This window comes from Carya illinoinensis, chromosome 3, assembly GCF_018687715.1.
Source record: "Carya illinoinensis cultivar Pawnee chromosome 3, C.illinoinensisPawnee_v1, whole genome shotgun sequence".
NCBI lineage: Eukaryota > Viridiplantae > Streptophyta > Magnoliopsida > Fagales > Juglandaceae > Carya > Carya illinoinensis.
In genome coordinates this window covers 2,480,930-2,616,874 of record NC_056754.1, presented here as the reverse complement: position 1 = coordinate 2,616,874, position 135,945 = coordinate 2,480,930, and the positions used below count along the sequence as shown (strand labels likewise).

The following is a 135,945-nucleotide window of genomic DNA, read 5'->3' as shown; positions in this document are numbered from 1 at the left end:
CTAAACGTTCAAAGTAGGAATAACGTTTATGTGCAATACGGATAATATAATCTCAAACTGTCCACACTGGACAATTCAGGAATTAATGTACACCTAAATGTACACTAATTCCCAAACGGGTCTAAGGTTATTTATGCAATGTTATACAATATCTAACAAAAAAGTCTACAAATAAATTAGCGCACATTGTTTGAATTATCCCGATGTACTAATAATATTTATATTATTAATGATTGATAACACTTAGAAATTATTTATAAACTTATGTAATTCCTAAGTTATTATATTATATGTCATTTATCAGCTATATAATATATAACACTACTATAAAATATCTTATAATTACTATTATAAGTTACTGATAACACTTATATTTTATTTGTTATTATATAGCATAAAATAACAAATTTTACTTATTTATTTCATATTTAATATAATATATAGCAAATTAGATTATAATTACTAGTTATACTATATATTGATAACACTTAATTGTTATAAGTTATTATATAATATGTACCAATTATTGCCAAAATTATTATAATTTTTATAATAATTTTTATAATTAAATAAGTAATTATTATTATAATTACTTATCTATTTCTTAGTAATCATTTTTTAATACTATACATTACATGATAATTATTATTATGGATTAATACTAATATACCCTATACTATATATTATTAGATAAAATATTTAGGATCATCAAGCTATTAGATTTTTAGGAATTATTATTTTATAATACTTATTTATATTATAATTTTAGTAATTCGATTTTTCTGCTATATACTATATAGTTATGCCTTATAATTGACACTTAGTAATATATGATAATTTATTATATTAGTTATTTAACTAATTATATATATAATAGTTTTAATTGTAATATTATAATTTATAATTATGGTTATTAATAATTCATCTCCATAATTTTTATTCTTACACAAATAATCACACTATTTATCTAACAAATAAATTGTTATATATATTCTTTTATCACAACAAATTACTAAAATAGACACATAAACTAACAAATAATTATTATTCAAAAACATACACTATACTAAAACATTATCACATTAAGAATAAACATATTCAATAACAATAATTTTTCTTTTTAATTCATCCAAACAACACAATCTATATCACAAATTAAATCCACAATAAAATGTAACAATATAGTTTAGTATATATACCTTGTGCTTTAAATAAATTCTTCTTCAAAAATCACAACTTCTCAACAATTCACAACAAATGATCCTTCAAAAAATACACAATACTAGTTAGTTAAATATATATGAAATAAAACATTGAAATTATCATGTATATTACAAATAAAAAATGAGAAATATTATTTACCTTAATGCTTAAAACAATATTTCTAGAAAACTCTCTCTCACTATAACCCTCCACTTCTTCTTCACTTCTTCTCTTCTCTTCCCAGCTCCCTCTCTCTAAAACTCTCTCAGTCTCTCACTCTAACACGCACGGAGGAAAGCAGAAATGAATCTGCTTTCCCGTGCGTGAAAGTTTTATTTTCTGCTTGTTATGCAATTAACGTTCGGACGTTCATTAAAGTACGTTCGAACGTTTCATTTTACGTGCGAACGTTTAAGCATAAACGTCCGAACGTACAATAGTCCCGCCCACAAAATATATAATACGTTCGCACGTATTATTGTCATTCCTACGTATTCGTCAGTAACATTCGAACGTTTATATAGTACGTTCGAACGTACTGTGGAAATTTGGTTTAAGCGGGAAATTTCCCTCCGAATTTATTATAACGTCCGAACGTTTCACATGAACGTTCGAACGTAAAAATTATTATTTACATATTAAAATTTAGTATATTCCTCATAATATATTTATATATTAAATTATAAATTATAAAATATTAATTAATAAATAATTTGTACCAATTATAATATATATAACATAAGTATAATATAAGAACGTACTACATATATATTATAACCTTATATTAACTAATAATATAAAATATATATTATATTATAACTATAATATAATAAGTATATTATATATTATAGTTATAACAAGTATATTATAATATATTATATAGTACAAAAATTGTATAGTATCCTAGTAATTAGTATAGTATACTTTAATATAGTATATCTAATAACTATATTAAAGTAATATAGTTATTAGATAATATAGTATAAATATTATATAATATATTATCTATATTATAGTCTATAATATAGTATTATTATTTATATAATATATTATCTATATTGTAGTCTATAATATAGTATAAGTAGTATATAGTATGTTAAACATACGTAATAACTATATAATATCGTATAATATTATATATAGTAAATATATAATAGATATAATATAGTACTAGTACTATGTTATATATACTACTTGTATATAATATAGTATATATACTACAAATATCGTAATATATAGTATACTATACATTACTATACATATATATATACTATATATATTATATACTATATATTACTATAGTTAATATATTACTATATATTATATAGTAGTATATAATGTTAATATATATAGTACATACTATAGTTATTATATAGATACTATAGTATATTAACTATAGTATTGGATAAATAAATAACTATATAATACTACTATATAATATATACTATATAATATTAACATTATATACTACTATATAATATATACTATATATATAAACATATTAAATAGTATTAAATATATATATATTAATATTATTACAATAATATATACAATAATATTATATAAGTATACACTAGATATAATATAATATATTAGTATATATAATATAATATATTAGTATATATAATATAATATATCATAACATACGTATATATACTATATCTATATACGTATATAATATAGTATACTATATTACTATATACTATATAATATAGGTTTCAATAATACGTATATAACACTATATACGTATTAAAACTACATACTATATAACAGTATATAGTATACACTATATAGTATATAGTGTAATATACTATATACTATATAGTATACACTATATACACGTACAACAGTATATAGTATACGCTATATACACTATTAACACTATATACTATATAATATACGTATATTATACGTATATAATATTATACATTATATGATATATAATATTACCTATCATATTATATAGTAATATATAGGTAATATAATATATATTATAATAATATATTATATAATATATATAATATAATATATAGTATAAAAACGTTCGAATGTTATAACTAAAACGTTCGGACGTTTTGATTGACGTCCGAACATATACGTTATACGTTCGCATGTTAACACAACGTCCGAACGTAAAAGTTATACGTTCGCACGTTTGATTCAACGTCCGAACGTAATCTACATAACGTTCGCATGTACATTTAACGTTCGAACGTTAATTAATTAACGTTCGAACGTTAACTGTATATAAGGCCAGGCACGACGGTTTCCAGGCCGTAACTTGTACGAAACCGGCCACCGAACTCAAACTCTCTCTTCCTCTCCGCCACGCAAGCCGCCGCAACCGTCGCCATCCTCCACCGCAACCGTCACTAAAAGGTAATGTGCCCTCTCCCTCTTCTATTTCCTTGCTTTTAATCGGTGGGTTTCAAAAATTCGAAACCCACCGTACCCGGTTATAAAACTTGCATTTTCGGCCACCATTCGCAGTAAATTGATAAAATAGGACCGTAGAAACATTCCCCACTGTATATAAATGCTTATTTTGGTTGTTTGTGGCTTCGAAACATGCGTTTCGAAGCTTTCGGTAATGGCTGAGTCGACTCAGCGATTACGTGTCGTAACGTTCGGACGTCACGACACAACGTCCGAACGTGCGACCTTTGGTATTCTTTACGTTCGCACGTTATATTGTAACGTGCGAACGTATTAGTTTCACGTGCGAACGTTTTTATCCAACGCTTTAACAGAACGTTGGATAAAAACGTTCGAACGTAAACCGTTGGTATTCTTCGGCTAGTAAGAATGTCCGAACGTATGACGGTTCAAATTCATTACGTCCGAACGTTTAGATAATACGTCCGGACGTAATGAACTCATTCGCACGTTTTTATCGAACGTTTGAATGAAACGTTCGATAAAAACGTCCTGTACGTATCATCTTTTTGTCGAACGTATCCTGACTAACGTGCGAACGTTCCTTCAATAACGTTCGAACGTTTCCTGTTAAAATATTTTTATATTGTTCCTTTTAAGTATTATTATTTTATATATTGAAAAAGTGAAATTATTTCAAAGTTTTACTGGCGAAATTATGTAAATTTATAATAGATGATATTTTAATTTTCTGTATAATCCATATATGTCATAATACGTATGTATCTGTGATTATAATCATTTTTTTTAAATGTTACAATTTATATATTTTTTTTAATTTTCAGGATATGGCTCAGTATATGACGACAAGGAAGCGAGGGAGGGATGGAGGCAATCCGGACATTGCTCGACTGGGGGCACGAACTGTTATGGGGGAACGAGAAATTCTCATTAATGAGTTTGATGAGCTCAGCTGGGAGCAGAAGACGCTGAGAGACGTCTTCGTCACCAGAGGCTGGGGCCCCATATGCACATTGAGGGGAAAGATTTACCCCACAATGGTTCGAGAGTTTTACATTGGGATGGCCACCATGCCTAACGATGCATCATCCCATACTCTCAGTGTACGCGGTGTACAGTTTCAGTTCTCGGCAGATGTTCTCGCTGACTTACTCCAGATTCCGCGTATACTACCTGAGTCGACAGCTGCTCAGGCTGATGACATAGCAGCTGCATTTTCCCCGGGCATATTCGAGGCAGATCCAGCCGCTTCTGCTTCATCTTCGGGCCCTGTTGAGTTTATGCCCAGTCATGAAGAAGATCGACCCGAGGGCGATCCTATTGCTGCTGAGGTTGGTGACGATGAGCGGGACCAGGATTTCTACATCCTCACTGGCACGGACCGCACAAAGCTCGATAGGCCGAACTCCTTCAGCCAGAATCAGCTGCTGCCTTTCTTTCGCATGTTGCACATTTTTGTTGCAACAAATGTAGACCCGGTGGCACATAAGAGCACATTCAGTCGGGCTCGTGCACAGTTCCTGATTGGCTTGGCACGTGGTGAGCCCATTGACTTGCCCCTTGTTATATTTGAGCGGATCCGTTACGAGGCCAGCATCGTTACCACGGATAATCTCCCGTACGGAGTCATCATCAGCCGCTTATTACTAGCCCGGGGAGTGCCACTCCAGGCGGAGGAGATGGTGATAAACCAGATGAGCCCTATCGACATAACCACACACCGCCGGAGCATTGCACAGGGGAGAGGCTCAGCTCGGCGTCAGTCTGGTCCTACGCCAGATCTTGTTCCCCCGACTGAGTCTGGGGCCGATGTTGCTCGCCCGTCGGCGAGTACTAGTCAGCAGCCGGGAGTTACATCTGCTGGGGATGTGCGACCTGCTTGGGTTGATACAATGATGACAGATATGAAGGCGCATATAGACCGACAGATCGATAGACAGATTGCACATATAGATCAGGCTGTCGCACATCTTGCACATCATGTAGATGTGCTAAACAATAAGGTTGAGACATTGACTGAGGAGTTTCGATCTTTTGTAAACCAGCAGTTCTGAAAGTGATTTGTAAAAATTTATCATTCGAACGTTTTTTATTTTCGACATATGTAATGGACACAAATATTTAATGTATGTATTGTGTAGCTTAATTTCTACTCTTAATTTTTTTTAATATAACGTTACTCAACCTTACTATTAAAAAAATATATATTATGGTTAATTTATGTAATTTAACATATAACGTTCGAACTTTATCACATTAACGTTCGAACATTAGCGCTAATATATTCACGTTCGCACGTAATAAGTTAAAACGTTCGAACGTTCGCGCTAAATTTTTTTACGTTCGCACGTAAATATACATAACATTCGAACGTTACTGTGACGTGCGAACGTATTATGTAAAACGTCCGAACGTTTTGAAATTCTTGCCCAACATTTAGTGACAGTTCTCACAAACCGTCACAATAAATACCTTTTAGTCACAGTTTAGAAACCGTCACTATTTATAATCTGTCACTAAAAGCCATATTTGTTGTAGTGTGTGGGTTTTGCGGATAGTTGTGAGAGCAGGCACAATGAAGGGGTAAATTAGAACTGAGAAGCCATTCGTGGAACACGTTGATGATTCTGAATAATGGAATTCCAATAAAATTCTGAATGAATAAAAGTATTTACATTTGTTTGAACACAAAGTGACAAACTGACAAAGTGAAAGTGGTCACGATGTATCCCCATATCTAAAGTAGGACAAGATAAGCTTACAAATAATATTTTTCCATACAACTAAAAAACTTCCTAAAATCTCTTTCAAATTATATCAAATTTCTAAATTTGAGTATTATTCAGATTTCTAAATTTGAGTATTAGTCATGTCTTAACAGGTCAATCCGTTTTGATACGAACTCATTTATATCAAATTCAAACCTGTTAATTTCATGTATTATTCATGTTGGGTTCACAAGTCATTGGACTCGTATCACATATTTCCATTCCTATATATAGTGTAATTGATACATTGTGTTTGTATACAAGTATCAAGTTGAATATGACATCTATTTATTATTGAAAAACTAAACTTAAAACTCATTTTAATTATCATCTTTTCATCATTTATTAAAGTCATAAAATACATTAAATAAATAAATAAAAAATAAAAATAAAATAATGATGAATAACATCAATCATTAAATGATGAATATAGTTTATCTTTATTATTAAAATATAGTCTAATTTGAAATTTAGGATTATAAAAAGTTGACGTGAAACGTTATCGTCAGATATAATCTATCCATAAAATATATATTTGTATGAATGGCCCATTCCCTTCCCAATAGCAATAACAAGTAGCAATGAAAGTTGTTAGCCCATTAAACATGCATTTTGATAGCCCACCGCTAGGACCCAAGTAAAAACATCCCGAAAGTTGACATAAACTTTACAAAAAATAAGGCTTTTGCTTTTAATAAAGCCATATGATCGATTTTTCAAAAGTTGCATTTTTTTTTTATATATATTTTTTTATGTTTAGGAGGGGCCGAATCCTTTACCTCCTCTTTTTGAGACGTGCGTGGAATTTGTGCCATCAGGGCATATGCGATTGTGGCAAATTGCCGTTTTGATAGAATGCCCAATTGGTGGGCCAAGAGTTGCTGGTTTATTATATATGTGAGACGTATCTTAATGCTGTTTTGATAGAATGCCCTGTAGGTGGGCCGAGAGTTGTTATATATGTGAGACTTATCTTAAACTGCACCGATATAAACACAATTAAACTTAAGCACATTTTCAAACTATTATATCATAATTAAATTTGTATATCTACGAATTAGTATATCATATACTATTAAATGATTAGTAAATATTATAAGGTTTATTTTATACATCCATCTTACTTTCATTTTAAATTCTAAAGTTGTTGATAGTTCGATCAATAACTCTAGTTTGATGTTTAGCGATATTGATCTTATTGACACATTATTTTCTAATATTATTTTCTGAAGATCACTTTTCTTTCATTTGAAACTAGGGGTGAGTTCGGTCCAATCCGGGGAGGTTTTGTGGACCGGACCGGACCTATTCGGTTCAGGGTTTTCCCACCTTGGACCGGACCGAACTCCATCAGGACCGGTCCGGTCCGGTCGGTCCATTCGGTCCAAGGTTGACTTTTTTTTTTTTTTTTATATCTATTGACATTTTTTTTAATATTTATGTAATTATATTGTAATATATTTAATATATATACATATATTATTATATATATATATTAGTAATATGCTAATACTATTAGTCTATTAGTAATAATACTATAACTAATAAATATATGTAATAATAACTATACTATAACTAATAACTATATGTAATAATAGTAATAGTGATAACTATATATTTATGTAATATGCTAATATTTAATGACATTTTTTTTAATATTTATGTAATTATATTGTAATATATTTAATATATATACATATAGTATACTATTATATATATATTAGTAATATGCTAATACTATTGGTCTATTAGTAATAATACTATAACTAATAAATATATGTAATAATAACTATACTATAACTAATAACTATATGTAATAATAGTAATAGTGATAACTATATATTTATGTAATATGCTAATATTTAATGATATTTTTTTTAATATTTATGTAATTATATTGTAATATATTTAACAGTTTGGTTATTCTCCATTATTAGCTCATTCTACAAGACACAAAAAAGAAAAAAGAATTTATAAAACTTATCCAACTAAGAAAAGAAATTATAAAAAATTTTATAAAAAACCCAATGAAAAACCCGTATATAAGAAACCAGTAAAGAATACAAAAAAGTTTAATAAAAAGAAAAAACAAATTGTATGTTATAAATGTGGAAAGGTTGGACATTATGCATCAAATTATAAGGTTAAAAAAGAAATTAATGAATTAGATATACCTGAAGAAGTAAAAGAAAAATTACTAAATATCTTTATACAATCAAGTGAAGAAGATGAAATTTCTTCAGAAGATGGTTCCTATTATGGTGGTATCAATTTGGACCAGAATCTCTCATTCTTCCTCCACCTCGTATTATCGTCACATGAAAATATTATATTAGAATTAATAGATAAAATTAATAATCCACAAGAAAGAAAAGAATATTTAGAAAAATTAAAAGATACTTTTAGTAATCCCAAGACTTTTGAACCCAATTCAACCCCCTCGTCATATGATTTTCTAGAAATAGTAAATAGATTTCAATCAGAAAAACAAAATATTACTTTAAAGGATTTACATCAAGAAATTAATGAAATAAAGAAAGAAATTTGAAATTTGAAAGCTTCTAACACCAAACTTGAAGTTTCTAATGAACAATTATTACAAGAAATTATACTATTAAAAATAGATAAAAATAATGACACTCATAAAAAAGAACAAGGAGAAAACTCAGTAAAAATTACAAAAGAAGAATCAGATAATTTTATAAACATACTTAATAAGATGAATTTTCAAAAATGGTATACTGAAGTAACTATTTCCATTAATGAAGAATTCTCTTTTTCTGCAATAGCCTTATTAGATATAGGTGCAGATCTAAACTGCATACAAGAAGGAATAATACCCTCTAAATATTTTGAAAAAACAAAAGAGACATTATCTCAACCTAATGGAGTAAAATTAAATATAAATTATAAATTATCAAATGCACATATATGTAATAGTGGAATTTTCTTTAAAAAAACATTCATTCTAGTAAAAAACATCAACACCAAAGTAATATTATGAAACCCATTTCTTGCTTTACTTTACCCTTTCTCTGTAATAGAAGAAAGAATTTCTACTAAAATATTAGGAAAAGAAATTCAATTTAAATTTTTATTCCCTCCAGTCTCAAGAGAGATTAATTCCTTAAAAGAAGTATCATTAACTAAAGAAATTAATTTTTTAACAAAAGTCAAAATCAAAAGAAAAGAAAAACAAATAAATTTCTTAAAACAAGAATTAAAATACAAATTATATTCAAGATATGTGCAGCACATCTAACATGCAAATATTCACCACCCAAGAGTGCCTTATTTGCCTCTCTAATATAAGTTTTCAGATATCCCAATGCAACATCATTATATGAGGCATTATCAACCAAAACTGTTAAAATCCGTGCCAATCCACACTCCTTTATTACGGTCTTTAAGGTCTTCTCAATCGTCTCACCCTTGTGATCAGTTATTTGACAAAACTTAATAATCTTTTTGTAAAAAATCCAATCAGAATCAACAAAATGCACAGTCAAAGACATGTAATTCATATTTTGGATGGAAGTCCAAATATCAGTAGTGAGGCAAACTAGCAAACTCGCTAATTGGCCTCTCAAAACATTTTTATCTTTTCTGTACATATTTTTAATATCCTTTGCCACAATGTGGCGAGAAGGAAGCGCAAATCTAGGTTCTAATTCTTGGAAAAGTTTTTGGAACCCTCTCCTCTCCACAAATTGAAAAGGTAGCTCGTCTATGATAACCATACGAGCTACATTCCTTCTACACTCATCGGGATTATATTTCGTATACCCCTTCAACGTTAGACCCCCACTACTCTCATCTGCCATTGTTTTAGTTCAATATCTAGTCTAAATTGACTCTTCTCTAATAAGGATCTTAATATTGGACTATTCTTACATTGTTCCTCTAAATGGACCTTCATCTGGGATGTACCATATTTCCTATAGTGACATCCATATATTTTTTCACAATAATTACATTTAGCTTAAGGATTATTGGAGTCACCACATTCTAGTTTGGTAAAGTGAGAACAAACAACCAAAACAAGTTTCTTGGCCTGTGTAGGCTGTGTGGGCTTGGGGGCAGGGCAATTTGTACTTCCCATAGGGGTTGGGCAAAGGTTAGGTTCTGGGGTAGGGGTACTGGCTGGGGCAGGAGAGCTATCACTGAAATCCGAATCTCTTTGAGAAGACATTCCTGATTCCCTAACATAATAAAAAAAATTTAAATCAAGCAATACAAGACATAAAAAAATCATAATAATAGTATAATACACCAAACAATAAAAAAAATGTCTTCTAGTTCTAAGAGTTTCAAACCCCTAATTAAATTTTGAGGTTTCGGATTGAACCCCTAAATCAATTTAGGGGTTTCAATTCAAACGCCTAAATCAAGTTGACTTTTCTTAACAATTTTCATGAAACAATCAAGGTGTGGATAGGAAAAAAATTGAAACTCACAAATCAGGGTTCCAAATCTGAAATTGAAACCCCTAAAATCAGCAAAATAGCAAAACAGTCCTTTAACTTAAAAAAATTGTATTTTCATCCCTAAATTTTCACATTGTAAATCCAAGAAAACACCAAATCCAAAATTTTTGAACATAAACATATCACTAAGTGCATTTAAGACTAATTTCACACTTGTAATCAATTGACTTGAAAATAAATACTTGGTTTATTTCTAGAACATAACTAAAAAATTTGTTCATCCTTTTTTTTTTTTTTTTCGTGATATCTAGGTCCATACGTAAGATAAAACATCATCTAGTATCATACATAAAAAACCGAGACTTATAACAAGTGTGTGTTGCTTCTTTTATGCTTTTATTGCCTAGATCATCAAAGAAGCTAAAATTTCTAAATTTAAACACAATCAAAATCACATTTTGAAAATATTAAGCTCAGAAAAACACATAAACTGAAACACATTTTAAGGGGAAAACCATATACACAAACTAATTAAGGCGAAACCAGGACATGTATAAATTTTAGGTTGTATTCTAGGCTCTAATATCATTATGGATGTTAAGTAAAAATAATAAAACATGTAAGGTGATCCCTTTCCTCACTTAATCCGGTTACAAACACTTCAAACAACCCAATAAAAAAAAAATCAAATCTATAAAGTCCTAAATCAATTTGATTTAGGGGTTTCAATGATTGAAACCCCTTCAATAATTTAGGGTTTCGAATTGGAACCCTAAACTAATTTAGGGTTCCAAATCCGAAACCCTACAAACTGAAAAAAAAAAAAAAAAAAAATTCAAACAATCGGTTGAAACACAACAAGACACATGCACAATCACAATCCACGAATCCACAGCACACACATTCACAAATTCCCATCCTCCATCTTCGATTCAACCCATCATTCCTACAATCTCCAATCCAAAAAAAAAAAAAAAAGAGAAACAGGGACATAACAATGGAGTGACAAAGTTTTACCTTTGGTAGTATCACGCGACGGTGAGAGAGGAGGCTAGAAGTCTAGATTATTGTGCGTCTTGCAAGTGAGAGAGAGAGAGGAGAGAGAGAATGAGAGCAAGAGAGACTGAGAGAGGAGACCGAGAGACAGTTGGGACTCGAGAGACAGAGAGAGTTTCGAGAAGAATGGGGGGGGGGGAATTGAAGACTCTTAATGAAGCGACGCCGTTTTGTCATGGAGCGGTGCAAACGAGGTGGTACAGCGGGGTGCGGGGCCCCGCTGCCACCCCTAGGCCCTATCTTCATTTTCATTTTCGTTGCTTCCGAGTTCTCTCTCACTCTCAATCCCCCCATTGCTCATGCCTAGCGGCCAGCTCTCTATTCCCTCTCCCTGACTCTCCGTCTCCCACCCCGTCTCTCCCTTTTTTGTTGATCGTCGCTCTCTGCTCTCTCTGTTTCAGTTGCCTCCCTCGTTCTCTTAGTTGCCTCTAAGCTCCCTCAAATCTCTCACAGTCCTATGCTTGTGTGGTATGTATCTCTCGCTTGCTCTCTCAGTATCTCCTTTGAATTGTTAGGGTTATTGTGTTTGGAAATTTCTGGATCGATCTTGGTTATGGGTACATGCTGCTGCTAGGTCCACCTTTTTCAATGAGTCTGACTCGATTCTAACTCAACGAGTGCCCATTTCAAGTATATAGTTAGAGATGGACCTCCATATTGCTATTTTATTTGATGGTGCTGGCATAACTCAATATTCCAGCCATGTATATGCTTGATTGCAAATTTCTTGCCAAGCAAGATTGTTTGTGAACATAAAATAAATGAATAGGCACTATAATGTTCATTGTTATTTTAAGGGACCCAAAACAGTGTGGATCCACAATCTTATGCAAGTTCCTCAAGTCTTGATGTTTCTTATTTTTGGTACAGTTACGAGGGTTATCTTTGTCTACCAGTTGTGTTGCCTCTTGCAAATCATTCTTGGAGCTCCGGATACCCCTTTTCATTTATATTCTTTCCTATTAATGTTGGCCGCTGGGCTTATCCAGCAGTATCTCGGCCTCGACTTGAATATCGGAGCCTAAAACTGGGCCCACATTGGCTTTGAAAACACACAATAGTTTCAATTTCCCGCCAAACACCCTCCCCCATGTTTTTCCAGTTTATATCTAACTTTTTTTTTTGCAAGAAATGTTAATTTGTTGCGTCCGAATTCCATTTCTCGTGGAACCGGAAACAAAAGCTTAAGGAGGCAGAGCCAGCAGTTAGTTGACTCGGAAAAATGGGGATGGAAGCGCACGACGAGTTGATGGCCGATGGGTCGGACCCTGTCGAGAGAAGATCCCAAGCCCCGAGGCTGTTCATCAAAGAGATGGTCATGAGGAACTTCAAATCATACGCGGGCGAACAGCGCGTCGGCCCTTTCCACAAGGTTAGTGTCCGTATTACCTCTTCTTCTCTTCTCTTCTCTTCTCTTCTGAGGAAGTCTGATTTTAGTATTTTAGAAACTTAGGGTTCAGTTTGGATGCTGAAAAAACGGTTGGGAAATTAAGGAAAGTTTGATATTGATATGATGCAATTTTTTAATTAGCTCCTATAAGTGGAGAGGAGTTCTAGTAAATTCAACTGAGAAAATACTCGCGCTTGAATCTGTTTTAATATATGTATGCGTGGTGACCCAGAAAAAAAATGCAGACTCTCTCGCTCTCTCTAGCCTCTGCAGTATTTATAATTTTCGTTTCTTTTTTTTGGGGAACCAGAGCTTTTCAGCAGTGGTTGGACCTAATGGAAGTGGTAAAAGCAACGTGATAGATGCAATGCTGTTTGTATTCGGGAAGCGAGCTAAGCAGGTTCAATGGACTTAGTTTCTCCACCTTCTTAATTTATGTATAAATAGTTTATAATTACTCAGGAGAATCCTTTACTATTTCTTTAATGAGAAATTATGGGTCCTTTACTTCTTGAGCTATTATAGATACTTCATTCCAGTATTATTCTGTGGTTGGGTTTGCTCTTTGTGTCAATATTTCTTGGATTATTTGCACAGATGCGACTTAACAAAGTTTCAGAGCTCATTCACAATTCAACTAATCACCAAAATTTGGAGAGTGCTGGTGTTTCTGTACATTTCCAGGAAATCGTTGATCTGGTACCTGAATTCAACTTTTTTTAGATGGGTTATGTTGCATATAAGTAATCTCTTTTATTTTATTTTTTCTATTTTCCTTTTGTTTCGTTGCTGGAAAAAAAAGGTAAGAATAAAGGAAGTAAATTTAACTTAAACCATTCCATTTTCTGAGTCTTGCGTGTGATCTTTGTTTCCTGTAGTTATCATAATAAATCTATTTTTTTTATATGTTCGTACACGATAATCAAGTGGAGAATTTTAGGGATTTTAGTTTCATAAACCTGTTTTAAATTATTACAGGATGATGGATCATATGAAGCTGTTTCAGGGAGTGATTTTGTGATTAGCCGGGTTGCCTTTCGTGATAACTCCTCTAAGTATTATATCAATGACCGTCCAAGTAATTTTACTGAAGTTACCAAGAAACTGAAAGGGAAAGGAGTTGACCTTGACAACAACCGTTTTTTGATTCTTCAGGTTCGGGGTAGTTCTTGTGCAGTGTTTGTAGTTTGAATAAGAAGCTTGTTTCTATGTGTTCTGGAATTTTCTTGTTGGGTGTTGCCAGGGTGAAGTCGAGCAGATTTCACTTATGAAGCCAAAATCTCAAGGACCTCATGATGAAGGTTTTCTTGAATATCTCGAGGACATAATTGGGACTAACAAGTATGTTGACAAAATCGATGAATCATACAAGCAGTGAGTACATTGTCTACTTCTTAACTCAGTTGAATATTTGCTTTCCTATTCCTGCTCAATACATTGGCTTCCTATTTTCCTATATGTAATAACTGATTACCTGTATTAGTGTTAACTACAAGTACAAATTCTTAGTTATCTAAAAATTGTAATTTACTTGAAAAAAAAGCATTGAAAATTGAAACCCAAGTAATGGAAGTATCATTTGCAACTGTATGGCTTATAGGGTACCCTTTCTGTTGGTCTCTAAAACATATTAATTCAAAGTGCCAACTCTTTGATTTCACGATACCCAGTGTTCTTCATGAGTTTGAGGTGTATCCTCTTGGATGGTGCTGTACTGCTGTCCTTATCAAACTGGATTTATTTTTTATTTATTTATTTATTATGTTAAGATATATTTTCCTTTCCCATCACTTACCAAATATTTCCAATCCTATACAGCTTTTATACATTCTGTGCAGTTTCAAATATGTCCTCACCTTGTCTGCTCCTTTTTGGTTCAAATGAGTTTAACATTCCTGGTTGCACTTTGTCTATTTCTGATACTTCTTAATGCTCCATTGGTCTCATAGGCTAGAATCGCTAGATGAGAGCAGGTCTGGGGTGGTGCAAATGGTTAAGTTGGCAGAGAAAGAAAGAGATGGCTTAGAGGTAAGTAGACAGTATTGAACATAAACCCTCTTATGTTTGACTCATCAATTATACTTATAAAAAAAAAGTATTGACTCATCAATTAAATTTTTGTTTACCAATAAAAAAAGTTTGATTAATCTGTTCTCATATTTTATGTGACAGGACGTGAAGAATGAAGCGGAAGCATACATGCTGAAAGAGTTGTCCCTTTTGAAATGGCAAGAGAAAGCCACTAAATTGGCCCATGAAGATACTGATACAAATATGGTTGAATTACAAGCAAATGTTTCTAGTTTAGAAGAAAATCTGAAGACTGAAAGGTATATGCTTCTACATCTAGGGATTTTACCATATTTAGTCGAAACAAAAAGTTGGACCTGATGAAACTTTGACATCTCAAATTAGGGAGAAGATCCGAGAAAGTAATAAAATGTTGAAGGAGCTAGAAACTGTGCACAACAAGTACATGAAGAGACAAGAGGTCAGCAGAGTATTTTTTTTTTTCCATAAACTAATGCCTTGCCTATTGAAATTGCCATTATATGATTGTCTCAATGTGAGGAAAGTATAGTAGTATATATTTTCAGGTAATGTGCTTGACGCTCTTTGAAATGACATGTCTACATTGAGTGTAATTGCACGAATTCAATTTGTTTTTACTTGAATAACTTCTAATGTAGCTTATGTTGTGAATTATTAGGAACTTGATAATCAACTCAGAAGTTGTAAGGAGGAGTTTAAGGAGTTTGAACGCCAGGATGTCAAGTATCGGGAAGACTTGAAGCACATGAAGCAAAAGATCAAGAAACTTGAGGATAAACTGGAAAAGGTGAGGAAAAAATTGTTTAGGTGAACTGAGCACACATGTTTTTACCTTTTGACTTCCCATTTCAGGATTCATCAAAGGCTGTTGACTTAGAAAAGGAGTGTGAAGACTCGACAAATCTGATCCCTAAATTTGAGGAAAATATTCCAAAACTGCAAAAGCTCTTGCTGGATGAGGAGAAAGTCTTAGAGGAAATTAAAGAGAATTCTAAAGGTAATTTTCTCTTTTCAATCATGTAAGATTCATTACATTTTTTGCAATTTATCGGAATTTTCAAACAGAGTTTCTCAAGTCACAGTTTTTTCTCTCTCTCTCTCTCTCTCTCTCTCTCTCTCTCTCTAAATGCCATTCCTTATAGGGCAAATAAACTTTGGCTATTTGATTATTGATAATGAGTTCATCTGTCAAATTGTCTAAATTCAAAAGCAAGACAAAATTACATAACATTGAGTTGTGATATTTCGAGTTTGCATGGTGACATATATGATTCATATGGCTTAAATTACTATGCGGGGTACACCTGTTTTTCAAAAACTCTTTATTGATACTCTACTTGCATTTGGAAGTTATATTTGCTTTTTAATTTTATAGGGAATCTCAGTATCATTTTTAGGTGGTAGTAGGACTTGGATTTTTGGATTTTATCTTTTTCGCATGCCTCACTGTCCGAAATGGTTTTTCCCTCGAAATCATCAACACATTTCAAGTTAGTGTTGGTTTGTATTGGCTTTTTTCTCCTAAAGTTAGTTGATCATCTGTGTTCAATTCGTCCTGGGTGTACACAAATATTAGGCCTTTGGTTTTGTTTAATGCATAGCTTCTTTAAGAAATGAAGAACCTGTAAGCAAAATATTTCTTCCTTAATGTTTTCCGTTTTTGGTTGAGGAGAGAGAGAGGGGGGGTTAAGTAAGTTTTGAGCCCCAATTGCACACTGTTCCGATTCTGCTATTACATTTATTGTACAGAATAATGCCTCCGTCCCATTCCCTGTCCATTCTTCTTAAGATTTATGTAGGAATTGGTCATACTTTGATAGCTGTCTATTCTAACACCATAATTGGACAATCAAAAGGAAAAAAAAGAAGAAGAGAAAAACCATTTGCTCAAACAGCATATACAGGAAATATTTCCATTTTTTTTCCCCATGAGATAGGAGCAGAGAACCAGGTAAAGAACCAAGAAATTTCTCGTGTAACTCGTTTTTTTTTTTTTTTTGGTATCCTATGTATTTGGGGAATGGGGTGCTATTTGTTGAAGAGTTAATCCCCGTTTGGTGTTATATGAAATGTTACTTACCTGTGATTGGTTGGTAAGCAGTTGAAACTGAGAGATATCGTGCTAAGCTTGCAAAAGTTCGTGCTGAATTAGATCCTTGGGAAAAGCAACTGATTGAACATAAAGGAAAACTTGAAGTTGCATGTACAGAAAGCAAGCTGTTGAGTGATAAGGTGAGGTTGGTGCTTTGATATTGTCTTGCCAATTAGCTTTCACATATGCACTAGCTATTTCCAAGTGTCCCTTATTTTCCTTTTCTCAAATACAAGTGGAAAAAATTGCACCAAGCATCTTCATTTTTGTGATATTTGAAAGATGAGTTCCTTTGAATTACTGAAGTTTAACGTGATGGTTATTATGGTTTGACTCCTAGAAGACTTGCATCCTCTTCAATTGACTATTGGAGTCCATCCAGTCTATTAACGTAGATATATCAAACAAAAATTCAGAGTTCTGATGAGGGCCTACTACTGATATTCGATATTCATACTGTTGAGATTGTCATTTAGTTGGCTGAAAGCGATGGTTGAATGTTTCAGCATGAAGCTGGTTGTGCAGCATTTGAAGATGCTCAAAAGCAGATGGACAATATAGTGGGGAAAATAAAAGCAAAAACTGCACGCATTGCAAATATTCAATCAGATGTAGGAAAGAACCAGCTTGAGGCATTGGAAGCTCGTAAACTGGAACAAGTATGTGTTTTCGTGATGACCATTTAAATTCAAGTTCTCTTGTTTTACATATAGGGGAAATTATGATAGCACTTGAACCTCTTGCAGGAATGCATCAAAGAACAAGATGCACTGATTCCTATTGAACAAACTGCAAGACAGAAGGTTGCAGAACTAAAGTCTATCCTTGACTCTGAGAAGAGTCAGGGATCAGTTCTGAAAGCTATCTTGCAGGCTAAGGAGTCCAATCAAATCAGGGGAATATATGGTCGAATGGGTGATCTTGGTGCTATTGATGGTATGTCTTCTGCTTATGATTAAATATATTATCTGTATTTCTTCTTTCCATCTTTTCCAGCTTCAGTCAATAACCTTCTTAAGTCTTTGAACTTGAGTGAAAATTACAATCAATCAATACCTAGTGAAATTATTTTTGGGTTGGCGTTTCCTAACATTTCTTTTCCTACATGTACAAACAAGTGTGATTTGCGATTGTTGTTTTGTGAACGTTTTATTTGGTGTAGTATGTTTAATGCATCTCAAGTACAAACAACAACACTGATTTGCGTTTGCCTTTTTCTTTCCAATTCTTGGTGCAGTATGTTTAATGCCTCACAAGCTCAATATTTTCTTTGGCCTATATTGCAGTGATGTCATACTCCATACATTTTTATCAGTTTATTTCCCGGTGCTCACTTCCTTGTGATTGTTTAATTGCAGCAAAATATGATGTTGCTATATCAACAGCATGTCCAGGACTTGACTATATTGTAGTGGAAACAACCAGTGCTGCACAAGCATGTGTTGAGCTACTTCGGAGGGAGAATCTTGGCATTGCAACTTTCATGATATTGGTATCACTTAAATATTATATGATTTGCAGGAACTTATACTGCCCAAACACCTACTTTAATGTTTCAAGTACTTGATATGCCTTGTTTACTGTGAGTTTGAGTTCTAGACTGGTTCAGTTGGGTCCTTTAAAACTTTGAAAATTGTCAGAATGTGATGACAGAAATCTTTGAATCTTTTGGACTGAAATGCAGATGATTCTGTATGCATTAGTTTGATATATCCAGTTTTTATACCACTTTAGTTTGAAATTATTGTAACAAAAGAAAATATGGGGACGACAAAGCTAATACTTACCTATTGTTACAAAAGTTTATTCTTAACATTCTGGAGATGTGCAGCTAAAAGTTCACATGGTCAAAGTGGTTTTGAAATTTTAACAACAAAACCTTCTAGGAATTTAAAGCCGATCAATTTATTAAAGGATGGTTCAGGTTTGGTGGCCACTTAGTTGTTAATTGTAGGCAGTATACTCTTTTATCTTTTCCTTCATATACAATATACCCATATATTTGAATAATACCACTTGAAGACTCATAAAACTACAACTATTTTTTTTGTTTTTTTAAACTTCACATCCCAGGAGAAGCAAGTTGCTCTTTCACCCAAGTTGAAGGAGAAAATAAGCACTCCGGAGGGAGTTCCACGCCTTTTCGATTTAATTAAAGTTCAGGATGAAAGAATGAAGCTTGCCTTCTTTGCGGCATTGGGAAACACTGTCGTAGCTAAGGATCTTGACCAGGTAGTTCTCATTTTCATTTAAATCTGAGGATTATTCTCCTGATTTTTAACTGTAAAAGAAAACATTGTTATTCTCCTGATTTGGGGGTTGTTCCTATATCAGAGAGTATAATAGCCAATTTTAGACACTAAGTGGACCCTAGGATTTTGTATGGTAGATTGGAGAATGCCCATTATGGTTCAATTCGTTTCAGCATTTAATTAGACAACTTTACCAATAAAAAGGCATTTATTTAGATAGCTTATGTTTTCCAATTTTCAGGCAACACGTATTGCATACAATGGAAACAAAGAGTTTCGACGAGTGGTAACACTTGATGGTGCACTTTTTGAAAAATCTGGTACAATGAGTGGTGGGGGAAGTAAGCCTCGTGGTGGTAAAATGGGGACATCTATTCGAGCTGCAAGTGTGTCCGGAGAAACTGTTGAAAATGCCGAGAAGGAACTGTCTACAATGGTTGAAAAGTTAAATAGCATTCGGAAAAGAATTGCCGAGGCAGTGCAACGTTACCAGACATCAGAAAAAGAAGTTGCATTCTTGGAGATGGAATTAGCTAAAACCCAGAAAGAGGTATTGCTCATTCAGGGACTTTGCAAGGGACCTTTTAATAGATATATTTGAGGGAATATGATGCATTTTGAAGTTTTGTTTGTCAACAGATTGACAGTTTGAATTCACAACATCATTATCTTGAAAAACAACTTCGTTCCCTGGAGGCTGCATCACAACCTGGGAAGGATGAGCTTGATAGGTTGAAGGAGCTTAAGGAATTAATTTCTAATGAAGAAAAGGAGATTGATAAACTCATCAAAGGGTCTAAAGAGCTGAAGGAGAAGGCCCGTAATGAACTTTATTTTGTTCTGTTGTTCTTGCATGTTGCAGCATAATTATTACTCAATAAAATTTAGGCTGGTTGCATTCCCTGTTTGTGGTTGATGTTCTGGCTTCCCTACTATGTTGCCTTTTTGCTTATTATTTATTTGTGAAGGACATTGCATTATGATATCTCAGTTGGTTGACTTGTGCTTAATTTTCTCGGCTATAGGCTTTGGAGCTTCAGAATTCTATAGAAAATGCTGGTGGTGAAAGGTTGAAAGCACAGAAGTTAAAGGTCAATAGGATTCAAGCTGTAAGTATGTGAAACACTATGAAACATCCATTACTACAATTGAGTGAGTGCTAATTGATGCTACCGAACTGTTAGGATATTGACAAAAATAGCACAGAGATCAACCGCCACAGAGTTCAGATAGAAACTGGTCAAAAATTGATGAAAAAATTAACGAAAGGTATTGAGGACTCAAAGAAGGAGAAAGAAAGACTTGTTGAGGAGAAGGAGAAATTGAGAAGTGTCTTCAAAGAAATAGAGCAGAAAGCTTTCATTGTTCAAGAGAATTATAAAAAAACACAGGAGGTTTTTTATTTTCATCTTTTATTTTTATTAGAAATTATTGTAAAACAAAATTTTCTCTTACTGTTAAATGACTTTTTGTTTTCCTCTGGTACAGCTGATTGATCAACATAAAGATGCGTTAGATGAAGCAAAATGTGATTACGACAAAGTGAAAAAGACTGTCGATGAATTACGTGCATCTGAGGTATTGTGCTAATTCATGCATCTTTATGTTTCCTCTTGTTTGTGTCATGTTTTCTGTAACATTTGTAAGATTACTCCATGATGGCACAGGTTGATGCCGACTACAAGTTACAAGACTTGAAGAAAGCATACAAGGAGTTGGAATTGAAGGGGAAGGGTTACATGAAAAGGCTTGATGATTTGCAAACTGCTCTTGCAAAGCATCTGGAACAGTAGGTCTTTTCTGGATAACTTTTTGGAAATGGGTTTCTTTGATTTTGAAGGATGCTTAACATCAGACACTGGTTGCAGAATTCAGAAAGATTTAGTGGATCCTGAAAAGCTTCAGGTGACCTTGACAGATCTAAGTCTCAATGAGGCTTGTGACCTAAAGAGTGCCCTTGAAATGGTAGCATTGCTGGAAGCCCAACTGAAGGAGATGAATCCAAATCTTGATTCAATCTCAGAGTATGACTTTTTCTGTTATTCTTTATATCCATTTAAAGTTGAGTTTACCTCTTCAGCACTACACTGCTAACATCATATAACTGTTAGATTTCGGAGAAAGGTTTCATTATATAATGACCGAGTTGAGGAACTAAACAAGGTCACTCAACAGCGTGATAACATAAAGAAGCAGTATGATGAATGGAGGAAGAAGAGGCATGCTCATTCTTCTTTACTTTGATTTCTGATTTGTGGTCTTAAATATCCACTTCAGTTTTTTGGTTTTTTACTGAACAGAATTCAGTATCCTACAGATTGGATGAGTTCATGGCAGGATTCAATGCAATATCGTTGAAGCTAAAGGAGATGTATCAGGTTTGTGAATGGATCCCTCTTGCACAAATGTTAACTGAATTATAAGCTCTGCTGTCTTATTTTTTGAACACGACTTGAATGTGCGTTAAACAGTTTGAAGTGGAAGTGTTATGGCTGGAGCCATTTTTATTATGGTGCTGACTTGTCTGCCATTGGATATTTTCATTTTTGATAAAGATTTAACAAAGCGGAATTTTTGTTGGTTGGATGGACTCTTTAGGAGTTGATTAGGATGTGTGAGATATTTTCTACAGTTATCTCTAGGTTTGGGTTCAGCATAATTTGTCCGAGCCATATCAACACAATTCCTATTTAAAAAACCTTACATCTTTGATGCAGCTCCTCCATTTGCAATCAGTTGGGGCCTTTCATTTTGATGCTACTTGTGTCATCCTTTTTTATTTTATTTTATTTTATTTTTTATCTTGTGCTGTATGCATCTGGTAATTAGTGATTGTACCATGGTTTTCATAAACTTGCAGATGATCACACTTGGAGGCGATGCAGAACTTGAGCTAGTGGACTCTTTGGATCCTTTCTCTGAAGGTGTTGTTTTCAGTGTCAGACCACCAAAGAAGAGCTGGAAGAATATTGCAAATTTATCGGGTGGTGAAAAGGTTATATTGCAATATCATTGACTTTTCCCCTTTTTCCGGCCTCAGATTTCCTAGGACAAGAATTCCTGAAAGTAATATAATTTTGTTATTTTTACGTCTTTCAGACACTCAGCTCACTGGCCCTTGTTTTCGCACTTCATCACTACAAGCCAACTCCGCTTTATGTGATGGATGAAATTGACGCTGCTCTGGGTAATTTTCCTGTATCCTCTTTCATATGTGTGTATATATATATTTTTTATCAGCATCTTTCCTTTTACCCGTTTTTTCTCCAGTCGCTCAAGTTCCTTCCATGTGCAGACTTCAAAAATGTTTCTATTGTTGGGCATTATGTGAAGGACAGGACAAAGGATGCTCAGTTTATAATCATAAGGTAGGTTCGATGACCTCTGGCGTTTCTTGCGAGTTACTTAGTTTCTAACGGTGTAAATTGTGTTATCTTTTATGCTATGTGCAGCCTGAGAAACAACATGTTTGAATTGGCCGATCGACTCGTAGGTATCTACAAGACTGATAATTGCACCAAGAGCATTACAATTAACCCAGGGAGTTTTGTAGTATGTGAAAAAGCTGCCTGAAGATGAGTTTGGTTTTACTTTTACTGTCATTCCTTGATTAACGGTCCCCATGTCAGGATCCAAAATTATTTATTCGATTCTATTCTAACCAGCTTACAGATATCAACTGCATATTTAATTTTTGAACACATCGATATATATTATGTATGGCAGCTTTTCCTTTTAGGCACAATTAGTGTATGAAGCTGACATGAATCGACGCTAAATAACAAAGTCCTGAACATTGTCCAAACAAAAATAGATTTGCTGCCAGTAGTGCGCCTATAATATCTTTGGTGGTGCCTTCTAAAGCTTGAAATGGAGAGACATGGTGTGTTTGATTGAACTATATGTAAGTTAGTTGCTGGAATTCCATAATATCTCATGGCCGTTTTACTTCACAGTTCTTTATTTGATTCAATGCGCGCATCGATTCAATCTCACGGATGCAAAATAATAATAATAATAATTATTAATTGCACAATGGAATTGTACTAGAACTCTGAAACTGTTTTTTCGGACTAGCCAAAACTCAACCCAATTATCTAGTAGGATTCTCAAAACTGGCCATCCTTTTTTCCTGGAGTTATGATCATTCATTAGTTCACTGTCAACGTTGTCGAATGCTATATCCTGACAAAAATACCTCACTCTTTGGCATCTTTTTCTAAAGTGACTCTAACAATGTATTATCCTGTTCTCTGCATTACTGCTAACTATTACTTATTATCTGTATTTCTTTTCTTTTGAGATTGTGAGTTGTTTTGTTTGGTCTAATGACTTTGAAAAACTACTGTATCGAACAGTCACTCCTTGGGGTTTTCGCCTAAATGAGAGCGGCTAATCTATCTAATGATATTCTTATTATTATTATTCTGTGAAATCTTTGGTTTCACTACTTTCATTAATATATAATATATTTTTGCAATACTTTTTCGTTTGTGGAGGCAAATTTCCATACTTTCTGTTTAATTCATTCGGCGTCTCTTATTTTATAAATGTGAACTATTTAAAGTTTCTTGGCGTATAATTATTATTATTAAGAAAGAGCATTTATTTATTTTTTATTAAAAGTATATTCAGAGACCATATTCAGGTGAAGACAACCTGCTCTGATCCAAAATGAAAATGGGCTTAGGTTTTGTCTTTGGTGTGACTCCGCATTGTATAAAAGTTAGTCGAGAATACATCGGTCTAACCAGGGCCGATCCATATATCCACCCTTTGGGTAAGCTTATGGGATACCGTTAGCCGAATCATAAATCAATTCAAAACCAACTTTAGTTCTGTGCTTATATGTTATATTTGGGTTGGGAAAGAGTCACATGAGCATCTGAATTATCGAAGGCGCAAAGAATTTCAATATTTGTTTCATTCACAACGAGAGAAACAAATTAGAAATAGGGATGGCAAACCGAGATTTAAACTGAAATAACGTCAATCATAGATGGTTATACATGTTGTTAAATGGTATTGGATTATATATTCCAATGAATTGCATTGAATTATTTATATAGATAGCTGTTAATTATCTTGCATCCTTAAATTCATTACAAATTGAAGTCACTCTTCATAAATGATGCAGTTACGGGTAGTAATTTGTATTCGCGAGTTGAATTCATTTTGTGCCAAGCCATTGATTTTTAACTATATACGTCAATTCGAATCTGACCTGTTGAGTTAAACGAGTTAGACCTTAAGACCCTAACACGATCTGTTTAAATAATTGATCGTATCGTGTCACCTGTCTTAACCCATTTAAAAATTAATTATAAATTGGTCAACATGATACAACTCATTTCAATTTATTTTTTTTAAATGGATTGAACTAATCCGCATAAACTATTTGACCTGATCAACATAATTTTATGTAAAAGTTAAAATCTATATTAATTATTAGCCACTTTATCTACTAATAAAAAATAAAAAAATAAAACTGCTTAGTAATAAAAAAAAATCAATATTTTTCATATGTTAACCTATAATAAAATCAATATAACAAATTTAACTATAATAAATATGAGTATATGTCCAATATTACAAACCTGACAATAACAATATATGAGAATAGGCCAATAATTACAATCCCAACATAAACATATAAGCAAATTAAAAAAATAATAATATTACAATCTAATAATAATATAATTATAATTTTGAAATAAAATTTAAATGAAATATTGTGAGTTAAACGGATTAACTCGTTTATTAATTATGTCTTAATAGATCAATCCGTTTTGATACGAATCCATTTATATCAAATTCAAACTTATTTACTTTATATATTATTCGTGTTGAGTTCACATATTGTAACTCGTATCACATATTATCAACTCTATGTACAGTGTAATTGATACACTGTTATTGTATACAAGTGTCTAGTTAGGGCTGTAAATGAACCAGTCTGTTCGATAGCTCGCTCGGTACTCGTTCGGTTAAACTCGAATCGAACTCGACTCGTGAAAAAAAAAGCTCGTTCGTTAAAGCAGATGCTCGCTCGATTTGTAAATGACACATACTCGACAAAACTCGACTCGACTCGACTAAGGCTCGTTTAGGCTCGCTCGTTTATGCTCGAGTCGACTCGTTAGCTCGACTCGATTAAAACTCATTCATATATTAATAAATATATACATACACCTATGCATGTATATATGTATTAGCTAATAATATAAGCATATCACTTTTATAATTAAATATATAATATATATTCTAATTACTTATGTCTATATAGTAAATATACTTCAAAGGTATATTTTATAATTTGTATAATAATTAGTTAATAAAATTTAAAAATTTCATATACTAATATGTGAGAATCATATATGAAATAGATATATTCTATTATATTAAGTGTATGTATTAATAATATATGTAAGTATATAATATATTGTTATTTTGGATAAATATTAACTAGTTAGATATTAATTATTTATAAATTTTTTAAAATTTTATAATTTAATAGAGGTTCTACTTGTTAGTTGTATAAATTCAATATTAGTTCTTTTTTTATTTATTTAATTTATTAATTATTAAATCTTATTAAAAAAAAAAAATTCAAACTCGAGCTCGAGCTCGGCTCGACTTGAACTCGTTTGTGGGATGAGCTCGAGCTCGAGCTCGAGTTGAGATTTTAGGTTATCGAGTCGAGCTCGAACAAAGAATTAAAAAAAATCTCGAGCTCGGGTTCGAGCTCGAGTTGAGATTTTAGGTTATCGAGTCGAGATCGAACAAAGAATTAAAAAAAATCTCGAGCTCGGGCTCGAGCTCGAGCTCGAGTATTTTGAGTCGAGCCGAGCTCGACAACCCAAAACTCAGCTCAGCTCGGCTCGTTTACAACCCTAGTTGAATAAGTAGTCTTTTTATTATTGAAAAACTAAACTTATAGTCATTTTATTATTGACGTGAAACGTTATCCTCAGATATGATCTCTCATAACACTTGTATTTGCCTGAATGGTAATAACAGCTAGCAATAATGAAAAGCATTTTGATAAGGGAACAGCTAGGACCCAAGTGACTAAAAACATCCAGAAAGTTGACATAAAGTCATATGATCGATTTTCTAAAAGTTGCTTTTTCTTTTTTTTTGTTTTTTTATGATCGATTTTCTAATAGACAACCGAATCTATTATCTCTATTTTAAAAGATAAGAATCTTGTGCCATCAGATCATATGCGGTTGGTAAATTGCTGTTTTGATAGAATGCCCTGTACGTGAGACTTGTGTTAACGCTGTTTTTTGACAGAATGCACGTCAGACTTATCTTTAATCTGCCCCAACATAAACACAAGAGAGCTGCTATCCGTACGAATTAAAAACGTGTTTCTCAGCGCGAACTGGCATGTCACTGCCACATCATTTTTATTATTAAAAAACAAAAAAGAAAGAGAGAGAGAGTGTGCCTTGTCTACCATATAGCCGGTTCTTTATTTCTTTTATAATAATTAAGATCACTCACAAATTTTGTAAAATTTATTATTATGTAAAATTAAAAAAAAAATGTTTTAGCATCTAACGGATGTTTCATTTTTTTTTATATTTTTGTACAGTATTGCTATTAGATGTAGAAGCAACTGTACACAAATATAAATATATTTTAATTATTTTCTATCTTTTCTTATACATTTTCTCTAAATTTAATTTCTTTTATTGTACTTTTCCTCTCATAAAATATTAAAAGGTATAATATTAAAATGATATGAAAAAAAATAGATAATCTGATTTATGATGTATTGTAAAAATCAATATATACCATAAAAAAAATGAAATTTGATAATGTATTTTAAAAGATAAGATGAAAAATTCATTAAGAGTGCTCTAAAACGTCCAAAACCATAACGTGGAGAAATAATACTTTTTTCATAAAAAATAAAATTTGAATGCTTTTTTTTTTTATGAAAGACTTGATTCTTACATGTCCTGCGGGGTGAAAACATCAAGGTTGGATAACACTCATTCGGTGCTCTCTATTCTTTTTGTTACTCTGTATTTTAGGTGATCCCTTTGTTTTAATGCTCTTTATATTTCCTTCTTAATGTATTTCTTTTTTGTGCTTTCAATGAAAAGTAATCTAATTTTTTTCAACTATTGTAAAACAGATGTTGAGTTCATAAAAATTGTCAATAAAAAGTCAAAAAGAAATAATAAGCATAAGGACTATCATTCCAAACCAATTGTATATTAGAAGATTCTATGTTAATAGTGCCTTTTATAAATACCACAACACTCAAGCTACTAACATTCTATCACAATTATTGAAACCCATCACCTTATTTATTTTAGGAATCATGAGGCCAACTTACATCTTCCAAGGCGAAGGTCATTCCGACCTTTGGTTCTTTGATCACTTTTTATGTCCCAACATTAATACCACAATTCTCATCATCAGTATAATGATCATTTGAATTAACCAAATATTGTAAATACCATATATCTTACTGTACATAATCATGAAATATGCATAAATAAAAAATGAGATAGCAAATTTCAGCTTCTACTACTCAAAGCCTCCATGCCAACATATTTAAAAATTGAACTAGCAATTGACCCAACCGTTAGTAACTTAGCACACTTAGACCAACAATGACAAGAAAAATGCTTAGAATAATGTTATAGATGATTTCAACTTTTACTATTTTAAACATATATCGATAAGATTCTCAAGAAATCCAAAATTTTGAAAATAAATAAATAAAATCCAGATCGATCTAGGGTTTTACAATAAACCAAAATTTTGAAACTACATAGATACATCTAAAGCATCCACATTGGCTTCGTCAAAATTATTTTCAAAATTTGATAAAAATTACATATTTTTTATAAACTTAAAATCTTTTTATCCATAATCCTACATTGAATTAGTCATAAATTAAATTCATCAAAATAATAATATAATATTATGTTTTCACTTAAAATATATATATTTTTTCATATTTTGTAATTATACTGGCCATAGATATTAACTTGTTAATTTTCAGATTAAATAGTCAAAATGAGGATTTATTTCATGCTGTCAGATTAGTATCAGAACTTCAATACCATGCAACTACAACAGGAGAGAGGAAGGTTTCCCTGCACTGCAAAAATCAGAGAGAGATAAAGTGGGGAGAGAGAACACATGGGGGAGGAAAATGAGAGAGGGGAGGAAAAAGAAAAAGAAAGTCAGTTTTCTGGTGTTCATATCTCTCCCTTAAATCATTCCACAAAATAAGTGGATTTTTCACCGTTAGATACTCAGTTTTTAATTCTTCATGAAGATGGTGCCGAAGGAAAATCATTGCCTTAGCACGGTCCTGCAGGGACCCTTGATTTCCTTCTTTAATTGTATCTCCCAGGTTCATTGCATCCAGATGGATCTCAGCATCAAGGATCCAAGATAAATAATTTTTCCCAGAAATGTCAAGAGCAACGAATTCCAATTTTGTAAGATTTGACATTTTCTACATATATAAATCAAGAACATAAGTATGTTTAATATTTCATATTCATTTTGAAAACTATAAAAAAATATATTGAAAGACTTACTTGAAGTAGAGGACTATTAGCTTCAAGATCGTCAGAACTCTCGTGCTGATAACGTGTTATAAAACTATCGAAATGAGAGAGAGAGAGAGAGAGAGAGAGAGAGATAAAACTCAGAGAAGTTATGAAACTTATGAATTTCTTAAAGAATTCAACGATATATATAGGCGTACAAAGGGAACTATGCAAGTTACTATGCAGTACTATGCTGGTACTGTGCATATTTACTATGCAGTACTATGCTGGTACTATGCACTGTGCGATGTCGGCCATTTACTATGCCAGTTACTATGCAGTACTATGCTGGCACTATGCGCACTGTGCGATGTCGGCCATTTACTATGCCAGTTACTATGCAGTACTATGCTGGCACTATGCACACTGTGCGATGTCGGCCATTTACTATGCCAGTTACTATGCAGTACTATGCTGGCACTATGCACTGTGCATTTGACAGCTAGCTCAAGGTGGTCATACAATTTTACAATGTTATTTTACAACACCATCATCCTTTAGTTAATCTATTACAGCTATATATTTTGAATAAATTTATCATATTTATATTTGATTAGCCTTTTAATAAAGCCAATACAAATGTTCTAAAGTTTTATAGAAATAAAAAATTATTTGTAAGACTAGAGAAAGAAAAAGTATTATGTCTAACTTTTTTATTGAAAAAAAGAAAAAAAAATCAATGGGAGAAGACACACCAGATGAGACTGTTGAGGAATAAATCTCACATTGTTTGTAGACAAGATCTTGTATATGTTTATAAGGTTGGAGTAAATCTCTTTCTTGAACTGGTTTTAAGAGATGAGTTAGACTCATGAATTTCTTAATGATATCATAGCCTGCCACAGAATGATTGGGGTCTATATTACTTATCCCGTGATAAGGATCAGAAAAAATACTGACCTGTACGTGAGGGAGGGTGTTGATGAATGAATTTCACATTGTCAATGGACAAGATCTTGGACATATTTATAAGGTTGAAACAAATTTATCTCTTTAAACTGTTTTTAAAAGATGAGTTAGGTCCATAAATTTATTTAGAGATAAGTTGAAAAGAAAAGCTACAAGCTGGAAAGGAGAACGTTAAAGGCCTTCTCGGAGAGATAAGATGCTTTTTTTAAAGTATGCTTTTTTCAATTATAAATACACTTTTACTCCCGGAGAAGAATCCAAAAATAAAACCGATAAGGCACTTGTGATGTCAATACGTAAGCTTCCCTACTTTTTTTTCATTCGTATATTTAGCATTTCTCTAAATATAATTAAACTTTCACATCTTCAAACTATTATGTTACAATTAAATTTGTATATCTTTATATTATTATATCATATAATATGAAATTATCAAAAAATATTATAAGATTTATTTTATACGTCAATCTCAATTTCATTTTAAACTCTAAAGTTATTGATAGTTCGATCAATAACTCTAGATTGATATTTAGCAGTATTGATCTAATTGACACATTATTTTCTAATATTATTGTCTAAGATGACGAATTATTGTTTTCTAACTATTTTTTTATATCAATCTAATTACCCAACATAATATAACATTGTTTACAAAAAATATTTATTGAAAAACCTGGACATAATATTGCCTTCTTTATTAATGAAAGTCTTAAAAAGAATCTAATAAAGCTAATTTGTTGATTATTTGTGAATAAAATATGAGTTTGATGAGTGAAAAGTGACTCTCTAACTTTGAAAATTCCTTTAGATTTATTGTAACTCAAAGTCTAAGCTAAATTTTTTTAGCTAATCTAATGCAAGGTCATCTATACAAGGCTTAATTATATTTTGGATTTCACTGATATTTGATTAGTCCAATATCGGTACTCTAACAATAAATACCATACTGTCTTCGAAATAAGTGCGACTATTTGTCTATTATTAATTTCAATACTTCTTTAGAGTCATTTTAGATTTTTATAATATAACAGTGGCCATATGTAAATAATTGACATGTCTAGGAATTTTTTTTTTTTTTTTTTTTAAGAATTGTCAATACGTTTATAGTTTTACGACTTATAGTGGAAGAGATATGGATATATAAAATATGTCTCATAATATTTATTAAGCGTTTAAATACGGACTATTTTATTTATCTCTAAGACTTTAGGCATTAGAATTTAGACAAATATTCTAAAGAATTTATATCAAAACAATTAAAATGCTTCACATTTTTTCCTAGGAAATTTTTGAGGATGACATTTTAGCCCAATCTAGGAAGATCCTAACCCCCAGCTGAAGGTTCCATGAGATCAAGATAGACTATGTACGATCTAAAGATAGTTGCCAGTTGACCCGTCGGTGGAGTTGTAAGTAAATATGACTACTCGACAAGCTGCTTGGAATCAGTTTTGTTAAATAAGTTGTTTGTGAATACAAAATAGTGATCGGTTATTAATAAAGGATACTATTTATATAAAACTCGACTATATTCCTATAATCTTGAAAAATTCCATATTTTTTTATATTAGTATCTATATATTTATAAAGAAATTATTTTAATATTTACAAAATTAGAAAAAATCATGTTCCTAATACTAAACATGTGATTTGAATCTTTATAAATATAATCACTTATCTACTTATACAAAAACTTTAGAAAGATAATGGCAAAATAAAGTAGTTTGTGATCAAACTTGAACTTGCTAGAATATTAAATGAGTTATTCCTAAACAGAAAATCAAACTTAATAAAAAGTTTTAACTTAACTAATGTTTGAATAAAAATTATGTGTGACCGATTAATATTTTTTTTGGATTTGACTCATTTGTCGCCCTACAGTCATAAGACATCAGAAATTAGAAAGACTACGTTTGAATGTTGAGGTAATTTCAAATAATTTATAAATAGTAATAACAAAATAATAATGAACAGTAATTAATTGTTTTGAAGTAATAATAAAATTGTTTGAGACTAGTACTTCACTTATCATCAACAATAGCCTTAGCTACAATCGTGACAATCCAATGGGCAAACTGCCCTTAAGGTTTAAACATTAACTATTTTTTATGTGCAAACTATTTTTTATTCATGACCTAATTAAATTACATAAACTCGCACTCACATAATAGCAGACTAGCAATCCGTAAACTCAGCGAGTGGTACTATCTTCGATCTCTATGGGGCCATCCCTTGTGCCTTCTTCGATGGTTCGAATAGTGCTAGAGTCAAGAGTCAGGCGAGTCGATTCACTAATTGTAGTCATGGTTAACCCACTCTCACTTCTCATTTTTGACTCGTGCTCACTATCTACAGCATAGTGATACGATAACAAGTTCGGATAGGTTAGCCCATCGGCTGAATTGATTCTGTCTATAGCGGCATCTTCATTTTCTTGTAGCTCTAATGCAAATCGGAGCTTTTCCATGATATCATCCATGGTGGGTCGTTGGATCCCCTGCTCACGCACACAACCCTCCGCGACCTCCACGTAGACCTTGAAGCTCTTTGGAGCTATCTTCCCCTTCAGATATGGATCAATGATCTGACCAATGCTCCCTTTCTCTATGCATTTTGTCACCCAATTGGCCAAATTCCACTGCTCCTCCTCCAGTTTTTGATCCAATGCTTTTCGAGCACATAATACTTCCCAAAGCACAACCCCAAATGAGTACACGTCAGATTTTTCTGACAGTTTATGACGCCTTGCATATTCTGGATCCAAATACCCCCACGTACCTTTTACCATGGTACTAACTTCAGTGTTATCAACACTCATTTTAGACAAGCCAAAATCTGAAACCTTGGCCACCCAATCCTGGTCCAACAGGATGTTGGTCGTCTTCACATCACGGTGGATAATTGGATGCTTTGCGCCCGTATGTAGGTAGTGCAAACCACGAGCCGCTCCTATGCAAATCTTCAACCTCTCTTTCCAAGGTAAGTGATTGCTTTCGTTGTCATAGAGGTGGTGGCGGAGGGTCCCGTTGGCCATGTAGTCGTAGACGAGGATCATCTCACCCTCCTCTTCGCAATATCCGATGAGGGAGACAAGGTGTACATGGCGAAGTCTGGAGAGCATCTCGATCTCTGCCCTGAACTCACATACACCTTGTCGTGACTCCCGATTCAAGCGCTTGATTGCAACAGTCACGGTACCTTTGTCAATTAGACCCTTATATACATTGCCAAAGCCTCCGACTCCGACAATTAATTCTTCATGGAAGTTGCGGGTTGCTGTTTTTATTTCGCCCAGTGAGAAGTGGTGGCAAAATTCATCGGGGGCCGACGAGGCTTGTCTCCCTCTTGACTTGCTTTTGCTAGGGTCAGGCCAGCACCAGCAGTACTTTGATAGTGGAGGGCTGCGTGAACCATTGCTGTTGGTCTTCCTCCTTTTTGAGAGAACCATAAACCACATCAGAGTGAGAAGTATCAAGAAGCACCCACCACTTCCGGTCACAATGATAATTGTGTTCTTTAACTTGGACTCATGGCGCGTACCATTCAAAACTGGCAATAGAGAGCTCGCAAGGTCATCACTGGGAGAGACAAGGGTTCTTGTATTGCTCAATTTGAACACTTCCACACCATTTAAGATGATATCATTGATTGAACTGGTAGCTTCACTAGGGTGTAGAGCAATGGACAGGGTACTGTTGGCCTCAACATCCTTTTTTTGCATCATTACTACATAGTCCCGAAACACTGGCATATCCCTACCTCCGCTCCACTTAATTACATCAGCTGTTTGCTCAACTAGCTGATTATCTATATAGATAATGAATGGCCTTTCTCCGGCTTTCGTTATTTTAGGTTCTATTTCACAGAAATGGAGCCTCACCAGATAATTGAATCCACAGTCAACGACTAATCTCCAGGTCAAGTTACTGGTTTTGTTTGGACCCATTGACACCGCAGATCGATAGACGTCCTCAGGTGCAGTGTAATTTGGTACTAGTGTTGAGTAATTGAGTATCAAGGATGGCATACGAGTGATTGTGACTACTTCAGTACTCGACCAATAATAACTGTCATTGGACCATTCTCGAAACATGCCAGTGTCAGATATCGGTGATATGGAGGAGCCACCTACATTTAATCTATAAACTGTCTCGAGTGCCAAGTCGTGTGAAACGTTTACTCGTCCATTAGCATTTTGACCGATGTAAGGAATGCCAATTCTATATTCTTCTTGTCGTCTAAAGTAGTAGACGTCGTATGGCATGGAGACAAGCTCAATCCCATTAATGAAAGCATATGACACCCTTGAAAATGGGATGAACGTTAAATTCAATTTTTGTTCATTTTCAGGTACCATGACACAAAACTCTTTGCGAAAAGTTGGAAAGTATTATTTGCAGTAGCAGAATTAGGGTAGGCAAATAAGGTGTATGAACCTGCGTTGACGGTGAAAATTAAGCGCGTAATCCCACCCACATCCAAATAGTCACCTGAGTAGAAGTGCAACCGAACGAATTTTGGGCCTGGCGTGACTGGAAACACATACGTGAATTGGGATTGCGATATACGGGCAGTCCTGTAGGGGACAGAGACGTGGGGCGCTGATTTTGGTGCAGGATATGAATATCTATCATTTTGGAATATTTTGGAATCCTTGTCACCAATCCATTTTCGCCCATCCCGACCCGTTGAGTTGCTTGAATCGCCACAGTTTAGGGCAATATTCTCAACGGCAACGTAACGAGGTGTAGAAACAGTAGTACTGATTGAGATATGGCAAAGATTGAAGAATAAGAAGAAGAAGCAGTAGGTAGGTGGAAGCACAAAGAGGACTTTCGTCATGGGTGCAAGAGATCACCGACGGAGAGAGAGAGAGGTGTGGAAGCGGAGTACCTTTTTGTACTAGGTTTAACGCAATGAATGACAAACCGGCAGCGATTTGAGCTGTGTGGGTTATGCGGATTGTTGTGAGCGCAGGAACGATAAATGGGTAAAGAACTCAGAGGTCGGTTGTGGAATACGTTGATAAATAATTTCTTTTCAAGAAAAATCCTGAGATGAAAGAATGAATACAGTGTTACATTTGTTTGAGCACAAAGCGAAAGTGGTAATGATGTCAGTGCACGTCCATCTCTAAAGTAGGACAAAGTGAAAAGTGCATGGTAGACCGTCTAATAAAAAGAAAGTAGTAGACAAGGTGAAAAGTTGAAAACCCCAAGCTTTGTGGCAGACAATCTCTACGAACTCGTTTTTCCTATATTTATCATTTTCCTTTTAAAAAATAATATAATCTTCCAAGTTTTGCTATCTTTTTCTCTTGAAGAATCACTTTTAAATATCCTATAATTTTGATTTCACCTTGGTCAATTATTAGTTCGGGCCAGTCCAGTAAGGGGATCACAATTTCCCTAACATCCAATCTAGGGATGGCAACATGGACTGCGTGATTCATGCGGCTGTACAGGTTTACATATAATATTTTATTTTGGACAATTTTGTGATGACTATCAAATGTGTCCTGGATACCAGTTAAAATGAGTTTTTATTTTATTTTTTATTTTTCTTTAAGCATGTTAAAACATTTTTAACCATTAAAAAATAAAAAAATATTTAAATTCACTAATAGTCACTTCCTTAATTACTAAGAAAAAATAAAAAATAATAAAATAAAATATGAGTGAACACATTTGATAGATTGATATATTTAATAGTTATACTATCATTTTTTTAATATTTTTCCATACAACTAAAAAACTCCCTAAAATCTCTTTCATTATGTTTAAATTTGAATATTGTTCAACTTCTCAAAAATTAGGCTTCATTTAGAATTTGGATTGAATCTAATTTTAAACTGAGTCTAACATTTAAATACCAAATTATCAAATTTTACACGTGAGACCTATAATCTTTTTCAACTCAACACATCTTTATATGTGCGACCTATAACTTTTTTTAATTTTTCACATCTAAACTCATCTTAATATCTAAATATATTTAAACTCATCTTAGACGAGCCCTACAAAATTCACTCTACCATCTCAATTTATTATTATTTTTACAAAATTCAATTCATCTCAACATCTCAAGTAAACTTGTCTTTTTAAAAATAAATACTTGTTTGTAAAAATTCTTAAAAAAGAAGAAGAAAATAAGGCATTTCGATAGGCATGCCTGTTAATCAATTTCTGCTTATTGCTCTTTCTTTAAAGAGTTTTGCTATATACAAATACAGTCGCGTACTAATCTGTGTACCAACACTGATTTATTCATACTTAAAGTTTAAATTATCACTGTTTTCAATAAAATCTACTTTTTGACCAATCACATCACATTAATACATAGATTAGTACACAATTATACTTGTAACTATACTTTTCCTTCTTTAAATATATCGGACCTGTCGGTTTGTTGGTTGAAATTTTCAAACCACTGAATGGGCTTGGGCTTATCAGTAAGGCAGACTTGAATATCGGCCCCTAAAACTGGGCCTACTATTGCTTTGAAAATCCACAATACTTTCAACTTCCATCCCCATATTTTGGACCAATGGGAGTGTCTCCGTACATACCGGATGTGGTGTATAATAGGAATTTACACCTCCAATGAGGCTTGGCCATGTCAGTCCTCTAATTTTATTACTGTAAACCCAACTACATCAGATGAAATGAAATGAAGGGCAAATGAGTTCATTCCATTTCCACCATCGGTCTATCCTCAAGCTCTCTCTCTCAAACTATAAGTTTCACCAGAAATTTCCCTCTGCGTAATATTTTTCAGACTACTTTAGAGTTCTAGAAGCAAGGAGGCAAATAAACATAGCCACCCAAGCACCATGAGAGCCAAGTGGAAGAAGAATGCATAGAAGGTTGAAGAGGAAGCACCAAAAGATGAGGCATCGATCCAAGTAGTTCTGCTATCAATAAATTGTCATTTCTTGTCTAATGGTTGGTGATTAGAGATTTATAGTGTTCTCTATTTTTTTACTTATTGATTTTTCTGTCGATTTTCATTTATTACTTTTCTCATTTTTGGTATTTTGGGATGCATCTCCCTCTGCTATTTTGATGCATTTGCCTTTACTTTTGTTTTCCTTATGCTATTTTGTTTTTTTAGTGATTAGATGTTTGTATGTCTTTCTTTATATTTTTACTTTTTCATTTTTTGTAATTTAATCTCTTCGATTTTTATTGTAGGTATGGAGTCTGGATTGTTGCAAATTTGAGCCTTCCAAGATATATCCCATACTGGATTTGTAAATAAAACGCCTCATTTTTTTCTGTTGGTGATGTCTTTGGTATTTTTGTTGAGGAAATTATTGATCGATTCGATTTGTTCTTCGTAATTTGTCCAACAATTTTCTACAAATCCAAAGTTCAAGAAAAATGCATAGATCGGCATGATAGAGCTTGCTGAGAGTGAGGAGAGAGAGAGCTTGAGGAGAGACTCGTTTGCTGAGATTGATGAGAGAGAACTGAAATTATAATATAATTTTACAGTAAGTTATATATATAAAATTTCTGATGTATCTCTTTATGATCGGAGGGTGTAAATGTTACATTTTCACCGCATCCGATTTTAAGATTTTATCTTTACGAATACACATCTATTTTTTTTTTCGGGATTAGTTTGTAGCGTCTGATTTCCATTTCTCGTGGAACGGGAAACCAAAACTTGAGGTGGCAGAGCCAGCCGTAAGTTGACTCGGAAAAATGGGGATGGAAGAGCACGACGACTTGATGGCCGATGGATCGGACTCTGCCGAGAGAAGATCCCGAGGCCCGAGGCTGTTCATCAAAGAGATGGTCATGAGGAACTTTAAATCATACGCCGGCGAACAACGCGTGGGCCCTTTCCAGGAGGTGAGTGTCCGTCTTACCTCTTCTTCTTCTGTTCTGAGGAAGTCTGATTTGAGTAGCACATTTTACAAACTTAGGGTTCAGTTTGGATGCCGAGAAAACAGTTGGGAATTTGAGGAAAGTTCGATATTGGTGTAATGCATTTTTTGATTTAGCTCGTATAAGTGGAGAGGAGTTATAGTAAATTCAACTGAGAAAATAACCGCGCATAAATCTGTTTTTTAAAATATGTATGCGTGGTGGCCTAGAGAAAAATGCACACTCTCTCGCGCTCTCCTTAGTCTTTAGGATTTCTAGTTTGACTAATCAATTAGATTTTTGTTTACCGATAAAAAAGTTTGATTAATCTGTTCTCATATTTTATGTGACAGGACGTGAAGAATGAAGCAGAAGCATACATGCCGAAAGAGTTGTCACTTTTGAAATGGCAAGAGAAAGCCACTAAATTGGCCCATGAAGATACTGATACAAATATGGTTGAATTACAAGCAAATGTTTCCAGTTTAGAAGAAAATCTGAAGACTGAAAGGTATCTGCTTCTAGATCTAGGGATTTTACCATATTTAGTTGAAACAAAAAATTGGACCTGATGAAAACTTTGACATCTCAAATTAGGGAGAAGGTACGAGAAAGTAATAAAATGTTGAAGGAGCTTGAAACTGTGCACAACAAGTACATGAAGAGACTAAGAGGTCAGCAGAGTATTTTTATATATATTTTTTATTTTCATAAACTAATGCCTTGCCGAACCTATTCAAATTATTGTTATATGATTGCCTCAACGTGAGGAAAATATAGTTGTATATATTTTTAGGTAATGTGCTTGCCGGTCTTTGAAATGATATGTCTTCATTGAGTGTAATTGCACGAATTCAATTTGTTTTTACTTGAATAACTTCAAATGTAGCTTATGTTTTGAATTATTAGGAACTTGATAATCAACTCAGAAGTTGTAAGGAAGAGTTTAAGGAGTTTGAACGCCAGGATGTCAAATATCGGGAAGATTTGAAGCACATGAAGCAGAAGATCAAGAAACTTGAGGATATACTGGAAAAGGTGAGGAAAAAATTGTTTAGGTGAACTGAGCATACACATGTTTTTACCTTTTGACTTCCCATTTCAGGATTCATCAAAGGCTGTTGACTTAGAAAAGGAGTGTGAAGACTCGGCAAATCTGATCCCTAAATTTGAGGAAAATATTCCAAAACTGCAAAAGCTCTTGCTGGATGAGGAGAAAGTTTGAGTAGGAAATTAAAGAGAATTCTAAAGGTAATTTTCTCTTTTCAATCATGTAAGATCATTATTTTTTTCGCAATTTATTGGAATCTTCACACAGGTTTCTCAAGTCACAGTTTTTTTTTTTTTTCTCTCTCTCTCTAAATGCCATCCCTTATAGGACAAATAAAACTTTGTCTATTTGATTATTAACTATGAGTTCATCTGTCAAATTGTCTACATTCAAAAGCAAGACAAAATTACATAACATTGAGTTATGATATTTCGAGTTTGCATGGTGACATATAGGATTCATATGGCTTAAATTACTATGCAAGGTATACATGTTTTTAAAAACTCTTTATTGATTCTCTACTTGCACTTGGAAGTTAGATTTGCTTTACAATTTTATAGGGAATCTCAGTATCATTTTTTTGGTGGTAGTAGGACTTGGATTTTTGGATTTATCTTTTTCTTATTCCTCACTGTATGAAATAGTTTTTCCCTCGAAATCATCGACACATTTCAAGTTAGTGTTAGTTTGTATTGGCCTTTTTCTGCTAAAATTAGTTGATCATCTGTGCTAAATTTGTCCTGGGTGTACACTATTTTTAGGCCTTTGGTTTGGTTTAAAATGTATAGCTTCTTTAAGAAATGAAGAACCTCAAAGCAAAATATTCCTCCTCCCTTGATGTTTTCTTTTGTTTTTTTTTTGTTGTCCCGGGGCGGGGGGGGGGGGGGGGGTGGGTTTGGGTGTGTTTCTTAAGTAGCTTTTGAGCCCCAATTGCTCACTGTTCTGACTCTGCCAATACATTTCTTGTACAGAATAATTCCTCCCTTCTGTTCCCCATCCATTCTTCGGAAGATTTCAGTAGGAAGTGATCATACGTTGAAAGCTATCTATTCTAACAACACAATTTGACAATCAAAAAGAAAAAAGAAAAACCATTTTCTCAAACAGCATATACAGGAACTATTTCCATTTTTTTCCCATGAGATAGGAGCATAGAACCAGGTAAAGAACCAAGAAATTTTTTGTGTAATTTTTTTTTTTCCCCCTTTTATTTCAGTATACTAGGTATTTGGGGAATGGGGTGCTATTTGTTGAAGAGTCAATCCCCTTTTTTGTGTTATATGAAATGTTACTTACCTGTGATTTGTTGGTAAGCAGTTGAAACCGAGAGGTATTGTGCTGAGCTCGCAAAATGGTAGCATTGCTGGAAGCCCAACTGAAGGAGATGAATCCCAATCTTGATTCAATCTCAGAGTGTGACTTTTTCTGTTATTCTTTATATCCATTTTAAAGTTGAGTTTACCTCTTCAGCACTACACTGCTAACATCATATAACTGTTAGATTTTGGAGAAAGGTTTTGTTATATAATGACCGAGTTGAGGAACTAAACCAGGTCACTCAACAGCGTGATAACATAAAGAAGCAGTATGATGAATGGAGGAAGAAGAGGCATGCTCATTCTTCTTTTCTTTGATTTCTGATTTGTGGTCTTAAAAATCCACTTCAGTTTTTTGATTTTTTACTGAACATAATTCAGTATCCTACAGATTGGATGAGTTCATGGCAGGATTCAATGCAATATCTTTGAAGCTAAAGGAGATGTATCAGGTTTGTGAATGGATCCCTCTTGCACAAATGTTAACTGAATTGTAAGCTCTGCTGTCTTATTTTTGGAACACGGCTTGAATGTGCGTTAAACAGTTTGAAGTGGAAGTGTTATGGCTGGAGCCATTTGTATTCTGGTGCTGACTTTTCTGCCATTGGATATTTTCACTTTTGATAAAGATCTAACAAAGTAGAGTTTTTGTCGGTGGGATGGACTCTTTAGGAGTTGATAAGGATGGGTGAGATACTATCTCTACAGTTATCTCTTGGTTTAGGTTCAGCCTAATTTGTCCAAGCCATATCAACACAATTCCTATTTAAAAAATCTTACATCTTTGATGCAGCTCCTCCATTTGCAATCAGTAAGGCCCTTTCATTTTGATGCTACTTGTGTCATCCTTTTTTATTTTATTTTATTTTATTTTTTATCTTGTGCTGTATGCATCTGGTAATTAGTGATTGTATCATGGTTTTCATAAACTTGCAGATGATCACACTCGGAGGCGATGCAGAACTTGAGCTAGTGGACTCTTTGGATCCTTTCTCTGAAGGTGTTGTTTTCAGTGTCAGACCACCAAAGAAGAGCTGGAAGAATATTGCAAATTTATCAGGTGCTGAAAAGGTTATATTGCAATATCATTGACTTTTCCCCCTTTTTCGGTCTCTGATTTCCTAGGGCAAGAATTCCTGAAAGTAATATAATTTTGTTATTTTTACGTCTTTCAGACACTCAGCTCACTGGCCCTTGTTTTCGCACTTTATCACTACAAGCCAACTCCGCTTTATGTGATGGATGAAATTGATGCTGCTCTGGGTAATTTTCCTGTATCCTCTTTCATAATTTTTTTTTTAATTTATTTATTTTTTATCAACATCTTTGCTCTTACCCGTTTGTTCTCCATTCGCTCAAGTTCCTTCCATGTGCAGACTTCAAAAATGTTTCTATTGTTGGGCATTATGTGAAGGACAGGACAAAGGATGCTCAGTTTATAATCTAAGGTAGGTTCGATGACCTCTGGCTTTTATTGCTAGTTACTTACATAGTTTCTAACGGTGTACATTGTCCGTTAAAGGTATCTTTTATGCAATCTGCAGCCTGAGAAATAACATGTTTGAATTGGCCGATCGACTCGTAGGTATCTACAAGACTGATAATTGCACCAAGAGCATTACAATTAACCCAGGGAGTTTTGTAGTATGCGAAAAGCTGCCTGAAGATGAGTTTGGTTTTACTTTTACCGTCATTCCTTGATTAACGGTCCCCATGTCAGGATCCAAAATTATTTATTCAATTCTATTCTAACCAGCTTACAGATATCAACTGCATATTTAATTTTTGAACAAATCGATATATATTATGTATGGCAGCTTTTCCTTTTAGGCACAATTAGTGTATGAAGCTGACTTGAATCGACGCTAAATAACAAAGTCCTGAACATTGTCCAAACAAAAATAGGTTTGCTGCCAGTAGTGCGCCTATAATATCTTTGGTGGTGCCTTCTAAAGCTTGAAATGGAGAGACATGGTGTATTTGAACTATATGTAAGTTTGTTGCTGGAGTTCCATAATATCTCATGGCCGTTTTACTTTACAGTTCTTTATTTGATTCAATGCGCGCATCGATTCAATACCACAGATTTTTTTCTTCTGCAAAATAAATAAATAAAAACCTTCTATCCAAGCCCATATCTAATTGGACTTTGCTAGATGCAGTCGGCATGTAAACGGCTTTATGGAATAAATAAAAAAAAATTATAAAAATATATTTTTTTTCATAGTTGTATGGGATGAATAAAAAAAAGTTATAAAAATAATTTTTTTTCATATAAATTTTATATTAATTCATTTTTTTTAAAATAACTGTACGCTAACTGTATTTATCGACTGCAAAAATTATTTCTCTATCTAATTAATTGCACAATAGAATTGTGCTAGAACTCTGAAACTGTTTTTTCGCAATAGCCAAAACTTCACACCCAATTATCTAAAAACAAGAACTGTTTTAGATATAAAAAAATTATATAAAAAAAATTTGTAAATTGATTTAATTTTATAATAAAAATAATTTTATAACCTAACGTATTTAAGTCACATTTTACTTTCTATAATCTTAAATTATTTTCCTTCGCAAAACTAGCCGTCCATATTTCCTGCACTTGTTATCGATAGTTCACTGTCAAGTGTCAACGTTTGTCGAATACTATATCCTGACAAAATACCTAACTCTTTGGCATTTTCTAAAGTGACTGGAACAATGTATATACACTTTGTCCCCTTGTACTTGACTCAGATTCCCATCCATCGCTATCAACTTATCTCACGAACGTATCGAAATTGTACTAAAACTCTGTATTTTGGACATCCATCAATTTGCTTTACCAATACTAAGATGAAGATCCTTTCAAAAAAAAAAAAAAAAATACTAAGATGATGAATTTGGGGGCATATTAGTTATTAGAAATTATATTTACATGTAGGTATTTATAATTTTGTACCTTATTAACATGTCACTACAAGAAAAATTTAAAAATAAAATCTCTCTTAAATTTAATCTTACTTGGATGATGGCTGGAGGATATACATTAATTGTAAGAAATGCATAGCGGAAAGTACCTCAAGCTCAGCTTACAAAGTTGCTCCACAAGTTTTTCTAGATTGACAAAAATTTTCACTTAGTGGTAAAGCGTACTACTAGAATAACGCTGTAACAATCCACAGCCTAAAAACTATTTCAAGAGAGAACAAGTGAGAGAGAGATTTTTACTATTGTGATTCATTCACCAGAAACAAAAGGAGAGGGGCTATATATAGCCCCCCTACACGGCTGGCCTTTTAAAGGCCAGTCTTCAATACGCTGGAAACGCATGGCTTAAAGCCATACGTTATAACTCATGCAATCATAAAGGGGGGTCTGCCCGTGTGGGCACCCCCTCCATTTAACATTAATAAAATAGTAATCTTACATATAATCATGAAATGTGGAAGTATTGTATAATCATTTTGAAAAAAAATGAGATCTATTATTAAAAAAAAACTATTTTTTAATTATGTGAATTTTATATTTACTTACTATTTTTAAATATATATATATATATATACATATATATATCGATTACACATTACTAGAAATATCAGTTCTCTTGATAAAAACTATTGCATACCTGTGATTCCAGGGTAGGAAGTGTGCTCGATCGAGGTTGTCAAAATTTTTTAAACGAGAGCTTCAGTCGTGTGTTAGCAAAAGATATTATCCTTGGTTAATCTTCAATGGAGGTAAGAGATTTTGTGCTCGTTCTTGGTTGAGTTCCAAAGAGTTTATTGATTTGGTTTTATCATATAGGTTCTGGATGGGAACTTCTTGCTTCGCACCGAATTTCATCCGCTGATAAATGGTTAGAAAAATATGAATCTCCAAAACTGATCCTCATAACTTTTTGCTTATTAGATGTTCTTTTTAATACTTTTGTCTGTTATTATAATTTTATCACATTTTTAATCAATTTAGCGATCACTGGCCTGCAATATTTGTCACTTCTCACTTAACACAGAAAGACAAAACCCATTGGCTCTAATAGATCCAAATTGTCGCCCACATGATTTTTTTTTTTAAGAAATCCTAATTACTAATAATTTGATTTTAAAAATATTATCAAGAACATGATGATATTTGCTCTGATCTGCTCTGTATTTGTTTCAGGGTTTTAACTTCTTGTGTACTATTTATATATATATATATATGTAGTTCATGAAATTGGCAACGCAATCCAAATCTTAATAGATATGATTTTATGCTATGATTTCTCCATTAATACTTTGGCTGGTCTCGTGATAGTTGAGTCTACATGTGTTGGGTGCTTGTTTTGTTACATGCTTTTGCATTGGGAACTGTGATATAACAACCGAGTTGACATTTTATGTTGGCCTTATTTTCATGCATGGAATTGACTATAAAATTTGTGTCTTTTGTTTAGTATGGACTTTGTGGGCACAAGGCATTTCTTTGAAGTTGATTCCCTATCATTCCATGCATGGACGTGTCAATGATGGGTCAAGAGCGCTCAACTTCTACAGAATTGTTGGTTGGATGCACTGAATTATTGATCAGTAGGAATTTGTAATCTGATTTATCTTCTCATTTTCACTTTATGTATATTTTTGCATGAATTGGAATGATTTTGTAATGAGGAATGTTGATCTGAAAAAGAAAAAGAAAAAGAAACGTTATGTGTAAGATCTGAAGGAACAATATTTTGAAGGAACATTAATAATCAAGCTTTGTTTAAAAAAAAAAAAAAACCCGGGTATAGGCCGAAATCCGAATTTCCGGGTTGTAAAAATCCAGATCAATCCGAATTTCAGCCCTGGTCATAACCCGGGTATATCTGGACCGTACCCGGTTGCCAAGCCCTTTGTACATATTTGTGTTTATATGCATAAAATAATCAATAAGCTGTCGCCTTGCTCATGATTGTTTTCTTGGAATGATTCTCACGGCAGACTAGATAGATCAGTCCCAACATTTGCTTTGGAAATGATAATACACGTCTCTAAACCTTTTCTTCTTTATTTCATAATTAAGCATCTGAAGTTCTTTCAGGCTCTCCAGTAGATATGTAAACATACAACACTGGCCTGTAATATTAGTACTGCTCTACTTCACCAAAATCTCACAGTTTCCCTTTTCTTTTCTTTTAAGTTGTCATGAGTACTATATGTTAACGGCCAGCAAGGCCAATCGGAATGAATAATTGTACGTATAAATTTTAAATAGATAAATTTTTTGTATATTTTTTTTATACAAAATTTGATTTTATTAATTAAAAATAATTTTTTTTAAGATGGTATTCGCTGTTTTATAAAGACTTACATAAAACTTATCTGTAGGTATAATTTATTTGCATTAACATCGAGAATTCTGAGTATAAACCAAAACGGACGTCAGTACGAGTCGGATCCTTGAGACCTAAAAGAAATAGGTTGAGAGAAGTAGTACTTGAGAGATATTTCACAAGAAAATTGAATTGTACATGCATGGAAATTAATAATGCCTCCTCATTTTTATTTGAAACGAAACAACCAAACTTAAATATCATATAAATATTGCCATATTAATTATTTACCAAATTACTTGAATGGAGCTCACTAATTATGTCTATCGGGTTGAGATCAGACACCTCCAAAAAAAATTTAGTATCTACTCACGTGATTAAACTGATCTGCATGAAAAAAAATAAAGACTATATATATCTATTTACTCCTTAGGATTCTCTCTTATTTAATTAAGCATATATCGTCTCTCATTAGCCATCTGGCCTATAGTTTTGGATCTCTCTTTCTCTCTCTCTCTCTTGACAATGGAGGCCGAACCCCATTACGGTGTTTCCGTCACGGAACCTCTCATGCATGGTGAGTGGAATCGCCGTGAGGCAAAGGATGTAGAGGCAGATAACGGCGATCGTAACACTGACAGTGCCGCGTCCTTTTTCATGACCTGTTTCCATGGACTCAATGCACTATCAGGTTCTTCTCTTTTCCTTGTTTCTCATGTACTTCTGCAGATTTTATTTCATATGAGGAAACTCGTTGATCATCCACTTATCACTCATATATACATGACAGGTTTTTTGTAGCCTCATATGTTTGACATACTATATTTAGTAACTTTGTTTCCAACTAAATCTTAATGATCTATTCCTCATGCTGGGTTATGATCAGTGTACGTAGCTCTATATTCGAATTTGCAGGTCAAATAAATCTTGAAATTTCGAGTTTAATTTCAGTTTACTATCCCTAAAAAAATAGCAAGCAACATGGATCGAAGGTGGGTCCCAAATAAGGATTCTTTTATAGGCATAAAAATATATTTCGGAATGATTAACGAGATTAAAATGAAAAGAACTCAAGATCGATTTGAATTCGATCTTGTGGAACCAAAGAGAGTTTGATCAGAAACTTCTTGTTGTTTTAGTGATCCATAGTCTTGATAGAATTATTAGAAAAGGGTCCCTTTCATGTTATCGGCGGTTTGGTAGAATTTTCAGGCCCTATAAAAAGCTTGGTGCTCATTTCCTAAAACGCCAGTTAAAATTATAAATACAAATTTTTAGTCATTCATTGAATAGTTTAATAAACAGTTCGCCTTTATAAATAATTTGTCTTCTTCTTCTTCAAGTCCAGTTTTATACCTAACACAATTAAAAAAAATTCTAAAGGTATATATATATGTTATCTCTTAACAGAAAAGTACAACATGGAATTTGAAAACTGCGAAACGTCGTGATATCTACTAGTGAGCGATTGCTAGCTTTAATGAGTAAAATATTTGAGCGGACAAAGACCTCTACATCACTTGGAACTTGAAAGTCTGGATCAAGGCCAAATGCATTGCATGGCAACCAAAAATAAAAAAGAAAATAAATGGAAAAGATACACCAAGAATTTCCCAAACTATAAAAAAAGAGAAATGATATTTGTAATCGTGGTTGTGCAAGCGTCGGTCAGTCTCTTTGAAAAAAGTGAATTAATACATATTCCACATAAAAAAAACTAATTTTTTAATCGTAGACCGCACTATTTTTCAAAATGATTGCATGGCGTTTGCATACTCCATGACTGTATGTAGCATTACTCATAAAAATAATTATGACTATTAAATAAAAAATAATTCTTTAAGAAAATATGTTTATTTTAAAATGATTTATTTTAAAAATATTTAAAAAGATATTATTAGATAACAAAATTTTTTCTTGAAATAAACTTTTTACGTTTTCATTTTTTTTTTTAAATTTTCTTAAAGAATAATTTTTTTTTTAATTTAATATCTATTTTTAATTAAATTTTAGGTAATTATGTCAGGTTTTTAATGGAGGGGTACATTAAAGCAATTTCTTGCTAGTTTGAGAAGATATATAATTGTCAAAATTGATAGTTTGATGGGTGATTGCAAAGTGCATGGATGGTAGTATATTGCAAGGGGTTTGCGTATATATATATAGTTTATCCTCAAAATAAAATTTATATGAAGAGAAAATAGGTACCAATATTTAACATGAGTGTGGTCCAACGCCCACGCATTCATAGCCTAGAGATTGTTATATTGGCCAAGAAAAGTGGTGGTTTGATTGACATTTTAGCAAGAGGCCGTCTATTGAGAGACGCGCAGCAACTATACAATTAGTTTCGTCGACACCTCTGCAAAAACTACAAAGAATTGCTTGAATACCGTGACCGAGAATTAGCTAGCTAGCGGGAACTGAGTTTGTTTGGATTATAAAGATTGTAATTGTTAGAATTATTTTCATGACTTCCAAATTCTTGGTTAGAGGATCCTAACTTAAGGGAAGAAGTTGCAAGTGGCAAATCTACCACTCGAAGCAGTGGCGCGTTATAAGGTCCATGCACAAGCAAAAGAGTGGTAAATGGCCGGGTTTATGCAGTAAAAAAGGAGGGGGTTGGGAGAGAGGGATGACGGGAGATCAGGATAGTAACTGCTTGTGCATGGGTGTTTTTACGATCATGCAGTTGAAAGAGTCGTACCGCTACAGTAGTAGTATAGAATTTATTTTCTTAATGCATGGATGATACTTCCAACTGGGTTACATGCTTTTCATGCAGAACAGAACAAGTAGTGTGATGCACACTAGCAAAAAGGGAATATTGCTAGGACTGCACGGCTGACAGGCTGATCCATTCTCTGTGATTAGATGAAACTTAACGATCTAAGGGCTATGAAAAATTAAAAAACTGCTGAAAACGTGGTCGATAATGATAGTTTGGAGGCTTTGGACGTCCCTGCGAAATATAATAATATTGTTGGTCCAATGTGTGGTGCCGGTAGCCTGCTACCACTCAATGCACTCATGTAGATGGCTTATCCTGATCTCTCGAACCTTCAAATGTCTTCAACTTAGAGAACACAATATTCCCTGTGCACCACATCTTGGTTCATCTCAGGCTCATTCGACTGCTCAATCCCCATACTTTACTGAGTTGCAAAAAATTCAAAAATATTATCAACAAACAAGAAAAATAAAAGATGCAATACTATGACGGCGAGCAACACTAATATATAGAGCTAATTTGGCTCGATGATACCAAATTCTTAGAACTAATTTCAATTTATGAATGTTATTTTTTTCTGTTGTAAGATTAACGTGCTTGTGTATAGAACATGATTAATGCACGCACCGTACGTCCTCTGTTTTTAACGTGAAATTTATGTGAATTTGCGGGAACTTTAGGACGGTCCCTTTTTTTTTGGAAGAAAGGACGGTCCTTGTCTCCTAGAATAAATCGTGTATGGAAATGCTGTAAAGTGACTTGTGAAAAACGTTCGGCTACCATTCATGTGCAAATCATGGTTTTACACGTTTCACCTCTCACTATGGTCCCAAATGACGACACTATCATCAGCATCATCCGTCTTTAATAATTTAGAACCTCATCTTTCTATTCATTACGAGTGTACGTATGCCACTACTCATACATGTTCGTTATTATAAAGTTTCCCTTACATGATTTATTTTACTCTCATTTTTGTTTGTTACGGACTTGTCTAAAAATAGTCCATACGTTCGTGATTAAGCCTTTGATCGTGTACTTGCGTATTGAGTAATTGTGTTGAAAGTTAATGAGACTAGCTATCTTCTTCAGCTGATCATTATATTCTTGAATTCCCTTGAGTGGTTTAAATTGAGTGGTTTAAATATAAATAAAATGATAGAATTTATCTAGTTTTTTTAACTTAAATTTTTGGGGGAAGTGGTAATTTAATGTGTCAAATTTTTTTGTAAAAGAATTTTAAGTATATGATTTTTCAATTTTTTTTATTCTTTGTTTTTTATTGTTCTCAATCATAAAGCTCTCTAATAAAATAGAGCAGGGTGAGGTCAATTATGAGCCTCTCGCCCGTCTAATTTGACTAGTCCATCCACGCATGCATATAAAGTAAATATCATGCAGCTGGGACAAACTTAATTTTAAGCATAGGTAGAAGTCAAATTTGCAAGGTTTTTCCTACTAGCTTGACATGTCTTTTTGGGAGAGGAAGGAAAAAGGAAAGTCAGCTTATTTCTCCAAAGTAGTACAAAACTTGATAGATGACGCCTATAGCGTGTGTACAATTTAAATCATGTGCATATCAATTATATTAATGTACGTAGGACAAACTGATTAGAAGCATAGGAAGATGTGCACTAATTTGCAAGGTTTTCCGTCCTAGATTTATCATTTTATGTCTTTTCGGGTGAGGAACGGTGCAGTACTGGACTTTCATGGATGACACCTATCGCTTGTGTTCAGAACTCAGAAGTGCTAGTCGTTGTCACGTGTTCTAAAGACTACGGCTGGCGTATTAATACCCCTCTCCATCTTGGCAAATGTCATTAGAAATGCGTCTTAGGATTCTCGGCCATTTCTTCGAGATTTAGCACCTATCTTCTGTCTCTCTCGCCATCTCTTTCTTTCTTCTCCAATGAAGGCCACGCTCTCAGACTATTCTCCCTCAAGCGTGCCTCTCATTCTTGATGAGAAGCAAAATGGGCTGGCTCATAAACTAGAGGAAGTGGAGTCGAACTGTCATCCCTCCAGTACAACCAACATCTCATTCTTCAAAACATGTTTTAATGGGCTCAATGCTTTGTCAGGTTCTAAATTTAACATGTGTTTCTTATACAAATGCAGTGTTATTATTCACTAATTAAAGCCATTAGAGCCCGTCCTGCATGCCTTCGATCGTTACTTTACTGTAATTGTTATTAGGTTTGAAGTATTACTTGATATTTACAGCAATCTCTAATGATCTCATTTTGGGATTGTGGTGTATCTCCAACATTTTTCTCGAAGCCTTTGATGGGAACTTTCAACTGAGTTCAGATAGAAAACTTTAACAATTAGCATCTTCAAATTTCAATCGTTCATTTTTTTTGTTTACTCCATCCTTTATTTTGGGAAACAAACATGAGATTCATTGGAGTTCACAAAAACGTTTCCTGATCACGTAGTTCTTGACAAGTGCTAATTCAAGCAAGAAATGACGTTTCGTTGCTATTACCTCAATTGAAGAGGAATTTTATTTTTATGCCTAATTCTCTCTCTAAATATGATTTTCAGGAGTGGGGATACTATCAGTTCCATATGCACTAGCATCGGGAGGATGGTTAAGCTTGATACTTATATTTGTTATAGCCATTGCAGCCTTTTACTCTGGCTTGTTGATACAAAGATGTATGGATATGGATCCTGATATCAGAAGTTATCCTGATATTGGCAATCGCGCATTTGGGAACAAGGGAAGACTACTGGTTTCAGTTGTCATGTACATAGAGCTCTATCTTGTTGCGACAGGATTCCTGATTCTAGAAGGGGATAACTTATATAACTTGTTCCCCAACTCGGGATTCGAAATGGCAGGGATAACGATCGGAGGAAAACAAATGTTCGTTATCATTGTGGCAGTCGTAATTTTGCCTTCGGTTTGGTTGGATAACCTGAGCCTTCTTTCCTATATCTCTGCCAGTGGGGTTTTAGCTTCGGTTATCATCCTCTGCTCGATCTGGTGGACTGGTGTGTTTGATGGAATTGGATTTCATGGAAAGGGGACACCTCTTAATTGGAATGGGATACCCACAGCTGTTAGCTTATATGCTTTCTGTTATTGTGCGCATCCGGTCTTCCCTACACTCTACACTTCCATGAGAAACAAACGTCAGTTTACTAATGTAAGTTAAAACAAGTTGTTTGTTTTATAAACGTACTTTAATTCTGAAGTACATCATGTTATTTGGACAAGTTTAAGTTTTAGTAGCTTTCATTTTGAAATGGGGAAATATGTGAAGCAAGGTGCTTTATCTGTTTAGGCTACTCACGTCCCCGCTTTTGCTGTTTTTTCTAATGCAGGTCTTGTTCCTCTGCTTTACCTTATGCACTGTCAGCTATGCGTCAATGGCAGTTTTAGGTTACTCAATGTTTGGCTCAAATGTTCAATCACAGATAACTCTGAGCCTCCCAATTGACAAACTTAGCTCTAAGGTGGCAATATACACCACCTTGGTCAATCCCGTAGCCAAATATGCATTGATGGTGACACCTATTGTGAATGCTACCAAAAGTTGGTTTCCATGTCAATACAACAAAAGGATATACGGCCTCTTAATTAGTACCTCCCTTGTAATCAGCACTGTCATTGTGGCCCTGGTTGTCCCCTTCTTTGCGAATCTCATGTCACTGGTTGGAGCGTTTTTAAGTGTCATGGGTTCGATTATACTACCATGCTTATGCTACTTGAAGATCTCGGGCACTTATCACCGATTAGGACTTGAAATGGTGGTTTTATGGGGTATGATACTAATGGGTGTTGCAGTTGGAATAGTTGGTACCTATGCATCTCTTGTAGAAATAATAGGGCATCTGAGAGCAGATGGTTTGTCTTCGTTGATCGTAAGTAGGGCATGGTCGCCTTACTAAAAGCTGCAGAGCTGTTTCATGTTTTAGCCTTTTAGACAAACTCTGATCTGTACAACTTATACAGAGCAGAAACTAAAGAATGTAATATCCTGAAGTTATGGAGCTTCTTTATTTCTCCTAGGCGAAAGAACTATTTTTCTAAAGTGTGGAAACTTGCTTCATTTACAGGAGAGCTATTTGTTCACATTCTGATAATAACAGCAGCATGTTTGTAGCCAATGTAACTGTTAAAGAAGTGTTGCCATTATGTTTATATAAGCACTTTGGAAGATGTTAGTGGCCATCCTCTTTGGCAGCCACTTCTGCCGATTTTTTTTTTTTTTAAATAAAAAATAAAAATTTTAAATTTTGATTCTTTTTAAATGAGGTGGTTTTTCATTTAAAAAAAAAAAAGAAGCAAAATTCCTAAAAAAATAAAAGATTTTTTTAAAAATTCAATGAGAAACGGTTGTCTAAAGGAAAGGAATGCCCCTAGTAGAAGTTCACTTGATAGATGTAGTCCTAGGTGGCTCGAAAGTTCGACAAATTAAGGTTACGTGGAAAAGGGTCTGATGCCTTCAAAAAGTAACTGGCAAGGAATGCGACAAGGGGGTATCAAATGAACCTTGTGGTCTCCAAAAGCTGATCAATTGCTCAATTTCTCTGGTTCTTTTTCTTTTGAGGTAATGAAGTATCCAACCGGGGATCAGTTTATGCTTGCAGCCCTGTTGGGTTTAAATTAATTAATACTACTTAAAACATGTCAGAGGAGACTTGACAAAATCCCACAAAATTTGCCTGAAAGAATGGAAGACTTGCAACACGACCCCACCGTATCATCTTTATGAGAGAAAGCTACGATAAATCCATCATATACGTTCCAACTTATTCAATATGTCCGCTCCATAGATCATCAGGTAATAACTCATACGAAGACGGCTTTTTTAACTGAAAACTGGGCAACTTTTTCTTTTGGGGCAAGTGAAATAAGACAAGTTCTCTTGGAGCAGTTAAACAAAACTACAGGGAGCAAAATTAACAGGCAAATCAATTTCATGAAAAGTTGGAGTTGTGCAGTTCCATTTCTCATGTTCTGCAATTTAAAAAGCATCATGAAAGGCAATTCCATCTACAAGTAAACTATCTTCATGTGCAAGCTCATGGCATCTAGTAACTGGTAAAGACCCTCACAATCAGCTCGAGAATCATAGCCAGAAAAGAACCTGTGGATTGACCCACCTAAATTCACACAACTCTCCCCGGCCATTTTCTTCAAACCTCCAGCTTTCATAACCCTCCTCACATTTGCCGCTTTCTCCCACATCCCAACTTCAGAATACATATTTGCAACCATCACAAAATTCCCACCCCTCCTTGGCTCCAATTCAAGCAATTTCTTTCTTACCTTATCCCCCACCCTACCGTTGTCATTAACATCATGAATACTGCACGCACCAAGCAACGTCCTCCATATAATAGGGTCAGGCACAATAGGCATGTTCATTATAAAAGAATAAGCCTCCTCGATATGGCCTGCACGGCCAAGGATATCCACCATAGCACCATAATGTATCATAAGGGGTTTAATCCCATGCACATGCTCCATCTCGTGAAAGTACCGGTACCCATCATCCACTAGTTTTGCATGGCTACAAGCACAGAGGACCCCAAGAAAGGTTACGTAATTTGGAGGTATCGATGATTTCTTCTTCATTTTCAGGAAGAAATCAAGGGCGTCCTTGGAAAATCCATGTTGGGCTAGCCCTAGAATCATTGCACTCCACGTCCAAACATTTTTCTTATTCATCCTATCAAACACCAACCTCGCATGCTCTACATCTCCAGACTTCGCATACATGTCAACAAGGGAAGTACCCAGATGGCAATTCAAAACCATCCCTCTGACAATCGCCAGGGAATGAAACCATCGCCCTAAGCTCAGGTTTCCAAGTTCAGCACATGCAGAAAGCATTACCACCACTGTGGTCTCATCGGGCTCGAACCCACTATCTCTCATCTTTGCAAAATACTGGATCCCATCATCCAATCGTGAGTTCTCAACATAAGCAGTTATTACCGAATTCCAAGAAACAACAGTCCTCACGTGCATTTCGTCGAATACTCGACGCGCATACAATATTCTCTTACAAGACCCATACGCATTTATCAAAGTGTTCTGAACATACACATCAGAGTTCAAACCACACTTCACAACATCCGCATGCACCTGTCTCCCCACTTTAAGAGCCGATACAAGGGCGCACGCCTTGAGAAGGAACGGAAAGGTAAGTTTATTGGGCCTAATTCCTCGCCTTCGCATTCCATGGAATACCCGTATTGCTTCTCCCGGAGAATCGCTCGAGGCGTATCCCCTGATGAGAATGTTCCACGGCAAAGGCGACGAGTCGTCCGAGTGATAGAGAAGCGACCGCGCATAGCTCAAGCTCCCTGTGGGAGATAAAGCACATATTCGGACAAGTTCGCTTGCGAGAAAGGAGTCTCTATGGAGGCCAGACACTTGCATTTGAGCGTGGACTTGAGAGAGTTGCTTCGTGGAGGAGCAGAGCTTGAGGAGAACGAGGCATTGATGCTTTCTGGAGAAGAAATTCGAATCACAGTTAGGAAAATTGCGCGGGAAGACGGGATTGGCGGTTGGGATCGGAAGCCGAACCATGCATTGGGCTTCGGTGTTGGAAACGGAGGTGTGTTCGTGGACTAGAAAGTAGAAAGCGGCGTCGTCCAAATATAGAGCCTTTTATGAAAAAAAAAAAGGGAAAAACAGGGGGAAAAGAAAATATTTTTTTCTTGGAAATAATATATATATATGTATACATATATATAGCAAGCTTAGCTAGCTGCTTTTATTTGGATGTTGGAATTCTTCTGCTGTAAATTGATCGGATTGCTAGTAGCTCTTTCTGGAAGACTGAATTGCCTTTTAATTTTGATCCTGGTCGCATCCTAAATGACCTTTGAAATGAAATAATTTATTTGTATATTTATATTAATTAAAAGAAAGTTGTCAAGGATTTTCTACCACATGATCTAAACTACTACGTGGCATGAAATCCATTGTATAAAAAATCCGTTGTACCACCTATATTTTTCCAAGTGGGTTGAGGGGTACAGATAATACATCTTTGTTTTGGGCCTTTTTCCATCTGCGCATCATCTGCATAGAAATTTCAAGAATTCCAACTCTTTCTTGCTCTGTTTCAGCTGCAAAATCACATAACAGCACCATTCTAGATCCTTCATGAATCAAATGGAAAATCAGACGACAAGTGCCACTCAAAAACAGACGCCAAATGGAAGCGCTGGAAACCTCCCTTTATCTCCCTTATTTATACTCTTTGACATTCCCCCCGAAACTAAAATCAAACAACCATTTGCTTAATCCAGAGAGAAAAAAGAAGTCTTAAACTTGTGTACTGCCCAATACAGCACCTATTTTGATCATAGAAAATGTCACCAGCTTTATCTTTATCTCTTTCACACCCCCCAATCTGCAAATCTCGGGACCATTAAAAGGACAAGCACCTTCCCAAAAGTACTTGTAGAGAAAACCCATGTTACAAAACACCTTCAGGCACCAAGCTCAGCAAGAGAAAGCTATTAAATTCCTTTGCTTTGGGGCTTATAGGGGCAGGCGTCTCCATTTCTCAGCCAGCAAGAGCTGAACCGGGGAGCCCTGTTGAATCCACTTCAAATAGAATGTCATATTCGAGATTTTTGCAGTATCTGGATGAAGGGGCTGTAAGGAAGGTGGATCTGTTTGAGAATGGCGCTGCTGCGATCGCCGAGATCTTCAACCCAGCACTAGACAAAATCCAGAGGGTCAAAATTCAGTTACCCAGATTGCCACCAGAATTGCTGAGGAAAATGAAAGAGAAGAATGTAGACTTTGCAGCTCAACCAATGGAAGTAAACTGGTGGCCTGCAGTACTCGATTTGTTGGGGAATTTGGCTTTTCCATTGATATTGATTGGCTCTTTACTTCTTAGATCATCATCTACAAACACTCCAGGTGGCCCTAACTTGCCGTTTGGACTCGGAAGGCACAGTACTGAAAAAGTTTTTTTATCAACTCTGTAAGCTAGACTTCATCCAAACGACTTCCAGTCCTAGAAATTTACGTAGCATGTAATAACTGTACGACCTTACCATATGTCTGTCAACAGGAGCAAAGCCAAATTTCAAATGGAACCCAACACCGGAGTGACATTCGACGATGTTGCTGGCGTTGACGAAGCAAAGCAAGATTTCCAAGAGATTGTCGAGTTCTTAAAAACCCCAGAGAAGTTTGCCGCAGTTGGAGCCAGAATTCCCAAAGGAGTACTTTTGCTTGGGCCACCTGGAACTGGAAAGACGTTGCTGGCCAGGGCGATTGCTGGAGAAGCAGGGGTTCCTTTCTTTTCTCTATCTGGGTCAGAGTTCATTGAGATGTTTGTTGGTGTAGGGGCTTCAAGAGTGAGGGACTTATTCAACAAAGCAAAGGCCAATTCGCCATGCTTAGTGTTCATTGATGAGATAGATGCTGTAGGGAGGCAGAGAGGAACAGGTATTGGCGGAGGAAACGATGAGAGGGAACAAACACTGAATCAGTTGCTTACCGAAATGGATGGCTTCAGTGGGAATAGTGGAGTGATTGTTGTCGCTGCTACCAACCGACCCGAAATTCTTGATTCGGCTTTGCTTAGGCCGGGGAGGTTCGACAGACAGGTACAATATGGTTTCTTCGTCACACTTTGCACAGTAGTCGTTAGGTGACATTATGAAAGAGATATTCGTTTAAGACCTTAATTGGAAATTCATGGAGATGTTGTGTTACTGCTTATATAGGTCACTGTTGGATTACCGGATGTGAGAGGGAGGGAAGAAATATTAAAGGTGCATAGCAACAACAAGAAACTTGATAAGGATGTCTCTCTCAGCGTTATTGCCCTAAGAACCGCAGGGTTCAGCGGAGCAGACCTTGCAAACCTCATGAACGAAGCTGCCATTCTAGCCGGTAGGAGAGGCAAGGAGAAGATTACAATGAAAGAGATTGACGACTCCATTGATCGGATTGTCGCAGGAATGGAGGGAACCAAAATGACAGATGGGAAGAGCAAAATTCTTGTGGCTTATCATGAAATAGGCCACGCTGTGTGCTCGTAAGTACCTCAAATCCTTTTCTTTTTTGTTTTGTTTCTGTTTCTTTGAAAGCCTCGCGGCCACTAAAGTGATACATTTTTTTTGCAAACTACAGGACGTTGACTCCAGGCCATGACCCAGTGCAGAAAGTGACTCTGATCCCAAGGGGTCAAGCCCGTGGTCTAACTTGGTTCATGCCTGGTGAAGATCCTGCACTCATCTCTAAGCAACAACTATTTGCTAGAATAGTTGGAGGTCTTGGAGGTCGCGCGGCTGAGGAAGTGATTTTTGGACAATCAGAAATTACTACAGGTGCAGCTGGGGACTTGCAACAAATTACTCAGATAGCAAGACAGGTACATGTTCCCCAAAAAGAAATTGTTAAGGTATGTAGTTAATCAAACAACTAAAAATATGTACCTAAATTGTTCTCGTTTTCTCCAAACAGATGGTAACTACGTTTGGCATGTCCGAGATTGGGCCATGGGCATTGACCGATCCAGCAGTGCAAAGCAGCGATGTGGTACTAAGGATGCTAGCTCGAAACGCCATGTCGGAAAAGCTTGCAGAGGACATAGATTCCTCTATACGAAACATAATAGAAAGTGCATACGAGATTGCAAAGAATCACATTAGAAATAACCGTGAGGCTATTGACAAACTAGTGGACGTGCTGTTGGAGAAGGAAACTCTCACGGGAGATGAATTCAGGGCAATCCTGTCTGAATTTACTAATATCTCTTCAATTGAGATTGATGTCCGGGAGATGATAGAAGTCTAGGGAAACTCAGTATAAATGTACAGTGATCGAGACACTAAGTCTCAACCATACTCATGTCAAGGAGGGATGCAAAGCTAGATAGATCTATAGATACAAGAACTTACTTGCATGTAGTCTACCAAATGTATCCATGTTCCCAACCATTGGTTCTCCCTTCTATTTTTGGATTTTATAGATTTTAGTTTCTATCAAACAAAGTCACTGTACAAGATCGAAATCTAAAAGTACTATTACACCTCAAGACAAGGCGGTAAAAATCTATCATTATACACACTTGAAATAAGCTATCAAGTTAATTTCTCTATTCACGTGTTTAAATTGAAAAGACAAGTCCCTCATTGCAGCCTCTATTATTTCCCATATCTCTCTGCAATCCCAATGCATTATACCATCTTCAGTTAACCAACTAAACAATAAGCATATTCAGATTCTTCCTCAACACTAGAGCATATCTCAAACCATACAAATACATACATACCCTTTGCAAGAGTTTTCTAGGATTGGGATTATTTGCCACACTATTTGTTGCAGTGCATATTTCAGTTAAGCAACCATGTAATTTCGTCAAAAACAAAAAATCCTAAATTAAGAAAGCCTAATAAGCAATTTAGTGAAATTTAAAGCAAGCATCCTAACCACTGCACTGGTCATCAGCACCATTCTCTAAAGAACAGACTGAAAGGGCCCAAGGGACCAAGCTATAAATATGTACATGACTATTCCTGCTAGAACGGATGCTTTTGTATTAAATTAGATTTTAATGGGTAGTCAGTGAAGGGCAATTGTTATTTACTACAGCAAATAAACTTTTCAGAGAGAAGACTTTAAGGTCTCCGTGAAGAAGACTGTATGGTCATGTCCATTTATTTTCTGTGCCGAGCAAAGCAATAATGCCGCTGCTCCTGTCTCCCTATCATTCAAGGTGCTCAGTAGTCAGCAACTCTACCTAGAGACTTTTGACTTTTGAGTTGGATTCTTTGGACTTGTTGGTTGCACATTGCTTGGTTAGTTGGTTTTTCAGAAGATTTTTCAATTTGTTGCTTTATTTGCTTATAAATGCAAATGCAGCATTTGAGATCCTCACAAAAACAGGCGCGTTTGTTAGAGAGAGAGAGAGAGAGAGAGAGAGAGAGAGATGAAAGGAACATATGGGATGCTAATCGTCATTTTCATGTTCCAAATTCAGCAAGCAGCAGTTTGTGGTACTCAATTACATAATGTCTCTAAATTTGTTCAAAAGGTGCTTGACTAAGACAAAAGCTCGATCTTATCTACATTTGGTCTCTTAATTCTTCTAAACTCGTGCCTTTTTCATCACTCTATTAATATAGAAATATTTTTTCCGTCGCAGGTTCCAGTAGTCCCAGCAGGAAGAAAATATGATTTCATTTACCTTGTCCAACAGGTTTGTACAAAGAAAATAACTTTATTTTTTACATATATCGTATCAGTACACTCCTGTTTTCATCTATCTTAAGGGTTGCATAGTTCACTTGTCTCTCTTTGATCAGTGGCAGATTTCTTTGTGTAACATAAAGTCTTGCCTAAAACCAGGAAGGCCAGCATTTAGCATCCATGGGTTTTGGCCATCTTCTTACTCAACGCAAACACCTTCCAACTGCACTGCTACTGCTAGCAAGTTTGCACCGCAAAAGGTACTTCACCATTTCTTAGTATTTCATGCAAATAGCAGATACTATAGTAAAGCCTCAATTAAACGGGATACCGGATATGATTCAGACCCCAAAGATATTACAATGATAATGTGTTCTATATGTTTTCGGTAAATCCATATGTTCTTTATATGTCTTGGGACAGATTTCAGACCTCAAAGATAGATTGGACATGGAATGGCCATCGCTCCTGCGGGAGAGTAATTATGAGCTCTGGAAAGAAGAGTGGGAAAGACATGGAAGTTGCTCTCAAGCCATGCTCCCTCAGCATGCATTTTTTGAGACAGCACTCAAACTTAAGGAGAAATATAAACTCCAGGAAATGCTAGCAGAGAAAGGTTTGTCATCACTACTCAAAGCTTTCTATTCGTTTGTACAACTTATGCTGCCAATATATGAATTCAACAACTTTCTTACTAAACCTAAGTTAACGTAAACAAAATTATTTACACAGATATCTATCCATTTGGTAACCTCTATCGCCTAGATGGAATTATCGATGCCATTGCAACTGCTACGGGGCACAATCCTCAAATACAGTGCAGCTTGTACAAGCAAGTACCTCTGCTTTCACAGGTTTTCCTGTGCTTTGACTACAATGCAACTAAGATAATCGACTGCCCCGTGAAGAAGAGATGCCGATATGATGAAATAATGATCCCTTACTACATGTTTGGTTCTCGAAGAAACTAAGCGAGAGTTAGGAAATGCTAGTGGAAATACTTTTCTTCCTTTTTCCCTCTGTTTAATTGCAAGTTCGGAAAAGTAGCAGCGGAAGGAGAATAGTTGTACAAGGAAACAATTTCCTCTGTTTGTCGTATGCTTAATTTCCACCAAAAAGAAAATTCCATTTATGACATGCAATTAGGACGCCGAAGAAATCATATGCCTAGCTGGGCACATTTATGTCGATCGTGGCTTCTCTACAATTTCTTTCTTTTCTATTCCTGGCTAGATCTTGGATGAAAACTTCATAATAAAAGAGACACATGAAGTTAATTTTATAACATCTATTGAGACTTTGTAAAAAATTTAAACAAAAATCAATTAATATTAAAAATTTATTTCATGTGTTAATCACTTCTCGTTATAACCTTTAAATTCGGATAAGATGGTAGTGAGTTACATCCCATCTTGAATCCGATGCTTATCTACTCGTGGCAATTAACTGCCTGACAGAACTGCAACAATGTTTATTGCTACAATCCAGTCTTGGAAAAAAGGACAAGCATCGGATTCAATGCTTGTCCTTTTTTCTTTTTTCTTCTTTTTTGCCAAGGATTCTTCCCACCTCCAAACTCTTGAGGCGGTTCAAAACAATTAAACACATATAATTCATACGCGATGGACCAACAAAAAATGCACACGAGTACTGCTCTCTGTGACCAAAATATTATTTCGGTTTAATTAGAAATCCTCAAAGAGGCGATATACAAGCGTGAAATTCTTTATTCTTTGTATTAAATGCATAAAGAATTATTGTTCTATCTTTTTTCTGTCTCTACTTTTTGGCAAAATGATCAAAATATTTAATTGGGTAAAGAAAGAAAAAATCATTTCGTTGCAAGATAGCCAGCTATAATGTAATTGCTCCTTCTGGTCCTCGGCCTACTCCGGCTAGACCCGGCAGCATTAGCATGAAGCTTGCGGTTACTAAGGGATTCCAGAAAACTTGCTAAGCTATCTATAACAATGGCGAATGCTCCCTATGCAGAGAGCAGTACCGCGATGATTCAAGTGCTGATCTTGGCACTCAGCAGTACTGCACTCTCTCATGCTTCTTCTTCCTCGTAAGTCGTATGTGTTTAACATCCACACAACCTTTAATGCCCTACTAATTGGTTACAATATTTAACCTAAGATTAGCGAGTTCGATGCGAGACCTCAAAGTCAAAATATTATTAATGTCTATGGTACGAGAGGACAATAGTATTTATAGTAATGTCTATGATGATATGTTCGGTTGCCTATATAAAATTAAATATGACATTTATTTTCTCTCCTAGTAATTGTTCTTTCAATATTCTATTCAATGGCAAATTAAGCCATGTCAAGTTATATGAGAGAAATTGACCCCCCCAAACAAGGTAAAAAAACATCGAGCGTTTTCCTATTAGTAACTGATTTTGACATCTAAAGGGGACTGTATACTAGAATCCTTTATAACTGTTATTTCGTTTAGCTTGATAGTTTCAAAGGTTCCTTCTATAAACCTGGATGGTAACTGGTTGGGATCGATCCATGCCCGTATAAATGGATAATATTTCTACAAAGATATGGAATTACCAGTTGGGTTTTCTCCCGAATTGAAGTGCAGCTAGAAAATGGGAAGGTTTGAGCTATTAGTGGTAGGGGTCAAAACCGATGTATCGTGAGATTTTTTTATCTAAAATGGAAACCGCACTAATACCTTGAAATGTTGTAAATCTCGATCGAAACTGGCAGGTGAAGAAGGTGGAAACTGTTGTCATCGGTCTCGGTGTAACTCCAATTGGTTCGTTGGCTGTGTGTGCTGAGAGAGAGAGAGAGAGAGAGGGCGGCGTAGAGAAACTCGAATTGTGAAAGTAAATAAAGAAATGAGGAGGAAGAAGAGGTGCGTATGAGCTCTAGAATTAAAACGGCGCCGTTCCCTTTATATTTTTTACAAATACTAAGTCTTGAAACGACACCATTTCATATATGTATTGTTGAACTCAAGGTTTCAAGTTTCATGTGATTATAAATCTACACATGGATTTTGATGATAACAAATGAATTCAAAGAATAAAGAAGTCTCAAGCTCAAGTTGTCTACACAATGGAGTCAAGCACATCAAGGAAACAAGCATGAGCAAGAAGGGAACAAGTTCACATTAAAATTATAGAGTAATATTGTAAATCTCTTCAAAATTCGAAATTAGGATTAATGCTCAAAATTAATATTTTATCATAAAGCATTAAAATACATTTTCCACATGTGCATGAATATTTTTGAAAATTAAATTTGAAAATTTTGAAAGATGATTGATTGTCATCTTTTGCATGTGCATGCCTTGATTAAAGGGTTGAACTTTGAAAATATTAAAGATGATTGATTGTCATCTTTCAAATGTGCATGTTTTATTTGAATATTTTCAAAAGTGATTGATGCTTTTTTAGACTTATACAAAAAGTAAAAGATTAGGTTTGAATTTTTTGAAAATGAAAGTGTGCTCATTTTGTCATATGCCAAAAGTAAAAGATTGGGTTTGATTTTTTTGAAAAAGTGAATGATGTTGTCTTTGACAATTGATAAAGAAGAACCTTTTATTTGAATTCTTTGAAAAAGTGAATGATGTTGTCTTTGACAATTGAAAAAGAAGAACCTTTTATTTGAATTCTTTGAAAAAGTGAATGATGTTGTCTTTGACAATTGAAAAAGAAGAACCTTTTATTTGAATTTTTTGAAAAAGTGAATGATGTTGTCTTTGACATGTGAATCTTTTTAAATTTGAATATGAAGTCTCATATGCCTATAAATAGATCATTTGAGAGCTTCACATTTACAACACCAAGAGCATACAACATTCATTCAAAGCTTTCATTCTCTCTTCTCTAAACATTGAGCCTTAATCCTTGTTCATTTTGAGAGATATAGCTTGCGCTGTATTATTCTTATTTCACTCGTTGAGGAGTGTTTTCTGATAACCTACCCACTATCAGCTTTTGTATCAGAAAAAGGGTGTGTATAACCCTTGTGTGTGTAGAAAGTATTCTACACAGGGAATAGTTGAATCACCACGTGTAAGGTGATTGCAAGTGTAGAGGGTGTTCTACACGGATCCTTTGTAGCGGTGTTGTTCAAAGGTGTAATAGGTTTCTATCTCTACCTGAAGGAGGTTGAATAGTGAATTTGGGAATCCTCAAGGGGTAGCTTGAGGCGAGGACGTAGGCAGTGGGGCCGAACCTCGTTAACATACTGAGTTTGCTTCTCTCTTACCCTTACTCTTTATATTTATTGTTATTTCATATTTTGTTTATATTTTATATTATATATTTGATTTATAATTGTTATTTTTTTTAATACAACTCAATTCACCTCCCCTCTTGTGTTAGTCATCTGGGCAACATGTATAATTAAAAAAAATACAGTTAAACCATCAATAGGTTCAGCGGTCCAGCCCAGGCTCAAATCGGGATCGAACCGCTAGACATCGGTTTTGGCCAAATTCAACTGCCGGCCGACCAGTTTTACGCCGGTTTCAGTCTGTTCCGATCTCCAGTGGCCGATTTGAGTTGGTCCCGGTCGGTTTTACAGTTTTTTGTACAGCCCTAATTAGAAGATCACATCTGTCTGCGTTTACAATTCATAGTGGCAGACAGCTCGTGGCTTCAAATGGAAATTAGGCCTCGATACCTTGACTTTATAATGGTTTCCTTGACTTTGTTCGTCTATCCTACCAGGGTTTAATAATGGTTATCTTTCAATGGATGAAGATTTCCTACCTCGAACACTTTTTTCAAGTCGAAAAGAGAGACAACACGTAAATCCCACTATATTAAATACTGTCATGGACAATATAGACCTCAATATTAAATATAGTAGGATTCACATACTATATCTCTCTTCCAAAATTGTAAGAAGTTTTTCGGTGAGAAATTGTAGAAAAACTTGATCCCTCTTCAACACCACCAACTAAAGAGTGCTCCAATGAAAAAATCAACTCCGTTTTAACATCCATCCGATCATTCATTTGAACTCTTTAGGACCTGAACACGAGGGATCAGGACAAGTTCTCTTTCTGAATAATTTCATACTAAACCAGGCACTAATGAATTAACCAAAAAGGAATGGTGTTAGTATAGCTTGGACCAGTGAATTAATCAAAGTCCGGATGCAAAATGGGGGGCATTAACCAAAAACTCATAAATTGAAGAAAATACTAGTAACTTTAGCCATTGTGGTTGATTCTGTGTATAGTGACTCCATTTTCCTAATCGCTATAACCTGGTGATGAGGTGAGAAAACCCCTGAAATAGCTCTTAGAACAACAATTTCACAGGAAGCTGAAGACTTGGAATTGTGGTGGATGAGACAATCATTTGCATTACCAGCAAGGATAGATGTATGGCCCCGACTAGTCGGACCAATAGTGGTCTTGAGTGCATTGGATGATAGTCACGCTAAGAGGGTCCTCTAATTTGCAATGTCATTGATTAAAAGGCAAGGAAGTAATAAACCGAATTCTGACTATATCAATCAAAGTCAACCACTTATGCAGTACAAAGAAATGCAAAGTGCTCCTACCTGCTGTCTTCATGTACCATGAGCAGTCCCCCTATTTTCTCTTAGTAAATCTAGACTAAGGGTGTATCACCAAATCATCACCTGTTGAAGTTCGTAAAACCTGACCATAATTTCTTTAGCATATGAACAACATAAGCAACCACCATCATCGTCTTTTTTGTAGACATGAAGATCTGGGACAATGGAAATCCATGTATCACCAAAATATAAGGTTCCATTGACATTTTACATTAACCATATAGACAAGATCCTATTACCATGATCTAAGCTTGACATATTATTCTTCATTCTTATAAAAAACAACATTAGGAGAATTACTCACAAAAATTTCCATAAAAAGCAAGCAGAGCTGCAGAAGTTATTTGCTTATGTGTCAATACACTCGATATACAGCCTCCGTAAGTAATATTTGCTAAATTCTCAAAACACACTGTAGACAGCTTACATTATTCAACAAATAGTCGGGAAAAGCGAGCGAGCAACACAACAAAATATAACAGCAACACCCCCCCCAAGAAATTCCAGAAACTTGAATCCAAAAGTAACATGCCAAATGTGGATTTTGTAGGTTACCACATATGAAATGAATCAAAAATGTGCCCCCACCAAAATGCTCTGGACTCCTGTTGAGTTGCCCCGATAAAGAATCCACAACTATATTATGAATAATCTCTATATGCTCAAGCACACTCCCCTGATCCATTTAACATAACTAGGGTCTCTGTGTAGCTAACAACCTGAAAGGAATCACCATATATCGGAAGCTCCCTTTGTTCTTGTGTTATTGGGTCGTATAACACCAACCATCCATTTTTATTTCTTAGAAGAACAAAACCATCATCCCGAAGTTCTATCAGCCTGGTAAAATGTAGAAGGGGTCCGATTGTGAACATCAATGTCCAAGTCTTTTCCTCACCAGACTCATTCATCACGCATATATAATAAAATCTCGTCGCCAAATCATTGTATGCTAAAATCAAAGCTACAGAATCATTAATAACAGCAACAGCCTCAAAAGAAGGTCTTTCGGTTAAGGAAGGCAACGCTATCTCTTGGAACACCTCATTGCTCATATCAAAGGAAAGCATCAACCAGTGGTCCGGGCCGCCACGCTCACAAGCCAACCAATAATGAACCCCATTTAAGTAGGAAGGAAAACGAGGAGAATTGATACGATAAATTGGGTTAACGGATGTGTTGATCACTCTCCAAGAATCAGTACTAAGGTTATAAACCTCGACTTGGCATCGCCGAAAATTGAGGTTCAGAATCCTAATTACCTTCAAATCGCCAGTCTTGGGATCAAGTCCGAAGCCGAAACGGAAAGGAAAGGTAGTGGGCATTTCTGCTGGGCGTTGGATTATGGGTAGCGCCTTTGATTCTCTCGTCGCAGGGTTCCATAACACTAGCCCATCTCTGGGTCCGTTACGGTCAGCGGGAACACCAAAGAGACAGAGAATCCCATTGCAGGGACCGAAGACCACGAGTTCCCCAACATCCCGAGGGAAGAACTGTAACAAATCCACGTACCTGGAGACCTCTAAGGTTTCGTTAGAGTGGAGGGAGACCCAGGGAGTTCGGGTAATCTCGTGTTCGCGGTTAAGAAGGAGCCCACGGTGGCGTTTTTCAGAAGTGGCCCAAAATAGGTGTTTGGCGATGAAATCAGGGTTTCTGATAAGAAAGTACCAAGCTTTATTTACGCACTTGAATCGCATCAGCGATTCCACGGGCAGCCTCGAAAGGATTTCCATTACCACATCTTCTGGGAGATCCCTTATCAACATCTTCTCTTTTCTTCTTTCTCAGTCTCCGCTTACAAACGCTCTCGCTCAACACAAAATTATTTAGACGTTGAATCTTGATTCTTGGATGTGGGTTCGCTCATCTTCCGGAATTTTTCCATTTTTATATGGTCATTCCTTCATTCATATTCGTCTATCGCTACGCTACTAGGGTGCGGTATCGGGTTGTAGCCAGTAATGTCAACTATTGTCGAGAAATGCTTTCAAATTTTTTTCCCCATGGTTAGCTAACCTTTAAAACTTAAAACGCTTAAACAGCATATGTTTTTTTAGGAGCCCTGATCCACTAAAATGCTACACGCTTTTTAGATTTATTACTGTTAAATTTATTTATTTTTCCTAAAATACAGAAAGCTTGGAGCTAAAATGTCAGCCTTTGCATTCAGCCATTATTATTCATCCTATGTTTTGACAACCATTGAATTTCACTTCCGCTACTTACACATTGATTGTACCCAAAGAACAACCTAGAAGGTCAAGTGGCCCATAAAAACCAAGCAATGGAATGCTTTGACCTCCACGACAAGTCTCAATTGGAAAACAGAGAAAATCTTCCACCAATATTTACCCCCCAAACAAGTTTCACCCTTTCTTTTCCCAACATAACTCTGGCATTGCGAGCCCAAATGTATGAGCCCAGTTCCATTGAGCTTGCAAGAAGTTAAAAATAGTCTCACCATTGGTACTTGGCAGCAATAAGTACCTCCTCGTAATTCTGAGCAGCATTGTCCCAACTCAGGTCTTGCATCATCCCTCGTTTCTGGAGTCCTTCCCAACTCTGCTTGTATTCTCGGTATGTCAGTAAGCAGTTCCCTAACGCGTGTATTAGCTTATTTGCATCAGCACTATCAAATGTCCACCCAAGCCCTGACTCGTTGAATGGATCGAATGGCTGCACAGTATCTCTCAGTCCACCAACAGCATGCACAACTGGAACCGTCCCATAGCTCATAGCATACAATTGGTTCAGTCCGCAAGGCTCAAATCTTGATGGCATGAGCAAAATGTCTGAACCCGCAGTTATTCGGTGTGCTGTCTTAACAGAAAAACCAACCCAGCCCCTGATTTTGTCATGGTGTTGGTTCTCAAACTGCTTGAGCAACTGCTCCAGGTCGGGTCTGCCAGTGCCCAGCATGATTAATTGTACGTCCTGACCTGCCATCCATGGGATTGCCTCTGCTATTAGATCAACACCTTTTTGGCCATCCAGTCTCCCAATGAAACCAATCACAGGGACATCCTCTCGAATAGGTAGACCAAGCTCTCTCTGTAAAGCTTCCTTGCACTGACGCTTGCCAGTTTTAAGTGTTTCAATGGAGTAGTTTATGTAACCATCTGATGCCAGGTAAACATCAAATTGTGGGTTCCAGTCTTTCATATCAATTCCATTCACAATACCCCTCAATTTCCAGTCATTTTCATTTATGATCCCATGCAAACCCCAACCACCTTCAGGAGTTTTAAGCTCCCAGGCATATCCATGACTAACAGTAACAATGCGATCTGCTGTTTTTAAACCAGCCGCAAAGATATTGAAGTGCTCACCTCCTACAGGATCATACCGTTTAAATATTTCCAAGTAGTGTTCTGGCAGATCGACATAGGTGAAATCACCAAGAGGCCCCCGACCCTGGGTAAAATAAATAGTTCAACAAATTTGGTGAAAGTTCCAAGTTACCATCCATTAAAAAGTGATCTGGATACAAGAAAATATGTTTGAAGTTTGTAATACAATTGTGCTTTAGATTTCACTAAGCATACTGGCCATGCATAGGTAATAATATTAACGCACTCAACATGAGAACCAGAACAACTGAGTCATCTTTCCATCTTAATAAGTTTGGCTTCATTGTCAGTTATAGCCCAACACTGGGAAATCAACTAATGCTTTTACATAGTGGAAGATGCAACAGAATGACTCAACGTACATGGGATGACCAATCATAATCTTTCACTAAATTTCATGAGATAACTCTTTTCCAAAAGAATTCTGAATAGCCCCAACAAGTCAGTCAAGCATTCAGTTGTTCGACTGTCTATGTTTCCAGGGTCTTAAAGCTTTCTTTTTTAGAACTCCTTGTATTTGGGCCATTGCCATTAATTTTAATGGTCAAGATTTCCATGATTTCCTTGTATCTATTGCCCCTACGTAGTTAGGGCATTCTTTGTACTAAACATGGCTTTGCCTATTGTTTTATTAATACACTTTGTTTACTTATCAAAAATAAAAAAATGTTTCAAGGGTTTCATGAACAAAATGCGAAAGCACCTCTTGGTTTATTTACAAAACAATCTAGATATCTATTTTTTGAGCATACCATGAAAATTTTAAATATATCATGAATGATGGCATGATCTTCGTTTGCTCAATATTAGAAGATATTAAATTACCAAAAAACTTATGGTTAGTCACGTGTAAACATGTGCAGATAAGAACATTTATCAACTGTTTATGGTAGTGAATGATACACTTATGATTTATTGTGTGCTAGACACAACACTGTACTTTCATCAATCTAGTGTTTCCAATAACCAAATGTTGAAATATAACATAGAAGCATTACTAAAGGGATGCTTGGGGAATGAGATGAGAGATGAGATAAAAAATAGTGAATTGTAGTAAAATAGTTTGTGAATAGTAGTGAAATGGTTTAAGCTAATATGTTTGATTGGGTTGTGGGAAATGAGAGAGAAAAAGTTCAATAAAAATATTATAAAGTTAAAATATTGTTATTATTTTTGTTTTGGGAATTTGGTAAGGGTGAATTGTTTTTTGTGTTTTGTTTGGAAGTTTGGAAAAGTTTAATGATTAGGTAATGATAAGATGAAAAAGTTGAAAATTTGAAATTGAAAAGTATTTGTATTTGAGTGATGTTTGGGAATGAAATGAGATGAGATGAAACCATCTCTATTCCCAAACAACCCCTAACTATTTGGAAACATATATGCACAAAATCCCTTGATGAAAGAATTCTCACCACCAAAGATAAGTAGAAAGACACCAATTGTCTTGCCCAACTAAATCCTTGTTTGTTTTAATTTTTTTTTTCTCTCTCTCTCTTAAACTTGCGACTCGAGGTAAAAGTTGAATTGTAGGCACTCAAATTCTTTAATGGGAAACAGCCACAAAGTACAAATAATACAGCATAAATGTAAGCCTTTTTCATTTGGGCAATGTGGGTTTTGTGAAAAACATGCCCTATGAGATACAATAAAATCCCCCAATCTAATTAATAAACAAGTTTTTAGTATGGAGCTTGTATATTACATTATTTAAACGAATTGGTATTAAACAGAGAACAAACCTGGTAAGCTATATTATGAATAACAAGGATGGACCGTGTATATTTCATTAAACCGTTGTCTCGATAGTATGCCTTCAGATACACAGGCAACAATGCTGTATGCCAATCATTTGCAATGAAAACCAAATTTCCATCTCCATAGCAGATACCACCACATGGAACATGCCAAGGGACCTGATGATCATCAAACTTCCAATTTTATACAAGTAGATGACTTTCTATCAGCAATTGCAGCTCTTAAAAACAGCTATTAGGACAAAGAAATAAAGCCACTCTTGTTTGTGAGCAATGTGATGCCATTCACTTTTGGCAATACACACCAGTTCTCAATATTTTTCTTTTAGTTAGAACTTTATAAACAACATTCTAAACTGGGAAGGGGGCAGATTGCAGACATTTGGAAAATGGTGCCACTTTGTCTAATGTGGTGCATCTGGAACGAAAGGAATAGTCGCTGCTTTGAGGATAAGGAACGTTCACCGGAAGGGCTTAGGGATTTCTTCTATCACACCCTAGTTTTATGGGCATCCTCTATTGTACTGAATGGCACTACTTTTACTGATCTTCATGCTGCCCTTCGCAGCACTTAGTTTGTAGCTAGGCTCTTTGTATACCCCCTGTGTACTCGGGTCTTGCCCTTTTTATGTATTAATAAATATCTTTTTACTTATCAAAAAAATAAACAACATTCTACATTCTTTTATTTATGGGTAAGCCCACAGGGCAGCAGCAGCTGTTTCTAGCAGTTGTTGCAAACACATGCAAATATTGATGATTACCACCACATTAATCACACGGGGTGTAGAAAAACTTCAAAAATGGTAGACCCATTGCCAAACATATCTTGTATAATCATAATAAACTGATCTGTTCTTTTTGCTTCAAATGGGATTTTCATTGGTAAGTTATTCCCTGCGGAAATTGATTCTGTTTTGAGATACAGAATAATTTAATTTTATGATCAAATGTCTGGTACTTGAATGCATCTCTATTAAGTGCATAACATGGATTGTATTGAAGTAACACGGCTAAGCTATAAATTCTAAGAAAAGGATTCGCTAGAATTCATGCAGCTTAAACGGGCATTAAACAACATCATCTATCATTCTTGAGGACTTGTTTAATATTACCTCAACAGCAGCCTTGCAAAACAATACCATGCGTTTCAAAATATCCTACAACACGAGAACCGACGACAAGTAGGACTCAATGTTTATAAATGATAATAGAAGGATCGTACTTCACATAATAAAAATGATAGGAGATGATATCATACCATTCGATTTCCTCCATATATGTTATTCCCCATATGCCGGAACATAGGACTCTCAATGAAAACAAAGTCCACACCGTCAATATAGGCGTGGAAGTAACGTACTTCCACATCCTGCAAGCCCAAAAGCATCATACAATTTCACCATGAAAAAAACTGTTTGATTCACACAGTCCACTGGGAAATAAATTACAGCTAAACAACACAGCTGTTGCATACCTGCCGATCCACCCGATAAATCTTCCGAACTCCTATATCTTGGGGTTCAGCATAATTCCCATACAAAGGTGCTACTACCTAAGCGAGAAAGAAATGGTCGAATGTATTCATTCATTTTTAATCATCATGATAAACTCATAGGTTTTGATGGTGTTAATACATTAAAGAAATTTGTGACACCGAAGTTCTGAACATTTATTGTAACTTATCATACTCGGTTAACCATAGTACAAAACGCCCATTTTCAGTAAATCATACAAAAGGAATAACAAATTTACCATAACCCGATGTCCACGCCGAGCCAAAGCCTTTGGCAAAGCACCAGCGACATCTCCCAGCCCACCTATTAGAACTCATTGGTCAGCCTTTGGGTCACGAGCAAAAGAATACCAACAGACATAGCAGAACAGACATTCACAAACGCAAGAAGTTTTGTTGTTGAAGCTCTACACTTCCTCCCCCACAACCCCCAAAAAAATAAAACAAAACTAGGTAAAGGATCATTACAAGGCTCATGAGTAAGGATTGAGGAACAATCTATTCAGGTCACTTTGGACATGTAAAATGGATGAATCCCAGCATGCAAGACACCTATCTGTAGATGAACCCATTAAATAAATATCTGGCCCCTAGATCAACCTGTCAAAGAACCTGGGTGAACAGGAAGATAGATAAACTGACAGGTCAACCATTAAAACCATGAAATGATTAGTGCACAGTATGAATAATAATTAAATAACCTATGTTCATTTAATCCGTGACAATGAGACTGAATATGGCTTCTCTCACCCCCATACCCACTGGGTTAAAAAAACATGATCTCCCTTTTGAGCCCCATGAGTTGTTTAGTTCATCACAATCGTGAGGTAATGCTATAACTCATGACAAGTGTCAGCCACATCCGTTATGACCCCAAAAAACTAACAAATTCGAAACTTCCCTAAAATACTTACAAAGCCCAATTTCACCTACTAAGTAGACAATATGGGAGCTAATACCCATTACTACCTTTATAATCTACTCACTATATGAGAGTTATTCATATTCCCAATGTGAGGTTTGGGTATTGCAAACTTTCCCCGTTAAGTTCTTGATATCCTCATTAGGACGTGTCTGGCCTTACTAAGTGGCTCTAACATCAGATTTAACGGCTTAGGGAAAGAGCTAGCCACATTTGTGCCACAATCCCCAAAAGACTAGTCAATATCAAGCTTCCCTTGAATTACTTATAAACTCAGTTTAACATAAAAGGTAACCAAAATGGAACTTAGCACCCATGATCTCCTTCCCAATGTGGGACTGCGTGTTACAAATGAGGCTAACTTATATTGAACTCATACAAATGTAAACTTCACTACTTAAAAGGGCTCACTAACTTTTATCAGGCTAGCCGTGAGTTTGCCCAATAGATTATCCAGTAAACATCACCACTTAAAATGGCCGATCAGTCAAGCAACCCATAAACCTATCCCATCAACATGCTGGTCTCAACTTGAAAATGCTTGCGCATTTCTAACTCTATGTCTACTTTAATTTCTTAAAACAAGAAACATTATTATGATATATAATTCCAGGAAACTTCCATAATACAAAATATCCATTTTGTCTGTCACTGACCAGTAATATTTAGATATGAATTTAGAATTGTGCAAAAGGGGTTCTAACACAGATATCGAGTGACATTTTTTAGTTCTCTCTCTTTGATTTTGGATAACCATTTCAAGAGATTTAGGTTCTGCTTGGCCACTGAGATTTCTCATATGAGAATTTTGAGTTTTAAGATTAAATATTAAAATATTATATTTTAATATTATTATTATTTTAGGATTTGAAAAAGTTAAGAAAAAGTTGAATTGTTTATTATATTTTGTACAGAAATTTGGGAAAGTTGTAATGATGAGATGAGAATTTTGTGTTTGAGATGAGAAATCTTGATAGCCAAACAGTACTGTATGGTTAACCTGAAATATCTATGGAACTCCTTCACAATAGACAATATGGCTAGATTAGTTCATAACTAATACCTGTTTTAGACCATGGAGCACATTCTGCAGCTACCAAAATAACGTTCATTACGTTGGCCCCAGCCAAAGGAGGGGGTTTGATGTCTTCAATCACAGGATCACTTGTCTCACCATCCACCTCTGTCAATCTTGTTTTAGAAGAAATTTCCTGATTGCCATCTCCTTCACTGGAACTTTCAGAGGAGCTTGAAAGGAAAGAAGGCAGACTATCTGACCATACTTCTTTTGTATTAGCTTCTTCCAATTGTTTAGTGGAGTCTGGATCGGATGAAGCTTTTTTAAGAAGTGCCACTTTTTCAGATTCCTTCTTAACTTCATCAAAATCACCACCACTATTCGAAGGTAGATTTTCTGGCACCTCATCTACAGTCAAAGGGGCATAGCTGCTGGAAGGAATACTGCTCGTACGTTCATCAATAGCATTGTCACTATCTGAAAGAAGATCCAGATTTGCAGAAGCATTGCCCCTTCCTGAAACCTCATTATCCTCTTGATTTATAAGATCATTTTTTATGGACGAAACCAGTTTCCTTCTTTCAGCGATCTGCAGCACACTCAAGAAAAGAAATAGGTGGGTAAGCCCATAATTTTATGAAATACAAAAAATTATATAAACCGGATGAGGAAATTATTCTTTAAAATATAAGATGTTGCAATAGATTAGACGATACATGAGAGGCAAGGGAAAAAACATAGTGAGGAGGTAGAGGAAGCGCCAATAGTAAGAAAATAAATAAAGTCAGCTGAGATAATGTATACATATCTGGCATGTAGTTAATAGTTACAGCTGCTATGCTTGTCAGAATGTTTTCACTTAAATAAGCATGGTAGACGAAACGTATGAATTTCCAGACATGCACACCCCCAAAAAAAAATAATAATAAATAAATAAATAAATAATTGAAAACAAAAAACAAAATCACACGTTTTTCTATAATACTCCATATTAGCATAACCCAGCAGCCCGGCTTGATTTGTGGGATTCAATGGAGTGATAAGGTGTCACAAAACTATTGGAGAAATAAGGATGAGAAATCCCGCAAATCATGCAATGTTGATGGAGAGATGTTGAAGGATAAGGAGTATCAAGGGGCAACTGATTCAACCCAAAATGATAATTCAAACACGATAAGGATCTCCTAGGAAGGAGGTGAGTATATCTCGGATTCAACTAAAAATCATCCACTGGCAATATTGGAAATTCAAAGATGATAACAAGAGGAAATCATGGAGATCTCGGACTTGATGCTACCAGCACAGATTTGGATATCTTGCATGCAACCGCCTTGGAGAATTAATCAACCAATCGGATATCATGCAATCTCTTAGGATTTTTACGTTATTTGTCATGTGATTTTTCCTGTAACAAATTCTTCCTTTTTCATGTTCAAATAGTTGATGTTACTCTTCCGTAAAATATGTTTTTGAAGTTGAGTGTTCACGTTGATTAATAAAGCAGCAGTATTTCCTTTACTATCTTTTTTCTCGTTTTTCATCTTGGTATCAAGAGCTAGAGTGAACACACAGCACAACCCAGCAGCCCATCTGCAACCATGACTTCACTATCTCTCAATGTTGGAAATTTTATTACACTCAAACTCAGTCCCACCAACTATCACAACCCTTGGCACTTGCTGAAAGCCAAGAACTGCTCGGCCATCTTACCAATGAAGATCCTTCCCCACCTAAATACACCACACCAGACATCACTAATACTTCAAATGCAGACACTTCTACACCAAGGCTGATCGCCTTCTCTGAGGATGGATAATTGGTACACTCTCTGAAGAAACACTTGGTCTCATCGTGGGCCTTGATACAGCAAATGCGGTTTGGGAAGTGCTGAAGAGCGCCTATGCAGAAGATTCCCAAGAACGTGAATTCACATTTAGACACAAGTGACATACCTTCAGAAAGAAGATGAAAAAACAATTGGGGAACATATCTGAACCTTCAAAAGCTTATGTGACAGCCTAGCTGCAATTGGGAAACCAGTCCCAGACAAAGAAAAGGTATTTTGTCTCCTCACTAGTCTTGGTCCTCAATATGAAACTTTTACCACTACTATGCTTAAACCACCAAGACCATCATACTTTGAACTAGTCTCACAACTTCAAAGCCTTGATCAACGAAACAATTGGTTCTCAAATCATACAAATGTCACCAACTCTTTCACTCCTCAAATGGCGTTCTACAGCCAACAACAATGACAACTTCAGCAATTCTCCTCAGGATATCAAGCCAACAAACAAAAGTTCACTTCAAATGGAAGAGGATTTCAAGCGCAACAACCAAAGGACCAAAATCGAGGCTACTCCAACTCCACGTCAAGCACTCAACAAAGACGCCCTTCACCACCTGGTGAACGAAAAATGACACCTGCTGAAAGAGACCTTTATAGAGAAGAAAAATGCCAATATTGTGGCATGGTGGGACACATTGCAAAGATATGTTGGTGGGTGCCAAAAAAACCAACTCAACATGAAGAAATACCACAAGCTCTGTCAGCACTCACCCTGGATAACACCATCACTGAAACTGAATGGACCTCCAACACAGGAGCTTTAAACCACGACAAGTAAGCCAGGTATGTTAACTAATATTCAAAAATACTTGAGTGCAGATTCGGTTCAGTTCCTCATTTGAAAAAAAAAAATTACTTTCGGTAAGTCAACTAACAACTCAGTTTCCAGTTAGTTGTGAATTTACTAATGTTGATTTTTGTGTTAAGGAATGACAAACAGGACAACCGGTGATCACAGGGAGGCGCAAGGGTGATCTCTATGTTCTACCCAATTCACCGGAGCTCTATTTTTCTCATCATTTAAAATCCGGCTCCACAGAAATTTGATCAATGCTTAGGACATCCACAATCTTCTGCTTTACAGTTTCTAAAAAATAATGGCTTCATTGATGTTATTGGCAATGTAAAACTCGATCATATATGTGATAGTTGCCAACTAGGGAAGCTTAGTAGATTACCATTTTCTTGGTCTCAACATTCAAGTTCTAGTATATTTGAAAAAATTCATTGTGATTTGTGGGGATGCGCTCCTATTTTATCAATTGGAAAATTTCAATATTATGCTTGTTTAGTCGATGATTTTTCAAAATATACTTGGATCATTCCCCTGCAACATAAATATGATTTTTTGAATGCTTATCTTGCCTTTGAACAATATGCTCATCGATAGTTTAATCGAAAAATCAAAATTTTTCACTCAGATGGGGGAGGAGAATTCATAAACTCTAAGTTATCTTCTCATTTTCTTTCCACTGGAGTCATTCATCAAGTATCATGCACATATACTCCAGAACAAACAGGTATGGTTGAAAGGTGACATAGGATAATAAGAGAACTTGGAATGACCATGCGATTCCATAGCGGTGCTCCTTTATTTTTATGGGTAGAAGCCTTTACCACAGCTGTCTACTTAATGAATCGGTTGCCTTTGTCTGCTCTTCACTCTGAAACTCCATACTTTAAATTGCATGGCACTCACCCAGATTACACCTCACTTCGTGTCTTTGGTTCTAAATGTTTTCCTTATACGTGGGATACACAGCAACACAAATTTGATCCAAAAACAATTCTTTGTGTCTTCGTTGGATATAGTGACAAACATAAAGGATAAAAATGATTTCATCCTACTAGCAGGAAATTTTTTGTTTCTCCGTCATGTGGTCTTTGATGAATTATTTTTCCCTTATAAAACCACACGGAACCAAAGTGTGGTACCACCAACATCACATGTCATGAGCATCTTTGATTCATGGTTGCCTAACATTACCACGTCTTCTGCTGCAGGAAGTAGACAACAAATATCCTCACCACCTTGCTTGAGTCCCTTACCCACAACATCATTGCAAACCGCAACACACCTGTCTACAAATTCCATCCCCGAAACAACTGAAAGTCAGCAACTTCTATCTGAAACAGAGGCCGAAGTACAGCAGCAGCAAACTACACCATGGAATGAGCAAGAGCCGCAACACTCAATTCACCCACTACCTCAAATGCACACCGAAACAAATAACCAACCCATACACATACCTCCTTCAGAAACCGAACAAACTAACATACAACACACCACCCAGCCAACTCAAGCTCAAACACCACACCAACCCTTACGGACCATGGTGACTCGGTCACAAAGAGGAATAATTAAACCCAATCCAAAATATGCCTTAACCTCCTTCATATCCTCAGCCAACGTCCCTCGAGAACCTCATAACATACGATCTGCTCTTGCTCAACCTGGGTGGAAAGCAGCAATGGATGAAGAACTTGAGGCACTTCACCAAAATCAGACTTGGAAACTTGTCCCACGTACCTCGAACATGCATGTTATTGGGTCTAAATGGGTGTTCAAGCCAAAACTCAAACCCGATGGTTCATTGGATAGACTCAAAGCTCGAGTTGTGGCAAAAGGATATCATCAAGTTGACGGATTGGATTACATAGAGACCTTTTCTCCAGTCATCAAACCTGGAACTATCCATATTGTCCTCACCATAGCACTTGTTCAAAACTGGCCCATACGTCAACTTGACGTAAAAAACGCTTTCTTACATGGTTTAATTTCGGAAGAAATTTACATGGAACAACCATCAGGAATGGCCGACTCGCAATATCCAAAACATGTTTGCAAGCTTCAAAAGGCCCTCTATGTACTCAAACAAGCACCTCATGCTTGGTTTGATCGGTTAAGTGCATTTTTGTTAAAATATGGATTTTTTTGTAGTTTAGCATACCCATCTTTATTTGTTTATCATTCTAACCTTGGGACACTAATTCTTCTTCTTTATGTAGATGATATGCTCCTGACTGGTTCCTCTACAGCTCTAGTTTAAACCTTTATTCAACTCTTGAGCTCTGAATTCGCAATGAAGGACTTGGGATCAATCCATCACTTCCCAGGCATCGAAATCTCTAAGACAACAGATGGTCTTCATCTTTCACAAACACACTACGCACTTACCATTCTTGAGCATGCCAACATGGTTGATTGTAAGCCAATGAGCAAGACTCTTGAAGCAAGAACAAAGACCTCAAAAAATGAAGCTTTGATGGAAGACCCAAGTTATTTAAGAGGACTTGTTGGTGCTTTACAGTATCTAACTCTCACACGACCAGACCTCTCATACAGTGTTAATTATGTGTCTCAATTCATGCATGCTCCCACTCTTGTGCATTTAAAAATGGTTCAACATATCTTAAGATATGTTAAAGGAACAATTGACATAGGATTACACTTTACTTCCAATACAACACTTGATCTTTGTGCTTTTTCAGATGCAGATTGGGCGGGATGTCCCTCTACAAGGAGATCTACCACTGGATATTGCACTTTTCTTGGAAAAAATCTCATCTCCTGGTGTGCCAAAAAACAGCACACTATCTCACGATCCAGCACTGAAGCAGAGTATAGAGCCATGGCAAACACAGCAGCTGAACTCACATGGATGACATTTATCCTCAAAGATCTTCATGTTTCGTTAGCCTCTACTCCAACTCTATTGTGACAACATAAGTGCTCTACATATGACAGTTAATCCGGTGTTTCATGCTCGAAGTAAACACATCGAGTTGGATTACCATTTTTTGCGCAAACGAATTGCACTTGGACTTTTCATCACTAAACACATCTCCACAACAAATCAAGTGGCAGACCTCATCACCAAACCAATGTCAAAGGCTACTCTTAGTAACTTCGAAACAAACTCTACCTCCAATCTCGGCACAATTTGAGGGAGGGTATTAGCACAACCCAGCAGCCCGGCTTGATTTGTGGGATTCAATGGAGTGATAAGGTTTCACAAAACTATTGGAGAAATAATGATGAGAAATCCCACAAATCATGCAATGTTGATGGAGAGATGTTGAAGGATAAGGAGTATCAAGGGGCAACGGATTCAACCCAAAATGGTAATTCAAACAAGATAAGGATCTCCTAGGAAGGAGGTGAGTATATCTCGGATTCAACTAAAAATCATCCACTGGCAATATTTGAAATTCAAAGATGATAACAAGAGGAAATCATGGAGATCTCAAACCTGACGGTACCGGCACAAATTTGGACATCTTGCATGCAACCGCCTAGGAGAATTAATCAACCAATCAAATATCATGCAATCTCTTAGGATTTTTACGTTATTTGTCATGTGATTTTTCCTGTAACAAATTATTCCTTTTTCATGTTTAAATAGTTGACGTTACTCTCCCGTAAAATATATTTTTGAAGTCGAGTGTTCACGTTGATTAATAAAGCAGCAGTATTTCCTTTACCATCTTTTTTCTCGTTTTTCATCTCTCCATTCTATGAATGTACGAGCGTGATATTCACATTACTAAACAGACTAAAAAACTAGCTTAGGTTTTTCTATCCAGGTTTTGAATCTATATCTTACATAAATATACTAATTCAATACCTGTTAGCCCAACAACTTAAGCGGCCATATACAAATCAACTCCAAAACCTAGCGAGACTAGAGCTCAGAATATCAATCATATGCAAGATAGATTATTACCGTATATATACAATATATACCTGTTGAAGTAGTTCTTTTTGCATAGCAAGGACCTTCTGGCTCTTTTCGATGGTGGCCTGAACTGCATCCTCCACTTCATTGCCGCCATCCTCACCTTCCACAAAGCCCTTGGACGTAGCCTTCAGAGGCGTAATTCTCCGTTGCTGTCCTCTGCATAATCCACCTATCGGTCTATCACAGCTTAAAGATAATACAGCACAATCTTCTCCCGCAGCTTTCCAATATCCAAATGATAAACTGGTATTTCCAGAAGAATCGAGCGGCTCTCTTGGGCGGTATGCGAAGAACGGGAACCTGGGTCGGCGAGTCTTTGAACTATTAAGAAGCACAGAGCTCTCTGACTTTGTCTCAAAGATAAAAGGAAGAAACCCCATAGATGCCATTGTTTCTGTTCGACGTTTCGCCTCTGAGAATTAGCAATAGTTCACAAACTTCACAACAAGCCAAAGGTGATATTAGTATATAGTGATGGAGACCCAGTTGATGAAACTGAGAAAAGCAGAAACCCGATCGCTGGTTTTGGGATTGGAGGAGATCCAAGTGGAAGAAGATCAAGTTTATGGGGAAGAGAGAGAGAGAGAGAGAGAGAGAGAGAGTGAGGTGACAAAACTGAGTTTTGGGACTGAGCGGGGAGGAGAAAGAGAGTTAATCGAGAACGAAGTAGAAGAAACTTGTCCAAAGATCGTTGAAATGGGTCCCGCTGAATAAGGGGGAATCATGGAGGTGTTACTGGTGTATGACTTTAAGGTTCAGATAAGCAGAGAATGCGGGAGATTGGTTCTACCACATATCCTTTCAGGACCGAGTAGAGTGGCTCTGTGGGCCGTCGCTCTTGGAGCCTCGTCGAGGCCTCTCTCTCTCTCTCTCTTTTTTTAAGGTAAATATTTGTTTTGTAAACCACCAAATATTAGGTTTTTTTAGCACACCAAAATAGTTGGTTATGATTGCCAATTTGGCCTTAAAATAAAAAAATTTATTAACTATATCATCATCCTACTCTTATCTCACTACGATGAATTAGCATAAATCATCAATCCTTGAATTTTTCTTTTTAAAATATTAAAGATTATTCAAGAGTAATGAAAAGTGCAACATGTTACATAATGAAATGCAAATGGAATAGAAATATGGTTTGTAGCATTATTTGGGTTAAACGTGTAATTATTTGAGTTGTCGCCTCTAACGATTATCAGCATGTTTGTGACATTTGAAATTAATTTGGCGGCGCTGTGGCATTAGTTGTTAGAAATATTTTTAAAATAATTAAATATATATTATATTTATTAATAATATTTTGGGTTGTTTTTGGAAGTTGTGAATTATTGTGGAAAGAGAGAAGATACAGAAAGTTTCTAAAGTTTATTTTATCTTGAGTCTATGTTCTGATCACAAGTCTTTAACTGGTTAGGTGGTATTGAGGCTTTCAATTAAATCCCTTGGACTAGTTCCAACCACGCCTCTCACAAAGTATAGATTTTTATGATTTTTGAAGAGGTTGCACCAAGAGGCATGCGGCCAGCCATTAGGCACTACTCGCTGTAACACATGGGCAATGAGCGCGAACGCAGTGCGAGGTGCCGAATAATAGGAAAATATATATATATACCTATTCCGAATAGTTTTAAGCAAAACGAAGAGTAATAATTTTTCGTTCACTTCACATATTTTGGCCATTTATAAATAGATCCATTGGCATGCCATTTGAAGATATCAGAATTAAAATTTCGAATTCTCTCTCTCTCAAATATTTCATTTCTTCAAAACTTGTTAGAATCAGTTCGTTCTCAAGAGAACAGATTTTTAATTTCTTGATTGAATAGAAAAATCAGAAGGTATTCGGGATCTAACTTCGTGTGTGCATAACACAGTTAAAAAGCAGACTTGTTTTAGACTTCATTGTATCTTGGAGGCAAATTTACTTGTAACTCGTGTGCATACCGTAATTGGTGGAGGCGAATATTGTTTTAAGAAAAGCGACATTTGTATCATGCTTTGAAGCAAACTTTCTCTCACTATTTTTGTTTTACAAGCCCCTTTTGTTCCAACATTAGTCACGCATCCTGGTTCATAATCACACGTATCAATACTTCTGTAGGTGTTTTTATGAGGCCTCATGGTATGATCAGTTTTTTCACGGTGATAACTTAGATAATCTTCTTTCTGTTCATCTCCAAATAACGCAGTACCGAAGCAGTATTTGGCACAAATCCCAATAGTCTAATCTTGACAAGCAATTCCCCTGCCTTTATGCATCCGACTTGACTCCGGGTGTTTGTTGTCTTCTGAAACAAAGACATGGGTGATGTCCCTTCTCTGGCCAGCTTACCCCAGGTTCTTTCTTGATGTTTCTTCCTCTCATCAATTTCCGAATCCTCACCAACCGCATCCCATCTCCTTTCCTTGTCAACATATTGATTACAATATCAGAAGCTGTGGGTGATTACAATATATTGATTAAAATATATCAGAAGATTGTAATATATATTATATCAGAAGCTGTTGGTGCTCATCGCATCCTCATCCATATATATTGATTACAATATATTTATATATCTCTGTGTGTGTGTGTGTCCCCACACCATGATACGGGTCCATGAGCACACCATCCCGCTTTACTGGTTCATAAATCATGAACATTTCGGATTCAGCAAGTAGTCCAGTCCTGCTTAGAAGCCCAACAATACAAGGTATAGTGCTCATTTCAGGTTTGGAGCCGAATGGACACAAGCAGGTACATAACGAACCCCAATAAAAGATACGTAGTTAGGACCCGTTCCTGCAATCAGCATGTCATGAAACACAATTAGAATTTAGAGCTTCTTTACTTACATTCCAGGTCATGGAGTCCCGAAAAATCATATCCGAGGACACTTTTTTATTCGTAGCTTTGATGTTGCCATTCTTGGAATGCATAATGACCAAAGCATACTCAACAATTGTATGGTCCTTGAAACCTGACTTCTCTTTACGTGCATGCAATGGATCTCCAAATCTCAGCAAAACATAACAAGAGGCTAGAGCAATGGCAAAAAAGTATTCATTCAAAGCAAATTGTCAACCCATAACAATTTTTTAAATAGCCCAAGGACTTCCAAAGTCTAGCCATAATGTGAGCACCCAGAATCAGAGCGCTCCACAAAACTATATTCCTTTCACTCATTCGATCAAACTGTTTTAGGGAAATAGAATATTTCATTACATTCTGAGTAGAAATTGATGAGTGAATTGATCCAAAATATGAAGTCAATTTAAAGGCATGACTACTTGTGATCAACTGGTCGGCATGGACTTCTTTTCCTATCTTTTAAGAGTTTAATAGGATCAAAAGGAGGAGGGTCTGTGACTTGGGTTGGAATGGCAATGCATGGCACGAACAGCAAAGGTAGGAGAGGGTTAGTCGGTGGTCTTGGACGCGGCCGACTCTAATGTTGCAAGCCAAGGGTCTCCTAATTTAGTTTATAGACGAAGCAGGGGACATAAAAGCATTAGTATTCGCTTCATCAAAGTTATCTTCAAAATTTGAAAAAAAATACATCTGAATTTTACTACGTACAAATAAAATGACGTACTAATCTGCATATCAATATTGATTCTTTCATATTTAAATTTTAAATTAGTACTGTTTTCAATAAACTTTACTTTTTGACCAATCATATTAGATTAGTACATATATTAATGCGCGGTTGTAATTATAACTAGATTTTTTAAATCTACAATATATAGCCAACATGCAACCGATACCAGAAGACCAGAAACAAAAAAGAGAGGGGTACTTGGACGGAACTTTAATTGAATAAAATTGTGGTTTGGTCCTTCTACAGTATATAGCCAAAAATGAAAGTTGAGAGTAATTTACTGTAGCTCAAAGTGTTGAAAACATCCTTTTGGTGAGTCTAATGCCAGGAGTTTTAGCATAAAATTCATCAAATAGTAGACTACACCTATATTTGGCGAAGCCAATGCCATGCTCTAAAATTGTTTTCGTGATGTTAATTCCAAAGTAAACTTTGCTTGGTATTCCTATCTTATATATATATATATATATATATATATATATATATATATTCTAGAACAACTTTATTACATTTTGTACAAAAACCATATTTTAAATTGAAGAATCGCACCAAAAATACTAAACTAATCAGGTTTCATTTGTGCTTAGATATTATATTTTTGAAACACAAACGTCACCCTTTATTGATTTCGAAATCACACAAAGAAGAGTAATGAATACTTACCAGCAAACAATATATATATATATATATATATATATGATTATATCCCAATTCAATATATAAAAGCGAACGTAACATCTCGCAAGGTAATATTTCTACGTTGCAACTCAGGCAGAAGTTCTATGTGAAGGAAACCCGCCTTTCCCGATCAAACTGCAAATAGGCACTGGTTGAGAAAAGCCCTGCGAAGCCCTTAGACAAACAACCTTCAACCGCACATGGAGACTTGGAGGAACATAATGGACTGTTGTGTCTAACAATTTCCATGCAATCATCTGTAGCATTCCCTGGTGGATTATCCACCACCCAGTGCGCTGATTTATGAGCAGTCAGCCTGATTCTCTTGAAACTTAAAGCAGTATCCAGGTCTGTTGACTGAGGGTAGAGGGTAGTTAGGGACTCCATTTCATCTTGTTGAGGGTCCTCGGGTACCTTCCTCTTCAACCCAGGAAAATCTCTCAATCCTGTGACAAAACCAACGAGTTATTGGAATTTGGACCACAACTCATAATTCATTCCCATACAAGCCTGAAATTTACTCCCCAGTGAAATGGAACTCAACTGGTACTTTCGCAATAATTGACATACCAGGAAGAGGATCATCAACCATGGAAGACTGGGATTCTAAATCACCACAGTTACAGAAGAGGTTAGTGTTATCAATGGTTCCTGAAACCCTGCAAGATAAAAGACGGTCATTGATTCTCTAATGGCATTAGTCAATAAAAAATCCAATTCGAAAAGTTTCTCTACTTTTCCTGTGCATTATAATGACCTGGCAACTGGCAAAGTTCTTATTAAAAAAAAGTGGACTGCCAAATAAGAGCCCTATCTAGTAAAATGGTCTACCACCAGGACCTCCAAACCTTGCAGCTCTTAGCTACATCACCAACACAAATCAAACAAAATTATACACATCTTCAACAAAATCAAGGGGAAGCTTTTCTTCCCGCTCAAGCTCCCAAAATATAACTATAGAATTAAAAAATCATTTTTTACTGCAAGGTTACACATGCCTCTCATGGCTTTTGAACCTTAACCTCACCTCCAACCCATTCTTGTGGGAGAATGAGGTCCCACAATACCTCATTTGCACCCCAAGTCAAGTAATTGCTCAGGATATGTGTCGTTCCAGGTTTTTTTCCCCTTAATCTATGGGTAGATCAACTCTTTCCCATCAATACTTGGCCTCCTTCTTGGACTCTTGATTTTCCATCTTGATCTCAATGCATATGAAAACACCAGGACAGATATTTAAAACTTTGTGCTATCACTTTACTAAGGTACTCCCAAGAATGGGGAAAGGAGAGTGCTTAAGTTTGCAGACAAACAATGTGTCAGCCAGAATTGTTACCCCTAATGGTTGGACAAAGGCTTTTATGGATTGGGTTTCAGAATTGAGATAAATGCATGTTCTTAAAGAAGCATAAGGAAAGTTAATGAGGTCACATTTCAAAGATGAACTACAGGCAAAAGTTTCAAAAACATTTATTATTTGGTACATTCACATCCAGAGAGAGAATTTGTCATTTGGCAAACCTGTACATATGCTCAACGAATTCATCTATTAGAACAGGCCAAGCACCTGAAAAAAAAAAAAAAAAAAAAAAAAGCATTACTTTGATTACCAAGACAATCTTTTTCCCCTTCTATATAGACAGAACCAAGTCCCTCTACCAAGCCAATAAAACAAAACATTAAATTCAAAATCAGAAGGAAGTTCAAGGACAACAAGTGGAACACTAATATTTGCTATGCTCACCTCTCATACACAGTCAAAACCATTAACTTTTCACAACTGTTAAAACTAAGGGAAAGCATGACACATACCCCATGCAGTTCAACACTTTCAGGTTTTAAGAGTTTAGTTTCAAAATGTGAGCATTTGGTACCCCGGTTTTCAAATTTTGACCCTAAATTACTCAAAAAACAAAAGAACCTCTGATTGTTTAAAAGATATTACCTCTGTACACTCCTTTGATTGGAAAAAAGAAGTGACCAGGTAGCCATTGCTCATGGTGGGTGGTAGCAGTGGGTGATAGATTATTATAGCAGTGGGTGATAGATTATTATAGATTCCTTTTTAACCCAAATATGCTGTTTGTTTGTTCGTTTGTTTTTTTTATTTATCAAATCCATCCTATGCAACCAAAGTTAGTCTTATTCTAGAGCCATTATATACTTAAAGTTAGATACACCAAGCTTCAAATTTCAGACACAGTATTAAAATTGATCCTAGCCATAAATGACAAGCAACAAGTTTGAAAATTTATGTCTACAAAAATCTAAGATGACTCTTGACTGCTTGGATCACATATATCCAAAGAACCAAAAATAAGTTCAAGAGATCATACGAAAATGGTGGGGTTGAAAAGCTAAAGATCAATGATACGACCTCTCGAATGAAATATTTTTTTTATAAGTACCTCTTGAATAAAGTAATCACACAAGAAAATGCGAATTCACTTTTTAGCAGACTTGAGTGATATGAGTTCAAGAAGCTTGTATATGTTTGCTTCCACCAATAGGTTCTTTTCCAACTGGTGAAAAACTTCTTTTTTTTTTTTTGATTGGTAACTGGTGAAAATTTTGATATACACATATACAAGCAAATATCAGATTCTAACTCCCTTTTTTGTGCTTCACGAACTAAGGGCCCATTTGGATACTTAGAATATCTCAAGTATATCTGTGATTAGTAGTGAAATGGTTTGAGTTAAGATGTTTTATTAGGTTTTGGGAAATATGAGACAAAAGGTTGAATAAAAATATTATAAAGTAAAAAAATTGTTTGAATATAATTTTTTGATATTATTTTGTTTTGAATTTTGCAAAAGTAGTATTGTTTTTTGTATTTTGTTTGGGAGTTTGGGAAAGTTATAATGATTAGATGAAAAAGCTGAAGATTTGAAATTGAAAGTGTTTTGTGTTTGAGTGATATTTGGGAAGGATATATCTGAGAATACTTCAGAACATTTGTGATGCCAAATGGAGCCTAAACCAGCATCTACTACAAAGGTAGAGCATGAATTGATATTTCAAACTTCAAAAGCAGGAAATGGAACTAGCAACAAAATTAGGATTATTATAGACAACATTTTCAACATATAAGCGATGGAAGTCAGATATATACTGCCATGACTGTTTCTTGAGATAGAACCAAAGATTTGGTGAAAATTAGTATACCTTCAGGATCATACCCTTCCAGATTTTCATGTACACACCGGCTGAAAGATAAAACTTGCTGCCAAGTATCCTCGGAGATGTTATGTCGTTGATTTTTCTAGATGAAATTCAAGAGATTAGTTTTGAAAGAAATGCACAATAGTAGTAACTGTTCAAAAACAAATTTCCATAACAGCCAATACATTTGATTTTATAATGCTGAGGAATTTTTTCTACATCAAATTATACAAGAATAAAAAAGCATGGCAAGCATCAAATGCTACACTTTGATTACCTCAACAAAGTCACACCACTGATTAAGCAGTCGAAATCTTCCAGCTAATACTAGTCTCCATGCAGTAACTGCCTTGCTTACAGCTGTAAACCATTTGCCAAAAAAAAAGAGGCAAAAAGACAAGAAACCGCCATCACAATACTTTTTTTTTTAATTTTTTTTAATAAGTATCACAATACTTAATTTAAAAAAACTCATCACAACAAATAAGACAGTCAAAAAAACTTACTGATGTTCTTTTGACCATTTTCACGGCAGATGAAGAAAACAAAGTCATAGAAGCGGGCAAATTCAGAAAAATCTACCTGCATATAGAAGATGTCAAGGTAAAATTACAATGTGCAAATCACAAAACTAGAAGACACACCCAACATATCAACATTAAAATAATAGGAAAAAAAAAAGATCGAAAGCACTTCATCTAAGATGCCAATGCTTTTTCGAAGATATAGTTCAAGAACTTCAAAGAAACGAAATCTCACCACCAAGCCTAGCTGCGAAATGAGCTTGAAAATTTCATCAAAAATTGAAATCCTGTCAAAGTAAACACAACAACAGAAAAGGTCTCAATGCAATGCTACTATGTTCATACTGTCTCTCTCTCTCTCAAGCATGCATTCTATTTCAGTTTCCAGACCCTCCTCCTATTTTCCTTAATAGTTCATGAGTTTGGAAACATAAAGGCAAATAGCTTTTTTCCCTCTTTTCATATTTACCGAAAACTGTTACAATACAGTTTAACTCAATAAATTGAAACATTACCGATATACATTTCAGCCCCTACAAGCATCCCACAGCTCAGGCATGTGCTTCCGCCAGCCTTAAATTAATCCAAATTAATCTCTACCCAACTTCCTAAAGGAACTCCAAGTTTTAAAAAGCTGCACATGCAGCTTATATGGATTTATACCTTGTATCAACCCTAGACTCCACTGATTTTAGGAGCTGTGTCAGTTCATCCCTTGAAGTTTTAGATGGTTGCGATTCATCATCTTGTTTGTAGCTCTCTTGCCCATTAACATATGCACAACCCGATCTAATATCTGTAATAAAAAGTCGATAAATCATATAGATGATAAGAATTATTATTTTCGACTAATAATTTACAAGGTGAGTTTTAAATTCCATTAAATTGATATCACACACAATTTAGAAAATAGGACGACAATGGGGGGAAAATATCTGATGTGTCATAAAACATAATACATGACAACATGAGTGTTCTGGTAGAACTTCTGAAAACAAACAATCAATCTCTGAACCCAATATCAAATCAAATGAAGCAATCCCTTTCAATGAAGCAAAAAAGGCCCAGCTAAATAAGGAATTTACTGAAGGGGTTCTCCCGTTCACGGATCATGGATTAGTATGGAGATTTCCATTCCCGTTCATTCCTTATCTTTTGCAGTGCAGAAATTAGGAATGAAGAATCAAAATCAAAATCAAAGATTGATAGATTACTGTCAAATGATGGGTTATGCAAAGAGAGGGATTTGAATTCTCAGCAAACAAAATCCTATTTCTCTCTTTCTTCTTTCTCATACAGTTAAAACCCATCTAAATCTCAAGTAACAAATAGTTTGATATTAAAAGGCGCCTTTTCCCTTGGGAAACACAAGACATTGAAAAGATTCGTATCCAATGTATTCACGGAACAAAGATTAACAACTCGACAAGAACTTAAACATTAGACAATCACATACTTGACGAGTAAAGACAATAAAATCTATAAATTTCTCAATACATGGATCGCATTGTATGGATCTTCACATGATGATTCCTCAAACACACCAATTACCAAAACTTCTTATCAATCTCAGCAAAACTGAGATTTACCACTTCTGGAGCCTCAGAGTAACAAAATATACAAATAGTTCGAGAAATGGAGAAAATTATAAGATAAAAGGATATATTTCCCTTTCCCAACATTTCTCAGCGGCCAGAAGCAGCTTAACTATCAACCTCAGCTTAAACAAAAGCATGTGACCCGAATTGAAGATGATCGAAACCCATTTCCCACACAGAGCATCACTATCAACCCAGCTAAAGAGAAGCAGTAAAAACGAGACAAAAAGGGAATCTTTTAGCAACATGTGTTCAGGAAAGTTGGACACGTTGTTGTTCAAAGCAATTCGATAAACATCTGAAAATTGAAACCCATAGTGAAAGAATTGAAGAGGGTGAGGAATCACCACAGTAACGTTGGTAAATCTCGAAGATGTCGAATCGGTTCGACTTCGAGGAATCCATGGGCCACGTGGTTCGAACTCCAGCGAGCTAGCGTTGTCGGTGGTCCGGCAAGTCGAAACCCTATACGGGACTGGAGAACAAAAGCATAGGTGGAGAGTCTCTCCCTCTCTCTCTCTCTCCCTCTCCCTCTAAGTGCAATCATACGCAGACAATCGGATTTTCGGCCATATATGTAGCTGCATTCTCACGGGAACCACATCAACCTGTTAACTCTTTATGTTTATATGTACAGTAATTTTACTATTTAACAGTGTGTCCGTAATCCGTATTCCTAACCTTACTCAAAATAATGTTCAAAATTCCCAATACCATATCATTAATGTAAATCTATTTATTTACGAAAAGCAAAACTATATTTCTTAAAGATAACATAACGTTTTCAAATTAATGTCATAGAATCTTCTTACAAAATATTCCAATGTAAATTTATTTCTATTTTTCTCTAATTTTAAAGAAAAAATTGTGTTGTTTAAAGTCCCGGAGTTAACCGGACGTGGGTTGAGGGTGGGCCGGTAGATGGGGGCGAGAGACTTGTTTCGTAGTTGTATCTAACTCATCACTCATGCGATCTGTGGCTTCTTAGCCATCGAGCATAATTCTGGCTGGGCCAATGCATGCTACACATCCACAGCCAAGCGACCTAACTTAAATCCAATCGAAGCTTCCTATTAGGAGCTACGAAGTTTATCGATGCTTTTTGAAGATCCTAAGATCTCACCGGTTCTTAAATTGGCCAACTGAAGCTGTACAAGGCATGACCCAAGTTCGGGGCCTCGGGCCCCTCATGGCTGCAGTGCAGTTTCTAGTTGCTCATTTTTGGCAGCGCAGTTCACGATAAATCAAGCATCATACCTACCTATTATAAAAGAAAGATTTATAGAATTATGGAACAGAATTCTATTGATGGAACAGAATTTCGGTTTCTATTTGTAATTCGTACCTCTTAAGATTACAATGCTATTTTATGGTTACTTTATTGTATCTAAGGGTAGGAAAAAAGAGGACATCCAAAATATGAGAAAGACAAGTTTTTAGGTCCTACAAAACAATTTTGTGATCACCAATAATCCCCACAAGAACAGCTCCCATCTCTGAAATGGTGGAATCTACTGGCATCCCTCGCAACAATTTCACGTCCAGTAACCATGGCTATTAACTTAATCGCATTATGGCAATCACCACATATGCGATGGCTCTGCACAACTTGAAGTGGTGTCCAATCTGGAGTGTTGATCAGCCCAAAAGCTATCGCCAGCTTCTCACTGTGGTACAACGAAACCCGCTCTTCCTGGTCAACATCAGGAAGCAAATATTTTCTCCCAGGAACGTAACCATGCTTTGAAATCTCTATCATTAAGTGGTCCACTTTCTGGTAAATCTCTTTTGAGTGACGATTGGTTTTATCTCCGGAAATGAAAACATGGGGCTGCTTTTTAACTTCAATCCAAGTGCATGCAGGAAGCATTCTCAAACCCTTTCTTCTTAAGGTCTGAACAACAGCAGCAGCTTCCTTCAATTTGCCAGAGCTGGTGTATATATTTAAAAGCACCACATAATTACTAAGCTTTTCAGGCTCCATTCCATAAAGCTTCTCTGCTGCAAATTTTCCAAGCTCTAAATTCTCATGGACTCGACAAGCAGTCAGCAAGGCAGCCCACATGTTCGGTGTAGGCTTAAATGGAGCATTTCTTATCAGTGCAGAGGCTTCATCCAGAAGCCCCTCTCGACCTAGCAATTCAATCATGCATGCATAATGCATTGCCCGAGGCTTAATCTTGTGATCCCTACTCATTGATTGAAAAATTTCCCAACCACGTTCTGATAGACCTGAATAACTGCAAGCGTATAAAACAGCAAGAAAGGTGACATGGTTGGGTATCATTCCCTCCCGAAGCATCCGTTCAAACACCTCAATGGCCTCTTCTCCACGGCCATGATTACTGTAGCCAGCAATCAGGGCATTCCAAGATATAACATTCTTTTGGGGCATATTGTCAAAAACATGGCGGGCGTCTTCTATACTTCCCCATTTGCTATAGAAATCAACAAGTGCCGTGTTCGCTACAATATCTAACCCAAAACCATGACGAACTAAACTTGCATGAGCTTGCTTAGCATGCTCCCGTGAAGCTAACCTCGTACATATTCTTATAATTATTGAAAATGTAAAATGATCCATTTCAACCCCAGAATCACGCATCTCATAATACATACCAAGAGCTTCATCGCTATAACCGTGAAGTGCATAACCTGCTATAATGGAATTCCATCCTACCGTCGTCTTCTCCGGCATCTCATTAAAAACATATTGAGCATCTTCAATGCTCCCACATTTACTATACATGTCAATTAAAGCGCAAGACACGAAAATATCCTCACCGACACCCATCTTCAAAGCACACGAATGGAACTGTCTCCCTGCAAATATGCGACCCAAGCCAGAAGATGCCCGAATCATCATAGCAAATGTTCGTGACCCAACATCCGAAAACTCCTCCCACATGATAAAAAACAGCTGGAATGCCTCAACATAATCTCCAGATTCCACGAGCCCCCCAATTATCGTATTCCAAGACACTAAGTTCCTCTCCGGCATTTCAGTAAACAGCCTACGCGCATCAATCATCATCCCACATTTCACATGCATAAGCAACACCCTGTTCCTCATATACAAGTCCAATTCAAAACCATTACTGATCATAAAACTAAACACCCTCTTAACCCCTCTAATTGACTTCAAACCAATGCATGCGCTCACCAAGGAGTCATACGTGCTAAAACCCAATTCAAAATCACCCTGAGACTCCAAGATCTCAAACAGTTCAAGCGCCTCCCTGTACCTTTTGTTCAAAACCAACTTCTCTATCTGACTACAAAGGCCAGAACTAGGTTTTCTCACCCGCGTTTCTTCCAAAACCGTTTCTTTGTCCTCACGAACATCGGTTCTGGAAGGTTTCGGCTTCAGCCGTGTGTGAAGCCCTCGTTCCAGTGAAGAACAACTAATCCTATCAAATGGGCTCCTCCATTTCCTCCTATGGAACGAGAAACGATACCCAGAAAACAACGACGTATTCGTGAAAAGCTTATGCTTACGATCAGAGAAGGTGAAAGGAAAACTACAAGTACTTTGGATCTGATCCAGGGCTAGGCTTTGGTAGCGTAGGAGTGGGATCTCCATGCTCAAATAACAGAAGCAAATCAGTGAATAAAGGTCGTAACAGAAGCTGAGAAAAAAGAGTACTTTGAGGAAGTGTAAATCGATCCTGTTTTCTCTTCATATTGAAATGTGTGATTTGGACAAAGTGGTCTCCGGGAGGATCAGCATCGAGGACTCCGCCCGAGTAGGTAGGAGTTAGTTCCGAGAATCACCATGCGACTTGAAATAAAAAGAAAAGAAAAAGAGAATAAACTAAAAAAATAAAGAATGGGCCGGTGGCTCACTAAACGTTGCGTTTTCTTTTCTTTTATTTTTCAAGTGACTTCAGAAAATGTGAAACGCTTGGGGCAGGAGCCTCCTATGAGGAGCTGTTGTCGGAGACGAATAGGGAGCTGCCATATAAGAGGTTCATCAAGGATTGGATTTTGACGCAATGTAGAGGATCAAACCGAATGGCTCTCTCTCTCTCTCTCTCTCTCACATTCCTGCTCTCAATCAGCATTCTGTCAAAATCGATTTCCCCTTTCCTCCTGATCTCCCCTTCCCTCCCGATCTCCCCTTCACCAACTTGCGAGATAATGGTCCTAGGTTTAGTGCAGTGAAATTTTTTTCATGCAGAAAAAAGTCCAGAGTCCATACTAATCTCTCAATTATTTGAATCTATTTTCCTAATCATTTTACCCTTTTTAGGATATGCATCCTTCACTTCCATAATCTATCTTACTCATTTTCTACATCGTCATTTGCTCTCAATTTAACAGAATTACTTTATTAGTCTAGTCTTTCACATCCCAACAGCTATTCTTTCATCAAGAAAGCCAACAAATTCCTTTCGGAGGTCTATAAAGCAGAAGTCTTTAAGCATACTAAGAATAATAAACAACTGGAACAATAAATATATGGGAATTTCCATTTTTGCTCTTTATTTCAGTATATTCAATATATTTTCATTTCAGCTCAATTGCTCTCCAACTAAATCCAAGCCCACAACTAGGAAAGACAACCTTTGGAACAAGAAGAAATAGAAATGAACTCCATGTGTCAATAAGAGGCTCCTAACAGATGTCGTGAGTAGAAGAAAAGCAAGTGCAAGTTCCTTCCTGTACAACTTATTTCTCTTCTTCACAGAAGGGACGTTTTGCTCAACAATTCTAAACCAGATTCAGAAAGCCTCTTGAGGATCTTCTCATCGCCTGAAAACTTGGACCCCTTCTCAAAAAATGCCAATAAATCTAATTCAGATGATCTTCCTGTCTTCTTGCCAATATTACGGTCTCAGTTTCATGGAGGAGGGAGAGAGAGAGAGACCTGGGACAAACGCAGAGACAGAGAAAGGAGGGGGGTTTTGGTTTGAGGGAGGGGGGGGATTAGGGGAGGGGTTGTCACGACAGAAAAGTGAATCCCCTATTGCACCGATTTGAGGTTTAAAATTGTAGCCCTTACGTGGCACTACACTATAGATCTCTGATAAATGAAGCTGATAGGAAGCACCGGTGAAAAGTTATTCTCTCAGAAAATATATATCCGTCTGGGTAAAACTGCGTCCTATCTTGCAGTTTTCTTTGATTGCAGGTTGTAATGACGTGGACCCACTCATGCTCAATTTTACAGTGGGATAATGCTATATTAGGATTCTATTTCTTCAAAGAATGGTTACTCACACGTTAATAAACATTTTAACATGTTAAACAACAAGTTCTTCTCAAAGGCTGAGGTTGATAGGCATTCATATATGTTATGCTAATTTTTGTGTCTTTTAGATCGTTACAAACCTAATTATTAATGAAATAATAACGGAAGCCTTTTTCAAGTCCATATTTTTCTTGGCTGGAGCACCAAGTTTCATCAATGTTTTTCTAGACAATTATATTTTGAGCGTTATCTTGAAAGAAGAGAATAGACAATATGATTTCACGAAAAAAAAAATACTTTAACCATAAAGAATTTTATAAAAATAAATTTATAAATTGATATGGTTTGACAAGATACATTAGATTGTAAAGTTATTTTTATCATATAAATATATATAACGTATCATATGAAATCACGACAATTTGTGAATTTATATTTATTAGATTCTTTGACTTTAAACACTTTCTCTTCCATGAAACTCAAACTCAATGGTCAACAGAATATGAAGAAAAGAACAGAATAAAGTGAAGCAAACATGATCACTTTTATCAGTTTGAGAATACTTTATAATAGTGCTAACAGAGATCAAAAGTCAGTGTCCTCCAAAAACAACCGGACGTGGTTCAAGATGCCAAATTGATTGCCTTAGAGTTGCCGTACGCACGAGAACATCTATGTAATCCTTCAAAATGATGGAAGAATTTTCCATCCTGATATACGTCTATATACCTGAAAACATCATGCAATACACCAAAAGGCTGTCCGCAGGGGAACATAGAATATGTTTTCAGCCAGCACGCCACATTTCCCCCCTCACCTTCATAATTACCACTGCAGGGGCACCTAATAAAAGCTCCTCCTACCAGTATCATGGTCAAGGTTGAAGAAATATCAGGTCTAATTTTATATTACCATGCAGTAACACTATGGCACAAACCTTGCCATCATTTTTGGGATGGAAGAAATGGGCTCCACTTGTGATGTAAATTGGTTGTTATTGGTCCTATCATGAGATGGATCTATTTGCATACATTACACCTGTCACATGAAAACAACATAAATTTCCTGCAGGTCCTAGATGAGTTGGAATTTCCATTATAATGCAAGAACTACCAGCAAACATGGTTCAAAAGCTTGTTCTCGTCCCAATTTTCCATCATACAAAAATTACAAGGTTCCCATGCGTAGTTGGATGCAGGTCTTTCAGTTTTACTGGTAAAATTTAATCTTCAATAGAGGGGTAGCTATCATAGGTATGGGTTATGAGTACATGCATGCAAGGGTTTTCTTTAGAGAATGACAGTAAAGGGGAATGAAGAAAATGAAAATTACAGAGGTGGGAAACACAATAATATCTCCAACGCCTGATTGCATGAAAAGGAATGGAGACAAGGTAGGGCTTTGGACGAACAAACAATTGTTTTAGCCACCACGAAGACAGAAAGTGACTCGATGGTGCTGTCATTATTGATACAAAATAGCTTAAGCTTAGATTTATCAAAAAAAGCTTAAGCTTAGGTATACTAATAATGATGTTTGTGTGTGTGACATTGTACACATATGCATGAAAATCTGCAGAACACATGATGTCCTTTAAGTTACTAAAATTGCTAAATCCAATGAATGAAGAAGCATAACGGGTGTTGACAAATTTTGAGAAACATGTGTAAGACAAACATTTCTCTAAGCCTCAATTGCACCGAAAGGAATGGACACAAATATCTCAATGCACCATAAAAAAACTGCATACTACTCATTAGTGTTTCTTCATCATTATTATCAAGACAAAGCTTACATTTGTCACTAATAGTAAATATATGTATGTAAACAACATATCTGGCAAATCTAATAGGAGAACAAGAACTGCTGTTGATACCACGGTTAAAAGATATTCTTCAAGCAATGCCTAATAATGTCAGGCTTCAAAAATAACAGATTAGAGGATTCTTCAGCATCCTCTTAGCAGCAAAGCATATCCAAACTCCAGAGAGGACACACTAGAAGTTGAGGCGAATATCACCAGAGCAGCATGACCATTTGCATTCAATTGTGACATATCCTAAAATCAGATGATGACGCAACCTTCCAACCTAGTCTTTGCTTTGCCACAGCTTCAAGGAATAATCTTATTACTAAAGCAGCACAATCATATTTCAAGCCAGAAAGGAATGATCCTTGCCAAAGATGATAGCAGGCCTAGCAACAGTGGTAGGACAAAGAATATGAACTTTTAAGGAATATAAGAAGTTGCCATACTATCTATACCACAAGATAGTGTGTTGGTAAAGAAGGTAACGTTGATTCACAACAGGCCTACCAACCCTATTCATTGTATTGCACAAGTAGAGACTAGGTTGTAAAATATTTCTTCTCCTCAGAGTGATAAGAGGTCACCCTCAACCTTCACTGCAAACACGGAATAAAAACTTCCATCTTACAAAAGAAGAGAAGCAACATAATTGTCAAAAAACTTTTTTGCATAGAAATAATGACACCATAAGATTTTCAAAAATAGCCCTCTCAGGACACTGAGAAGATGTATGAACAACCACATTATAGTGTCATATATTGATATCAACTTTAAGGTTCCTTTGACAGCAAAGGGATAAATCAAAGAGTTTAGTGCCTTACATCATAAGAAACTTAATGAAGATGATTAATAGGCAACCTAGAAAGAGGCAGTACACTGAAATAAGTACATTTCATCATTGAAGAACTCTTGATTCTTGAATGAGCAAGGGCTTTAAAATATTGTTTTCATCAAAGCCCAACAAAGTCTCAGAATATTCTTCTATGATAAACACAGACTGCAATTCTATCATGTTTTTACAATTAATGATTGATTTTCCATGGCTCATCAGTTAATGGGATGTGCACAAATTATCAACCTTTTTATTGAATAACCAAAGGAATTTACATCACCAGTTAAGCTTTTCAAAAGTATAGCATGGAGTGATTAAATAGAAAGTCGTTATTAACTATGCAGTGTGGTGCAAACATCGCTAGAAGGAATGGATCATACCACACGCTGTTCCCAACCAATGTCAGTGATCCTTTTGTGGATCTCATCTAGATGTGTCCCTTCGCAAATCAATCAACAAATGCATCAGCCTTCTATTCAAATCTGCATAACATCAACATAACATTCGCTTTGTACTCATATGATACCTAGTACCACGAAGTTATTAATTTAGCTTTGGAAAGTTTCAACCACGAGAGAAGGGGCATGGTTTCTGTGGGAACTTTGTCAGGAAATTATTAAAACTATATTAAAATACAAAAGCTTGTCTCATCCCAGCTTAAGATTTCTAACTTTAAGAACTAGTCTAACCTCCAAAAATAATCGATAAACTGTGACCATAAAGAATAAATTGAAAACTCACAACCTTTCAAACGGAAAGTTAAAGCATCAAACAATTTTAAGATGTACTAAAAAAAAATCGGATAAATTAAAGGATTCTTATATTCCCACAGTATATAATTCTTACAACTTATTACCATAAGCTTATTTAAAGACGACATAGTTCTGAAAAAGATCAACAAGAGAAGGCCCTTCTCTCTGCGTTATGGTTATTCCTGTATCCTGATTATCCTGTATTGAATAAGAACAATCAACATCAATCCTACTTTTTGCTCTTCCGATACTTCTTCGGCCCCGGAACTTCCAATCTACCAACAGAACATCCACACCTCCCACGAAAAACAAGAACTGCTCTTCCATTAGGCGGCGCCATCTTCTTGAGCTCCGCCTCCAATTCCCGGTGGTGATCGCGTGGCAATTCAAACAGACCCTTCTTCAGTCCTCCATCTTTAACCAAATTAGTGGAGTTCTTCACGCACTCCTCTGTCTCCAACTGAATATCGAACTCCGCCGCCTTCCTCAGCCCTTTGCAATTCGGATTCCCACATTTCCGGCTAGTACATATCACAACCATCCAGGCAACCAATGCAGCACAGCAAACGCTGAGCCCTATAGAACCATATATCACCGGAGCATCAGCAACTTCCTCCCTAACCACACGAACAATCGCACCAACAATTCCAATAAGCTCCACGACCATAAACCTAATATAAGGGAACAGCAAAAATCCACAAGCACCAATAACGACAATAAGGATTACTATATCGACTGCCGCCGATCGAGATCGATCACAAACCGGGATTTTCGAGCAATTAGGCAAAAAGGGTGCCTTTCTGTTCCTTGATACATGATTGTTAACCCTTGATTTAGTGTCAGCCATTGCAGTGGGCTGGTCAACGGAGTTGTAGACCGAAATTGAGCTATGCAAATAGACCATTTCAAATGGAACCCAAAAATTGTGAATCCAATCTCTGATTAAAACAAACCCAACAATCAAATCGGGAGAGAAAAAAAAAATGAAAAAAAAGATCGAACGCAAAGTTCTAGACCCAAAAGTCCGACCTAACCAGCTCGTGAAAATAAGGAAAAGACAAGGAATTCGAATCCGCCTGCAGATCGGGATTTGTCGGTGTCAATATTTTCACAAAAACTCGCATAAAATATAAAGCGATGGAATTCGAGGCTGGATTGAATCGTGATAAGATGTAGAATTCTCTAAAGATGGTCGTGAATCTTGGAGTGTGTGGAGGGGGTAAGGCCGGCCTGAGACGTTTGCAACCAGAGAGGACAAGGAAGAGTCAGGAGTGCTCTCTTATCACAATCTGTAGTTGTCTTTGTGAGAGAGGGGAGAGTTGGTCGGTTCAAAAGCAGGGGAGGTTTACACGCTAATAGAACACGTAGGGTGGACGTACGTGGGCTATTGCCATTCGTTTTTGAAAGTGGGCTTAAATTTTTATCCAAAGTGAAATGACTCAATTATGTGCGTATGATTTTAGTGGGGCACTTTTGTACTATGGCCATGGGCTTTGACCGACCCTCTTTGAATTCATCAATGTTATTCCAACTTTCTTTTACAAGTTTTTGGTTTTACAAAAATTAATTATAAAATGTATAGCTTAGTATTACTTTCTCATAAAAATAGGCCACTTTTATGTCCATTTGTGTGTATATATATTAGAGAGAAATGTTTTGTACAAACTTCAAATAATCAAATCATACACAGTCCCTTTATAAAAAAAATTAGATCATATATCAAAAAGTGTTAAAAAAAAAACTTATTTTAATGTGACCCACTTTTTTTACAAAATACATACGTAAAATTTGCCTATTTAAAACTTATATAGCATTACTGATCATATATGAAATGTTAAACTAATTAATCGAGCAAATAAGAATATTTGTATGCTCTAAAAATAGTAGTTCCATGTCTTATTTCGCATATGTTCCATGTCCTAGCAATAAAGCATGGAGGATATATATATATATATAATATGGCATACGAAATAGGCATGAAGTAACTTCAAGATGTATACATGCTTCACCGATCGGAAGCATATTCGTGAGAAAAATATCGAGCAATACTATCTAAATATCATGAGGGACACTAGAAATTCGCATTTGAAAGTTGAAAATGTATAAAGCTTTTTATATTGCGTGCCAGAGGATCAACCGTATCATAAATATATAGTTACGTGGAAGCAAAGCCAAATTAAGGTGGCTAAGTTAAAAAAATGACACGAGACTCATTAATTTACAACGTCTATATATATCTTCTCCACTAAGTCGTGTGGTATTTGAGTTTCTACCCTTCTGCTTTATCCAATTTTTTTTTGAGTTGGAACTAATTATGTTTGTAGCTAGTTACGATATTTTGGAAAAAATATCTAGAGCAACGTTTGATCTTAAAAAGAAAAAAAAAAATTAAAAAATGATATAATTATAAAAATATTTAAATAAAATATTTATAAATTGATATTACTTGATTTGATAAATTAAATTTATTTTATATAATTATATAATCTAACGTCATATTACACCACATCAATTAATTATAAATTTATTTTTCTGAAATTTCATTCTACCTAAACCATTTACCGACTTTCCTCTTACAGTGTAACAAACGAACACGTTGCACCCTTATTGCGTGACTGGTTTTGCGTGCGTGTTTGGCCTAGTAAAATGATAATGTCAAATTAGATATTTATTTATGATCTAAAGACGTTCATTGCATCTCAGTGCACCGCGTCAATATTGCATGAATTATCGCACTGAGAACAGTTTACACAGATCCGTGTAATGCCCGGTAATAACGTTTTTCATGGCGGTATTTAATGCTATCTGTAGCAGAAGAAAGAAATTAAACAAGATGGAGGCGATAGACTTTGACTTGAAAACTAGTAAAGTCAACAAAGTTTGCGCGTTTAGGCCCGGGAAATTCATGTCAAAACGTCATCCTCCATAACCATGAAGAAAAAGTAGTGCTACTTGGAACCCAAAAAAAACCCTAGTGCAGGATGGCGGCCGGCCAGGGCGCCATACCAGAACTATTTTCTTAAGGTTACAAATCCCGAAAATCCCTACCTAAAAATGTCACCATACAACTTATAACAAGTCAACCACTGATCTACATTTTCAAACGTTTCCATGTCACGATATTGTTTGGATCATTCTCTTGTATTTTCTTGGTTTTTCTCTCATATTTAATTACCTAATTCGTACGTCAGTCTACCTGATTAACAAATGAATTACAAGTTCCTGGTATTTACCGTAAAAAACGGAAGCTTTTGATCATGGGCGCAATTACGCGTTGTCTTTAACCAAAATTTTGGTGGAGATCGAAAGAGAGTCATGATCATGGAGGCCATGCGGGGATCAGGAAATTGACTATCCCTTTTTAAAAATAAAAATAAAAATAAAAAAATAGAATAAAATCTCCATTTTAAAAGAGTTATTATAACATAATGTCATTCCCGTGTGATCTTTATGCGACTCATCTTTAATTTAAGTGGTCTAATTAATTAACATGACGTAGTTCATCGTACTTTCTGCTTTATAATTAATGTTATAGTACTTAAATAGAATATATATCACTTTTATTTCTTTTTTTTTTCTTTTTTAAGTAATATTTTATTACTTAATAAAACATATATATAATACAAAATAGGAGTTGGCCGGAAACCGACAAACTCTCAAGACCCGCATTATATTAATACAATATTGCATGTTATATGAAAACATAATTTTCCTGTGCGTATTAACAATTAATATAAATGACTGTTCCCGATCGCGTCCTAGGAGAACCTCCATACATTCGAATTTACAAGCTGTAACGTTGAGGTAGGCATGGCAGCACTATATGCATGATGACTAAGGAAGGGAAGGTCCTAGCCAGCTTTCAATTTTAGATTACAATTTACCCTTAAATATTAATCCTATATCCTTTATTATTTAATGAAATCCATGAAAGAGATGATCTAGGCCAGCTGCCTTAACTTCTTGTTATGTACCTTTAACTCTGATCTATGCAATAACTGTGTTTTTTGCTAAGCGCCTTTTCTTGTTCTTTTTGGCCTGCTAGCCTGATCATATCGAAGATGCCCCAAACTTTGTCTCTTTAAGATTACAGACAGTACTAAATCATGAAAGTGATTATGACCCACTTGGCTAATTAATTACTACATATATATATATATACACGTTTATCTTATCACGCAATGTGATATCTTTAAAATGTTCATAATTTTATAAAAGGTGCTACTGCTCAATCTCACGATTTTGCCATCTCAAAGTTACCACTAGTGAAATTATACTTTTTTTTCTTTTAAATATTTAAAAATATATACAGATATTTCACTAATAGACATTTTCTTAATTATTAGAAAAATAAAAATATATGAATAGTCAAAATGAAGTAGTAAAATTATGAAACTAAATAATATTATACTTTTATAAATAATCAGGTAAAGTATCACGTCATCTCTATTCTTATTTTATATAATAACTAACGCGGAATTTCATCCTAAATACTTACAAGGTTTAGTTGATAAATCGAGAGAGTGAGAATTATGGAGACACCAGCCCATATATATGTTTTTATTGGACCCATGAATAATGTGCCGAGAACAAGGATTGATAGGTTTCGGCTCTCAACCCAGCCCATGATGATCTACCATTTTTTTATTTATTAGATGAGCGTGGCCTTGGAGAGAGAATGGATTCCCTAACGACCTCCAAGTGGTATTCACTACATTGTGATATTTCCAAAAATAATTACGAACTTGTTTTTTTATTTATTTATTTTAAAGAGTTTTTCAGTGCCTCATGTGCGGTGTTTTGATTGTAGGCTTTTTAAGTGGAAAACTCATGGCCATGGCCCATTGTCCATTACAAATTTAAAATCAACGTGACAATCTTACGTGTCATCAAAGCAGCCTAGGATTAAAAAAGAGATTTGTTTGATGATGTCATCTTTTTCTTTTTTGACTTTCGAGCTGCCTTTATTGAACCAACGAGCTACACGAGGAAAGAACCTGTTAAGATATACAATGTAATTTGTGCCTTTTTTGTCTGAGTACACGTGTTCCTTTCAGAAAATACCTCGATCTAACGGATAGAAAAATAGGTTCTTTTTAGGAGTGCCCGAGAAAAGTCGCTCCGAAAAATACTTCACACGTGGATACGAGTGATGAGATCATAGGATGAAGGGATGCACGGAATGGATGGAGTTGATGCGACTAGCGAGAGGTCAGGTTTACTTTTTTCACTTTACGTTTTAATAGTTTTGACTAATGCCACGTGGTAAGATAAAAATAGATGTTGACGTGGGCTTGTACTATTCGGTGGTTCGGACTACCCATTATGCGTTCCGGGAGTAGCTGTCTCAATTCGACATATTTTGAATTTCATAAATATATCAAATTCATTAAGATTTTAAGATGTAAAAATGTTTTCCTAATGCAACCGGCTAGATTGGATTCTTAATTCTGTCATTTAGAACCGAAATGATTGCGTAAGGAAGTCCTTGTTTCTTATAAAAGTTATCCTTAGATAATTTTATTACGTATAAGCGAAGTCGCGTATTAATTTATATACTAATACTGATTCTATTATATTTAAATTTTAAATTAGTAATATTTTTAATAAAATTTATTTTTTAACCAATTACATTATATTAGTACACATATTAATATATAATTATGCTTGTAATTAGATTTTTTCATTCTTAAGATTCGTTTAGAAAAAAATTTTATTTCAAAATTTTTATATTATCATATTTTATTTTCAAATATGACTTAAATATAAATAATTTTAAACTAATTAATATAAAATTTTTAAACTAATTATTATAAATTTTTTAAAATTTCAAATCACTACTATTTACAAACTATTTTACTATTATTTATAAAATTTTAATTTCATATTTCTCTCCAAATATGACCTTAATTGTCATTGCACACTAATTGATACGTTATATTTCAATTGATTTTTTAGTTTAGGTGATAATTTAAGATATGAAAATGACTTAATCTTATTTTATTAATGAGATGAGATGAGATGAGATAAGGTGAAAATTAAAAGTTAAATATAATTTTTATTTTAGAATTTGAAAAAATTGAATTGTTTATTATATTTTATATGAAAATTTAAAAAAGTCATAATTATTAGATGTGATGATATGTATAATGTTTTGTAAAAATAAACGAGGTATAGTTTTATAATATGTAAATTTTACTTATTCTCTCTTGAAATAATAAATAAATATAGAATTTATATAAAAAAATATATTTTTAATAATAAATCTTATATTTTTAAAAATGATACACGATATTTACACGTCCTTATATTATATTTAAATTACTCTTTAACATATCTCAAATCAATTAAAATTTATGAAAAAAATTTATTAACACGTCTATTTATTGATTAATTAAACACCCAACCAATTTGGAAGTCGGATAAAATTGAAAAAGAAAATTTATTAAACGGAAAATGGAAATAAATACAAAAACAGTTATTGATACTGCATGGACTCATTGAATTGGATGGGATGGTTCAAGATTGGGTATGAGTTTTTCTTTTTGGGAAAGTAGAACTTATTGCGGGGAAAAGGACACGAAAAAGGCAGGCGGTAGGCCAACTTCTACTCTCATCCACATCTGTATACACGGCCTCAAAAAATAGTCAAACAAAAAGGTAAAAGAAAACCAAAACAATACAAAAACAGGAATTTTTTATGTTATCTTATAATTTGCATCAATACGCAAAGAGAATTTTTAGACGAAGGAAAATGAGATCATTTTAGATAAAAATAATAAAATTAAATAAAATATTATTAAAATATAATTTTTTTAATATTATTATTAAATTAAAATTAAAATTAAATTAAATTATTTATTATATTTTATGTAAAAATTTAAAAAAATTATAATAATAAAATGAAATAAAATAAATTGAGAGTATTTCTCAATTCTAGTATTATTTATCGGATTATTTTATAAAATAAATTTGAAATTTGACATATTAAGTCTGAATAAAAACAACAAGACTTCAGCTAAAAAATAATATTAAAAAAAATTAACGAAGAAGAATCGGCGAGGAGAAAGGGAAAAATACAAAGATGCTGACTAGGATTGGGGAAAAAAATTGTGCTTACTTTGGCAAATCGTAGAGAAAAGAGAGAGATCCTTTAAAGACCACAAAAGAAACTTGTGGCCGAGAATTCTCCAATACTGCTGATGTGGCACCCCACCTGCCCAAACGGGATCATTTGGAAACGTATAATCGACGAGACTTCGACGACGACGAAGACGCCACACTCACTCACTCGCACAAACGTGCCATCTCTCTCTCTTCCGTTTTTTTTTGGGAGAAGAAAATAAAAAACCGGAAACGAAGAAAGCTGAAATCGGAGAGAAAAAAAAATGTCGGAAGCGAGAGACCCGGCGATTAAACTCTTCGGGAAGACGATCCCCGTGCCAGAGATTACGTCCAACGGGTCGGCTGACTCTACAGGAGCTCCAGCTCCGTATTCAGGTCCTGTAGTTGAAGATAATATCGATCAGGACCATGCTTGTTCGACCGACTCTTCGCCCGAAAACAGCACGGACGGAGATGGAGAAGAGCGAGAGGTTAAGAAGGTAAGGGATTTTGGGAGCGACCCATTGTTTTGGAGGTTTTGACTTGGCTTAAACATGGTGGTGGCCCACTTTTGTTTCTTAATGGTGATTTGATGAAGATTAATAATGATGATTAGTGGGTTTTTCGGGTGTGATTCGGTGGGTTTAGATTTTCTTCATCAGCTGTTGAACGGGGTTTTAATTTTTTGCTTCAGTATTCAAAGCTGAGATTTTGGTCGGTTTTTGTTTAGGAATTAGTATATTATGTATTATGATGAGTTTGCTTGAGGTAGTTTAGGTTAATTTTGATTGTTCGGGGATTTCCGGTCTAATTTCTATAGAGATTAACATTAACTCAAGTGTTTACGGCTGCACTAGTTTCGGTCTTTGGTCGTTTTGATAAAATTCTTCATCTCAGTTGCTGGTTTTCTGGAAATTGGCTTCTTACTAGATTTCGTGTATGCTTTTTTCTTTTATCGGAGACGTATATTTTTAACCAGATTTTGGCAATTTATGGGTTAGATTATTTTGGTTTCTTTTAGCAATGTAATGTCAAAGGCTATACAATTTTTCATTGTCATCGTTTTCTATGGTTAACATTTGGACCTGAAAATGCCGTCTCCTATTGGTATCCTTATGTTTTGCAAGGACTTTCCCAATTCTAAGATCGAGTAAAGTCTTCAATTTTACCTTTAAAAGTCGGGAACTGTTTCTTCTTTTTTTTCTTTTGGTCTTTTATCAGGTGAAATCATTTTTTTGGCTGTTGCATGACACTTTTACAGTTTTACCATTGCCTTATCAGTCCTAGTTCATTTACTCCTTAGGTGGCTTTGAGCACATGGTGCTACAGTTGTCTACTCTGTGCACAGAAAGTATAAAAGGAAGTTAGTACAATTTTCCTGCTTATTCTTCCTTCCTGGCTTTAAGTAATTCTCGTTAATCGTCCATTTGGTCATGTAGAGGTCATGACTCAGACATGAGTTTGAGAATATATCGGAAATTCTTCCAAACCTCGCCTGTCCCAACAGAATGGTCATCATGTCTTTTTGTAGGCACCTTGAAAGTTTTACGAACGCTTGAATCTTAACATCCTAGACATGCACAACAAAGATAATTAAGCCTTTGTTGGGTAACTGAGATCAGTTTGAAGTGCTTAAATAGGGTAATTATGTAATACTTTTGCTGGCTGCTTCTTGTTTTTGCAACTATGAAACTTTGGTTCGTAGTGACAATTCAAAAGATTTGTGAAATATGCTCTTATGTGTTATTTACTTACTTCCTGAAAATGGTTCTTGTCATAATTGTCGTGTTGATATTTTTCATCCATTTATCTTTAAATATTTCTTCTCTCATTGGAAAGTCTGATTGATTCAGGACACATTGGGAGACAAGGCTAGTGAGAATGACCAGGAAGACCCAGGCCCACCTGTGTCTTTAGAAGAGTTAACAAATCCAGATGCAACTTCAGGAATAAGTGAGAATTCTAAAACACCCTCTGTTGAGAAGGAGAGTGCCACATTAAAAAATTCAAAGCCCGAAGAAGAACGTAGCGAGTCTAATAATTCACAAGAAAAATCCCTGAAGAAGCCCGACAAGATTCTTCCATGCCCCCGCTGCAGTAGCATGGACACCAAGTTCTGTTACTTCAATAATTACAATGTCAACCAACCTCGGCACTTCTGCAAGAACTGCCAGAGATACTGGACAGCTGGTGGGACAATGAGGAATGTGCCTGTGGGTGCTGGTCGTCGCAAGAACAAGAATTCTGTTTCTCACTACCGCCACATAACTGTCTCTGAAGCTCTCCAGAATGCTGGAACTGATCTTACAAATGGAGTCCACCATCCATCACTGAAATCTAATGGCACCGTCCTCACATTTGGATCAGACACACCCCTTTGTGAATCAATGGCTTCTGTACTGAACCTTGCTGATAAAACAATGAGGAACTGTACACAAAATGGGTTTCATAAACCAGAAGAGCTAAGGATTCCAGTTTCTTATGGAGGTGGAGAAAATGGAGATGATTGTTCGAATGGAGCTTCAGTTGCAACTTCAAATTCAAGGGATGATCCTGGAAAAACTGGATCACAAGAGCAAGTAATGAGCAATTTTCAGGGGTTCCCGCCTCAAATTCCTTGCTTTCCTGGGGCCCCTTGGCCGTATTCATGGAATTCAGCTCAGTGGAACTCCCCCATGCCACCACCTGCTTTCTGCCCTCCAGGCTTTCCTATGCCGTTTTACCCTGCCGGAGCTTTTTGGGGATGTGCTGTGCCAGGCACTTGGAGCATCCCATGGCTTCCTCAGCCAACATCTCCAACCCCAGGCTCTGGTCCTAACTCTCCAACCTTGGGGAAACATTCAAGAGATGAGAATGTTCTCACATCAAGCAACTCTGGGGATGAGGAACCACTAAAAGAAAAGAATGCCGAGAGATGCCTTTGGATTCCAAAGACACTGAGGATTGATGACCCAGGAGAAGCTGCAAGAAGCTCTATATGGGCAACACTGGGAATTAAGAATGACAAGGCTGACTCAATTAGTGGGGGAGGACTCTTTAAGGCATTCCGATCAAAGACTGATAAAAAGAATAACATAGCCGAGACCTCACCAGTCTTACAAGCCAATCCGGCAGCATTGTCTAGGTCACTCAACTTCCATGAGAGCTCATAAACATGTAGCTTCTGATTTCAGAAACGGTTCGTGGTGGTGCAGACAGATTGGGAGTCTTCAACTGGTCCATTCAAAGTTTCTTAAACTGCGAATACCATGGGATTATTTTGAGTTCACTGGCCTTATTTCTAAGAATCTAAAGCCAGTCCAAATTAGGAAGAGCAGAGGAGGATTGTCTGCCATATCCTCTTAATGAGAAAATAGCCACTTTAATTTAGTCATAGGAACTGATTTCATGTGTTAGTGTGAACAGGTGCCTTTTGTTTTGAGTAAGATGTTTTGCTGAGTTCATGTACATATTTCTATATGCAATTGTGAGCGCTAGAACAAAGTGTGTACCAAAATCCCAGATGTTCTTAAATAAATTTGGGAGTTGAATTCAACGCGGGTGTTTTTGCTACTGCCCAAGTCCATATTTTCTGGCTCCAGCCCTCTTTGTTGACAAATAATACATACTTTGTGGCGCATTATGGAACAATATTAGACGATATGATTGAAGACTATTCTATGTCTATTTGTTTGGAAAAGTGCAAGAGTACATTAAAAACCGACCCAAATCAATCCAAGAGAGTTACTTCCATTCTTCACGGCTCTGCAGGAAACAACATGGAGGCTGCCATGGAAAAGTTCTTGTAGGCCTCAACTTGTAAGATAGTCTTGGGTTCTTGTTACAAAAGGCCAACCACCTTTCCTTTTCTTTACCCAAGAATCCAAGAATGTAGCACCAAGAAATGGAAAGCTGATCAAAAAGCTTTTCCTTTCTTCACCTCACTTGTTGCCTTCCTTTTCTCCTTTTGCTTTTGTAATCCTTTAATAAGTTCGTGCCTCCATTCAATGGAAGAAAAACCAAAGAACGTGCCAAAAAGAAAAATTATCAATCCAAAAATGCGGTGAGTCATTTAAAGGTTTGACATTGCTGTATACCAACTTGGTCGATCCATCCAAATAAAAAGATATGCGTTCCAGGTAAATTAGACTAGTATCAAAATATCTGTAAACTTTTTTCGAGTAATATTTGATATAATTCATACAAATTTGTGCAAATTTTTTAAAAGAGTAGCATCTACTGTTAAAAGAAAAAAGACAGATTCAACTTATCATATCAGTAGAGTGTGTAATAAATACATAAAAATAATTATATATAACAAAACTCATTTACAAAAGGCCTACGAAGAACTTATCAATTTAGAACTTATAACTAACACTACTCTTTCCTTGTGTTCTTCCTTGCACAAGTTTACCACGAGTAAGTTTTGAAGAACAATGAAAACGGCAACAAGGAATCAAGCAAGGAGCTGGAGATCAGAATATCTCGGATCTTATTCGTTTTAACGGTGACATGTGATGTTTCCTTTTCAAGTACATGGACATCATTCTTTAGACTTTCACGTGCGGTGAACTCTGACTAAACTGACTATATTTACCTACAATCTACGTAAACTCACAACGATGTGGAGCTAAACAAATTAAATAGTTAATATAATAATTATATCAAATAACACAAATTAATACCGATTATTATATATTCCATTGCAGTAGATAAAGCTGGCCAGAATTCTTTTCTTTTGTCTAAAACTCAGTATTTCTTTAATTTTGAGAATAATATTAAATACATTTTTGGGATATATAAATCTTAATATTTTATGTATTTTTTTTTTAAAAAGTATGACTCATCTTAAAAAATGAGTTTTTTATATGAATTTCAAATTTATTTATTTATTTTAAATATACAAAATTTACACGCTTTAAAACTATATAAATTATTTTATTTACAATAAAGTGTACCATATTTTAATTCCCATAAGTAGGCTTTAGATGCAAAGGAGATGACAGTCTCTCTTTTTTTTTTAAAAAAAAAAAAAGATAAAAGATGATATATTAAGTTTATTAAAAATACTCACTTATGAAGGAGAAAAGTTACAACCATTTTGCAACCATTAGACTAGTTTTCAATTTCTGTGGTCCAATGGCTAGAGTTTATTGTAAATGGCAGATTGATTCGATCACAGAGCATGTGTTCTTTAAAACTATAGAAAATTTTAAAAAAGGATTAAACAACCTCAATAAAATGGCATATTATTAGAAAAAAACAAAAACGGGTAGTGGGTGGAAGGGCTGCTGATAAATAGGGTCACAAAAACACTCAAAACTTTTTTTTTTCCTTTATGCTTTCTTATCTGTACAGCGAAATTGTCTCAGTGCTGTTATATGCGCAGTTAATGCCCCCCATTGGATCTGAAGCTGAAGCGGTTCCCTAGGAAAGCCCAAAAGCTGCTTTCTGCTAACTTTCAAGTCTCATATAATCCGAGCTTCGATTCGGAAATCTGAGAGAGCTACTTTTTTTTTTGGCTGTTCCTCGTATCAAAATCCTGCCAGAAATAATGGGTCGGTCCTGTTTTCTCAGCATCCTTCTTGCTTCATCACTTCTGGTTTTGTGTTTCTCTCATGGTATTACCCTGTTGCTTTAGTTTTTGCCTTTTCTTTTCCTAGGAATAAATTCTGTTTGGTTTTGTTCTTTTCTTAATTTGGTCCCGTTTTCCTTGCGCGTTTTCTTGACTAGTTGAAGGGTTCGGTAGAAAAGTGATGGAGACTGTTGAGCATGAAGATTCCACTTTTCGAGTAGAGGTCAGTATCATTTTTTTTTTCATATGGTTGTTTCACTCCGTAATTCTTTTCTTATTTTGTTATGTAGACAGAGTAAATATTTGTTTGTTGTCCAGGAAAGTACTGTTGGAAAATCGAGGAGGATGATAGAAGTGATGGATTATTCGGATCCCGGGCCAAACACTAATCCGAAAAGTGGGTACATTTTCAGCCCTCCCCCGCAAGTCTAATTGAGGTTATCAACCAAAGAGTAAAGAGATTGTCATTTTCTTTTGTCTTTCTCAAGCCAAACCAAGTTTATGTAGATGAGTAGGCAGCGTTGTTAAAAAGAGATGTTCTTTTTTCAATTGTAATTAGTGAGTAGGTTGTAGGATTTGGTTGTTGATCTTCATGTTCTTTGAAGCTTTGGATTCTTCCTCTTCTTCTCCTTTGTCTTCAAGTGTGCAATAAAACAGTATGCTAATGCTTGTCCTTACTGTTGTATCCAAGCAAAGAGGTATAGAATAACACATTTGCTCTTCAATGATATAATCGATTACAGGCTCTGTTTGTGTTACTTACAAAGTTCAATTTTTGAGGCTAATGTTGTGAATCATTGCTGTCCTACTGTTAATTTGTATGCTCATGAACTCGATTAATCTGTATGCCATAACATTCTCGGTTTCTCTCTAGCATATAGAGGTGCTCATGTCCATTTCTTTGCCATGTCATTGCCTGATGTGATAAGCTCTGGTTTTAGTTCTTTACTAGCATATTGTTGTGGCCAATTTGTGTTTCATGGGAACGGATTAAGTCTAATTTGATGTTCTTTGGGTTGAATGTTGGTATATAAAAGTTCATTCTGAGCTTTAACACTAGTTCAATTGTATAAGATTCTGTAGTATTTCTGCCTCACATTTTATTATATTACAAGATCAACAATTCAAGCTTCCCTCAGTTATATCAATGCCCTCGAGGTGATTTACAATAGAAAATGATTTGACTTGGTGGAGTGCAATGTGTTGAGTTAAATAGACTTCTTAATTATGCTTCACGTGCATGAAAGTGGACTTGCAGCATTATTAACTTAAATCGGGTTCTGTTGCAAATATCATACTCCCTTGGCTGTGGCTCATGCTGTATTTAAAATATTTGTGTTCCTTGAGAGCCGCTTTCCTCAATCCCTGTTGATAAATAATTCCAACTTTCTGCATAAGTACTAGAGGTGCATGCTCAACTAGCTAGTGGATGACAACATATCTTCTCCCAATTTGCAGTTTAAGTTTTTGAATATTTGGTCCTGTGATCTGGACTGACTAGGAATTTTTGAATCTTTATTTAATACGACCATGATCGTGGAATTACTCCAACATCTGCAATAAAGAGCAAACTAATGGTCATAGACTTATTCGCATGGATAAATTGGGTCTTCCTTATTTAAGGGTTTCGTAAGGCTTGTGCTTGGTAAGTTTTTTCTATTTGTTTTATTTATATGCTCCATATTTCATATTTGTTTGCTTGCTTTTTCTTGCATGTTGTCCTGTCCTCGGTTGGTTTTGAGTTAGGTTCTTGTATTTTCTATTGATATTGTATTTGAATGATTTGGTTATTAAGGATTTTTTACGCATAGATTTTGGTTTTTTTTTTTTTTTTATCTCTCATGCATCAGTTTGTAACCACGGTTTTCTTCCGTCACAAGTGAGGGTTTTCTAATAAATTTGGGGTACCGTCCTCTTCTTTAAAAAATAAAAAATAAATAATAATAATAATAATAATGGTCATAGACTCGTCATGGTGATATCTTGGAAGATGTTCTTTGAGACTTTAGGAGGGCAGTGGACAGAGTTTGTGTATTCGTTCTAATTGAAAACTCATACATTTGTGTATGGTTACTTAGAGAAGGGGGAAAAAAGAAAGGAGAAAAGAATTAACATGAGATGTTTCCTTTACCCGTTGCACTGTTCTAATAGGAGAAACCTTCCAGCTTATGTTGCTAAAGTTTTTGCCGTATGGCACATGCATTACGGGCGAAGAAGGCAGGTACTTGCAACCTCGGTTCTTTAAGGTTTCGTTAGTTTTCTTTTTGTCAATCGCAGTGGTCAAACAGACCAGTTTCTGAAAACTAATCACAGCTTGGGAGAATTTCCTCTCTATTTCCGATTCTTGGGTATTCGTTGAAACTATCAAAGTTTTAATAGTACTTTTATTCGATATTCTGTGCAAATCAACGAATTTTTGTGTAATCTTCTTTTTTCTTCTTTTTTATTTTTAAGTTTTGTTTACTCCTACACGCTCTGTACATCACAGGCGATGGCCAAAAAGAAAAGATGTTTATGAAGAGGGGAAATGAGAAGGTAGACTTGACTCAGAATGATAGCCCCATTGAAACAATTAGGCACTGCGCCAATTTCCTCTCTGATGCCGTATGTGGAACGAGAACGAGAAGAGGTTACATATTTATCAGATCGTATTGGGCACTCCAGGCGTTTATGGAAAAAATTTAAGTGCCAACTTCGTAAGATGCACACTTTTTACCCCAACAGGGATGACTCTTTCTCCAAATGGGTCTTAGAGCACCTTCAATGGATTATCTAAAATTAAATGACATTTTTTATGAAAAAAGACGAATTTAACTTTTAGTTATTCCATTTACATTAGTATCCACATTAAAATAGTTATTTTTTTTTATTATATAACAATAAAATAATATAAGATAAATTTGACTTTAACTATTTACAATAAATCTTCACATTAAATTATCTAATTATTCATTATATATATAATAATGAGTAATTATTTAATTTTTTTAATTATTAATTTATTTAATTTTATCATATTTTACTATTCTATTTATAAGTAATCATATTCTAATTAAATTAATCATCATAAGTAATATGAAGTAATAAAATAAACATTTATTCCTTAAATTATAACATACAAATTTGGTTTTACTTTTACACTGAAAGTCAATAAATTTGAATTTACATAATCCATTACAAGTAATTTTTCTTCTCTAATAGTTAAATAAGATTTTATTTTTACATAATCCAGATGCTCTTATATAAAATATCTTGAGAAACACATGCACGGAAAATGAATAGCATTATAAAATTTCAAAACCGATCCGTGTAAACTCTAGGAAATAGTTGGTAGCCGCCGCGTGGTCAAGTTTATTACTTCCTAGAAATTTCAGAACTTATCCCAGAAGAATGGAGGAAAAAGATAGAAATGAAGAAGGAAACTTCAATGCTTTTTCTTCCCTCAGCAAAGTCAACGCAACTTTGGAAAACCGGTAGATTCTTGGCAAATCCCATTTATAAACATGTATATGCGGACAAAGAAGAACAGGCCAGCCTCATCTATATTTTTCCAGATGTTTCCAACAAAAACTCCTAAAATATCGGGAATGGAGAAACTTCTCCGGGTTGACCACTTTAATGATTTTCCCATCTTTTCATGCAAGACCGGCAGCACCCCGCAAGCACCTTCCCCCTCCACAGACCCCTTTGATGTCTTCAAAGTATCCGGCTAAATTCAAGTCCTTATAAAGGAACCCTACTCTTCAATTCTAACATAATCTTCGTGCCAACTATTCTCTAGTTTCCCCCTCTTCTACTTTTCTGAATCGAACTTCATTCCTAACACTTGGTGAGGAATCGAGATTTCTGTTTCTGTTTCTTGATAGGATAATATATGACTCTACCTTCCATCTGCTATATTACAATGGGAAAGGCGTCACATAGCAAAAGCATATCGGCTTTCTCATTGTATTATTTTCCGCTTGATGTTCTTTTCACCCAAACAACTACCATTTGTCTAAGTAAAATACACAATTTTTTGACAAGATTTTGGTCTTCTCTCCAATACCAACCCAACTTTGGTAACCCGAAGGCTTGGGATGAGAAAAAGAATTCAGATTTTGAGCTGAGCCAGCAACAAACTAGCACAAGCAGAAAGAAAGATGATAGCATCTTGAGCAGAGGAGATGCGGAAACGGTCATGCAAAGCTTGGGAATTTTTTGCAGCTCAGAAGGCGAGGAACTTCTGGAGAGGTTCAGTTCCAATGAGGTTTCAGGGCTGTTTGATGAGAAGGAACCAAGCTTGGAGGAGTTGAAGGAAGCTTTTGATGTTTTTGATGAGAACAGAGATGGGTATATTGATGGAAGGGAGTTGCAGAGAGTTCTCTGTATTTTGGGCTTCGAGGAAGGAAAAGAAGTGGTGAACTGCAACAAAATGATCAGGACATACGATGAAAACAGTGATGGAAGATTAGATTTCAATGAATTTATAAGATTGGTGGAGACGTCTTTTGCTGAATGATTGTTTTTCATTCTGGACATACATATATAAAACATATCAAGCTTGGGATTCGCTCCTCCTTTTAGTTCTATGTTGTGATTCGTGTGATTCCAATATATCTTTTTTTGGTCGTGTGTGATTCCCTTGTTGTATGATAAGATTCAGTGGTATCATAATCATACCAAATATAATAAAGTTGAATCTTGAGAGGTTCTTGCAATCAAATGAAACCTCAATAACATACATATCATTGTAATGGCGTTTTAAAATGAAAAGTTCGATTTTATTCTCAAATGGAACCAATCCTCGACAATCGACATCCTAAGTCGATAAATATATCAATTTCCGAAATAATTTCTACTTCCATTAACTAATATTCTTCCCCGATTATGAAGAAATAGGCCCGTACGGTGAGAATCTACGTACCCTCAAGAAGACCACCAAACAGAAAGACAATCCGGCAAATATGGTCAGTTCGTAAAATACAAATTAATTTCAGAGGAAAACATTTTAATCGGACCTCTGATGGAATACTGCTTTAAGCAGGTACACAAACATTCGTGACCGCCGTCCCAGTTGAGAAAAAGATCTAGCCAGCTACGGCTTCTGAATTTATAGAAGAAGTACAAAAGAGAATAGAGATCCGTTACAGGCAGAGTAATTGAATAAGTGACCAATGGTTTATAGAACACCGTCGTAGGAAATCCTTTGTTTTTCCTGGTCAGATACGTCGGGCAAGGGCTTCTGCTGTTGCCCCTGAGCTCAAGCAAGGGCACGCCCATCTTTAGCCAAACTACAAGCATGAGCAAGCTGTTGTGAAAAACATGACAGTAAATAAATAAAAACAAAATTCAATCAATGCAAAGGTTTATGTGGTTCTGTGTGACTACGTCTACATAGTTGTAGAATATTTTTTTATTTAAAAAAATGATAAAATACATTTAGGACAAAATATTGTTTTAGACTGGTCGTACTGGTAATTAATATCATATTGTCATATTTATAGGACCGTCAGGCAAAAATCCTAATTTTATAATTACTGTATTATTTGCTCGAATGACTTGTCAAATGAGTTTTAAGTGAATTCTTTGTTTGATATTTGCTTGACAGATATGTCGAACAAATGTCAAGCGAACCCTCTGCTTGGGCTTTGGAAAGACTTGTAGTGCGAACGTCGAACGAACATGCTGTATAGCATTTTTTGAGTCACAAATAGGGTCATCAAATAGGGCCATCACAAAAATAAACAAGACTCCACAAATTCAACACTAGTAAATAATGTTGTCAACTCAATTAAATGCAATCAAATTTGTTTTTAAAGAAGATGATGGTATTTTAATTTTATTAAAAGTCTTTACTTATGACGAAGGAAAACTATAATTACATTTTTAGATATCTAGGGATATGCAGATAATCAAATAAAACCCAACTCAGACGTCATAAAAAACCTAAAACTCCCAACCCCAATGAAATATACCCAAAAGGGGAAAAACAATTAACCAAATAAAAAAAACCAATCTAAGAACCTGCAAGAAAACAAAACAAAGAAACCGCATGCATATTAAGAAAATGAACAAATAAACCTAATGCAGCTTACCACGAAAGGCCCTACAAAATCTACAAATAAGGGATATCAATTTTATCCATGCGAAAAAGACCTCTTAGATTGCTGGGCAGACTGTCTCTATCACCTATCCAATCTAGATTCAAACCTCCAGCTTCACTCTTGGCAAGAAAATCAGGCACCAAATTAACTTTTCGAAAAATATGTTTCACATGGTATTCCATAGAAGCAAAATAAACCTGAAACTCATCCCAAAAATCCTCTAAATACTATATATTACAATCACCCTTACTGATCCAATTCACAAGGATTTGGGAGTCAGTCTCGGTCTCTACCCTATTAAAACCGAACTCCTTCCAGCAAACTCCACATTCCAGCAAAATTATTAGAGCCCTAATTCAAAAAGACATAATAGACCACACACAAATTACCATGATCACCACGAATAACACCCCCTGCTCTTGATGGTCTAGGATTACCAAAGCTACTCCTGTCCGTATTAAGTTTGACCCAGCCCTGTTGAGGCCTTGTCCATCTGAACACACAAACCTTCTTAGGTTTGGGAAGTAAAACCGGGATCTCCAAATGATTTAATATAGCAACATCCTGATTAGGTTACCTCAAAAATTTTCATGATCATATGCATAATCTGAGGAAGCCATAATTTGATAACATGCCAAATAGACTCAACTGTGTCAACCTTATATTCATACCTTGCTTTGCAATGCCTCTTCCAAAGCTTCCAAGAAACTATAGAAGGGAGAAGATCAAAAATAGTCCGTAACTAAGAAGACTTACTAGCATGACGAAACCAAAAATTAATTTGCTCCTACCTAGTGCAAAAATTACCCATATGCACACTTACCTATGTTGCAGCCAAATGCCAAATTTGACGAGCCAAATCACCAGTACAAAGCACATGATTAAGATCTTCAATTTGACCCATGGCACAACAATTACATTTCGAGACCATAGGGATACTGGCCATTTTAATTTTATCATCAATATTCAAACAATTATTAAACGCTTTCCACATCATAATAGAAATTTTCTTATGAAGGTTAGTGTGCCAAATCTACTTAGCCCAAGGTAAAGGCGGCGCTCGAACCCTAATACAATTCCAAGCATTTTTCGTAGTAAACTTACCATGAGTATCCTTCAACCAAATTAAAACATCCTGCCACTCCTTACAACTAGCCAAGAATTGAACCAGATTAGCTGTTTTTTGATGACCTACTAGGTTTGCCAAAATAGGAATATCCCACCCATGTTCAATGTGACACTCTTTAATGTTAAGTAAATGATTCTCAATCACTGGATACTGACCATTCAAAGGGCCCCCCTCCTCCTCATTATGAAACCAAAAAAAAAAAAAAATATCACCCTCTCTCACAATCCACTTTGAGTTATTCAAGACATTTGGAATACTATGAACAATAGCCTCCAGAATTGAGTACCTTTAGTAAGCACGAAGAGTGATAAGTGATTAAATCTATCATATTTTCCTCTAAAGAAATCTGCTTATAAAGAGTGACCCTTAATAAGATGCCAAGCAAGTTTTAAATGCAAAGCCCTCCGGAAATCTCCAAAATCCCAAAACCCCAACCCCTCTTCATCAGTGGGACGACGTATTTTTTTCTAAGCTACCCATTTTCTCTTACCTTTACCATCAGACTCACCCCAGAAGAAGGAACTTAAGATCATATTAAGCGCCGTTAGCACACCGAAATCAGAGGCCTTAAGTCTACCAACCACAATAGGCACATCCAAATATTTAAAAGGGAAAGGACCTTCAGTAAAACTAGTAATGTGAAGTAAGGAATTTTTCCTGAAAACTGGAATATTTTTAGAAAAAAAGATAGCACTTTTATCCTTATTAAGGACTTGACCCGTCCAATTTTCATAGAGAGTCAGAGTCTGCATCAAACCTCTCATAGATCTCTTACTCCCATTAGCAAAGATAACAATATCATCAGCATACATAAGATGAGAAATAAGAGGGGTACCTCTTGCTTGAGAAAACTACCAAATTTTACTATTGTCAAATGACTTCTTGAGAAGAAAAGAAAGCACCTCTTGCATAATAATGAACAGGCAGGGTGAAAGAGGGTCACATTGCAACCCACGTTCACCTTTAAAGAACCCCAAAGGAGTACCATTAATCATGATAGAATACTAAGATGTAGAAATACACATTCTAATAAGATCACAGACATGCGAAGAGAAACCAAAAGAAGCCAAGACATAAAGAAGAAAATTCCAATCAACTCTATCATAAGCCTTAGATATATCAAGCTTGACTAAAACATTACCCCCATTAGAGTTTTTATAAATAGAACGGACCATCTCCTTTGTTAAACTAATGTTTTCGAAAATACTACCACCAGCGATGAATGCCCCTTGCTCTTGAGAGATTATCTTAGCAAGTAAATTCATAAAACGATTCACAATAATCTTAACACAAATCTTGTAAATCAACGAACAAGACTAATAGGCCTGAATTTATCAAAATCAGAGGGCTTATACACTTTAAGGATCAAGATAATAATAGAAGCAATATAGAATATGGAAATAGAATGAGTTTGGAAAAACTTAGAAATAGCTTCCAATAAATCATTCTTAATAATATTCTAACAAACTCTAAAGAAACTAGACCCGAACCCATTCGGGCCAGGATTACTAGCAATAGGGATGCTAAACGTAGCATCATTTATTTCCTCAAAGGAAGGAGCTCTACAAATTCTCATCATTATTAATCACAGGAGACCAGTAACTTAAGTTAGGCAAATTACTACTGCTACTTTAACCCAAAAATTAAATGCAATCAAATTGAGGAACCATTAATTGTGCTCCTTGTGGATCGCAATTTCCTTATATGATAAACCTCTTCAGACTCCCAGGCCAACCTGGCTCACACCATTTCAAAGTATTAGCTGCCCCTTCTTTGTTCTCTCTCTCCCCCACTATTACTTGAACAGAACTGCTACATACCCTTGGGGAATAACCCCGCCGCGGCCCCGGGGCTGACGTGGCAATTAAAATATTAATAAAAAATGAAAGCTGATGTTAGTTTGAAATCAGAGAGGGAGAAGCTGGATGCGTCGTTTCTAATGCACTGCATTTCTCCTTCACTAAGTTCTCTCATCTCCTCATTTTGCCCCATATTTTCTCTCTCTCTCTCTCTCTCTCTCTCTCTTTCTTCCATCTTCTTCTTCTTCTCCCTTCTGTCACGAGAAAGCCGCTTCTTTTAATTAGCAAATGATTTCAATTTTTTTCAACTTCTTTTAATGGTGTTATGGTCCCTTTTCTTTCTCTGGAAGCAGGTCCTCAACAAATTTCTTCAACTCAGCTTTAAAAAACGAGTTCATAAGAAATCTGCTATCTCCATTAATGCTATAAAAGTAACAATATGATAACTTGTTATTACCCAGTACTTCGAATGATTTTCACTGAGATGATGGCCTGAACTAGATCCACCCACGAACTCTGCAGTGCTTTTGTCAAAGTACCCAACAACCTGTTCAATACAAAAGCCACTCATTGACAAAATTTTAAAATGAAATTTGATTAATGTCTGGAGAACTTTTTGCTGAAGAAATTCACTCAGAATGTTCGGAGGAAGACTGGGTCTCATTCGAATCATTGTGGTTTTGCTATACAGCAGGATGCCTCAAGCAGCTCTTATTTGTAGGATGTGACGTGAAATGAACGACGGCGACCAAAGATGCACGACGACGAAGACGAATCCAACGCACTACGGCGACCTCTCCGGTTTCCCTCTACAGCATCTAACCCAAAACAGATTTTTGGATTCGATTTCCCTCCAACGCAAGACGGCTCTGCAAGACGCATCCAAAGCACGACGGAGACCTCTTTCAGTTTTGATCTCCCTCTCTGGTTTCGCTCTCTGGTTTCCCTCTACAGCATCCAACCAAAAGTAGCTCTTTTGATTTGATTTCCCTCCAACGCACGACGGCGACGAGAGACGCATCCAGCTTCTCCCTCTCTGGTTTTGAACTAACAACAGCTTTCTTTCTTCGTTTTCGGTGGGAGATCAAACTGAGGGAGGGAGAGTAATTGATTGGGGAAGACGAAGGAACAGATGTACTTATTCGATTTTGAGATGAAGAAGCTGTGTTGAAGTACTACGCTAAAACGAATCGAAAATGAAAATGAACGGTTAAGAGATATGAAGAAAGAAACGGTGCCATTTCCATTTAGTGCCACATAGGCCACGAGGCCGCGGCGGGGTTACTCCCCGGGAGCATACAGACTTTTCCTTACTTGAATGGACATACTATCTTGCTTTCTTATCACCGCGAAACTGCTTCGAAACTGCGATTGATTGTACTAATGACCATGGCGACTATGACGGTGCAACCACTGCAATGACAACCGCATCCCACAGTTTTTGTAACAGCCCGCTAGAAATTCAATTGTAGAATTTCTTTTGACCTTAAGAACCTCGTGAAAATTCCGTAAGTTTACATGAATCGACTAATCGCATAGGTTTTAGCCTGTCAACATAGTTAGTGTTATCACTCACTATGGTGCCAGAAATGCGATTTTAATTATTTGAGATAGTTAGAAGTGTCAGAATACATTATAGTCTACACCACTAGGCTTAATTGAATATTTAGGATTTTTCAGTACTAAGTTTATTACGTTTATTTTTAGAGTGAATAGTAATCTCGGTAAACGTACTAAACGCAGTATTTTCAAAATCATAGTGTGAAATGTCCAAATTAGGATAGCGATATTTTATTTGGACACTTGGCAAGATCTTAACCACACATAATGAATAGTATTAGATACTTGGCACAAAGAGAAACCATTAGATGGAATTGTGAAGGAAATCAATGTGTGAGATCATGACACCTAAGCAAAATACACATTTGGAAAATATCTTAAGAATAGAGATTTAAAATACACATAGAAAGATTTTAGCCACCTTACTCTTCCAAGTCTACTCCACATTTGGAAAATATATTGAGCTGATTTTTATAGATATTATTGGATAGAATATTTTGAGATAATATTTTATAGATATTTTGGGTAGGAGAAAACCACACTCAACTCTCAACTCCAGCCTTATCATCTCCCTTATCTCTTCCATAAGCATCTCCAGCCATCACCCACGAACTTATCTTCATTTACACGTTTCTTTAAAAGAATATCAAACATTCTCTCTCGGACAGCTTTTAGGAGTTCTTTTGCATGCCCATTTCGAAGCTGTTGTAAGTGTTTTATCATAAAGTCTCCTTCATATAAGTTGTTCCTTTTTTAGTCTAGTTTACATGGATATATTATTTGCCCCATTTGAAGATCATTTGGTCAGTCAAATATTGTGTAAACTATAGAAAGGTCATTCTGGGAGATAAACTGGAGAATATGTTATAGTTTGGAGTTTTTGACCAAGCTAATGGATAGATATTGGTTCGAAATTTTTATGGAGTATTGTTAACATGTATATATGACTATTGGTTGAGGATTTTTGCATGATTAAAGGTTTTGATGAAAGATTTTCTTAGATTTAGAAACTTAGAAACTGGAAGAGGAAAAACAGTTTCTGTTTTGAGAAAGTTTAACTCTTTGGTGGTCTAAACCTATTCTAATGACTTTGATAATTTTATTGGAGGATCCTAAGCATCTTATATACATGTTATATTATTATTTTGAAGATATTTGATGTTAGTTTCAAAGATATGAAATTTTATGCAAAGAGATATTCAGATAAGCCAAAGTGTGGATGTTCTTGGCTAAATTTATGTTTTGGTTAATTTTTAACCATGTGATCTTGAATTAGAAGCTTATATATGTTTTAGGACATCTTTTTAAACCATGTGATGGTTTGGTTTGAAGATCACATATTTATAAGTCATAGATCAAAAGGTTGATCAAAACAAGTTGGAAACAAAAATCAATAGAAATAGCATATGAGAATTTCGGCCCTATGGAGTTTTAATAGTTGTGATTAGTTTTAAATTTTTCTAAATTGATATTTGAGTTGAGGATAAAATTTACATGAGGTATGTAAATTTTGGTGACTTTTGGAGTTAGTATGCAAAATTCTTAAGTTATGGGTAAAACGGTCATTTTCCTACATGTAGAAAGTAAAATGAAAATTTTACTCTTTAAGTTAGTATTTTTCCATATTTCAAATTATTAGTGATTTAGTACTAACTTTTAGAATCACTAATTACAGTTCCTCGTGATCGCGCTTGAGGTTTTATAAGAAACGCGGAGATCGAGGTAAGTTAGCTTTTAACTTACTAGCAGTCTACTGTGTATGTGTGCTAAGTAAAAGAATTACAGTGTATGTATGTATGTTATCATATATGTCATGCCATGCCAAGTTATCATGTAATTGTCTATTATACAGAATTTATTCTGTCATCAATTTTTATCTGTTACACAATATATTCTGTCATGTATTACTATACATTACAAATATGTCATACTAAATATGTTGTCTGTTATATGTTATGCCATGTTACGAAATGTTACTATCTCAAGTTGGTTATGTATTTCAAATTATGTTCAAGTCATGTTATGTTACGTCAGGACTTCAGTCCTTTCGTATTCCAGTCACGTTTCATCTTGAGTACATTATGATGTGTAGAATACATGGGGCCACAACAACTGTGGAGTATGTATTTAACTACAATTGTGATGCGTAAAATACATGGGGCCACAACAACTGTGGAGTATGTATTTTTCATGTTAAGTCAAGTTTGTGTAGAATACATGGGGCCACAACAATTGTGGAGTATGTATTTTTAAATGTTAAGTCAAGTTGTGTAGAATACATGGGGCCACAACAACTGTGGAGTATGTATTTAACTACAAATGTGATGCGTAAAATACATGGGGCCACAACAACTGTGGAGTATGTATTTTTCTTGTTAAGTTAAGTTTGTGTAGAATACATGGGGCCACAACAACTGTGGAGTATGTATTTTTAATGTTAAGTCAAGTTTGTGAAGAATACATGGGGCCACAACAACTGTGGAGTATGTATTTACACGTAGAATACATGGGGCCACAACAACTGTGGAGTATGTATTTTTCATGTTAATTCAAGTTTCAGAGCAAGTTCATGCTAAGTCAAGTTCACTTCATGATTCAATTTAAGCTATGTCAATTATGCTATGTTGTACACTAAGTTATGCTTTAATTACTTATGAATTTGATTATACATTTATGCTTTTACTGTCATCCATGCATCATTAGTCTGTATGGAAGTTTTTTGTTAACTTGCTGAGATTTGTAATCAAATCTCACTATGGTAGTCCCAACTACCATTCCCCCCGAATGGTAGATCTTGTTACAGGACCTGAAGGAGGACCAGGAACTGACCAACTAGACACAGTCGACTGAACGACAGTGCATCGTTAATGTTAATATAGTAGTTAAATTACTACTTGTACGATGGAGTTGCATCTCCAGTACTATGGGATCATAACTATTTTGGAATAGTGCTGTGATCTTAGTTATTCAATGGATCTTTATGTATGAAGTATGTTTTAACTATTGGGATATTTTCAGTTTGGTGCATAGTATTGCTAAAGAAAAAAAAAAAAATTATCCGCTGCAAATATTGCATAATGTTAGATGCATGTTAGGATTATTGCATCTTATATGTCATGAACGGGGGCAGGTAACCTTGTGTTGCATGTCTCGACGCTTCAAATGTCCGTCCAATCCCAAACGGAATTTGGGGGCGTCACAGGGTGGTATCAGAGCAATACGTCTCTGGGCAGTAAATCCACATGTCCTTAGGAAATGCACCAAACATTAGGTTTGAATTTCTTAAGGTATGAAGGGTAGTATGTGGTTTTAATATATATGCTCGTGTGTTTCAAGAAGGGACACATGACTCGTGATAGAATACCTTGGAATCCTAAGGGAGATAACAATCAAGAGGATCAGAATTTCCCGATGGATGAAGAATTAGTTGAGGTAAACATAGTTAACGTTGATCTGATTGCAATTGATGGTAGTATTACATTATTATTATTTTGGAGTAGGTCAAGTCATTGGGGTTGGTAAATTGTACATTGTTTGATTCAAACGAGTCATTGTTTCTATTAATTGTGGTAGTGCTTGAGAATTCAGCTTGGAAGCTGAATTGTTACCCTAGTGGTAAGAGTAACAATTTTCATTAGAATTATTATTGTTCATACCAATGTAGATATAGAATACCTTTTAGTAATATGAGAAAGGATATGTAGGATTGATGAATGGTATTCCACATATTTGGAGAATTGTTTTGATTCTAAGAATGCGATAGAAATTGTGTTTGGAAGAGTAATTTGATTAGGAGAAGCTTTAGCCTTAGTAGGATTCATTTATGATAATAGTATTACCACGCCGCCAGTAAATGATTTCTGGCAAAGCACTATCTTTATGGATACATAGATCGATCTTCTTTTGAAGACTATTATATGGAGAGTAAAATCTTGGTCTTGAGGATTTATGTGAACATGAGGAACAAATCATTTAGAGTTAGAATAATTGATAACTCATGATGGATAGAAGAGTTATGACAATCATAAGAGAGAAAGTTTCAAGTTTAAGTTATTAACTGGTCAGTTATCAAAGTACCACCTAGGAAGATGACTGATTGTTGCGATTATAAAGAAGTAAGTTAGTCCTAGACCAGTAGAACTCCTTGAGGTTTTTATTAACTTGAAGATTACTGAGAGTTTGGATATGCATGATTAAATGCATATTTATATGAGTCATTGGATCATGTCATATATATGAAAATCCCTGAAAGAAATAAAATGGAGTACATAAAACATATACCAGAAGATAGAAACACAAATATGAATATTTGTGAAGTATTATTTTATTATCATAAAGCAAAATTACAGAAATTTGAGGCTCTTTGCCTCAATCTTTAAACGTTCTTGCTCTTCAAAAATCTGCATGCCTCTCCTATCTAAAGGAGTAGCCACTCGAAAAGAAGAGTTAAGCAAAGATTTTAAATCTCTGTTCTCTCGCTTTACTGCTTCTATCTTCATGTTGGATTCCATAAGAAGCCTCTGAAGCAGAGAAATACTCTCGTGGAGTTTGTCAACCCCACCAGTCCTGGATTGCAGTCTCTGAGAATATGCGATAATGGCTGATGAGTATCGAGTACCGAGACTCACAAGCTCGTAGATAAGTTCATTTTCTGACTTATTAGTCAGATCATTATTTGATTGCATAATAGCACCTATGGAAGAAGCAGAAACAACTGGGGAACGAGGTGCAGAATACCTCATGTTTTGGCAATGAGAAGATTGCTGAGCCATTGCAAAGTGAGTAAGCAGAAAGAGATTGCAGAGTAAGAATGCAGATTAATTTCAGAAAAGTGAAGAAGATGAGATGAGAAAGAAGATGAACTGAATAATTCTTTTATAGAGAAAATTATGACGAATCACCTCTCGTGAATCATTTCTCTACAAGAGACAAGAGCAATGTAGTATCATAGCTGCGGTGCCTGACAATTACAGAAGAACAAAGTAGTGTCGTAGCTATGCGGCGCCTGACAACTACAGAAGACCTATAAAAATCACGCGGATCAGAGTTGTCTGGTCTAAAACAGAGTGCCACCGATTTTGTTAAAAAGAGAGAGGTTAACGGTTTAATTTTGATGAATTCTTTACTAACTATGGTATTTACAAGAACATTTAAAGTATATCACCTATGCTTTTCTAAAGAAGAGTTTCGGAAGATTATTTACTTAAAGTTTTAGGTTTGAAGAGTATGTCGTTACAACTTGGCCAACCTTGTGCAAAGAAGTATAATCTAATTGTTGATTTAAGTAAGAGAGTTAAGGAATGACATAATCTCAAAGGCATATATATACGGGATAGACAATAGGTTGGTAAGCAACACCTCCTCATTAAATTGCTATTTCTTACTTACTTCGATTTCGAGGACGAAATCTTTTTTTTAGGAGGGGAGATTGTAACAGCCCGCTAGAAATTCAATTGTAGAATTTCTTTTGACCTTAAGAACCTCGTGAAAATTCCGTAAGTTTACATGAATCGACTAATCGCATAGGTTTTAGCCTGTCAACATAGTTAGTGTTATCACTCACTATGGTGCCAGAAATGCGATTTTAATTATTTGAGATAGTTAGAAGTGTCAGAATACATTATAGTCTACACCACTAGGCTTAATTGAATATTTAGGATTTTTCAGTACTAAGTTTATTACGTTTATTTTTAGAGTGAATAGTAATCTCGGTAAACGTACTAAACGCAGTATTTTCAAAATCATAGTGTGAAATGTCCAAATTAGGATAGCGATATTTTATTTGGACACTTGGCAAGATCTTAACCACACATAATGAATAGTATTAGATACTTGGCACAAAGAGAAACCATTAGATGGAATTGTGAAGGAAATCAATGTGTGAGATCATGACACCTAAGCAAAATACACATTTGGAAAATATCTTAAGAATAGAGATTTAAAATACACATAGAAAGATTTTAGCCACCTTACTCTTCCAAGTCTACTCCACATTTGGAAAATATATTGAGCTGATTTTTATAGATATTATTGGATAGAATATTTTGAGATAATATTTTATAGATATTTTGGGTAGGAGAAAACCACACTCAACTCTCAACTCCAGCCTTATCATCTCCCTTATCTCTTCCATAAGCATCTCCAGCCATCACCCACGAACTTATCTTCATTTACACGTTTCTTTAAAAGAATATCAAACATTCTCTCTCGGACAGCTTTTAGGAGTTCTTTTGCATGCCCATTTCGAAGCTGTTGTAAGTGTTTTATCATAAAGTCTCCTTCATATAAGTTGTTCCTTTTTTAGTCTAGTTTACATGGATATATTATTTGCCCCATTTGAAGATCATTTGGTCAGTCAAATATTGTGTAAACTATAGAAAGGTCATTCTGGGAGATAAACTGGAGAATATGTTATAGTTTGGAGTTTTTGACCAAGCTAATGGATAGATATTGGTTCGAAATTTTTATGGAGTATTGTTAACATGTATATATGACTATTGGTTGAGGATTTTTGCATGATTAAAGGTTTTGATGAAAGATTTTCTTAGATTTAGAAACTTAGAAACTGGAAGAGGAAAAACAGTTTCTGTTTTGAGAAAGTTTAACTCTTTGGTGGTCTAAACCTATTCTAATGACTTTGATAATTTTATTGGAGGATCCTAAGCATCTTATATACATGTTATATTATTATTTTGAAGATATTTGATGTTAGTTTCAAAGATATGAAATTTTATGCAAAGAGATATTCAGATAAGCCAAAGTGTGGATGTTCTTGGCTAAATTTATGTTTTGGTTAATTTTTAACCATGTGATCTTGAATTAGAAGCTTATATATGTTTTAGGACATCTTTTTAAACCATGTGATGGTTTGGTTTGAAGATCACATATTTATAAGTCATAGATCAAAAGGTTGATCAAAACAAGTTGGAAACAAAAATCAATAGAAATAGCATATGAGAATTTCGGCCCTATGGAGTTTTAATAGTTGTGATTAGTTTTAAATTTTTCTAAATTGATATTTGAGTTGAGGATAAAATTTACATGAGGTATGTAAATTTTGGTGACTTTTGGAGTTAGTATGCAAAATTCTTAAGTTATGGGTAAAACGGTCATTTTCCTACATGTAGAAAGTAAAATGAAAATTTTACTCTTTAAGTTAGTATTTTTCCATATTTCAAATTATTAGTGATTTAGTACTAACTTTTAGAATCACTAATTACAGTTCCTCGTGATCGCGCTTGAGGTTTTATAAGAAACGCGGAGATCGAGGTAAGTTAGCTTTTAACTTACTAGCAGTCTACTGTGTATGTGTGCTAAGTAAAAGAATTACAGTGTATGTATGTATGTTATCATATATGTCATGCCATGCCAAGTTATCATGTAATTGTCTATTATACAGAATTTATTCTGTCATCAATTTTTATCTGTTACACAATATATTCTGTCATGTATTACTATACATTACAAATATGTCATACTAAATATGTTGTCTGTTATATGTTATGCCATGTTACGAAATGTTACTATCTCAAGTTGGTTATGTATTTCAAATTATGTTCAAGTCATGTTATGTTACGTCAGGACTTCAGTCCTTTCGTATTCCAGTCACGTTTCATCTTGAGTACATTATGATGTGTAGAATACATGGGGCCACAACAACTGTGGAGTATGTATTTAACTACAATTGTGATGCGTAAAATACATGGGGCCACAACAACTGTGGAGTATGTATTTTTCATGTTAAGTCAAGTTTGTGTAGAATACATGGGGCCACAACAATTGTGGAGTATGTATTTTTAAATGTTAAGTCAAGTTGTGTAGAATACATGGGGCCACAACAACTGTGGAGTATGTATTTAACTACAAATGTGATGCGTAAAATACATGGGGCCACAACAACTGTGGAGTATGTATTTTTCTTGTTAAGTTAAGTTTGTGTAGAATACATGGGGCCACAACAACTGTGGAGTATGTATTTTTAATGTTAAGTCAAGTTTGTGAAGAATACATGGGGCCACAACAACTGTGGAGTATGTATTTACACGTAGAATACATTGGGCCACAACAACTGTGGAGTATGTATTTTTCATGTTAATTCAAGTTTCAGAGCAAGTTCATGCTAAGTCAAGTTCACTTCATGATTCAATTTAAGCTATGTCAATTATGCTATGTTGTACACTAAGTTATGCTTTAATTACTTATGAATTTGATTATACATTTATGCTTTTACTGTCATCCATGCATCATTAGTCTGTATGGAAGTTTTTTGTTAACTTGCTGAGATTTGTAATCAAATCTCACTATGGTAGTCCCAACTACCATTCCCCCCGAATGGTAGATCTTGTTACAGGACCTGAAGGAGGACCAGGAACTGACCAACTAGACACAGTCGACTGAACGACAGTGCATCGTTAATGTTAATATAGTAGTTAAATTACTACTTGTACGATGGAGTTGCATCTCCAGTACTATGGGATCATAACTATTTTGGAATAGTGCTGTGATCTTAGTTATTCAATGGATCTTTATGTATGAAGTATGTTTTAACTATTGGGATATTTTCAGTTTGGTGCATAGTATTGCTAAAGAAAAAAAAAAAAATTATCCGCTGCAAATATTGCATAATGTTAGATGCATGTTAGGATTATTGCATCTTATATGTCATGAACGGGGGCAGGTAACCTTGTGTTGCATGTCTCGACGCTTCAAATGTCCGTCCAATCCCAAACGGAATTTGGGGGCGTCACAGTTTTAGTATCTGCATACAGCTTGGTTAGATGCCTAGATGTCAGAGAACAAGCTGATGCAGTTTAAAGAAAATGGGGTCGCCATAGCTGGCATCATTATGGTATGCTAAACCATAGGTGAAACTTAAACCAAACCTAGACAGCTGTTGGAGACTCTAAAGCTGCGTTTGGTAAGTCAAATATTTTCAATATTTTTTATTATTATTTATTATTTTATTATTATTATTTATTTATTATTATTATTATTTTTTATTTTTTATCTACTTTTTATTATTATTCACAACTCTTCCCATCATCCAAACCCAAATCATAATAATGATTTGTTTAAATCTTAATAAGCAAATCAGCTTCTCCTCATCAGATGTGAGAAGATTTATCTCTAATAATAATGATGTCTTTAAAGCAACTAATTAAAATTGGGTAGAATCTTGAAGCTGGTACATTTCTTTGCACTGCAGGAGCTTTGCAAGTTGGGTGGTGATTGCAAAATCAAACCTTTATTCCGAGCTCTTTCGCGAAACCTTGAGAATGGCATTAGACATCACTGTTTACCAAATAAGTAGGATTCGAGACTTGAGACGGAGGCAAGTATATATGACAAGTCAATAATCATATAAATCGACTAGAAACATTTAATTAAGGTGATAGGAAAAAGAAAAAAGAAAAAACATTTGTGTCGGCAACTCTTATCTTTGTTTCTATTGTGTATTGAAGAATGATTTTTCTTCTGAAAAAGTAATGCACGGCACCCCCATGTGTGTGCACAGTGCACCTTATCTCTTCCCACTTGCCGGAGCTAGGCTCTCTGTTTTCCAAGGTTCTAGTTTGCAGTAATCACGCACACTAAAATCTTATGCCATCACTTGAAATGAATTGACGCTACATTGGTCTTGACAGAAGTGTTCAGGTTGACTCCAAACAGAAAATGCAGAGAGAGTAAAAAATTATACAGTCTCTTCATGTGGATGATGTTGTTAACATGGATAAAACTGTCTCATGAGAAAGACATTTGGGACCAGAACAAAATTAGTGCTTAAATTTCCTGGCTCAGTATTAATGCAGAATGCTGCTTGTGTCGGCGATCCAACTCACGATATCTACAATTTTCAATTATAACTAACTCCTTATCAAGGATTTTGTCAAGGGAGAAATGGTTTATACAAACTCTAAATAGACAATCTCATGTAAGTGTTTTTGTAAAAAGTAGATCACACCTAAAAAAAAAGTATAAAAAAAACTATTTGAATTATCTATTCAAACTTATATATAGCATTACTCATATTTCAACCTACCAAGACTATTTTACTTTGGCAAAAGCATTTTCCTGTGTCTCCCGTTAATGGAGACAGGTAGACAAAAACTTAAAGAGTACATGCATAATCACTTTGCTGTCTTTCATATATAGTTGGATTTGCGGGCTCATTTCACTCTAAAGTTGTACGACACCAAATTTAAGAAAGATATATTCATGGGGATAAGATTGTATTGTCAATTTCTGAGCATTCCACTGCTGCCTCCTGAGGTTGGAGAAAAAAGGTTTAGTTTAAGCTTATTATAAAGTAAAATGGTCTATTTGCACGTGAAATTCATCCCAGAACAAACCAATTGGTTTGATTACTAACTTTATGCAGTTTACTTTATATCAACATCTCCATTGGCTAGATCAGAAAGTGAAGCTTTACCAATCACATTCAAATAACATGTCAAATACAGACACAGGCGTATGCAGCTTATTAATACAGTGACCTTCGAGAAACAAGCATATATCATTATCGATGCAATTTTTTCTGAGATAAGCATAGATGCCTCCTGTAAAAGCATTATCAAGATAATTCTTATACTTTGATGCTTTAGCGGCAGGCAGTAAAATTACAGTGCCAAACTGCCATAAACAGACTGTTAAAGACTAGCTTTTCATATTTTGATGCACTACAGGCAGGAAGTAAATCTGCACCACCTAGCTGCCATTAACTCTCTCTCTCTCTCTCTCTCTCTCTCTCTCTCTCTCTTCAGCAACTAATTAAATAAGGTCTCCAGGCTTCAACACAAAGCGAGACCTGAACTGCAAAAACTCACAATCATATTCAAATACCTTTTCAAACCAAACCTTGCCATTTTGAGCATATATTAAGGGTCCTATATACTCTGCTTTTTAATATAAATCTGTAGGATTTTTTAACCATAGCCTTGCCATACTTTAGTAGACATGGTATAAACAGTCTTAATAGAGTGAGGGAACGTTTAATAGCGAAACTGTCCACCAGTATAAGTCTGTCCAAAGGACCAACTGGCCGGGGCAACATTGTATGAAACCACGCTGCGTCCATCGCTGGTTGTGACAACAAAAGAGAGGCTTTGTCCATTGAGATATGAATTGCTCTGCCAATTTTGGCCCCAATTCCGGGACATTGCCTGCCAACCACTTCTTGAGCCCTTGATGGACACCGCATGCACATCACCAGCACCACCAACATTGGTCACTAGAACTAAATTGAAGTAGGAATGACCATTGACGGTGAACCTAATACCTCCACTTTTTCTGCAACTTACCCTATAAAAACCATGACAGAGAAATTAACTGGAGGCATTTGAAAATAACTAAGAGGGAGAAAACTTGTGAGTAAAATGCTCGCTAGATTACCTTCTGTAAACTACAGGAACTATCCCAGCTCTGTATTGGGCAATGTGTTGGAAGATTGGCTGAGAGAGATCGAAGTGGGGGCGAGGAGGGTCACACCAACCCCCCGGTGGGCAGAAATTTGTGGCGGTGACCACAATTGAGCCAGGGAGGCACCATTGTGGATCATTTGCACATCTAATTTCAAAGCAAGCCCCACAGCTTAGGCCATTGTCGAACAATGCAGTGCTCAGTGCTGCTGTGTTGATCCCATAACCCTGGCTGTATAGGTTTCCATACCCACAAGCCCCGCCTATAAAATAGCCAAAAGAGAATGAATTAGCAAATCTTCTTATCTATAGAAGAAAACAATATGATTAAGTAAAAACATTATAAAAAATTAGATTCAGTTCGATACAGTTACATACCCATCGTCCCAGAAGCATCACCTCCACCATAGAAAGTGGCATGAGCATCCGTCCAACCTCCATAATACCCATTAACTGACGCGACCATTGAGATAAACCCCACCATAAAGAAACCAAAAGGAGCCATTTTCCTGCACTAAGCAAACTAGCTGGACAGGAATTGAACCTGGAGAAGACTTAATACGGGGAAATGAAGAGTGGGGGAATAAATAGAGGTCAGTCAACATCAAACCTGACTGACAACCGGACTCATCTTTGAGCTGTTGGGACCATGCAACTTAAAAGACTACGTGAAGTGGTTTCGAACCTTTTGGTGCCGTGAACTGTTGAAACTATCCATATCACTGCAGATTACAGAAGTTTTTTATTTGGGAAGGGGGGTTGAGACCGCGTGGTTTCAGGCTGTCGACTTGGAAAATATTTTCGTATCCGAAGTGGGGCAATATGAATTAATGCCCGAGTTCACACTCTTCTCTAGCCCTATACGCTAAATAATGGATGCATGAGTAAGACAACAAGGGAACGGTTTCTAGGCACTAAACGAAAATTACCATTTTCCATGTTTTCAGATTACCAGATTAAGCGCCATTACAGATCTTATCAACTTACTGCAACTCTGCCTCTATTGCCTTTAAAACCTTCTGCCTCATATTAAGATCCGGAGGATCCAACAACCTACTCAAATGCGGTTTAGATCATTATGAAGTTGGCATCGAAAATCAACACACTCGATTAGATGTTCTGTGGTCATGTTACCACATGCAGGCCAGACTGGTCCGAGTTCTCAGTTTGCAATTTACACGGTTTCCTTGCAGTCAGTTTCATTCTACATCTCCATAATGAAATTAACATTTTTTTCTCTATACTCTATTTCAAAGATTACTTACTAGAGCATCTATGCTGGGTAAAATTAATCTACCCCTCTACTGCAACCTGCAACATTTACTTTGGTCTTCATCTACCCCAACATGACAAACGGTTGTTTGAAGCAATCTTTTTACAGTAACGTTATTTTATGTAAAAGCTTCAGGGCTATCCAACTGTACTATTCTTTCTAGACCACACGTACTTGCCTTGCTCCCTAAATTTTGTTTCATGTCTTTTTGCAACACATGAGATCCTTTCTACTTTGGTTGGGAGAAGTAAGAATATAGGATCCTTGAGTGAACTGTGAAGCATATTTAATGTGTTGTGTATATATATATATATATATAAATTTCTTGGTATAGAGAATGTCGGTTTTATACCGCATGATTGTATTAAAATGTTGAATTGGAAATTGTGGTAAATGTTGAGATAACAAATCTTAATAATTTAATTTGAACGATTCAGATGTTTAGAATCAGTTGCTATGTATTTTTTGAGATGCTTTAATTTTGGAAATCTCCTGATAATTCAAAAGGACATAATTCATATATAGAGATGAAAAAAGTAAAAAGCATGCATAGAGCTTTATTTTGGGGAAAAAAAATGAAGAATTTAGATTTATACCCTGTGAAGATCATTATGAACATTCCTCACAAACATGAATGGAAAAGGATATTTTTAATGAAACTTGTTCACAAAACTTGAATATTTTTTTTTTAAATACGTAGATAGAGCTGGTGGTGTCTGATAGTCCATGCATTACCCGATTGATCAGGGCAGCTAGCTGGTAATTATAAATTTCTTTCAGATGACTCATTCAATTCAAAACTCGTACAAATGTGATCAAGTGAGAATACCAGTGAGGGTGGACTGGAATTGTTATAAGATTCAGTACAGCTTTCAATCAATCTCCGATAGAAGATAGCACCATTGCATGCATTTTTATTTTTTATTTTTTTAAAAAGAGACGAGGTCACCTATCCATGAGTGAACCCTTCCTAAAACCCAGGAATCAAAAAACTAAAACCAACCAAAGAATCCAACAACAAACAAGACCAAAAAATAACCAAAATAAACCAACCTGCAAAACAGCTCACACATAAGAATCAAAAGAGAAAAAACATTTATAAGAACATACCTCATTTCGAAAGCCTCAAGTATGGTAAGCCAATTCTATCTATACGAAGGAGACCGTGCAACTGGCTAGACAAATCTTCCTTCTCATCAAACCAATCCCGAGTAAGGCCCCCAACTCCCCAACTCCCTGCTTAGCAAGAAAATTAGCCACAACATTACCTTCACAAAAAACATGAGTTAGTCTATAATCCAAGCATACAAGGCACACACAAAGTTCATCCCAAAAATCCTCAAGATACCAAATATTACAACCACCCTTAGTAACCCAGTTGACCAGAAGTTGAGAATCAACCTCGACAAAAACCTGAAAAAAACCATATCGACAGCACCTCCTCACACCTTCCAGTAAACCTTTCAATTCAACATAATTATTGGAATCCTGACCTAAAGCCATGGAGTACGCTATACACAAATGACCTCTGGTATCCCGAATAACACTCACAGCACCAGACTGACTCGGGTTACCCAAGCTACTACCATCAGTATTAAGC

The 135,945-nt window shown here is 35.6% G+C and overlaps 14 protein-coding genes and 1 pseudogene across 42 annotated transcripts; 7 read left to right on the top strand and 8 right to left on the bottom strand.

Annotated features, from left to right (window-relative positions):
• The first annotated feature begins 12,189 nt into the window (after positions 1 to 12,189).
• LOC122302455 (structural maintenance of chromosomes protein 4) lies at positions 12,190 to 23,382 on the top strand. Of its 4 annotated transcripts, XM_043113717.1 has the most exons (29): positions 12,190 to 12,319; positions 12,981 to 13,223; positions 13,552 to 13,641; positions 13,839 to 13,940; positions 14,220 to 14,396; positions 14,485 to 14,615; positions 15,191 to 15,269; positions 15,414 to 15,571; positions 15,657 to 15,732; positions 15,952 to 16,080; positions 16,146 to 16,290; positions 17,395 to 17,525; positions 17,892 to 18,044; positions 18,132 to 18,321; positions 18,744 to 18,877; positions 19,459 to 19,617; positions 19,879 to 20,187; positions 20,277 to 20,453; positions 20,663 to 20,746; positions 20,822 to 21,031; positions 21,126 to 21,215; positions 21,305 to 21,426; positions 21,506 to 21,661; positions 21,749 to 21,856; positions 21,955 to 22,015; positions 22,498 to 22,632; positions 22,737 to 22,824; positions 22,933 to 23,005; positions 23,090 to 23,382. In XM_043113717.1, the coding sequence occupies exons 2-29, from the start codon at positions 13,074 to 13,076 to the stop codon at positions 23,208 to 23,210; spliced, it is 3,738 nt and encodes a 1,245-aa protein (XP_042969651.1). In that variant the 5' UTR covers positions 12,190 to 12,319; positions 12,981 to 13,073; the 3' UTR covers positions 23,211 to 23,382. The 4 variants fall into 4 exon arrangements, with proteins under 4 accessions (XP_042969651.1, XP_042969653.1, XP_042969652.1 ...); XM_043113716.1 differs by lacking the exon at positions 12,190 to 12,319 and having other exon boundaries at positions 12,783 to 13,223; XM_043113718.1 differs by lacking the exons at positions 12,190 to 12,319; positions 13,839 to 13,940 and having other exon boundaries at positions 12,782 to 13,223.
• Positions 23,383 to 32,156: 8,774 nt separating this feature from the next.
• Positions 32,157 to 35,162, bottom strand: LOC122302456 (annotated as a pseudogene).
• Positions 35,163 to 36,800: 1,638 nt separating this feature from the next.
• On the top strand, positions 36,801 to 42,415 carry LOC122302457 (structural maintenance of chromosomes protein 4-like). Of its 21 annotated transcripts, none has more exons than XM_043113721.1 (16): positions 36,801 to 37,080; positions 37,330 to 37,631; positions 37,762 to 37,995; positions 38,364 to 38,521; positions 38,608 to 38,684; positions 38,920 to 39,048; positions 39,116 to 39,261; positions 40,033 to 40,222; positions 40,379 to 40,474; positions 40,563 to 40,670; positions 40,769 to 40,829; positions 41,171 to 41,188; positions 41,314 to 41,448; positions 41,553 to 41,640; positions 41,738 to 41,825; positions 41,922 to 42,415. In XM_043113721.1, the coding sequence occupies exons 9-16, from the start codon at positions 40,413 to 40,415 to the stop codon at positions 42,076 to 42,078; spliced, it is 717 nt and encodes a 238-aa protein (XP_042969655.1). In that variant the 5' UTR covers positions 36,801 to 37,080; positions 37,330 to 37,631; positions 37,762 to 37,995; positions 38,364 to 38,521; positions 38,608 to 38,684; positions 38,920 to 39,048; positions 39,116 to 39,261; positions 40,033 to 40,222; positions 40,379 to 40,412; the 3' UTR covers positions 42,079 to 42,415. The 21 variants fall into 21 exon arrangements, with proteins under 21 accessions (XP_042969655.1, XP_042969667.1, XP_042969669.1 ...); XM_043113725.1 differs by lacking the exon at positions 40,033 to 40,222 and having other exon boundaries at positions 36,803 to 37,080; positions 37,330 to 37,388; positions 37,509 to 37,631; positions 37,813 to 37,995; XM_043113723.1 differs by lacking the exon at positions 40,033 to 40,222 and having other exon boundaries at positions 36,803 to 37,080; positions 37,330 to 37,388; positions 37,509 to 37,631.
• A 3,694-nt stretch (positions 42,416 to 46,109) lies between these two features.
• Positions 46,110 to 52,508, top strand: LOC122303284 (amino acid transporter AVT1I-like). 2 transcript variants are annotated; one of them, XM_043114984.1, is made up of 3 exons: positions 46,110 to 46,346; positions 50,937 to 51,544; positions 51,723 to 52,508. In XM_043114984.1, exons 1-3 carry the CDS (start codon positions 46,181 to 46,183, stop codon positions 52,287 to 52,289), a joined length of 1,341 nt encoding a protein of 446 aa, XP_042970918.1. In that variant the 5' UTR covers positions 46,110 to 46,180; the 3' UTR covers positions 52,290 to 52,508. The 2 variants fall into 2 exon arrangements, with proteins under 2 accessions (XP_042970918.1, XP_042970917.1); XM_043114983.1 differs by lacking the exon at positions 46,110 to 46,346 and adding an exon at positions 50,142 to 50,470.
• Positions 52,509 to 53,293: 785 nt separating this feature from the next.
• Positions 53,294 to 55,172, bottom strand: LOC122302452 (pentatricopeptide repeat-containing protein At2g36730). The gene has a single exon (XM_043113714.1). It carries the CDS (start codon positions 54,940 to 54,942, stop codon positions 53,398 to 53,400), a length of 1,545 nt encoding a protein of 514 aa, XP_042969648.1. The 5' UTR covers positions 54,943 to 55,172; the 3' UTR covers positions 53,294 to 53,397.
• A 232-nt stretch (positions 55,173 to 55,404) lies between these two features.
• On the top strand, positions 55,405 to 58,426 carry LOC122302451 (ATP-dependent zinc metalloprotease FTSH 6, chloroplastic). The gene is made up of 5 exons (XM_043113713.1): positions 55,405 to 56,359; positions 56,450 to 56,990; positions 57,111 to 57,424; positions 57,520 to 57,760; positions 57,853 to 58,426. Exons 1-5 carry the CDS (start codon positions 55,983 to 55,985, stop codon positions 58,183 to 58,185), a joined length of 1,806 nt encoding a protein of 601 aa, XP_042969647.1. The 5' UTR covers positions 55,405 to 55,982; the 3' UTR covers positions 58,186 to 58,426.
• Positions 58,427 to 59,144: 718 nt separating this feature from the next.
• Positions 59,145 to 60,768, top strand: LOC122302454 (extracellular ribonuclease LE-like). Its single transcript, XM_043113715.1, has 5 exons — positions 59,145 to 59,425; positions 59,537 to 59,590; positions 59,697 to 59,840; positions 60,004 to 60,196; positions 60,313 to 60,768. The coding sequence occupies exons 1-5, from the start codon at positions 59,321 to 59,323 to the stop codon at positions 60,549 to 60,551; spliced, it is 735 nt and encodes a 244-aa protein (XP_042969649.1). The 5' UTR covers positions 59,145 to 59,320; the 3' UTR covers positions 60,552 to 60,768.
• Positions 60,769 to 65,450: 4,682 nt separating this feature from the next.
• On the bottom strand, positions 65,451 to 67,141 carry LOC122302450 (F-box/kelch-repeat protein At3g23880-like). Its single transcript, XM_043113712.1, has one exon. It carries the CDS (start codon positions 66,905 to 66,907, stop codon positions 65,804 to 65,806), a length of 1,104 nt encoding a protein of 367 aa, XP_042969646.1. The 5' UTR covers positions 66,908 to 67,141; the 3' UTR covers positions 65,451 to 65,803.
• A 139-nt stretch (positions 67,142 to 67,280) lies between these two features.
• On the bottom strand, positions 67,281 to 81,138 carry LOC122302449 (granule-bound starch synthase 2, chloroplastic/amyloplastic-like). 2 transcript variants are annotated; one of them, XM_043113710.1, is made up of 8 exons: positions 80,298 to 81,137; positions 73,747 to 74,290; positions 72,001 to 72,065; positions 71,723 to 71,800; positions 71,507 to 71,617; positions 71,361 to 71,405; positions 70,231 to 70,404; positions 67,281 to 68,555 (listed from the first exon to the last, which is right to left on the bottom strand). In XM_043113710.1, exons 1-8 carry the CDS (start codon positions 80,679 to 80,681, stop codon positions 67,599 to 67,601), a joined length of 2,358 nt encoding a protein of 785 aa, XP_042969644.1. In that variant the 5' UTR covers positions 80,682 to 81,137; the 3' UTR covers positions 67,281 to 67,598. The 2 variants fall into 2 exon arrangements, with proteins under 2 accessions (XP_042969644.1, XP_042969645.1); XM_043113711.1 differs by lacking the exon at positions 71,361 to 71,405 and having other exon boundaries at positions 80,298 to 81,138.
• A 3,330-nt stretch (positions 81,139 to 84,468) lies between these two features.
• On the bottom strand, positions 84,469 to 93,634 carry LOC122302448 (defective in cullin neddylation protein AAR3). Of its 2 annotated transcripts, none has more exons than XM_043113709.1 (9): positions 93,485 to 93,634; positions 88,904 to 89,036; positions 88,476 to 88,527; positions 88,223 to 88,298; positions 87,994 to 88,076; positions 87,720 to 87,816; positions 86,073 to 86,118; positions 85,122 to 85,210; positions 84,469 to 84,997 (listed from the first exon to the last, which is right to left on the bottom strand). In XM_043113709.1, exons 1-9 carry the CDS (start codon positions 93,519 to 93,521, stop codon positions 84,654 to 84,656), a joined length of 957 nt encoding a protein of 318 aa, XP_042969643.1. In that variant the 5' UTR covers positions 93,522 to 93,634; the 3' UTR covers positions 84,469 to 84,653. The 2 variants fall into 2 exon arrangements, with proteins under 2 accessions (XP_042969643.1, XP_042969642.1); XM_043113708.1 differs by lacking the exon at positions 93,485 to 93,634 and adding an exon at positions 90,186 to 90,458.
• On the bottom strand, positions 91,126 to 93,478 carry LOC122302447 (pentatricopeptide repeat-containing protein At5g50390, chloroplastic). Its single transcript, XM_043113707.1, has one exon. It carries the CDS (start codon positions 93,419 to 93,421, stop codon positions 91,301 to 91,303), a length of 2,121 nt encoding a protein of 706 aa, XP_042969641.1. The 5' UTR covers positions 93,422 to 93,478; the 3' UTR covers positions 91,126 to 91,300.
• A 3,109-nt stretch (positions 93,635 to 96,743) lies between the features above and the next one.
• LOC122302446 (uncharacterized protein At5g19025-like) lies at positions 96,744 to 99,801 on the bottom strand. Of its 3 annotated transcripts, XR_006240468.1 has the most exons (4): positions 99,456 to 99,801; positions 98,531 to 99,364; positions 98,055 to 98,156; positions 96,744 to 97,438 (listed from the first exon to the last, which is right to left on the bottom strand). XR_006240468.1 is itself a non-coding variant. In XM_043113705.1 (2 exons), the coding sequence occupies exons 1-2, from the start codon at positions 99,548 to 99,550 to the stop codon at positions 98,656 to 98,658; spliced, it is 804 nt and encodes a 267-aa protein (XP_042969639.1). In that variant the 5' UTR covers positions 99,551 to 99,800; the 3' UTR covers positions 98,458 to 98,655. The 3 variants fall into 3 exon arrangements, 1 of the variants encoding a protein (XP_042969639.1); XR_006240467.1 differs by having other exon boundaries at positions 96,744 to 98,156; XM_043113705.1 differs by lacking the exons at positions 96,744 to 97,438; positions 98,055 to 98,156 and having other exon boundaries at positions 98,458 to 99,364; positions 99,456 to 99,800.
• Positions 99,802 to 105,686: 5,885 nt separating this feature from the next.
• On the top strand, positions 105,687 to 109,065 carry LOC122302445 (cyclic dof factor 2-like). Its single transcript, XM_043113704.1, has 2 exons — positions 105,687 to 106,030; positions 107,384 to 109,065. The coding sequence occupies exons 1-2, from the start codon at positions 105,815 to 105,817 to the stop codon at positions 108,680 to 108,682; spliced, it is 1,515 nt and encodes a 504-aa protein (XP_042969638.1). The 5' UTR covers positions 105,687 to 105,814; the 3' UTR covers positions 108,683 to 109,065.
• A 5,596-nt stretch (positions 109,066 to 114,661) lies between these two features.
• On the top strand, positions 114,662 to 115,858 carry LOC122303101 (probable calcium-binding protein CML45). Its single transcript, XM_043114673.1, has one exon. The coding sequence runs from the start codon at positions 114,959 to 114,961 to the stop codon at positions 115,583 to 115,585; it is 627 nt and encodes a 208-aa protein (XP_042970607.1). The 5' UTR covers positions 114,662 to 114,958; the 3' UTR covers positions 115,586 to 115,858.
• A 16,294-nt stretch (positions 115,859 to 132,152) lies between these two features.
• On the bottom strand, positions 132,153 to 133,885 carry LOC122303088 (expansin-A10-like). Its single transcript, XM_043114641.1, has 3 exons — positions 133,451 to 133,885; positions 133,047 to 133,335; positions 132,153 to 132,956 (listed from the first exon to the last, which is right to left on the bottom strand). Exons 1-3 carry the CDS (start codon positions 133,575 to 133,577, stop codon positions 132,647 to 132,649), a joined length of 726 nt encoding a protein of 241 aa, XP_042970575.1. The 5' UTR covers positions 133,578 to 133,885; the 3' UTR covers positions 132,153 to 132,646.
• Positions 133,886 to 135,945: the final 2,060 nt, after the last annotated feature.

What these genes read in the sequence shown, in the direction of transcription:
- LOC122302446 (XM_043113705.1), bottom strand. Translation starts at nt 99,550, where the DNA reads ATGCGAGTTTTTGTGAAAATATTGACACCGACAAATCCCGATCTGCAG. An exon ending in TATTTTCACGAGCTGGTTAG is followed by an intron (nt 99,365 to 99,455) that starts GTCGGACTTTTG and finishes TGTTTTAATCAG; the next exon opens with AGATTGGATTCACAATTTTT.
- LOC122302445 (XM_043113704.1), top strand. Translation starts at nt 105,815, where the DNA reads ATGTCGGAAGCGAGAGACCCGGCGATTAAACTCTTCGGGAAGACGATC. An exon ending in AAGAGCGAGAGGTTAAGAAG is followed by an intron (nt 106,031 to 107,383) that starts GTAAGGGATTTT and finishes TGATTGATTCAG; the next exon opens with GACACATTGGGAGACAAGGC.
- LOC122302449 (XM_043113710.1), bottom strand. Translation starts at nt 80,681, where the DNA reads ATGGCATCTATGGGGTTTCTTCCTTTTATCTTTGAGACAAAGTCAGAG. An exon ending in AAAAAGAACTACTTCAACAG is followed by an intron (nt 74,291 to 80,297) that starts GTATATATTGTA and finishes AGTGTGCTGCAG; the next exon opens with ATCGCTGAAAGAAGGAAACT. An exon ending in TTCATAATATAGCTTACCAG is followed by an intron (nt 68,556 to 70,230) that starts GTTTGTTCTCTG and finishes TATTTTACCCAG; the next exon opens with GGTCGGGGGCCTCTTGGTGA.
- LOC122302447 (XM_043113707.1), bottom strand. Translation starts at nt 93,421, where the DNA reads ATGGAGATCCCACTCCTACGCTACCAAAGCCTAGCCCTGGATCAGATC.
- LOC122303101 (XM_043114673.1), top strand. Translation starts at nt 114,959, where the DNA reads ATGACTCTACCTTCCATCTGCTATATTACAATGGGAAAGGCGTCACAT.
- LOC122302452 (XM_043113714.1), bottom strand. Translation starts at nt 54,942, where the DNA reads ATGGTTCGGCTTCCGATCCCAACCGCCAATCCCGTCTTCCCGCGCAAT.
- LOC122302457 (XM_043113721.1), top strand. Translation starts at nt 40,413, where the DNA reads ATGGTAGCATTGCTGGAAGCCCAACTGAAGGAGATGAATCCCAATCTT. An exon ending in GATGAATGGAGGAAGAAGAG is followed by an intron (nt 40,671 to 40,768) that starts GCATGCTCATTC and finishes AGTATCCTACAG; the next exon opens with ATTGGATGAGTTCATGGCAG. An exon ending in TGAAATTGATGCTGCTCTGG is followed by an intron (nt 41,641 to 41,737) that starts GTAATTTTCCTG and finishes CATTCGCTCAAG; the next exon opens with TTCCTTCCATGTGCAGACTT.
- LOC122303088 (XM_043114641.1), bottom strand. Translation starts at nt 133,577, where the DNA reads ATGGCTCCTTTTGGTTTCTTTATGGTGGGGTTTATCTCAATGGTCGCG. An exon ending in TGATGCTTCTGGGACGATGG is followed by an intron (nt 133,336 to 133,450) that starts GTATGTAACTGT and finishes GCTATTTTATAG; the next exon opens with GCGGGGCTTGTGGGTATGGA. An exon ending in GTTCCTGTAGTTTACAGAAG is followed by an intron (nt 132,957 to 133,046) that starts GTAATCTAGCGA and finishes TGGTTTTTATAG; the next exon opens with GGTAAGTTGCAGAAAAAGTG.
- LOC122302451 (XM_043113713.1), top strand. Translation starts at nt 55,983, where the DNA reads ATGTCATATTCGAGATTTTTGCAGTATCTGGATGAAGGGGCTGTAAGG. An exon ending in CGGGGAGGTTCGACAGACAG is followed by an intron (nt 56,991 to 57,110) that starts GTACAATATGGT and finishes CTGCTTATATAG; the next exon opens with GTCACTGTTGGATTACCGGA. An exon ending in TTACTCAGATAGCAAGACAG is followed by an intron (nt 57,761 to 57,852) that starts GTACATGTTCCC and finishes TTCTCCAAACAG; the next exon opens with ATGGTAACTACGTTTGGCAT.
- LOC122302450 (XM_043113712.1), bottom strand. Translation starts at nt 66,907, where the DNA reads ATGTTGATAAGGGATCTCCCAGAAGATGTGGTAATGGAAATCCTTTCG.
- LOC122302455 (XM_043113717.1), top strand. Translation starts at nt 13,074, where the DNA reads ATGGGGATGGAAGCGCACGACGAGTTGATGGCCGATGGGTCGGACCCT. An exon ending in TCGGGAAGCGAGCTAAGCAG is followed by an intron (nt 13,642 to 13,838) that starts GTTCAATGGACT and finishes TTATTTGCACAG; the next exon opens with ATGCGACTTAACAAAGTTTC. An exon ending in ATCGATGAATCATACAAGCA is followed by an intron (nt 14,616 to 15,190) that starts GTGAGTACATTG and finishes TTGGTCTCATAG; the next exon opens with GCTAGAATCGCTAGATGAGA.
- LOC122302454 (XM_043113715.1), top strand. Translation starts at nt 59,321, where the DNA reads ATGAAAGGAACATATGGGATGCTAATCGTCATTTTCATGTTCCAAATT. An exon ending in GCAAGTTTGCACCGCAAAAG is followed by an intron (nt 59,841 to 60,003) that starts GTACTTCACCAT and finishes GTCTTGGGACAG; the next exon opens with ATTTCAGACCTCAAAGATAG. An exon ending in GGAAATGCTAGCAGAGAAAG is followed by an intron (nt 60,197 to 60,312) that starts GTTTGTCATCAC and finishes TTATTTACACAG; the next exon opens with ATATCTATCCATTTGGTAAC.
- LOC122303284 (XM_043114983.1), top strand. Translation starts at nt 50,299, where the DNA reads ATGAAGGCCACGCTCTCAGACTATTCTCCCTCAAGCGTGCCTCTCATT. An exon ending in TGGGCTCAATGCTTTGTCAG is followed by an intron (nt 50,471 to 50,936) that starts GTTCTAAATTTA and finishes TATGATTTTCAG; the next exon opens with GAGTGGGGATACTATCAGTT. An exon ending in ACAAACGTCAGTTTACTAAT is followed by an intron (nt 51,545 to 51,722) that starts GTAAGTTAAAAC and finishes TTTCTAATGCAG; the next exon opens with GTCTTGTTCCTCTGCTTTAC.
- LOC122302448 (XM_043113708.1), bottom strand. Translation starts at nt 90,243, where the DNA reads ATGGATTCCTCGAAGTCGAACCGATTCGACATCTTCGAGATTTACCAA. An exon ending in GATTTACCAACGTTACTGTG is followed by an intron (nt 89,037 to 90,185) that starts GTGATTCCTCAC and finishes TTTTTATTACAG; the next exon opens with ATATTAGATCGGGTTGTGCA. An exon ending in TTCGTTGAGCATATGTACAG is followed by an intron (nt 85,211 to 86,072) that starts GTTTGCCAAATG and finishes TTTATCTTGCAG; the next exon opens with GGTTTCAGGAACCATTGATA.